Here is a 114,872-nt window from a genome sequence, read left to right on the forward strand (position 1 = left end):
GCAGGGATGTACTTTGGCTCCACTTCTATTTAACTTTTATATCAACTCCATGGTGGAGCACCTTTACAACTTGGACTACCACCCGCCAAAACTGGCAGGAAGACACGTGTCTACCCTGCTTTATGCAGACGATGCAGTGATACTATCCAGAACTCAAGTAGGCCTGAAAAGAGCCTTGAGAGCCTTAACAAAATATTGTAATGAAGAACAGCTTCATCTGAATTATAAAAAAAACCAAAATTATGGTGTTTGCGAAACGACCCAAGCATCATACCTGGAGACTAGATGGACACAATATTGAACAGGTCTCCAGCTTTAAATACCTGGGAGTATTCTATCACTGCACTGGAAACAAGAAAGTACATGTGGATTACGTAGCAGAGGCAGCACAAAAGAGCTCATATGCTATCCTAAAGTTCCTCAAAACGGGAGGAGGCCACTACATATCAGCTGCACTTAAGCTCTTTGAGGCAAAATCCATAGCACAAATGATGTATGGAGCCCAACTTGGTCCCTTCACAAACTATGCCCCTCTGGAGCAGGTACAATCAAAATTTCTAAGATCGGCGATGCAGGTCCCCAGATGTGTCTCAAACGCCACCCTGCGATTAGAGACAGGCCTTGTGAGAGTGGAGGCGAGTGTGGACAGCCACTCTCAATTATTGGCTGCATCTGTCTTTCTCAACATGTGGCCTTGCTCCATTAACCCTGAGAGATGAATTTCAGTCTACATGGAATAAGGCAGTGGCAATCAAAATCGCAACTCTAGGCTTCTCTCAAGGACAACTGCTAGGTATGGGATGGGACCAAGCCAAGGCTCTTATTAGACAACAGATCCTGGATATAGAGTGACAATCAGACTTAGCCTCCTCTCCAGCATTCACCATTAGCGAAGATAGCAGATATCTCATCGCTCTCATGCCTTATGTATCTAACCTGGAGGTGCCTAAACACCGAAGAGCTTTCACTTTGGCAAGATGCCATGCCCTCCCATCGGCAGTACTGGAGGGGAGGTACCGGAAGACCCCTGCCCAGGAGAGACTATGCCCGTGTGAGTCTGGCTACATTGAAACAACTGAACATGTGCTCCTCCAATGTGTGTTCTATAGAGACATTAGAGCTAATTTCATCACTCCATGGCTTTTAAAACATCCAGGGCGCACTGAAAGATATTACACCTCCCTGTCGCTCTCGGACTCTCGCTCTGCGACAACCTACAGTGTTGCCAAGTTTTGTGCAGCAGCAATTAACATTAGACGGCTCATGACAGACTCCACCAGGCAACTTCCTGCCGGGAATATAGTTAGAATGATTTGTAATAACTGAAATGTGGTAAATGCTCCCCTCTCATCCCTTTTATAGCTTCCCAATCGTCTGATATTTGTTATTAGCCGCCCCCTATTTTAGATTCATACATGCACTTTAAACTGTAAGTTTAGTCTGTTTTATCTTTTTAATTTGTCTCTTTTATAACATGTTTTTAATCTGCTTTTATACCTACTTATCTACTTGGGAACTATACCTACTTTTATACCTACTATCTACTTGGGAACTGCGATTCCCTTCCTTGGGCACCGTTGCCCCATTCTGTACTGTGCTGGTCAAAGACCGTAATAAATCATTGATTGATTGATGTGGCACAATTTTCATTCCTGGGTGATGTATGTCATTTCCTAATGGGTCCCATCAAATCGTGTTACATAGTGTAATCATAGTGTTAGACATCATAGAAATCTGTTTCTGTTTTGTATCCTTTCCTCCCTTTTGATTTCCGAGTCAAAGGAAGCGACGAAGCGTATGCACATTGGTCCAGGTCTGTGCAATCGTTGCAGCGCATGAAGCAAGAGCTGGGAAGAGGAGGAGGAGGAGGAGGAGCTCTGATGGGAGGTGGGACACAACCCAGAGACAGATGCACTCAATCCTTGCCTTTAGGAGGAGGAGAATCCCCTTCTTGCACTTGGCACAACACAGGCCTCCACCTGTGAGGCTCCTCCATCCAAAAAGGCCTGTCAGCCTGCAAAAGGAAGGGAGGGAGGGAGGGAGGGAGGGAGGAAGGAAGGAAGGAAGGAAGGAAGGAAGGAAGGAAGGAAGGAAGGAAGGAAGGAAGGAAGGCCTTCTTCCCTTCTTTGCTGAGGCTCCTCTTGGCCGGGGAAAAGCTTGCGGAGATGCTCGGCTGACAGGAGGATGGGTAGGTTTCCACACCTAGCTTTGCTCTCTCTTCCCCTTCACTTCCTTCCCTTTCCATTCCTTCCCTTTCCTTCCCTATTCTCTCTTCCCTTCCCTTTCTCTTGCTTCCCTTCCTCCCTCTTCTCTTTCCTTTCTCCTCCTTTCCCTTTCCCCCCCTTTTCATTTCCTTCCCTCTTCCCTTTCCCTTTTCCCTTTCCCCTTTCGCTTCCATTTCCTTCCCTCTTCCCTTTCCTTTCCCTTCCATTTCCTTTTCTCTTCTCTTCCCCCTTCTTTCCTCTCTCCTATGATGACAATATAAAGTTATTCTATTCTTCCTTTTTTCTTAATAACAATAATAAAATAGGATCCTACTGTATAATAGGATCTTACAGTAAAATAATAATAATGGGCCTTACTGTATTATTATTATTATTATTATTATTATTATTATTATTGTCAAAGGCTTTCATGGCTGGAATCACTAGGTTCTTGTAGGTTTTTTCGGGCTATAGGGCCATGTTCTAGAGGCATTCTCTCCTGACGTTTCGCCTGCATCTGTGGCAAGCATCCTCACTACCTCTGATGCAGGCGAAACGTCAGGAGAAATGCCTCTAGAACATGGCCCTATAGCCCGAAAAAACCTACAAGAACTTATTATTATTATTATTATTATTGTTGGACTTACAGTATAATACTAACAATAATAATATTTGGGTCTTACTGTATAATAATAGAGATTACAGAATAATAATAATAGTAATAATAAATTAGGGTCCTACTGTATAATAACAATAGGATCTTACAGTAAAATAATAATTGGCCTTACTGTATTATTATTATTATTATTATTATTATTATTATTGGACTTACAGTATAATACTAACAATAATAATAATTGGGTCTTACTGTATAATAATAGAGATTACAGAATAATAATAATAATAGTAATAATAAATTAGGGTCCTAATAACAATAGGATCTTACAGTAAAATAATAATGGGTCTTACTGAATAATAATAGGACTTACAGTATAATACTACTAATAATTGGGTCTCACTGTATAATAATACTAATAATAATAATAATAATAATAATAATAATTAGAAAAAGAAGAAGAAGAAAATATGAGGATTTAAAGATCGAAGACTCTGGCACAAGCCAGTCAAGGTGGTCCCAGTGGTGATCAGCACACTGGGTGCAGTGCCTCAAGACCTTGGCCTGCATTTAAACACAATTGGTGCTGACAAAATTACCATCTGCCAGCTGCAGAAGGCCACCTTACTGGGATCTGCACGCATTAAAGATCGAATTCTGGCACAAGCCAGTCAAGGTGGTCCCAGTGGTGAGCGGCATGGTGGGTGCAGTGCCTAAAGACCTTGGCCTGCACTTAAACACAATCGGTGCTGACATCTGCTAGCTGTAGGCCACCTTACTGGGATCTGCACGCATTATTCGCCGATACATCACACAGTCTTAGACACTTGGGAAATGTCCGACGTGTGATCCAATACAACAGCCAGCAGAGTGATCTTGTCTACTGTGGACTCATCTTGTTGTGTTTCAAATAATAATTGGTCTTACTGTATAATAATAATAATAATAGGTCTTACAGTATAATACGAACAATAATAATTGGGTCTTACTGTATAATGATGATGATGATGGACCTTACTGTATAATAATAGGGTCTTACAGTATAAATAATAATAATAATAATAATAATAATAATAATAATAATAATAATAAGTCTTGGCTGGTGTGTTTGTCTTGCCTTCCTCCTTGCGTGCATCCCTACTTCTTCCAATTGCTGACGTTACCTGTTGTGCAAGAGTGACCTCTCCTTTGGCCTTTTCCATTTGTGGTTAAGAGAGAGAAAGGTGTGTGTTGAGGGAATGAATGCATGAGTGCTTTCTCCTCCTCCTTCTCCTTCGAGAGCTGAATCTTAAGGAGCCTCCGGCCACAGGAAAGAAAAGAGCGCATGCCGCATGCCTCAAGCCTTGACTTCGGATTGCTAAGCGACCTGGGATTGAGAAGAGCCTCTTTGTGCAACGGAGAGAGGGGAGGAAGAGAAAAGAAAAAATAACTTGTGACTTTCATGGGTTTCAGAGGACAGGATGCAATCCCAGTCACGGTCTGCATAGAGCTCAGCCGGCCGGGAAAAGAGTGCACATGGAAGGCAAGGCAAGGCCCAGGAGGTAAGGCACATTGTTTCTAGGCATACAGATTACACCGCTCTCTCCCAAGGCATTCACATCCGAGGAAATTGTTCTATCCCCACATGCTTAACACATTATAAATAATTATAATTACACTGTTCAATGGAGAAAAAGTTGCGGGCCTGAAAATAGTTGTTCTTTTATGATTTTGGGGTGCTGAAAACGAAAATGACATTTAAAAATGTATATTGGCTTTAGTTTTTATGATATAAGCAATCACGTGATCACATATGGTTGAAAAAATGCATGTTGCGACTTACACTATGGAAGATTCTAGAATACTCTAGAAAGTTTGATGACGCAGTATTAGTGCCGTGTGCAAAAGCCAGAAAGCCCTAAATAAGGCCAGACTTTTGAACGGTGAGGGTCAGTCAGTTGAAGACTCAGACAGTATCGTTAAACACCGTTTTACATTGTTCTTTTGACTGTATTTATGCCTCGCATGTGTGTAAATAAAGCACTATGGAAAAAAGATCTCAAGGCAAATGGACTCCGTCAATGCTGTCAGACTCCTGCTGGAGCATTGGAAGAGACAATCCTTTCCTTGAATACAAAAGAAAAGTCAAGAGAAGCAAACAGGATATAAACGAAAGTCACGATTAAAGCGACATTTAAACTTTCAGACTTTTCAACTGCATTAGGCCTACTCATATAGTTTCTTGCTGCACAAACATAAACAATAGACTAATTAAATAAATATTTCTCATGTATAAACTATTGGCAATATAATTTGACTAAAATTTAGTAAATATTCACGGTTTATATACATGCAGTAAGGTTGGGCGCATTATCATAATATTAACGAATTACCTATTGTGGAGAAAATTGAAATAGCTGTTGCATAAAAACCAGAGCCAATTATTATATTTGAATTCAGCATGTTAAATTTATTTGGAAACGGCACATTTTGTTTCCGCAACTGAGAAAAACTGAAAATGTGTAGAACAGTGTTATCTATATATATAATAATACTAGCTGTGCCCTGCCACGCGTTGCTGTGGCCTATAGTAAAACTTATCAAAGTTGAGGTAGATATCTGGACTATTATGAAAGAGAGGTCCCTACCTATTCCTTCCCCCTTTTCCTCCCCCTTTCTCTCCTTTCTTCCTTCTCTCCCTCTTTCTTTCTTTCCTTCTTTCACTACTTGGTTTCATCCTTCTCTCTTTCCTTCATTCCCTCCCCCTTTCTTCCTTTGCCTTTCTTCCCTCCCTGTTTGCTTCCTTCTTTCTCTTTTTATTTCCTTTTATTTCACCACCATCATAACAATAACAATAATGCAATGCATTGCCTCCGGGACCTGACACCTCTCCCATTCCCCCTAAAAGGGTCTCAGAGGAAGAATCATAGCATCATAATAATAATAGAAATAACAACCTTTACCCGCCACGTGTTGCTGTGGCCAATCTTCCCTCTTTCTCTCCTTCTTTCCCTCCTTCCTTCCTTCCCATCTTTCCTTCTCCTCTTCTTTCTCTATCTCTTTCCTTCCTTCCCCCTTTTTCTTTCTCTTCTTCTGTCTCTCTTTTCTTTCCTTCCATCTTTCCTTTTCTTTCCTTTTCTTCTTCCTCTAACTTTCCTTCCTTCCCCCTTTTTCTTTACCTCCCTTTCTCTTTCTTCCTTCTTTCCTTCCTTCCTGTCTTTCCTAGATTTTGACAGGGCGGGAAGGGGCGGGGTGGGGTTTGGAGGTGGCCTGAAGTAAAAGGAGGTAAGATTGGGGCAGGGGAGTGATGGAGCGTGGGGTTGCGTGTGTGTGTGCGGCAGCGGGGGGAGTGATGGAGCGTGGGGTTGCGTGTGTGCGTGCGGCGGCGAGGGGAGTGGGGTTGCGTGTGTGTGTACGGCGGCGGGGGGAGTGGGGTTGCGTGTGTGTGCGGCGGTGGGGGGAGTGATGGAGCGTGGGGTTGCGTGTGTGTGTGGCGGCGGGGGAGTGGGGTTGCTTGTGTGTATGCGGCGGCGGGGGGAGTGATGGAGCGTGGGGTTGCGTGTGTGTGTGCGGCAGGGGGTGTGTGTGTGCGGGAAGCGGCGCGGCGGGGCTTGGAGTGGGCATGGTTTCCGCAGAGGGAACGTTGGCCGGAAGGCCATGTGCGCGCGCCAGGGAACTTGCGGCTGGGCGCCAATGCGTATGCTCAGTTGTTTTGCCGTTTTGTGAGTGTGTTGTTGTGTTGTTTTTCATTTTGAGTAGATATGTTTGTACCTTGTGGGTTGTGTTATGGGCACGGGGATTTTAGTTAAGTTTCGTTGGGGGATTTTTGAGTTTTGTTGTTTTGCCGTTTTGTGAGTGTGTTGTTGTGTTGTTTTTCATTTTGAGTAGATATGTTTGTACCTTGTGGGTTGTGTTATGGGCACGGGGATTTTGGTTAAGTTTCGTTGGGGGATTTTTGAGTTTTGTTGTTTTGCCGTTTTGTGAGTGTGTTGTTGTGTTGTTTTTCATTTTGAGTAGGTATGTTTGTACCTTGTGGGTTGTGTTATGGGCACGGGGATTTTGGTTAAGTTTCGTTGGGTTTTTTTGAGTTTTGTTGTTTTGCCGTTTTGTGAGTGTGTTGTTGTGTTGTTTTTCATTTTGAGTAGATATGTTTGTACCTTGTGGGTTGTGTTATGGGCATGGGAATTTTGGTTAAGTTTCGTTGGGGGGTTTTTGAGTTTTGTTTCCTCGTTGGATGCCCCTAACAAATTTATATATATAGATGATGGGATTTGCAGTACCTTCACTTAATTCACCTCCCACAGACCACTGCGAACCCCACAAATGAGGGACCTGGACCACACTTCACAGACCCCCCCCCCAAATGACCCACTTTACGCCCTGGAGGACGGACCATGGATGATGGGATTTGCAGTACCTTCACTCAATCTGTCTCCCACAGACGACTGCAACCTCCACGAATTATGGACCTGGGCCATATTTGGCACACAGACGCCCCATGACCCACTTCACGTCCTGGTGCCTTTAAGGGGAAGACGAACCACGGATGATGGGATCTGCAGTACCTTCACTCAATCTGTCTCCCACAGACTGCAACCTCCACGAATTACGGACCTGGGCCATATTTGGCATACAAATGCCCCATGACCCACTTCACGCCTTGGAGCCTTTAAGGGGAAGACGGACTACGGATGATGGGATCTGCAGTACCTTCACTCAATCTGTCTCCCACAGACTGCAACCCCCACGAATTACGGACCTGGGCCATAGCTGGTACACAGACACCCCATGACCCACTTCACATCCTGGTGCCAATAGGAGGAGGCTAGACCACAGATGATGAGATTTACAATATCTTCACCTGATTCAGCTCCAACTTCAACACACCACACCGAGACCCACAGAAACGACTCCAGCCCTGTTTACCTCTCCGAACGTATTCTCCCCTATGAACCATCAAGATTATTAAGATTGTCTGGACAGGCCCTGCTCTCGGTCCCACCGGCCTCGCAAGCGCATTTGGTGGGGATGAGGGACAGGGCCTTCTCGGTGGTGGCCCCTCGACTCTGGAACTGTCTCCCACTGGAGATCAGAACCGCCCCGTCTATCCTGACATTTAGGAAACAGGTGAAGACTTGGTTATGGAGACAGGCATTCGACGAGTGAGCCAACACCCTGAGATATGGATGGAGGATGATGAGCAACAATTTTAGTGTGATGACTGACCATTATAGTTATTGATTGTAATTGCTGTTTTAATGTTTTACTGTAATATGTATTATGATGTTTTATTGATTGTATGTGATATTATGGTTGGAAACCGGTCTGAGTCCCTCAAGAGAGGTGAGAAGGTCGGTATACAAAACTTTTAAATAAATAAATGACAGACCTGGACAAAACTTGGCACACAGACTCCCCATGACCAACAGAACATACTGGAAAAGTTTGGCGGACACTGACCTTGATTTATGGGAGGTATAATGGGGATAATAAATGCTTTTGGTGTTGAATAAGGGATTGCTTGCGATGGTTCCCAAAAATGAATTACTTTGTATTGCCAAAGGCCTTTCACGGCTGGAATTACTGGGGTATTGTGTGGTTTTCCAGGCTGTGTGGCTGGGTTCAAATCCGGAAAACCACACAACACCCCAGGAATGACTTTGCATTGTAAAACCTTGGCTAAACATCACACAGCAATCTGTTAAAACCTTTTCTGTTGTGACCTTAAAAGAATGTTCAATTTATTCATAATGTGCTTGTTGATATTGTGTTGGCTAACTCTTCAATTTGCTCTGCTTGGTAGGAAGCCTATGGGTTTAAGGTGGATTCTCCAGAATTAAATTGCAAAATATTGAAAGAAGAAGCGGACTTGTGCCCAGAGGATTTCGCAATCCCACCATGAGTGAGGAGCTCAATGTCCCGGCAGAGCCGCCTGCATCTGCCTGCTGTGCGGAGCCGGCCGCCAAAGGCATGGACTATCGGGACTGGGTCCGACGCAGCTACCTGGAGCTGGTGACCTCCAACCATCATTCCGTCCAGGCCCTGTCCTGGCGCAAGCTGTACCTCAGCCGCGCTAAACTCAAGGCCTCCAGCCGCACCTCCGCCCTGCTCTCCGGATTCGCCATGGTAGGTTTCTCCCCTTTCACCCCACAGACCAAGGTGTTTTAGATGCATTTACTCCTGATGTTTCGACGATTGGCATCTCCAGATGATCTTAGAAGGGATCCCGTCGGGTCCGCTGGCTTTGTACAAGACACTACACTTGGGAGGAAAGAATCCTTGTCTGTTCAACAAGTGTAAGGGGTGCCATTAGCAAGCTTGATTTGTGTTTGTTGAGTGGGATCCACCCATTAGTATGTGAATCACTATGCAGCTAGTAAAGTCAATTAGTGAAGGCATTTGCCTAGAAGTAGCTTGGCATAAAGATAGCTAATGACTTTCAACAGGGATCCTGTCGGGTCTGCTGGCTTTGTACAAGATGCTACACTTGGTAGGAAATGATAATAATAATAATAATAATAATAATAATAATAATACGTCTGACCAGTAGTGGGGTTCTTGCTCTTCCAGGTGGCCATGGTGGAGGTGCAGCTGGAGATGCAGTACCAGTACCCACCTTTGCTGCTGATCGCTTTCAGCGCCTGCACCACAATCCTGGTGGCAGTCCACCTCTTCGCCCTCCTGATCAGCACCTGCATCTTGCCCAACGTGGAGGCGGTCAGCAACATCCACAACCTGAACTCCATCAGCGAGTCCCCCCACGAGCGCATGCACCCCTACATCGAGCTGGCCTGGGGTTTCTCCACTGTTCTGGGCATCCTCCTCTTCCTGGCTGAGGTGGTGCTGCTCTGCTGGATCAAGTTCCTGCCCGTCGATGCCGTGGTGCCGAGCAGCAACAGCAACGACACCATCTCTGTTCAACAGGCTGGGCAGCACACCGGGTGGCAGGCCGCCCTGATCTCCACCATCATCATGGTACCGGTGGGCATCATCTTTGTCGTCTTCACCATCCACTTCTACCGGTCCCTTGTCCGGCACAAAACGGAGCGCCACAATCGGGAGATCGAGGAGCTGCACAAGTTGAAGGTGCAGCTGGATGGCCATGACAGGGGACTGCAGGTTGTGTGAGTGGCCGCTGCAGGCACGTGTCCACATACTCGTTTGGCCATGCTGTTTCTGAAGTGTGTCTCCATGCACTCGCTCAGCTGAGACTCTTCCGAAGTGTGCCTGTGCACTCGCTTGGCCAAGCCTTTTTCGAAGTGTGCCCCGTGCACTCACTCGGCTGAGGCTTTCCCAAAGTGTGTGTCCATGCACTCACTTGGCCAAGTGTTTTTCAAAGTGTGTCCACGCACTTGCTCAGCCAAGCCTTTTCCGAAGTGTGTGTCTGCGCACTCGCTCGGCCAAGAACGAGACACAGACAGCAGCTCTTTCCTACTCGTCAGTGTTCAGCAGAGGTCTAGGCAGCCTCTTTCTCAATTCGTCTTCATTGGTGGACAATATTTGTGGAAGATTTTGCCTCCCTCCGTATGATCATTTAAAGATGAGCTTAGAGTCCAATGTATGGGTCTTGTGGTTGAAACAAAGGGTAAGTATATGTCACGAACTGCTGATCCCTAGAATGAAGCCTACTCATGTCCAGGGCCTGAAATAATTGCTTCATTCTCGATCATTACAGTTACTTCTGAGCCTTTGGCGCAAAAAGCATGACTGCGTCCCCAAGCAACGTTGCTGCTCCTTCTCATCCTGGTCCCCTTTGTTTATGTTCCTGAGTCACTAAGTACTCTGCTTTAGAGGTATCTACATAACAACGCCTCAAATGCTATGGCTTCCTCTCCTTTCTCAGCCTTGTTGTCTCGGAGAGAACCATGACATTATGCTCCTATGTGGTGGGAATATCCAAAGGCAACAATAGCCTTTGGGCGCAAAAATATTGAAAAAAATGGGGGAAAAACTACTTAAATTATCACTTCGAGTGAACATGGATTTGATATTAATTGTTGTTTTAGGTAACAACAAAGTAAAAGATCAGGAATGATTTAAAGAGATGATTTAATCAGGACAGGCATGTAGCAGCATAACATTGGAAAGATGGCAAAACATGGAAAGCTGGAATCACTAACCTTTATGATCAAGTTGTTGTTGTTGTTCATTTGTTCAGTCGTCTCCGACTCTTCGTGACCTCATGGACCAGCCCACGCCAGAGCTCCCTGTCGGCCGTCACCACCCCCAGCTCCTTCAAGGTCAGTCCAGTCACTTCAAGGATGCCATCCATCCATCTTGCCCTTGGTTGCCCCTCTTCCTTTTGCCTTCCACTTTCCCCAGCATCATTGTCTTCTCATGCTGTCTCCTCATGATGTGGCCAAGTACAATATGATCAAGTACAATCTGATATTAGAGCATGTCTAACTTAGGAGAAATTATTATGCAGAAATTAAGAAAATTGTGCTCATGGATGTATAGAAGTCATCGGTCCGGGCAATGGCTGGAGGGAATCAGAAAATTTTTAATAATAAAAAATTAATAAACATTTGTATTAATAAACATAATAAAAGAACAAGGAGAGATAGTTGATAGCCCTTTCCTACTTGCTAGCATCCGATGGAAGTCTCGACAGCTTTTCTCTGATCTGACTTTTATCTATGGACACATTGCCATTTGTGAAAACCTTCCTCTCTGTTCAAATGTGAACTTTATTCTCGCAATTTCTAAGTAATGCTGAAGGAGTATGTGTGGGTTGCGACTGGTTGTATTGTTATTTAGCTATCTGAGACAAGGCGTTCTTCTTCTTGTCCATGTCGGTTCGGCTGATTTCTTTGTTTCTGCATTTCGTTCAGCCTCTGTTTGTTTGAATATTTATCATTGAGAGACAAAAATAATTTACTTGTTCTGTGCAATGGGGAGCCTTTGGGAGGACGAGAAGCAATCCACGCAAAGGACTTTAAAAAGACCAATGTTGTATTTCACATGCAAAGGAACACGACAGAAAGGACGACGTAGCCAAACTGTATGCATGGTTCTAGCTGGGAAATGTAAAAACTAGAGAAAGGGCACATAGTGTACTCAGAAAGCAAAACGAAAGGATTTGTTACAACGCATAAGGTTATTACACTGTCAAATATTCAAACAACCACTTGTGTGCGAGTGGAAATACACATACGTGTATAAGGTCACATGAGACAGGATGAGGAATGCTTTGGACACTGATCCCGTTGTGACATCGACAGGTACAAGGTCAGCCGTTCTCAAAAACATTCCTCAAAAACAGCTGACCTTGTACCTGTCGATGTCACACTATGTAATGGAATTTGAAATAATGTTCTGTTCCACGTCTGAAAGTATTATTTCCTGTTTAATTGTGCAGAACTTAATTCGAAAGTAGTTGTTCTACTCCAATAACTTTGTTTTCGAGGCTGCCATAAACTAGGTTGAATTGAAAAACTAGTGCAAAGTGTGCTATAACGGGACAATGTCCCTCATGGAGAAACAAAAGTTTTGGCAGTTTAATCAACTTTTCCCATGTTTTTATTACAGAAACAATTAGGAAATGGCATTTATAACCCAGGAACAAAAGCTGTGTCACATCATGTTATTGCCAAACTTGCAAATAGGAGAAAGCAGCACTTAACCTTGCGGCTAAAATCCTTAAATTATTAATCTTTATAGTGGTAATACATATGTAATGACTATACCTCACTCCTTTATTCGTGCTCCATTGCCTGCAGGATACAATAATAATTATAGTGTCAACTAGTAAGTGTATCGTATTTGCATTTAACTCCTCTCTTGATTCTCATTAGTTGTTTCAAGTTGCCTAAACTGCCAGTTAGTTATTAAACTTTTCCAAATAATGATTGTACTGTTTCTTTTTTTAAAAAAATCCCTTTATATAGAATCATCGAGTTGGAAGAGACCTGGTGGGCCATCCACTCCAACCCCTGCCAAGAAGCAGGAAAATCACATTCAAAGCACCCCTGATAGATGGCCATCCAGCCTGTTTAAAAGCCTCCAAAGAAGGAACCGCCACCAGAGAATTTACCTCTCTGCTTTTATGATAATAACAATAATTATCATTATTATTACTATCACTATGCCCACCTAAAAGTCCAAGCCAAGTTCCACTCAATTGCACAATATTGGAAATTCCACAGGTAAAGGTTTTCCCCTGACATTAAGTCCAGTTGTGTCCGACCCTGGGGGTTGGTGCTAATCTCCATTTCTAAGCCGAAGAGCTGGCATTGTCCGCAGACACCTCCAAGGTTATGTGGCCGGCATGACTGCATGGAGCGCTGTTAAAGGTAAAGGTAAAGGTAGTCCCCTGACATTAAGTCCAGTCATGTCTGACTCTGGGGTGTGGTGCTCATTTCCATTTCTAAGCCGAAGAGCCAGCGTTGTCCGTAGACACCTCCAAGGTCATGTGGCCGGCATGACTGCATGGAGCGCCGTTACCTTCCCGCCGGAGCGGTACCTATTGATCTACTCACATTTGCATGTTTTCGAACTGCTAGGTTGGCAGAAGCTAGGGCTGACAGTAGAAGCGCACGCCGCTCCCCGGAATCGAACCTGCGACCTTTCGATCAACAAGCTCAGCAGCTCAGTGCTTTAACCCACTGTGCCACCGGGAGCGCTGTTACCTTTCCCATAATCAATTGCAAATTCCAGTGCACCATAACATTATTGCAAAGATAAAAATGATGTCACCTCCGTTTGGAAAATGTGAATCTCCATGAATATAGAGACCACCTGAATACAAACGAGCCCCCTCCAAATCTCCAGAATCTTCCTGAAAACAGAACAAGGGGCACCCAAAATATGAAACGAAAACAAAACGGAGTAGCACACCCCTACTTCCTGTCCCCCCCCTTTGTCTACTTCCTGCCCCCCCCCCCCCAGTAAGCGTTGAAACAAGCAAGAATCTCATTCCTTTCTCTGAAAAGCTTAGACAGGCCTTCCTTGGAAGGTCAGCGCCGTTTCCAGGAGTTTCCCCCCTACTTCTTCCTGCTTTCCTCCGGGACTGAACTCTGCGGATAATTCTCGGAATGTCATGCAGACGCGGCGGCTTGTAATATGGTCGCGATGAATGGCGTGTTTCCACTGGTGGCGGGCCAGGCCGTATAAAACCAACAGCGATCTCTGGGGCAAGCGAATCTCAACGGAGACCTCTCTGAATGGCACCGATCTCGAGGCCAAAGAAGGGTCGGCTTCCTGCTCTGCGGTGCTTCTAAATTCTTCAAGCGTGTGGTGTTGACGATCCCAGACATCATCGAAGGAACCAGAGTTGTGTGTTTGTTCGTTTTGGAGGAGGAGTAACGGGAGAAGATCGTCCGAGTCGCAAGACATGGAAAGCACGGTCGTGGAAAGCAGGTTTAAGCTAACCAGGCGCTCTCCCCAGAGCCAACAGTCATCCCAATGAGGGTCGATGGAGGATCCCCTCTCGGGGCCATAATCCAAGTTGCACTGCTCAACAGGGGAAAAGTCCTTGAGCACGGAGAGAGCTCGCATCCGGTCCACAATTTCCTGGCTGCAGCTGGGCAGCCCGGTAAAACCTCCCGCTTTCAACTTTTGCTTCTTGAAGTTCACTTTCGGGCCATAGTCCTATGGAAAGAGGAAAGGCACTTTTCACTTGGATTGGTGGAGCAATGATAAAAGAGTTTGTACTCTGACATCAATCAATAACAACAACAACAATAATAACAATAATAACAATAAGGGGAAATTACACAGAGTGAGGGCATAGCAATGCCAAATGGACAAACCATAAAGTGCAATCAGCCTGAAGCCTATAAATATCTGGGCATACTACAGTTGGACAATATCAAGCATGGGCATGTGAAAATGTGGTCAGCAAAGAATATATCCAAAGAGTCAGAAAGGTTTTGAAGACCAAATTAAATGGCGGAAATACGATCAAGGCTCTCAACACCTGGGCCATCGCCGTCATTAGATACACTGCTGGGATTGTGAACTGGACACAAGCAGAGCTGGATGATCTGGATAGAAAAACAAGAAATATGATGACAATCCACTCCTCATGACACCCGCGTAGTGATGTCGACAGACTTGACCTGCCCAGAAAATCAGGAGGCAGAGACAGGGCTTCTGCAACTGAAACAAACGGTAGAAGAAGAGAAACATGCACTGACAGATTATGTGAAAGGCAGTCAAGAACCAACATTGAAGGAAGTCAATAGTAGTAAACTGCTCAAAGTGCAAAAGACAAAGAGGGAATACCGTAAAAACACAATCCAGAGCAGAAGAGAAAACTGGCAAAAGAAGGATCTCCATGGACAGTTTCAGGCAAAAATTGAGAGTCAAATTGACAAAGAAAAAACATGGCTGTGGCTCACAAATGGGACTCTGAAAAAGGAGACAAAGGAGGGCCTGATTCTGGCAGCCCAAGAACAAGCCATTACAACCAAGGCCATCAAAGCCAGAATTGAAAAGTCAACGACATATCCCAAATGTAGACTCTGTAAGGAAGCAGATGGAACAATAGATCACATCCTGAGCTGCTGCAAGAAGATCGTGCAGACAGACTACAAGCAGAGGCACAACACCGTTGCTCAGATTCATTGAAACTTGTGCCACAAATACCATCTGCCTGTGACAAAGAACTGGTGGGATCACAAGCCGGAAAGAGTTACAGAGAATGAACACGGCAAACTCCTCTGGGACTTCTGGATTCTAACAGACAGAGTTTTGGAGCATAATACTCCTGACCTCACAATCGTGTTAAAAAACAAAGTATAGATTGTTGATGTGCAATCCCAGGTGACAGCAGGATTGAAGAGAAACAACAGGAAAAGCTGACACGATATGAGGATTTAAAGATCGAACTGCAAAGACTCTGGCACAAGCCAGTCAAGGTGGTTCCAGTGGTGATCGGAACACTGGGTGCAGTGCCTAAAGACCTTGGCCTGCACTTAAACACAATTGGCACTGACAAAATTACCATCTGCCACCTGCAGAAGGCCACCTTACTGGGATCTGCACTCATTATTTGCCGATACATCACACAGACCTAGACACGTGGTAAGTGTCCAACGTGTGATCCAATTCAACAGCCAGCAGAGTGTCTGCTGTGGACTCATCAAATAATGAGTCCACAGCAGACATAATATTATTTGTGTTTCAAATAATAACAATAATAATAAATGCCAGTAGCTACTATTACAAGAGGAATGAGGAATTGCAAGAAGAAAGTGGGGTATACATAAACATAAAGTTAATAATAATAATAATAATAATAATAATAATAATGCATATAGCTACTATTACAAGAGGAATGAGGAATTGCCAGAAGAAAGTGGAGTATTCATAAACATACAAATAATAATGCCAATAGCTACTGTTACAAGAGGATTGAGGAATTGCAAGAGGAAAGTGGGAGATACAATTACCAGAGGAATGAAGAACTGCAAGAGGAAAGTGGGGTATACATAAACATAACAATAATAAGGTCAATAGCTGCTATTACAGGAGGAATGAGGAATTGCAAGAGGAAAGTGGGGTATACATAAACATAATAATAATAATAATAATAATAATAATAATAATAATAATAATAATAATGGAACTAGGAATTGCAAGAAGAAAGCAAGGTATACATAAGCATAATAATAATGCATATAGCTACTATTACAAGAGGAATGAGGAATTGCAAGAGGAAAGTGGGGTATACATATACATAAACATAATAATAATGGCAATAGCTACTATTAGCAGAAGAATGAGGAATTGCAAGAGGAAAGCAGGGTATACATAAACATAATAATAATAATAATAATAATAATAATAATGCCAATAGCAACTATAGAATCATAGAATCAAAGAGTTGGAAGAGACCTCATGGGCCATCCAGTCCAACCCCCTGCCAAGAAGCAGGAATATTGCATTCAAATCACCCCTGACAAATGGCCATCCAGCCTCTGCTTAAAAGCTTCCAAAGAAGGAGCCTCCACCACACTCCGGGGCAGAGAGTTCCACTGCTGAATGGCTCTCACAGTCAGGAAGTTCTTCCTCATGTCCAGATGCAATCTCCTCTCTTGTAGTTTGACAACTATGACAAGCAAGCTTGGAAAAATTTGAGACTAGGTGGCCTTTGAAGTCTCTTCCAACTTTGAGTCTGATATCATAACAACAATCATCTCTTTGCTCCAGGTGAGTGACATCATAATTAAAACACATAAACATTGTAAGAAATTATAAATATACACATATTAGAATGTATTTCTATAAAAGATACATATTAAAATGTACTTCTATAAAATGCACATTAAAATACAGTGGACAGATTAAAACACAGGACACGAGTTTAAAATTCAAGATGTTATTCGATCTGCTGACAAAACGACAAGAGAGGGAAAACAATGCTACCATTACCAGGTTCTGCAGCAATGCTGTCTCCTTACACAAGATGTCGCAGGCAATTAACCCAATTATTTTACGTTTTACTTTGAAATCAAGTTGCAGACAATGTTCTTGGAGACGATAAACATCTACAGCATCAGGTCCTTGCATGTGCGTCACAGCAAACAACACCTAAGCAAAAAAAATTCCCTTCTGTGCAAAATACTTTTTTTCCTGAGGATGCCATCTATTACACAAGAGATATTATTTCATTAAAGATGGTTGCTTTATTTGGAATGCCTGTAAAGTTGAGTTTTCTATAACACCATGTAACAAAATTGGAAAAATGTCCTGTTCCTGGTTTGAAAGGGTTATTTCTTGCCGTCCTGACTTTGAAAGGAGTCGTTCTGCTCCAGAAACTTTGTTTTTCTGGCCGCCACAAACTAGGTTGTATTGGTTGAGAGCCTATTATGAGTTATGTAGTGAAAAACGATATCGCAAAATGTGCTGTAAGAGGTCTCTCCCGCAAAGACAACATTTTTGCAGTTTTAATAAACTTTTCCCCATGTTTTTATGATAGAACCAATTAGGGGATAATTACATTTATAGCTCAGGAACAAAACCCATGTTATATCTATATAAATAAAAATGTAATGTTCGTTTGTGGGATTAACAGAACTCAAAAACCACTGGATGAATTGACATCAAATTTGAACACAAGACACCTAACAACCCAATGTATGTTCTTCACTCAAAAAAAATGATTTTGTCATTTGGGAATTGTAGTTTCTGGGATTTATAGTTCACCTACAATCAACCCTCCCACACAAACCCCATGTGGGCCACAGCAACGCATGGCAGGGGACGGTTAGTAGTGTAATATAATTATAATAATATAATACAATAATAATATAGTATAATAATAAATTTAATTATAAAACAATATATTATAATATTATAAATACTATAATATACTATAATAAAATATAATTATAATTATACAATTATAATGTTATTATACTAAATATAATTATAATATAATTATTGCTTTTCCTTTATTCCTTTATCCGACTTGTCGTTGATCCATACCTTTGGGCTTCACGCAAATCTACCATTTGTTAAAATATATTATCCTGTGCTATTTTTTTCCATTTCTGGCTGAATAGCTTAAATTCAGATATTTTGATATTATAATTCTAATAATATAATATAATGTGCTATAACAAGATGTCACAAAAAAACAAAGCTTTGCAGCTTAATAAACGTTTTCCCAAGTTTTTATGACAGAATCAATTAGGAAATAATGACATTTATAACCCAAATAGGGCAAGACATCCACCAGCGAATGCACATACATGTTTTCATGGATGTTACAATTTTAAAGGATGGTCCCTAGATCAGTGGTTCTCAACCTTCCTAATGCCATGACCCCTTAATATGGTTCCTTATGTTGTGGTGACCCCCAACCATCAATTTATTTTCGTTGCTACTTCACAACTATAATTTTGTTCCTGTTAGGAATCATCTTGTAAATATCCAATATGCAGGATGTATTTTCATTCGTTTGGCACAAATACTCGATACGCCCAAATTTGAATACTGGTGGGGTTGAGGGGAGGATTGATTTTGTCATTTGGGAGTTGTAGTTGCTGGGATTTATAGTTCACCTACAATATCAAAGAGCATTCTGAACTCCACCAATGATGGAATTGAACCAAACTTGGGACACAGAGCTCCCATGACCAACAACAAATTCTGGAAGAGTGTGGTGGGCATTGATCTTGAGTTTGGGAATTGAACTTCGTCTATATCCAGAGAGCACTGTAGACTCCAACAATGATGGATCTGGACCAAACTTGGCATGGATACTCCATATGCCCAAATGTGAACACTCGTGGGGTTTTGGGAAAATAGACCTTGAGATTTGGGAGTTGTACTTGCTGGGATTTATAGTTCACCTACAATCAAGGAGCGTTCTGAACCCCAATAATGATAGAATTGAGCCAAACTTCCCACACAAGAGACCCCCCATGACCAACAGAAAATACTGTGTTTTCTGATGGTCTTTGGCAACCCCTCTGACACCCCTTCGCGACCCCTCCAGGGGTCCCGACCCCCAGGTTGAGAAACACTGCCCTAGATAGTGGGAAACATTCAATGAGAAGACCAGACCTGCTTTTTTCGGCCGGACTGCGACAGCTTCCAAGGGTTTTGGTCCATAAGAGCAACCATGTGCCATTCTTCCTCTGCGGTGATGAAGTCTTCCAACAAAAACACTCCCGGAAACGGGAAGGCCCAGCCAGCAAAGTCGGAAGGCTTTTCTCCCACAGCCAAGCCAGTCGTCGGGCAGTAAACAAAGTTTACATTTTTCTATTGAGACAAGAAAAGGGGAAAGGATCACAATCGTCTTGTCATTTGCATTTGCAATTTGGATACTCAAGCTCAGAAATGGGTCATCACATTATTGTGGGGAGTGGGATGCTAACCCAGAAGGCTTCCCCATTAGGTTTAATAAATTGGGGTGGGGTGATAAATTGTCTGGGAGAGTCTACAAACATGGACTCTAAAAAACGGTAACGGTGAGTGATTTTGATTAGATCACTAAAAGAGTTTTTGAAATGGCCAAATGTCACTAATTAAATTTGGCTCTAATACTCGAGACATAGAAATTTGGCTTTTAGTCAAACAAATATATATGTAAGGACTAGGAAAAATGGGAACCCAAGAGTTGTGGAATGGAATACCTGTATGTAACTATTTTGTATTAGGCACCCACCCAAAATTTAAGAAATTTTGAATAACGGATAAGATTGGGATATTATTATTATTATTATGTGTATTTATGACTGCACGATGCAAATCCTAATTTTGGAGAGGTAATTTAGCTAAACCAGATGAGTGTTAGATTTGAGTAAATAGTTATTATTATTAATATTATTATTTGAAACACAAGATGAGTCCACAGCAGACACTCTGCTGGCTGTTGTATTGGATCACACGTCTAGGACTGTGTGATGTATCGGCGAATAATGCGTGCAGATCCCAGTAAGGTGGCCTCTTGCAGTTGGCAGACTGTAATTTTGTCAGCGCCGATTGTGTTTAAGTGCAGGCCAAGGTCTTTAGGCACTGCACTCAGTGTGCCGATCACCACTTCTTCTTCTTCTTCTTCTTATTATTATTATTATTATTTATACCCGCCTGTTTCTCTCCGGAAGGATACTCAAAGTAGCTATGCATCTATTATTAGTAGTAGAATTTATTATTATTATTATTATTATTATTATTATTATTATTATTAGCTATCCCCTGCCACGTGTTACTGTGGCACAGTCTGTGTATATGTGTTTTGTGTGTGTATATATGTGTGTGTATATATATTTGTGTATATGTTTGTTTGCATATATATATATGTCTGGTTTTGCGCATGTGTTGTAATGTAATTTTTTTTGGCTTTTGAAATCACTTCCACTATGTTTTTCAGTGTTTTTATGAGTGATGATCACTCATTGGCCTGACAGTTGTATTGTGTCCAAAATTGGTGTCAATTCGTCCAGTGGCTTTTGACTTGTTAATCCCACAAACCATAAATTATATTATAGATGGTATATTATCTTATATAATTGTCTTAATTTGCTTTTAATTCCACTATCTCAGTATCAAGTCAATGCATACTTAATAGGAGCTTATCTCTTGCTGAACCCTTAATAACCATTAAGGCTATTAACAACTACAGTAGCAAAGGAGCAGAATTCCACTCTTAAATGATCAAAAAGCCATTTGGCAATGGCAGGAATCGTGGCTGGGATAAGTCAGGTCACGGTTTTGTTACAAAAACAGCTTTGTAAATGCAATATTATTTCTTTAACTTTTTTTTTCCTCCAGTTGCTTGAGAGTTTTGAATAACTGAAAGTCTCCTGGAAAAGCTTCCATAGACTAAAATCTCTCTCATTCCACAACAAGGATGGACTTTGAATGTTTCTATGAAATGTAATTATGATGTTTAAAATACCGTTGATATTTAATTCTGTTTTAATGTTTGTATATATTTGTAGATGTAGTCATGCCGGCCACATGACCTTGCAGGTGTCTACGGACAACGCTGGCTCTTTGGCTTAGAAGTGGAGATGAGCACCAGAGTCCCAGAGCCAGACATGACTGGACTTATTTATTTATTTGTCGTGTCAGAGCAACCAGTCTATTATATATTACATTTCTAACAGAACAAAGCAAACAGACAGAAAAATACACAACTTGTGAGTTTGGTAGTTGGTTAAATGTCCTTTGACCAGTATCTAGCCACTTGGAGTGCTTCCGGTGTTGCTGCAAGAAGGTCCTCCATTGTGCATGTGTCAGGGCTCAGGTTGCATTGCAGCAGGTGGTCAGTGATTTGCTCTTCTCTGCACTCGCATGTCGAGGATTCCACTTTGTAGCCCCATTCCTGAAGGTTGGGTCTGCATCTCGTGGTGCCAGAGCACAGTCTGTTCAGCGCCTTCCAAGTCACCCACTTTTCTGTGTGCCCAGGGGGGAGTCTCTCATTTGGTATCAGCCATGGTTTGAGCCTGCCACTTTTGGACTCTCACTTGCTGAGGTGTTCCAGCGAGTGTCTCTGTAGATCTTAGAAAACTATGTCTAGATTTAAGTCGTTGGCATGCTGGCTGATACCCAAACAGGGGATGAGCTGGAGATGTCTCTGCCTTGGTCCTTTCACTATTGGCTGCTACTTCCCAGTGGATGTCAGGTGGTGCAATACCGGCTAAGCAGTGTAATTTCTCCAGTGGTGTGGGGCACAGACACCCCGTGATTATGCGGCATGTCTCATTAAGAGCCACATCCACTGTTTTAGCATGGTGAGATGTGTTCCACATTGGGCATGCATACTCAGCAGCACAGTAGCACAGCACAAGGGCAGATGTCTTCACTGTATCTGGTTGTGATCCCCAGGTTGTGCCAGTCAGCTTTTGTATGATATTGTTTCTAGCATCCACTTTTTGCTTGATGTTCAGGCAATGCTTCTTGTAGGTCAGAGCACGGTCCAGAGTGACTCCCAGGTACTTGGGTGCGCTGCAATGCTCCAGTGGGATTCCTTCCCAGGTAATCCTCAGAGCTCGGGATGCTTGTCTGTTCTTAAGATGAAAGGCACATGTCTGTGTTTTAGATGGGTTGGGGATCCGCTGGTTTCCCCTGTAATAGGCAGTGAGAGCACCTAGAGCTTCGGAGAGCTTCTGTTCCACCGTCTCAAAGCTCCCTGCTTGAGCAGTAATGGCACGATCATCAGCATAGATGAAACTCTCTGTCCCTTCTGGCAGTGGCTGGTCATTTGTGTAGATGTTGAACATGGATGGAGCGAGCACGCTCCCCTGAGGCAGGCCGTTCTTCTGTTTCCGCCATCTGCTTCTCTAGCCCTGGAACTCAACAAAAAAGCTCCTGTTTTGTAGCACGTTTCCTATGAGGTGGGTGAGGTGGTCGTCCTTTGTGATATTATACATTTTTCTAAGGAGGAGGCGGTGGTTCACAGTATCATAGGCTGCTCACAGGTCTATTATGCAACCAGCATAATAATAATAATAATAGTAATAATAATAATAATAAACTCTATTTATACCCCGCCACCATCTCCCCAAGGGGACTCAGGGCAGCTTACATGAGTCCAAGCCCGACAATACAATACATCAGTATAAACCAACACAGCAATAAAACAAAACAAAACAAAAAATACAGGGTTGTTGTAGGGTTTTTTCGGGCTATATGGCCATGTTCTAGCGGCATTCTCTCCTGACGTTTTGCCTGCATCTATGGCAAGAATCCTCAGAGGTAGTGAGGTCCTTCTGGCTGATGTTGATATGGAGGTGCAGCAGTTCCTTGTCTGTGTTTGCGAGTTCTTTGCGGATGGTGTGAATTCTCTCTCGTAAGAGGTTGCGTTCAGAGGTAGTGAGGATGCTTGCCATAGATGCAGGCGAAACGTCAGGAGAGAATGCCTCTGTCTAGAACATGGCCATATAGCCTGAAAAAAACCTACAACAACCCAGCGATTCAGGCCATGAAAGCCTTCGACAATACAATAAAAAACCATAATAAATAACATAGCAGCAATAAAACACAACATTTAAACAACACAAGGATATATTAATATTATATATATTATATTTGATATATACACACATGCTGTATTTAAATAATAATTGTATTTTATTATATATTATTATTATATGACTATTTATATTATTATCCATTATATACTATAGATTCACACACATGCTATATTATATTGATATTATTATATATAATTATTATTAGTATTAATGTATGTATGTATCAGGCCTGGGCCAACTTCGGCCCTCAGGGGGGTTTGGACTTCAAGTCCCACAATTCCTAACAGCCTAGCGGCTGTTAGGAATTGTGGGACTTGAAGTCCAAACCCTCCTGAGGGCCGAAGTTGGCCCAGGCCTGACAGACGTGCCACGTAAGGGAGGAGAAGGGAGGCGAAGGCGCTCTGCACACGCTCAGGGGCCGGGAAGGGGCGTGCCTCGCCGAGGAAGCCTTCCCCTTTCCCCGCCCCTTCCCCTCCTTCCTTCCTACCGGAGGCGGCGCCGGCGTGGTGGGGCGGCGGGCCTGGCAGGCCAGGCAAGAGCGGGGTCTGGTGCAGGCGCAGGCCTCCCGCGGCCTAGCTGCTTCTCCCCCGCCTCCGTCTCCGCGGCCCCCGCCGCTCCAGTCGGCATCCGGCTCCATCCTCTTCCCCGCCGGACCCCCGGAGGCCCCAGCCGCGGCCAGGAGAAGAACCGAGGGCGGGCGGCAAGCGGGAGCAAGAGCGGGGCGCTTCTCCTGAGGTAAAAAACTACGCGAGGCCCGGCGCGGAGAGAGGAGCAGGCCGCTCCCACCGGCGGAGAGAACGAGAGGGAGGGAGGACGTTGAAAAGGGCGGGAAAGGCTTCCCCAGGCCTCGCGAGGGAGGGAAGGAGGGGGAGGGAACTCGCTTTCCCAGAAGCGCCTTGCGCGGCCCCGGCATTGAAGGAGCCTTTGCGCTCCCTCCCGGGGCATGATGGGAGTTGAAGTTTCGGCGCCAAACTCTGGAGGATGCTGAGGAGGATGCTCCTTTTGGGAGAAGGAAGGGGCATTTTTTGTTTCCCTGGCGACATCTTGGGACCCGTTTCTCTCTCTCTCTCTATCATCTAAATATAGAGTATTCATCAGTCTGTTTATACATATGAGAATATATACTATATATTAATATTATACATAGTATATTATATATATACACACATGCTGTATTTAAATAGTAATTGTATTTTTATATATCATATATTATAGGATATATTATATATTGTATACGCTATAAATATACATATTATATATTGTATACACTATATATTATATATTATTATATATTGTGTACACTATATATATTAATATTATACATATTATATATTATATACAATATATATATTAATATTACACGTATTATATTTTACATACACATACACTATAGTTAAATAATAATAATAATTGTATATTATGTATTGTTTACACTATATATATTAATATTATACATTTTATATTTTATATATGCACACATGCTATATTTAAATAGTAATTGTATTTTTATATATTATATATTATTATACCATTATATTATATATTGTATACACTATATATTAATATTATATATATTATATAATATAAAATATAATATAAAATATTACACATATTATATATACACACATGCTATATTTAAATAGTAATTGTATTTTTATATATTATATATGATTATATGATATATTGTATACACTATATATTAATATTATACATATTATATTTTATATATACACACATGCTATATTTAAATAATATTTGTATTTTATTATATATACTTTATATTATATATTGTGTACACTATATCTTAGTATTATACATTTTATATTTTATATATACACATATGCTATATTTAAATAGTAATTGTATTTTCATATTATATATTATTATAGGATATATTATATATTGTATACGCTATATATTAATATTATATATATTATATATTATTGTATATTGTGTACACTATATATAAATATTATACATATTATATTTTATATATACACACATGCTATATTTAAATAATAATAATATTTTATTTTATATATTATATGATTATTTATATTATTATGTATTATATACACTATATATATTAATATTATACGTATTATATTTTACATACACATACACTATAGTTAATAATAATTGTATATTATTATATATTGTTTACACTATATATAATAATATTATATATTATATTTTACATACACATACGCTATATTTAAATAATAATTGTATTTTATTATATATATTATATCAGTGGTTCTCAACCTGGGGTCTCCAGATGTTTTTGGCCTACAACTCCCAGAAATCCCAGCCAGTTTACCAGCTGTTGGGATTTCTGGGAGTTGAAGGCCAAAAACATCTGGGGACCCTAGGTTGAGAACCACTGTATTATATGATTATATTATATGCACTATATAAATATTATACATATTATATTTTATATACACACACATGCTATACTTAAATAGTAATTGTAATTTTATATATTATAGGATTATATTATATATTGTATACACTACATATTAATATTGTACATATTATATTTTATATACACACATGCTATATTTAAATAATAATTATATTTTATTACATATTATATATATATGATTATTTATATTATATATTATATACACTATATATATTAATATTACACATTTTATATTTTATTTATACACATGCTATATTTAAATAATTATATTTTATTATATATATTATATGATTATTTACATTATTATGTATTATATACACTATATATATTAATACTATACGTATTATATTTTACATACACATACACTATAGTTAAATAATAATAATTGTATATTATTATATATTGTTTACACTATTAATATCTATTAATATTATACATATTATATTTTATATACACATACACTATATTTAAATAATATTTGTATTTTATTATCTATATTATATATTATTATATATTATATACACTATATATTAATATTATACACATTATATTTTATATACACACATGCTATATTTAAATAGTAATTGTATTTTTATAGTAATTGTATTTTTATATATTATTATAGGATTATATTATATATTGTATATACTATATATACACATGCTATATTTAAATAATAATTGTATTTTATTATATATATTATATATTATTATATATTTTATACACTATATATATTAATATTATACATATTATACCTTATATACACATACGCTATATTTAAATAATAATTGTATTTTATTATATATTATATTATATATTATTATATGATTATATATTGTATACACTATATATATAAATTGTATTTCATTATATTTTATTTATTTATATTTCAAATTTATATGCCGCCACTCCCCTAGGGCTCGGAGTGGCTTACAAGAACAAACTAAAATCTAACACAAAGTAAACAACATATCAAAGATCAAAGGCCTGTCGAAACAAATATGTCTTGCAAGCCCTGCTATACTCACATGCTATATTTAAATAATAATAATTGTATTTCATTTTATTATTATATGATTATTTATATTATTATATATAACTATATTTTATACATATTCTATATATTCACATGCTATGTTATATTTGTATAACAATAATAATAGTATTTTAATAGTATTTTATTATATATTATTAATATTAATGTATGTCCTGGGCCATTATATATGCACACATACATACATATATGTGTGTGTTAGTGTATGCATATGTAGATAGATCATATATATATATAATCTATATGTTTATATATCATCTAGATATGTACTATAGATCATATATATACACACAAAAATCTTATCCTTGTATTGAGCATATAGTTGTTATTATGGTTCTCTTTGAGACAAATGGAGTAAATTTATTTATTTTGAGTACTTTTTGAAAAATCATTTCACGCAACTGGAGTTTGAAAAGAGATTTTCATAAAAATAAACCCATTGGGAAACTTGGTGGCAAAGGCTGGCCTCGCCAAAGAGTTATAATTCATTTATTTTAGCTTCGTAATTCGATCTCACCTTGCTTTTCTGTGATTGGAAAGAAAACTGATACAAGATGGAAATCTGCCAGAACAGGTCTGAGTAAAAAGATTCATTTACATATTTTTATATTCCACCCTATCTCCGCAAGGGGACTCAGGGCGGATCACAGTACACATACACAGCAAACATTAAATTCCGTTTGGGATTTCTGATCTTTTTCTTTATGGTGTTGTCAAATACCTCCCCTTCTTGTTTTAGCGCTACCTAATTTCTCTACTTACAGCTCAAGCTGTTTTTGAACTGCTTAGGTAAACAGTAACCTGGGCTGACAGTTGGGAGCTCATGCCGACTCAGGGCTTTGAACTGGCAACCTTTCAGTTGGTAGATCTTATTATTGCTGGTGATTTACCAACTCTGCTAAAGCCCATCCTGAATCCAAAACAGACTTGTCACTGAAGTAGATGTTGATTTGGACTTCCAACAGGAAAGTTTGGTTGTTGAGGAAAAGAAATAAATGTCCGTTCTCACCTCGCTAAAAAAGAAGAGTGTCTCCTTTGAACTGTGATCTCTCTTGTTAGAACGAGAGTCTATTCTTTCTCTATTGGTTTGTAAGCTGCCTGTTTCGGATTATTTATTACACCCAAGTGATTGAACTGCAGCTACAAACTTTGTTTTTCGAAATTGTGGTTTCATCTTCAAATTGGCGGGGATGAGAGACAGGGCCTTCAATGTGTTTTGATCCCATCATGATTTTATTTCTTTCGGATCCTGAGGTGTCTTGTAGCAACCCTGCCATTTGTTTCACATTTCCCTTTTGATTTCTTGAAAGCTTGCAGAATAGATCTCTTATATCTCTGCCTGGGTTTATTGTCATTGTTCTCTTGGTTTCCTCTCATTTGTTCTTTGCTGTTTGGCTGAAACTCACCTTGCATTTGGCTGCCTTTTTTGCATTCCTCCTTGTGTTGTTTCAAGGGTTTCTCTGGCTCCCAGTTGTCCAGACGCGAATGGATTTTTCATAGGAATGTTAAATTCTATAAAGAATTTATGTTTTGTCATGATATTGATTTTAGAGTTCCTTAATTGCAGACAGTAGTAGTAATAATAGTTTAGGATCTTGCGTCACAATCGGCTCCTGGTCTTGTTTTTGTAGAGAGAAGTGGTAGCCGAAGACTCTCTGCAAAAACAAGACCAGGAGCAGATTCTCTCTTATCTTTTTTTCCCCTTGCTGTTGCTTATGTATAGCCACTCATCTGCCCTTGCGGATTTGCAAATTTGATTATTCACAGGTTTGTTCAATCTAGGAATCTCTAGGTCCTGTAGTGTGATTTTGATCTTGAAATTTACAAAAGGGAACAACCCTCTAGCTCAGTGTTTCTCAATTTTCCCAGTGCCGCAACCCCTCAATATACTTTCTCACGTTGTGGTGATCCCCAACCATGAAATTATTTTTGTTGCTACTTCATAACTCTAATTTTGCTACTGTTATGAATTGTAAATATCTGATATGCAGGATGCATTTTCATTCACTGGACCAAACTTGGCACAAAGACTCAATATGCGCAAATGTGAACACTGATGGGGTTTGGGGAAAATAGACCTTGACATTTAGCAGTTGTAGTTGTTGGCATTTATAGTTCATCTACAATCAAAAGAGCATTCTGAACCCTATAAATTATAGAATTGAGCCAAATTTCCCACACAGAACTTGAAGGGACTAGCTGGAGCGAGGCTCTTTCCAGCCTCACATACTGTCCCTTGCCCACACATGCGCACCACGCTGCCATGTGCCAAGCACGCCTGCCCTCTTCTCAATGCTTGGATTCACAGAAACAGCCCTCCCCTTGGCTGAGAGGCCAGCCAATCACAGAGGATTGAGTGTCTCATAGTCGGGAGAAAAGGCCAGGGGAGTAACTGGGCTGTAATGGCTCTCCAACTGGGCAATGCATTGGCTGGAGGTCAGGTCCCAAATGCGGATGATGTTGTCCATGGAGGAGGAGAGCTAGAGCTGTGAGGAGGGGTTTTGGGGGCAGGATTTGCTTTCTGTTTTTAATAAGAAGGGAAGGACAGACAGAAAGATCTTCAGCCTTCTCTGCCAAAAGGGTTCCTAAGGCCACCAGAAATATATGTTTTCTGATGGTCTTTGGCGATCCCTCTGAAGCCCCCTCGCAACCCGCCCCCCCCCCCAGGAATTTCGACCTGAAGGTTGAGAAACGTGGCTCTAGCTCCTCCAAACGCAATTGCATGCTCAGCTTCCAATTACGCAGGAGTTACTCCCATTGAATTCGTAGGTGGAATTGCATAACTGTAGTAGCAGTAGTAGTTTAGGTTCTTACATCACAATCTGCTCCTGGTCTTGTTTTTGCAGGGAGAATTGGCAGCCGAAGACTGCAAAAACAAGACCAGGAGCAGATTCACTCTTACCTTTTTTTCCTGCTGTACAGCCCCTCATCTGGCTTTGCAGTTTTGCAAATTTGATCCTTCACAGGTTTAGTTTAACATGTTCTTTCTAGGAATATCTACGTCCTGTTGTGTGATTTTGATTTCGAAACTTACAAGAAGGAACAACCCTCTAGCTCCTCTCAATGTGATTGTACGCTCGGCTTCCATTTACACGAGAGTTACTCTCATTGAATTTGTAGGAGGGATTTCATGGCTGATCTCCCCTTTTTATTTTTTTCCCCCGGAAGGTTCCACGAAGACATCTCCTGAAAGAGGAGAGAGTGAAGAGATATTAAAAATGACCAAAATAACAACAGAACTTCTGTTGGAAAGAGCCGTGCCCAAGTCGACAAGGCTGCGAAAGATCAAAACTCTCAAGTAAGTGCAGGCTTATGTCTTGAATACTCTAGAGATTTCCGTTGATTTTTGGAGAAAAGGGGAACTTGGCTTGCTTAATAACACTATGTCACAAATTTTGAACAGGTTTCTGTTCCTCGTTTGAAAGTGTTGTTTCCTGTTTCGTTGTGCGGTCCTGACTTTGAAAGGAGTTGTCCTATTCCGGAAACTTGTAGCTGCCACAAACTACCGTATATACTCAAATATAAGCCGACCCGAATATAAGCCGAGGCTCCTAATTTTACCACAAAAAAACTGTGAAAACGTATTGACTCGAGTATAAGCCTAGAGTGGGAAACGCTACAGCTACTGGTCAATTTCAAAATATGAGAAATAGATACCAATTGAAATAAATTAATTGAGGCATCACTAGGTTATTTTTTTTTAATGTTTACATAAAGCTGTAATTTAAGATAAGACTGTCCAACTCTGATTAAACCATTATTCTAACCTTCTTCAATGTAAATATACTGACGTATTTTTCCAATAATAATAGACTAAAATAATACATGTAATAATAATAATAGAGTAAAATAGAGGAAATGTAATAATAGGAATAATAGTGTAAAATGATAAATGTAATAATAAAAATAGAACAAAATGTAATAATAATAACAACAATAGAGTAAAATAATGGAAATGTAATAGTAACAGGAATAATAGTGTAAAATGATAAATGTAATCATAAAAATAGAGCAAAATGATAAATATAATAATAGAGTAAAATAATGGAAATGTAATAATAACAGTAATGATAGTGTAAAATTATAAATGTAACCATAACAATAATAAATGGAGTAAAATAATACATGTAATAATAACAAAATTCATAAAGTAAAATAATGGAAATGCAATAATAATAATTTTTTTTTTGTCGTGTCAGGAGCAACTTGAGAAACTGCAAGTCGCTTCTGGCATGAGAGAATTGGCCGTCTGTAAGGACGTTGCCCAGGGGACGCCCGGATGAATTGATGTTTTTATCATCCTTGTGGGAGGCTTCTCTCATGTCCCTGCATGGGGAGCTGGAGCTGGTAGAGGGAGCTCTTCCACCTCTCCCCGGATTCGAACCTGCGACCTATCGGTCTTCAGTCCTGCTGGCACAGGGGCTTAACCCACTGCGCCACCGGGGGCTCCTAATAATAATAATAATAATAATAATAAGGGATAAAGTAAAATAATAAATCTAATAATAATAATAATAATAATAACAGAGTAAAATAATAAATAACCTTGACGAGTATAAGCCGAGGGGGACTTTTTCAGCTTTAAAAAACTAGGCTTATACTCGAGTATATACAGTAGGTTGAATAGGTTAAGACTTGATGAGATATTCCAAATGTGCTATAGCAGGATGTCTCTCCCACCGTTTAATACACTTTCCCCACGTGTAAATCAAAGTGTTACATAGTGTAACCATTTTGCTAAGCTGTTGAAGTTTACTCAGTGGAGGGAAAATAAACATTGATAAACCTTGATTGTGGCATTAGGGCATGATGTCAGGAAAACTATCATAGAGCGGCAAAGTAGAGCAAGCATTTTCACTTTCTTCACCGCCTTATTTTATTTTTTTATTTCCAGTCCTTGAGTTGTAAATAATTAAGAGGGCACCAAAAGAGCTCTCCTTTTATGGTTTGATTCAGTGTTATGGGCCCCTCTGAACCTTCAAAGGAATGACTTCAAAGGAATCCATGCCACAGGTGTTAATTTACAACAAGTTGTAAAGTAATTAAGGCTGAGAAAAGAGCTGGAGCCATAACAATCGAAGGGTGGTGGTGGTGGTGCAGGGGTCTGGTGTAGATCGGTGGGGACTTTGAGCTCTGGGAAAATGTAAACAAAGTAGAAAGGGGCCAAGAAAAAGGAGGAGGGCTCGTAGCCTGGGGGTATTAGCAATGCTTTTGTGTGTGTGTAAAGCTCAGAAGTAACTTTCTCTCCAACCTGTAATGATCTGGAATAATGGAATCTGTTTCCAAGCCTTGGCTGCGAGTGGATGTATAGCTCAGGACATACAGTTTGAAAGTGTGCTCTTTCCGACTTAACAAGTTGGACTTAATTTTCGTCCAGCACCCTCTTCCTCAAAACATAATGAGACCCCTCCTAAGACCTAATAGAGAAGATTTGGGGTGTTCCCTCCCTTTTTTAGAGAATACAGTGTGGGAAATGTAGTCCTCCATGGCTTCCTGGGGGACGAAAGTGGCCTCTTGGCCTCTCCCATCTGAGTGTCGGGACCGGAAAATGTGTAAAGTGAATTTCACAAAGTTAGAATGGGTTAAGGCAGTAGTTCTCTACCTTCCTAATGCTGCAATCCCTTAATAGAGTTCCTCATCTTGTGGTGACCCCCAGCCCTAAAATTATTTTCGTTGCTACTTCATAACTGTAATTTTACTTCTGTTATGAATCGTAATGTAAATACGATTTACATTTTAATTCACTGGACCAAATTTGGCACAAATACCCAATACACCCAAATTTGAATATTGGTAGAGTTAGTGGAGGGGTTGATTTTGTCATTTGGGAGTTGTAGTTGCTGGGATTTATAGTTCACCTACGATTAAAGAGCATTCTGAACCCCACCAATGATAGAATTGGGCCAAACCTCCCATACAGAACCCGATACGCCCAAATCTGAATACTGGTGGGGTTTGTGGGTGTGTGATTGATATTGTCATTTGGGAGTTGTAGTTGCTGGGATTTATAGTTCACCTACAATCAAATAAAATTCTGAACTCCACTAACCATGGAATTGAACCAGATTTGGCACAACAGAAAATACTGGAAGGATTGGCCAACAGAAAATACTGGAAGGGTTTGGTGGGCAGTGACCTGGAGTTTGGGAGTTGTAGTTCACCTACATCCAGAGAGCACTGTGGACTCAAACAATGATGGAACTGGATCTGTACCAAACTTGGCACGAATACTCAATACTCAAGATTAATGCAACACACTTTACATGGGATTGCCTTTGAAGACTGTTCAGAAACTTCATCTAGTCCAACGAGCAGCAGCCAGATTACTAACTGGAGCAACATACAGGGAGCATACCACCCCCCCCCCCCCTGTTGTGTCAGCTCCACTGGCTGCCAGTCCACTTCCGAGCACAATTCAAAGTGCTGGTCTTAGCCTATAAAGCCCTCTACAGTTCCGGCCCAGCTTACTTGTCTGAACGTATCTCCCTCTACGTCCTGCCTCGCAGTTTAAGATCGTCCAGGGAGGACCTGCTCTCGGTCCCGCCAGCTTTGCAAATGTGTTTGGTGGGGATGAGAGACAGGGCCTTCTCAGTGGTGGCCCCCTGCTAGTGGAACTTGCTTCCCAGCGAGATCAGGTTGGCTTCATCCCTCCTGACTTTCAGGAAGAAACCAAACTCATGGTTCTGCGACCAGGCTTTTGGACAGAGGAATAATAGCACTTTGGATGTGGAATTGGACTAGAATGGCTATATGGTTGACAAATATTTTTAATTGTTTTTAATTTAATTATTAATTTATTGCTTTAAACTGCTGTTATGTTGCTGTGTTGTTCTCAGCCCGAAGGCGACTCAGGGCGGTTCACAAATGGCACAATTTGATGCCCTCCCAACATAAAAAGCAATGAAAAACAATTAGCATAAATAACATTACACAAAGCAGTAAAAACCAATAAAAAATAAATCCTCAGCGTCTCATTACTAAAATGATTATCCAATCGCATTGTCCAATCGTTCCGTAGATCAAAGTATGTCTGTGTTTGTAGATGCTTTCTCTAAAAGCCAGGTTTTAACTTTTTGCGAAATGTTAGGAGGGTGCGGGCCAATCTGTTATCCAAGGCTGGCTCTTTTCTAGTAGATTTTATTGTATTAACTCAATGTTTAATGATTTATAATCACTGTTTTGTTACGTATTTTATTGTGTTTAATTGTAGGCATCGAATATGTGCCGGCTGGAAGCCGCCCTGAGTCCCCCCTAGGGGGTTGAGAAGGGCGGGGTAAAAATACCCAAAATAAATAAATAGAAAGGGCATTCCACAGCCAAGGGGCCACCACTGAGAAGGCCCTGTGCCTCGTCCCCGCCAACCAAATCTGTGAAGGAGGCAGGACTGAGAACAGGGCCTCCCCAGATGATCTTAGAGTCTCAGGTGGTTCGTAAGGAGAGATATGTTTGGACAGATAAGCTGGGCCGGAACCATTTAGAGCTTTATAGGCTAAAGCCAGCACTTTAATTGTGCCTGGTAGCAGACTGGCAGCCTGTGGAGTTGGCGCAGCAGAGGATTTGTACGCTCTCTGAGCACCACTCCTGCCACCCGTTGGGCCATTTGGAACTTCGAACAGTCTTCAAAGGCAACCCCACATAGAGAGCATTGCAGTAGTCTATATGGGATGTTGACCAGAGTAGAGTAAACATGCACGCACACACAAAAGTTCACAGGACTGAAAACTTAATCAAGGATTCATCAGCATACCCATGTCATCTCTTCCTCGGTTTCGCTCCCAGATTGTACCTTTAAACCTTCCAATAATCAGCTGTTCTTCGTGGGGATCCCTTTCTCCTGTCTGTGACATCAGAGGAACTTCCAACCAATCCCTGCATGGATCCTAGTCAGCCAATCAGGAGGAGGCCCGGGAAGTAAACATGCACGCACACACCAAGCCTTTCCCCCATTCCTTCTCTTCTGCCTACCAACTCTATCCCTCCATTCTGTTTCTGTTCTCCTTCCTGCGCTTCTCCCTCCCTTCTCTCTCCTTCTTGGGGTTTCTCACTGAGCACAAAATGCCACAACACGTGTTTACGGTTATGTTTCTCAGCAGCATGATGAAGCCGTGTCCCTCTTTGCTTCCCAAGCTTGTCCAAGCTACAGATCACAAAGGATGACCTGGAGCCACAGTTGTTTTCTCACCTCCGGCACCTCCAAGAGCTGGACCTCTCCGACAACCTGCTGGAGCGACTCCCCGACAATCTCAGCCTGCCGAACCTCCGCGTCTTGAACTGCGACAGCAACCACCTGGAGGATGTGGTCTCTCTGCAGCAGTTTCCACAGCTGGAAGAGCTGACCTATGAGAACAACGTCTACCTGACTGTGAGTAGGTTTGGCCGCTGCTTGCAAACCTTTTCTTGCATCATCACTACTCTTCAAACTTGGCATTATACTAAATGACCTTTCACTAGTAGCTGGCCACTTGGAGTGCCTTTGGTGTGGCATGTGGCAGGGCTCAGACCGCATTGTAGTCAGTGTTTGTGGTTTGCTCTTCTCCATTTTCGCATGTTGTGGACTTCACTTTGTGGTTGGCTCTGTGGTGCCAGAGCACAGCCTGTTCAGCATCTTTCAGGTCGCTTGCCTTCTGCGTGCCCAGGAGGGAGTCTCTCATTTGGTACTAGCCATGGCTTCAGGTTTGAGCCTGCCACTTTTGGACTCCCATTTGCTGAGGTGTTCCTGCAAGTATCTCTGTAGATCTTAGGAAATTATTTCTTGATTTAAAGTATTGACATGCTGGCTGATATCACAAAACTAGAACAAAATGTGCTATAACAGGATGTTCCTGCCGCAAAGACAAAGTTCTGGCAGTTTAATACATTTTCCCCATGTTTTTATGATAGACCCAATTAGCAAATGACATTTATAACCCAGGAACAAAAATCACGTTACATAGTGCTGTTATAATTATTTATTATTATTATTATTATTATTAATATTAATAATAATAATAATGTATTGTTGAAGGCTTTAATGGCCAGAATCACTGGGTTGTTGTAGGTTTTTTCGGACTATATGGCCATGTTCTAGAGGCATTTTCTCCTGATGTTTCACCTGCATCTATGGCAAGCATTGCTTGCCATAGATGCAGGCGAAACGTCAGGAGAAAATGCCTCTAGAACATGGCCATATAGCCCGAAAAAAACCTACAACAACCCAATTATTATTATTGTCATTATTTTATTGTATTATTATATTATTATCTATATAAATAAAAATGTAAATGTTCGTTTGTGGGATTAACATAACTCAAGAACCACTGGATGAATTGACACCAAATTTGGACACAAGACACCTATCTAACCAACAAGTGACCGTCGCTCATAAAAACACTGAAAAACACAGCAGAAGAGACTTTAAAAGCCAAAAAATAAAAATACATTATAACGCATGCGCAAAACGACATATATACATATACACAAATATATAAACACACACATTTATACACACAAAACACATATACACAGACTGGGCCACAGCAACACGTGGCAGGGGACAGCTAGTATTATTATATATTATTATTATTTTTTGTTATTGTACGTTATTTTATGCTATTATATATTACTAGCCATCCCCTGCCACACGTTGCTGTGGCCCAGTCTGTGTATATGTGTTTTGTGTGTATGTATTTGTGTATATATGTGGTTTTGCGCATGCATTGTAATGTATTTTTATTTTTTGGCTTTTTAAGTGTATTCCGCTTTGTTTTTCAGTGTTTTTAGGAGTGATGGTCACTTGTTGCCCTGAGATGTATTGTGTCCAAATTTGGTGTTAATTCGGCCAGTGGTTTTTGAGTTATGTTAATCTCACAAACAAACATTACATTTTTATCGATATAGATTAGGGGTTCTCAAACTAAGGCCCGGGGGCCGGATGCGGCCCACCAAGGTCATTTTCCTGGCCCTCGCTCAGGGTCAACCTAAGTCTGAAATGACATGTAAGCACACAATAACAACAATCCTATCTCATCAGCCAAAAGTAGGCCCACACTTCCCATTGAAATACTAATAAGTTTATATTTGTTAAAATTGTTCTTCATTTTAATTATTGTATTGTTTTTAAGTGTCTTTTGCACTACAAATAAGATATGTGCAGTGTGCATAGGAATTCTTTCATTTTTTTTCAAATTATAATCCAGCCCTCCCAACAGTTTGAGGGACTGTGATCTGGCCCTCTGTTTAAAAAGTTTGAGGACCCCTGATATAGATTATCATTATAATATTATTTTTGTAGTCATGGAGTCACAGGTGTGGAGAAAGAGGGAATGGGTTTGATAAGCTGGTGTAATTACTGTCTCTGTTAGTTACTCTATTATATGTTCTCTGGGGTTTGTTTGTTTATTTGTTTACTTGTATACAAAAAAGTTAAATTTGGGAAAAAAGAAAATGCTTTCTTTTCTTTTTGAATTCTTTCTCCAGCCCAGCGATGACTACAAAGTCATGTTTCTTCTGCGAAACCTCCGGCAACTGAACGGCAAGGACATCACCAAGCTGGCCAATCACGTGAGAGTGATCAATAGCCGAGAGCTGACGACGAGGGTGAGTTTGCCTGGGTTGGGAGTGCGGCCAAACGTCCAACAGATAACAATCTGCGGCATGCGGGCATGTTTATACGTGGCAGTTAAAAGTGTTTTGGCAGATCCATCAGGGGCCACAAAATGGAGCAAGTCAAATACTTTTCGATACCTTGGTATTTGCTACAGATATAACCTGTCGTGGCTCTCACAGCGATGGGCAGTGGCAGGATTCTGCACATATCAGCATTGTAGCAATATGTCGTTGTTTTTCTGCAGTAATCTTAACCAATATAACCCTACTGCCCTCAAAAAATTTTAAGCTAGGGTTGGTCTCTTTCCCAGCAAACTCTGCTTTCTCCCTGCTGCTTCCCTCTCCTTGTGGCAAAAGAGGCCATTCGTTTTGAGCAGGGTCCTCAACCTGTGGGTTCCCAGATGTTTTGCCTTCAACTCCCAGAAATCCTAGCAGCTGGTAAACTACCTGGGATTTCTGGAAGTTGTAGGCCCAAACACCTGGAGACCCACAGTTTGAGAACCACTTATTTAGAGGAAATGCAGCCTTTTTGGTTTTTTTTCTTTGAGCAGAACATGAAACTGGCTTTGGTAGGCTTCCGAGGTTTACAAAAGGCGAACAAAAAAGTATTGCGTGTTGTTAATGTTATTGCCTTGTTTTTTGAGTTATTTTGTTGTTGTTGTTATTGTTTTTAGTACTATTGTATTTGGGCTCGGCCTCATGTAAGCCGCACCGAGTCCTTCGGGAGATGGTAGCGGGGTACAAATAAAGGTTTATTATTATTATTATTATTATTATAGTTTTGATTCTTAAGACTTTGGGAGGCTTCCGAGATTTACAAAAGGCGAATGAAAAAGTATTGGGTGAGTTTTGATTCTTAAGTTTTTGGCGCACGTGCAGGATGTCACGTCATAAATACAAATTTAACTAATTTGATCCAACTTATTGTATAGGACTGTGTTGAGATTTTGTTGGTGTATGCCCATATAGGCTGTGCATTGTATACATGGCAGTTCAGCACAGGAGGTTGATTTTGTGTGCATTGCTTAGTTGTTCCCCACGCGTTGCTGTGGCCCAAATGCGGGTTCTGTGTGGGAGGTTTGGCCCAATTCTATCATTGGTGGGGTTCAGAATGCTCTGTGATTGTTGGTGAACTATAAATCCCAGCAACTACAACACCTAAATGACAAGATTCTATGTTCCCCAGACTCGACCAGTGTTCACATTTGGGCATATTGAGTCTTTGTGTAGAGTTTGGTCCAGATCCATCATTGTTTGAGTCCACAGTGATCTGGATGTAGGTGAACTACAACTCCAAAACCAAAGGACACTGCCCACCAAACCCTTCCAGTATTCTCTGTTGGTCATGGGAGTTCTGTGTTCCAAATTTGGTTCAATTCCATCGTTGGTGGAGTTCAGAATGCTCTTTGATTGTAGGTGAACTATAAATCCCAGCAACTACAACTCCCAAATGACAAAATCATTTTTTTGGAGTGAAGGACATACATTGGGTTGTTAGGTGTCTTGTGTCCAAATTTGGTGTCAGTTCATCCAGTGGTTTTTGAGTTCTGTGAATACCACAAACTAACATTACATTTTTATTTATATAGATTTACTGTATTTGTATACCGCCTTTCTCGGCCCATAGGCGACTCACGGCGGTTAACAGGTCAAAATTCAATGCTTACAATGTCATAAATACAATTAAAAACATAATTTTCCCATCGTGGTCAACTGTGAATTGCACATATGGTAGTTTTTGCGCCTGAGCAGATAGCTTCGGAACCTTCTAGATACATTTGAAAACTTTGGCAGTTGGCCCCACCCACTCTCCCCTTGTGAGTATAAGTAGCAGGTGGGTGGGCCTCCGCCTCAGTTCCTTTGATCCGCCGCTCTGTCAGCAGCAAAAGAACCTTCTCTTTGACTAGCGTATTGGACCGCCTGGTTTTTTGACATGGGCTGCCTATAGCTGCTTCAAACGACAGTGCGAATTCACAGGTGACCACTCAGGAAACTATGGTTACAGGTAAACACCATATATCTATATAAATAAAAATGTAATGTTCGTTTGTGAGATTAACAGAACTCAAAATCCACTGGACGAATTGACACCAAATTTGGACACAAGACACCTAACAACCCAATGTATGTCCTTCACTCAAAACAAATAACTTTGTCATTTGGGAGTTGTAGTTGCTGGGATTTATAGTTCACCTAGAATCAAAGAGCATTGTGAACCCCACAAAGGATGGAATTGAACCAAACTTGGCACACAGAACTCCCATGATCAACAGAAAATACTGGAAGGGTTTGGTGGGCAGTGTCCTTTGGTTTTGGAGTTGTAGTTCACCTACATCCAGAGAGCACTGTGGACTCAATGATGGATCTGGACCAAACTCTACACGAATACTCAATACGCCCAAATGTGAACACTGGTGGAGTTTGGGGAAAATGGAATCTTGACATTTGGGAGTTGTAGTTGCTGGGATTTGTAGTTCACCTACAATCACAGAGCATTCTGAACCCCACCAATGATAGAATTGGGCCAAACCTCCCACACAGAACCCCCATGTGGGCCACAGCAACGTGTGGCAGGGGACGGCTAGTATATATTAAAAACTAAACAAATCAATAAAACATAAATTCATAGTGTCTCCTTGTTAAAAACGTTGTCCAGACTCATTGTCTGGTTGTTCCGTTGTCCTATGTCAGTTACTCTGCATTTGCAAAGGCTTGTTAAAAAAGCCACGTCTTGACTTTTTCCTGGAATGTTAAAAGGGAGGTGGTCGATCTAATATCAATAGGAAGGGCGTTCCACAGCCGAGGGGCCACCACCGAGAAGGTAGTGTTCAAGTTGAAACAGGCTTCTTTCTCTGTTTAGGTCTCTGCTCACTGGGGGAAAAACTTTCGGAGCCAGTTGCCCAAAACCTTGTCTCCCGAGCAGTTGAAATCGATCAGGAAAAAGTTCATCCGGTCTGCACAAGCCCACGTAGCCTACGGACCCAGCTCCCTCAGCGACTTCACCCGATGGCGGGTAAGCACAGCCCTCGTTTTGTCCTCTGTGTTAGAGAAAACTACCCTAAATTATAAGCAGAGCATCCAAAAACATGACTGCACGTTGCTTAAGTCTCATTGACCGACCGTCTGCGCAGGGTTCCATACTTCGCACTTTAACAACACAACCGTTCAATGCTAAGGCTTCCTGCCAAAATGGAACTGTAGGGGAGAGTCTACTGAACAAGCCAGTACCTGCCGCATACCAGTACTGCCACCTGTTGAGGAGTTACGAAGGTGGAGGCATTACTTTTCATTCAACTCTCGTATGTGTGTGTGTACATATATATACACACACACATGCATACACACACATATCAGCCTCACGCAGCATCTCCATTCACAAGGCTCAGCCTTCTTTGGTACCCAAGGCGGGCAATCACTTTGTGTCTCGTGATACCGATTGCTTGGAAGACAGCCAAACTACCCGAGTTGAATTCCGAAAGCCATCCTATTCCAACCCTTCCCTGTTCTTTAACATTGGGTGCCAGATTTCATAGAAGGGAGGAAAAGAACAACCTGAAAGGATAGATTTGCAAATATTACATTGCTTGCCGGCTGTTTCTATCTTTCCTACACCTACCTTCTTACTCAAATTGACCAGGCTCTCTTTTTTCCTTTTAGGTGAAAATGATTGCAGAGGAATTCTTGAATTCGCTCATCAATCAGGAAAGTAAGTCGGCTTCTGACGCGGAAGAAGGGATGGAGGAAGAAGCAGAGGAAGAAGAGGAGGAGGAGGAGAAGGAGAAAAAGGAGGAGGAGGAAGAAGAGGAGGAGGAAGAGGAGGAAGAAGAAGATAGAAAAGAAGAAGAAAGTAAACACATTGAAGAGATTGTAAACAAAGTCCCCACTAAGGTCAGGCCTCTGAAAGAGGAAGTGTTTGATTGAACAGCGTATTCCATTTAATATGTGTTTTGCCCACTGGGTCTTCGTTTATGAATCTTCTTCCTGGAGACAAAAGCGGGATAATAATAATAATAATAATAATAATAATAATAATAATAATAATAGAATCATAGAGTTGGAAGAGACCCCCAAAAGGCCTCTGCTTAATAATAATAATAATAATAATATGCTAGAATTGGAAGAGACCTCCAAAGGACCTCTGCTTAATAATAGTAATAATAATAATAATAATAATAATAATAATAGTAATAGTAATAATATGCTAGAGTTGGAAGAGACCCCCAAAGGGCCTCTGCTTAATAATAATAATAATAATAATAATAATAATAATTTATTATTTATTTATTTATTATTATTTTATTTCAATTACTTCTACCCCGCCCTTCTCACCCCCGAGGGTTAAAAACATTAATACATAGTAAAATAGCAAAACAATCTCATGCTCAGTGTTCAGAGTCCGTTTATCCATTCCATTCCGTTCGCCCTTGTTTATCGTCAGATCTTTCCTTAGCTGCCAGAATATCCAAAAGCTTGGTCCCATATCCAGGTCTTCAATTTTTTTCTGAACGCCAAAAGGGAAGTCGCTGTTCTAATCTCCCCGGGGAGTGAGTTCCACAGGTGAGGGGCCACCACTGAGAAGGCCCTGCTCCTCGTCCCCGCCAACCTCACTTGTGATAGTGGCGGGGTCGAGAGCAGGGCCTCCCCAGATGATCTTAAATTTCGAGATGGGATGTAGAGGGAGATCCGTTTGGACAAATACACTGGTGTTTGACTTGTGATTTTGTGATACGAAATCCAGCATATAGATCTCGTTTGCTGTGACATACTGTGCTTTTGCGTCAATAATAATAATAATAATAATAATAATATGCTAGAGTTGGAAGAGACCCCCAAAGGGCCTCTGCTTAGTAGTAGTAGTAGTAGGTGAAGCTCAGGGTCTGCCTGCCCCAGCCACCGAAGCCTTCCATTCTCCCTGCAGCTGTTTAGTTTTTTTTCCCTCACGCAGGAGGGGGGCGGAGCTAGGGGAGTTGTTTTTGCGCATGCGCTGTAAAGTCTTTTTGGTTTTTTTCCTGGTTTTTAAGTACTTTCCGCTGTGTTTTTATGAGTGATGGTCACTTGTTGGCATGATAGGTGTTTTTGAGTCCAAATTTCGTGTCAATTTGTCCAGTGGTGTTTGAGTTATGTGAGTCCCACAAATGATAGATACACATAAACACACATATATTTATATACTAGCCATCCCCTGCCACACATTGCTGTGGTCCAGTCTGTGTATATGTGTTTTGTGTGTGTATATTTGTGTATATGTGTGTATATATGTGTGTGTATATATGTGGTTTTGCGCATGTGTTGTAATGTATTTTTTTAAATTTTTTGACTTTTTATGTCCCTTCCTCTGTGTTTCTCAGTGTTTTCATGATGGTCACTTGTTGGCTTGATAGGTGTTTTGTGTTCAAATTTGGTGTCAATTCGTTCAGTGGTTTTTGAGTTATGTTAATCCCACAAACAAACATTACATTTTTATTTATAACTAGCCGTCCCCAGCCACGCGTTGCTATGGCCTACATGGGGGTTCTGTGTTGGAGGTTTGGCCCAATTCTATTGTTGGTGGTGTTCAGAATGCTCTTTGATTGTAGATGAACTATAAATCCCAGCAACTACAACTCCCATATGTCAAGATCCTATTTCCCCCAAACTCCACTAGTGTTCACATTTGGGCATATTGAGTCTTCGTGTAGAGTTTGGTCTAGATCCATCATTGTTTGAGTCTACAGTGATCTCTGGATGTAGGCGAACTACAACTCCAAAACCAAAGGACACTGCCCACCAAATCCTTCCAGAATGTTCTGTTGGTCATGGGAGAACTGTGTGCCAAGTTTGGTTCAATTCCATCGTTGGTGGGGTTCAGAATGCTCTTTGATTGTAGGTGAACTACAAATCCCAGCAACTACAACTCCCAAATGACAAAATCATTTTTTTTAGGTGAAGGACATACATTGGGTTGTTAGGTGTCTTGTGTCCAAATTTGGTGTCAATTTGTCCAGTGGTTTTTGAATTCTGTTAATCCCACAAATGAACATTACCTTTTTATTTATATAGCTGGTCACTTGTTGGCCTGATAGGTGTTTTGAGTCCAAATTTGGTGTCAATTCGTCCAGTCGTTTTTGAGTTATGTTAATCCTACAAACAAACATTGCATTTATATATTCTAGATAGATAGATACACACACACACAATTATATGTGTATATATGATGACTCCCCTAGACTTTAGATTCCAATGATGCAACTTAGGATTGCATTGGCTTTGTTTGCTGCTGTGTCACACTCTTGGCCTATGTTTAGCTTATGCCCTAACAAGACTCCTAACTCCCTTTCACGCGAACTATATATATGTGACTTCCTTAGACACTAGATTCCACTGGATGCAACTTAGTATCGTATTGGCTTTGTTTGCTGCTGCATGCCACTCTTGGCCCATATTCAGCTTTTGCCCTAAGAAGACTCCTATCTCCCTTTCATATATTGTTATGGATGCAGGATCGCATTGCCCTTTTGAGTGGCTGCATCACACTCTTGGCTCATAATATATCTTGCCAGTATCAATCTGTGACTATATTACTTTCCCCCATCTAGAGTCCAATGGATACAACCTATGATCTAGTGCAATTCTAGAGTTGACTTCGGTCTAAAGACTTCTTTAGTTTGCTGATGGGGTTTTGTTTTTCCTTTTGACCAGAGCGCGGCCGCCCCCGGGAAAAGGAAAGGCTCTCGCGCCAAAGGGACGACGTCGTCCGCCGGCAAGAAGCGCCGCTCCCAGGAGAAGCCCTCCTCGCCCCCGACTGCCAAGAAGTCGTCCGCCCGCTTGCAGGAGGCCAAGGAGCCCCAGGCAGGGCAGGACCCCGGAGGGGCCGCGCACCGCAATGGATCGGGGCGATTGCCCAAGGCACAGGGACACAAGAGGGCTGGGCACCCCAAAGAGGAGCACAAGGAGGAGGAAGACGAGGAGGAAGAGGAGGAGGAGGAGGAAGAAGAAGACAAGAGGGAAGTCTGCCGCACGCCCGTCAAGGACTTGGAAGGAGAGGTACTACCTGGAGCTCTCAAGCAGGCACGGGGTGGGACTGAATGGCCTCTTGTGGTCTCTTCCAACTCCTTGTCTGATAATAATGACAATAAGAGATAATAGGTAATAATAATTCTGTATTATTGGCAGAAAGGGGGTTGGACTGGATGGGCTCTTGAAGTCTCTTCCAACTCCTTGAGTGATGATGATGATGATAGAAGATAATAATAATTCTGTATTCCTGCTTGGCAGAATGAGGGTTGATTGGATGGCCTTGAGGTGGTGATGATGATGATGATTATGATAATGATAATAGAAGATAATAATAATTCTGTATTCCTGCTTGGCAATAAGAACAACAATAATAACAACAGTAGCCTCTTAAGGTCTCTCCCAGCTCCTTGCTGATGATGATGATGATGATAATAATAATAATAATAATAATAATAATAATAATAATAATAATAGATCATAATAATTCTGTATTCCTGATTGGCAGAAAGGGGGTTGGACTAGATGGCCTCTTCTCTTCCAACTCTTTGAGTGATAGTGGTGGTGGTGATGATGATGATGATGATGATGATGATGATGATAGAAGATAATAATAATTCTGTATTCCTGCTTGGCAGAAAGGGGGTTGATTGGATGGCCTCGAGGTGATGATGATGATGATAATAACAATAAGAACAACAATGAGAACAACAGTAACCTCTTGGGGTTCTTCCAACTCCTTGCTGAGAATAATAATAATTATTATTATTCTGTATTCCTGATTGGCGAAAGGGGATTGGTATGGATGGGCTCTTGAAGTCTCTTCCAACTCTTTGAGTGATAGTGATGATGATGATGATGATGATGATGATGATGGGAGTTGATTGGATGGCCTGTGGTCTCTTCCAACTCCTTGCTGCTGCTGCTGATAATAATAATAATAATAATAGATCATAATAATGGCAGAAAGGGGGTTGGACTGGATGGCGTCTTGGGGACTCTTCCAAATCCTTGAGCCTGATGATAATAATAAAAAATAGATGATGATAATAATAATAACAATAATAATAATTCTATTTTCCTGCCTGGTAGAAAAGGGGTTGGACTGGATAGCTTCTTGAGGACTCTTCCAAATCCTTGTCTGATGATGATGATGATAAAAATAATAGAAGATCATAATAAAAATAGATCATAATCTGTATTCCTGATTGGCAGAAAGGGGGTTAGACTGGATGACGTCTTGGGGACTCTTCCAAATCCTTGAGCCTGATGATGATAATGAAAATAATAGATAATGATGATGATAATAACAATAATAATAATAATTCTATTTTCCTGCCTGGCAGAAAGGGGGTTGGATTGGATAGCCTCTTGGGAACTCTTCCAAATCCTTGTCTGATGAAGATAATAATAAAAATAGATCATAGTAATTCTGTATTCCTGCGGATATGTAACGGATATGCAATTTCAATTTAAGGTCTGTACACCGCCCTGAGTCGCCTTCGGACTGAAATGGGCGGGATAAAAATGACGCAAATAAATAGCAATTCCCAATTCAATTGGCATTTGCAATCACCATCAACAAAGCTCAGGGCCAGTCTTTAGAATGGTGTTGTTCAGACCTAGACACGGACTGCTTCTCACATGGACTATTACATGTTGCATGTTCTAGAGTTGCCAAACCAGACAATCTCTTTATTTGCCCAGACAGCGAAACAACAACAACAACAAAAATATTGTATACCTCCAAGCTATGTGAAATTACATATATTAGAACACAGCTCTTCCTCTTTTCTTTCTTTTCCATTTAACCAGACTGGGCATGACTGAGGACAGCTAGCAGTTAGTAGTAGTAGTAGTAGTTGTAGTATAATAATAATAATAATAATAATAGTAATAACCTGCTTTCTTCCAGGAGACAATCAGCCTGGAGCCGGTCCATTTCCTCCAGTGTCACAGTAAAGGCAACAACAGAGACGACTTCAAGACCCAGTTGTGGGCCTGCGTCTTTGAGCCACCGCTGGACTGCGGGACAAGAAAAGGTGAGCAAATGGCCTCCGTGTTTGCCTGGGCGCCCCATTTCTGTACTGTTGCACATAATGAGCATCTCATGTCATAAAACGGGTGTGCTGCTTTAAACTAGGAGTCATTTGTAAGTTGGATGTATGTAACTCGGCAACGGCCTGTATCAATATATCTATATATATGATAGAGTTAGTATCATAGAGTGGAAAGGGATCCCTAAAGGCCATCCAGTCCAGCCCCGTTCTTGGCTGTGAGTTGTTCGAAAGTCGAATGTTTGTAACTCGGGGACGGCATTTATCAATATATGTATATGAGATAGAGATAATATAGATTTGGAAGGGATGCAAAGCTCATCCTGTCCAGCCCTATTCTTAGCTGTTAGTTGTTTGAAAGTCGGGTGATTTTTTGTTCCCTGTCAGGAGCGACTTGAGAAACTGCAAGTCACTTCTGGTGTGAGAGAATTTGCTGTCTTCAAAGACGTCGCCCGTGAGACGCCCAGATGTTTGACTATCCTGTGGGAGGCTTCTCTCATGTCCCCAAATGGAAAGCAGGAGCTGACAGACAGGAGCTCTCCCTGCTCCCCGGATTCAAACAGTGGACTTTTGGTCAGCAGTCCTGCCAGCACAAGGGTTTAACTCATTGCACCACTGGGAGCTCTGATAATATAATGTAATATAAAATAATATATTGTATATACATATAATATTTATAATATTATAATGTAATACAATATAATACTACTAATAATAATATATTGTAATTATATATTTTATATTATATGTAATACTAATAATATTACAATATAATGGTATAGTACAATATAGTAATATATAATACTGATTTTGCGCTATGCTAATAATATAATGCAGCGTTTCTCAACCTGGGGGTCGGGACCCCTGGGGGGGTTGCGAGGGTGTGTCAGAGAGGTCACCAAACACCAATTAGAAAACATAGTATGTTCTGTTGGTCATTGAGATTCTGTGTGGGAAGTTTGACCCATTCCTATTATTGGTGGGGTTCAGAATGCTCTTTGATTGTAGGTGAACTATAAATCCCAGCAACTACAACTGCCAAATGTCAATGTCTATTTTCCCCAAACCCCACCAGTGTTCACAATTGGGTATATTGTGTATTTGTGCCAAGTTTGGACCAGATCCATCATTGCTTGAGTCTACAGTGCTCTTTGGATGTAGGAGAACTACAACTCCAAAACTCAAGGTCACTGCCCACCAAACTCTTCCATAATATTTTCTGTTGGTCATGGGAGTACTGTGTGCCAAGTTTGGTTCAATTCCATCATTGGTGAAGTTCAGATTGTAGGTTAACTATAAATCCCAGCAACTTTTTTTTTATCGTGTCAGGAGTGATTTGAGAAACTGCAAGTTGCTTCTGGTGTGAGAGAATTGGCCGTCTGCAAGGACGTTGCCCAGGGGACGCCCGGATGATTTGATGTTTTATCATCCTTGTGGGAGGCTTCTCTCATGTCCCCGTATGAGGAGCTGGAGCTGATAGAGGGAGCTCATCCGCCTCTCCCCGGATTCGAACCTGTGACCTGTCGGTCTTCCGTCCTGCCGGCACAGGGGTTTAACCCACTGCGCCATCGGGGGCTCCTCATTCCAGCAACTACAACTCCCAAATGACAAAATAAACCCTCCCCCAACCCCACCAGTATTCAAATTTGAGCATATCAGGTATTTGTGCCAAATTTGGTCCAGTGAATGAAAATACATCCTGCATATCCGATATTTACATGACGATTCATAACAGTAGCAAAATTACAGTTATGAAGTAGCAATGGAAATAATTTTATGGTTGGGGGTCACTACAACATGAGGACCTGTACTAAGGGGTCGTGGCATTAGGAAGGTTGAGAACCATTGATATAATGTATTGCTGGCCACATGACCTTGGAGGTGTCTACGGACAACGCTGGCTCTTCGGCTTAGAAATGGAGATGAGCACCACACCCCAGAGTCAGACATGACTGGACTTAATGTCAGGGGACTACCTTTACCTTACCTTTATGTTTATATATTTTGTAAGCCGCTCTGAGTCCCCTTCGGGGTGAGAACAGTGTCGTAAATAAATAATCGGTTGATGCTGACCATAAGCTTGCCATGTCTTTTGGCTGTTTCTCCTCCAGACCCGGTGGTGAGCTCCTCCAGGACAGCAGCGACCTGTGGCGGGGACTCGGTCTGTTTGGTGGACTGCGAGACAGGCATCGTCTTGAAAAAGTACAAAGTAACTGGAGAGGTAAGGAAGGAAGCCAAGATGCCTACACAGTGGGCAGGTCATGCAAGGTCATGCAAATTCCACATCAATGGAGCGAGTCAGAAACACTGGGGTGTCTGTGGTGGAGGAAAAACATCAAATTGTCCCCGAATGAAAGCCTTTACTTGGGTGGTGGGCAAGATGGTGTTGGTGGAGGACATTGGCAGGGCTCTTGGACATGTTCATGACTCTCACCATAATCTGCAATGTCATGGGAGGGAGGGCCATTGGTGTCTCCTGAGAAGTGAGAGCTAGAGCTGTTTGAGGAGGGAGGAGCTCCAGCCACATACACACATCCAGATTTAGATAGATAATATATGTATCCTTCATGTTTCCTGCCACACACACATACTCTCCCCCTCATTAGGAGTTCTATACGGTTGCGTGGACAACCCTGACCATGGCGACCAGCGACGGGAGGAAAAAGAAGCACAACGTCCTGGCGGCGGCCGGGAGGAGAGGCATCGTGAAGCTCATCCACGTGACGGCCGACTATTGCTACGGGGAGATCAAGGCCCACAAGAAGCCCATCGCCACTGCCTGCTTCAGTCCCGTCAACGAGACACACCTCTTCAGTAAGTCTCACCCTCGGTTGTATTATCATATAATATGGCATATAATCTATATAAATAAAGCTGTAATGTTCGTTCGTGGGAATAACATAACTAAAAAACCACTGGGCGAATTGACATCAAATTTGGCCACAATACACCAACTAAACCAATTTATGTCCTTCACTCAAAAAAAAAATTAACTAGAAAGAACTTAAAACCCCCACAAAGCTAAATAACTATACAGAGCATGCGTTAAAACAATAACCCCCGCCCCTCCCTCCTGCACAAGGGGGAGAAAAACCAACAGCTGAGAAAGAGGCTGCTTGAGAGAGGGAGGGAAAGGTGGCCCTCTTGCTTTCCCTGCCTCTTTTCCCAAATATAATATAATATAATATAATAATATAATATAATTAAAATAATATATTAGATATTGTGACAGCGCAAGTGGCGCCACCTATATGTAGAACTGTACGTTGCAGGATTTTAACTGTTGTATCATGCCTAATTTTGCCTTTTTACCCTGTAAATGTATAGTTGGATTGATTGGTTATTTATAGCTGTCAATCAATGTTGTTTGCACCAGTTGAATTGTTCCTCCTGCTCAATTGTTTGACCCCACCTCTTCCTAGAGAGCAGGACAGTGTTTCCTTTTCCATTCCACCATCAATCTTTCTATCAGATGGACATGAGAGAGAGACTTGGCTCTGAAGCCATTGATTAAGTTACCTCTCAGCACCAATTCTGAGGTTCTTACCCTTGAGACTTATTCTTCATGTTCAGGTCAACCTGGACGACATTGAGAAGTCTCAAGCGCCTCCAAACCAGTTCTTTGGCACCAGAGGAAGGCTTTGTGCCTTCAAAATATAGGCCATTGGAATTGGGGTTGTGATTATTCCGATATTCACAGCCATTGAGAAAGAGGGACCTGGAAATAATAATAATAATAATAATAATAATAATAATAATAATAATAATAAACCTTTATTTGTACCCTGCTACCATCTCCCGAAGGCTTACAAGAGGCCAAGCCCAAATACAACAATAAAACAACAACAATAATACAGGAAAATAAATCAAAAACAAAGCAATAACATTAAGAACACACAATGATGCAATTTAAAAACCTTCTTAACTGCAAAAATCCTTGGACCCAAAACAACCAGTGTAGTGTATATTTTGAAATGTCCAGCTTATTGCCTTAAAGGGATAACTCTTTGTGAACAATAACACCTATTTTGAGTTATCTACAGTGTTTTGGTCCTTGGGAGTTCCAGTTTTCCTAAAGGAGGGCAAGAAGCAATCCCCTGGGGGAAAGATGTCACGTCCATGCCTCTTTCACTAAGAGTTATAGCCCCCAGGCGCGACGGCACAAATATATTATATTATAATAATATAATATAATTATATATTGTTTTAATATATTCTATAATATATAATAATATCATATCATATTATACATCACACAGTCCTGGACGCTTGGGAAGTGTTCGACGTGATTTTGTGATACGAAATCCAGTGACCTAGTGTGTTTTTTGTCAGTAAAATAATATTAAATATTATTACTAGCTGTCCCCTGCCACGCATTGCTGTGGCCCAGTCTGTTGATCTGGGAAATAAAGTAATGAGAAAGTTTTGGTTTCTAATATATGTAGCTTCTTTCTGCTTGTGGGTAAACAGTATTTCTTGCTGTTTCTTTGTGTTGATGTGGAGAGTGTCTGGTTTGCCCACCCTGGAACATGCAACATATCATTGTCCTCCTTTCAAATCTATGATATTATATCTTTCTGTGTGTGAATGATATCTATCTATCTATTTATCTATCTATTTATATCTATGGCTGGATGGCTCTTTGTCAGGAGGACTTTGATTACGTTTTCTTGCCCTGATGAAGGGAGTTGGACTGGATGGCCTTAAGTATTTTGTGTTGGTCATGGGGGTTCTGTGTAGGAAGTTTGCCCTGATTCTGTCGTTCGTGGGTTCAGAACGCTCTTCGATTGTAGGTGAAATATAAATCCCAGTAACTCCCAAATGTCAAGGTCTATTTCCCCCAAACCCCATCTGTGTTCATATTTGGGCGTATTGAGTGCTTGTGCCAGGTTTGGTCCAGATCCATCATTGTTTGAGGCCACAGTGCTCTCTGGATGTAGGCGAACTACAACTCCAAAACCAAAGGACACTGCCCACCAAACCCTTCCAGTATTTTCTGTTGGTCATGGGAGTTCTGTGTGCCAAGTTTGGTTCAATTCCATCATTGATGGAGTTCAGAATGCTCTTTGATTGTAGCTGAACTATAAATCCCAGCCACTACAACTCCTAAATGACAAAATCATAATTTTTTGAGTGATGATCACTCCTTGGGTTGTGAGATGTTTTGATGCCAAATTTGGTGTGACTTCATTCATTGATTCTTTTGTTTTTAAGGCACTCATTATACACAGAGCATTTTTATATATATAGATAATAATATAATTACTATAATATAAAATTATATAAACACTATATAACACAGTTTTTGTTCCTGGGTAATAAATCTCATTTCGTAATTGATCTTATAATAAAAACATGGGGAAAGTTTATTGAACTGCCAAACCTTTGTTTTTGCCTGAAGGACATACTGCAGCGCATTTGGCCATCACTTTTCAATGACTCTCACCATCTCAACCCATTCAACCTAGTTTGTGGCAGCCATAAAAACAACCAAATTTCAGGGGTAGAACAACAGCTTTCAAAGGAAGTACTGCACCATTAAACAGGCGACAACACTTCCAACTCCCCCCCCCCTAAAAATAGTGGTATAATAATAATAACAAATAAGGAATTCAGATAAGGAATTCAACACCACGTCTATTTTAGAGCAACTTAGCTCCAAGTTCACATGCCATGTCCTTCTGTCTTCCTTCTGTCAGCTGCATCCTATGACAAGAAGATCTGCATGTGGGACATTGGCGTGCCGGACTGTGACTACAACTTCAAGGAAAGGTAAGGAATGAATGGCACGTGAAGGACACACTTCGGATCTGTTCGGATACCGAGAAATTAAAAGTAGCATCGTGTTGTGGTTCGCTCCAGCGAGTTACTTATCAAAGATAGATATTCAAGATTGGGAACCCTTTCCTGGAAGAAAAGAGGATTCCAGCGTGGGGATTCATGCGGCTGCATCAGGCTTCCTGACATTGTGTGTTTCCCTTGTTTGTCAGGCAGCTGCTGGTGTTGGAGACAGTGTCCACGCCACTGCGCATCGCGCTGGTGCCCTCCTGCCCCGACCGGTACTTGGTGGCTGGCTGTGAACAGGGCTGTTTTGCCTGGGATATCCGCCTGGAAGACAAGCAGCCCAAGAACAGGTGAGTAAGGCCCTCGCCCCTCACCCTGCTCCCTGGTATCAACCAAAGCCCCCCCCAGGAGTGTCCCAAATACCTGACAAAGGTTCTTCAATGTATCTCAGGCACTTTCAGAGCAAGAAGTAGATACACAAACCCCAGTACTGGGTTTTATCATAACTAGGTCCTGTTGGAGCCCTCAGTGGCACACTGGGTTAAACCACTGAACTGCTGAACTTGCTGACCAAAAGGTTGCAGGTTCAAATCCAGGGAGCAGCATGAGCTCCCGCTGTTAGGCCCAGCTTCTGCCAACCTAGCAGTTCGAAAACATTCAATATGTGAGTAGATCAATAGGTACTAAAAGGTAAAGGTTTTCCCCTGACATTAAGTCCACTCTGGGGTGCGGTGCTCATCTCCATTTCTAAGTCAAAGAGGTGGCATTGTCCATAGGTCATGTGGCCGGCGGCATGACTACATGGAGCACCGTTATCTTCCCGCTGGAGCGGTACCTATTGATCTACTCACATTTGCATGTTTTCGAACAACTAGGTTGGCAGAAGCTGGGGCTGACAGCGGAAGCTCACGCTGCTCCCCAGAATCAAACCTGCGACCTTTTGGTCAACAAGCTCAGCGGCTCAGCACTTTAACCCACTGCGCCACTGGGGGTTCCCGGTGGCACAGTGGTACTACGTATAAGGTACTAAGCATGGCCAATCCATAGGTACTAGGTAATAGGTACTAGGCATAGCCAGTCCATGGTTCTAAATAAGGGGTCCTCAAACCTTTTAAACAGAGGGCCAGGTTACAGTCCCTCAAACTGTTGGAGGGCCATATTATAATTTGAAAAAAATATGAATGAATTCCTATGCACGCTGCACATATCTTATTTATAGTGCAAAACAACACTTAAAAATAATACAATAATTAAAATGAAGAACAATTTTGACAAATATGAACTTTATATTTCAATGGGAAAGTAGGCCTGCTTTTGGCTGATGAGATAGGACTGTTGTTGTTGTTGTGTGCTTTCAAGCCGTTTCAGACTTAGGTTGAGTCTGAGCGAGGGCCGGGTAAATGACCTTGGAGGGCCGTATCTGGCCCCTTGGCCTTAGTTTGAGGACCCCTGAACCATTTAGAATCTAAATGGTTCTTAAGTTCTTTCAAAACTAGAGGGTGCTGGTGCTTTGCTTCTAAAGTGTGGCTAAAGTTCTGGTGGTGAAAATTTCAGAACTCCCAACAAAACTTTCAAAAGTTTGTTATAAATGGCAGTTCTTAATTGGTTCTGTCATAAAACTCGCCAATAACAAAATAATAATGAATTTTTGAAAGTTTTATTATTTATTTAAGTCACTTCTGTCCCACCCATTTCAGCCCGAAGGTGACTCAGGGCGGCGTACAGACCAGCATTAGATTGCCACATACATATATATGTGTGTGTGTGTGTGTGTATATATATATATATATATATATACATACACACACACACACACACACACATATATATAAATCGGTTAAAAGCAATTAAATCACATCATAAATGCATTAAAAAAAAACATCAGCCATAAAAAAAACTATATAAATCTATAAAAACAATGTCTTCCGGTTTTGTTACAAGTTCTGAAATTTTCACCATGTTTTTACAGCTATTGGAGTGAAACTTGCTACAATGGTAGGACACATTGACCACTGTGAGCCCATGAAGTTTCACAACGTTCCACTTATCCACGGAGTTCTATAAAAGCAGACAAGAGCGAGCTCCATGAATTTTCTACACAATGACACAAAATAACAGGGGATCATAGGGGATTCCTGATGCTGAGCAGAATTCTGGGAAACGTAGTTCAAGGCAGGGCCTTTGAAATTCTCCGCCATAGGGCTCCTCGCCTTCCCAAACTACATTTCCCAGAATCCTGTGCTTTCTCTGTCTATTTCCCAGCAAACTCTACTTCCTCCCTGCTGCTTCCCCTCTCCTCATGGCGAGAGGTCATTCATTTAAAGAGGACAGGCAGCCTTTTTGGCTTTGCTTTGCTTCCTTTTTGGCTTTGCTTTGCTGAACATGAAACTGAATTTGGGAGACTTCTGGGGTTTACAAAATGCAAACGAAAAACTATTGGGTGAGTTTCGATTCTTAAGTTTTGGCATGTGTCGGATATTGCATCGTCAACCTTTTGGTTGGCAAGATTTGCTGCAGCTGGTGGATTAGCCTAAAGATAGGCTATTTGTTTACCTTTTCATGTCTGGGCTTCTCGTTCCAGGCCTTTCGAAGTGGAGTTTCAATTCCCAAACGATGCGGGGAACGAGACATCATCCCATCGAGTGGATGGCCTGGCTTTCCTGAATGAAGATATTGTGGGTAAGAGGGTGGTCAGGGCTCCAGATCCTATTTGTCTTGGGTAAAAGCTAAGAATAGAGGAACCATAGTACAAATAAGTATGGGTTTGGGCAAAGCAATCCATGAGGGAAATGGACTCTATGCTGGGAGGTGCACAAAGGAAGAGGATGACTAAAATAGCACTACGTCACACAATTTTTGTTCTGGGCTTATAAATGCCATTTCCTAATTGGCTGTATCATAAAAACATGGGGAAAGTGTATTAAACTGCACAAACTTTGAAGGAGGAACATCCCTCAGCACATTATATTATAATTATATTTACTATATTATTCTATTCTATTGTATTTTATTTTTATTCTATTCTATTCTATTAATTATTATATTTATTATATTATTTTGTTATATTATAATTATTATATTATTCTATATTATTTATTATATTACACTATGTAACCCGATTTTTGTTCCTGGGTTATAAATGTCATTTCCTAATTAGTTCTGTAACAAAAACATGGAAAAAATAGATGAAACTGCAAAAAATGCAAGTTGCTTACCTGTAACTGTGTTTCCTTGAGTGTTAGTCTGTGAAATCCGCACATAATAGGTTTACTTCTGCGCATGCGCAGCTCTTCGGAACCTTCTAGAATCTTGAAATAGAAACATTTTGGTGGACGCCCCGCCCACTCTCCCCAATACTATACATGCCCAAGGCGGGAGCCTCAGCTTACTTCCACAGCCGCCATCAGCAGCTGTAGAAAAAGCATGACCATTGCGGGGAGGATGAGCGAGGATGTGCGAATTTCACAGACTACCACTCGAGGAAACACAGTTACAGGTAAGCAACTTGCATTTCCTCTTCATGGAGTCTGAAAGACGCACATAATGGGTGATTAGCAAGCTATTAACCTTTGGAGGCGGGGTCATGCGCCGCAGGAAAACAGCACCGCTCGGCCAAAAGCTGCATCCTTCCGTGCCAGGGCATCCAGTTTGTAGTGAGCAGTGAACATCGATGGAGTGGACCAGGTCGCCGCCCTGCAGATGTCATCAATAGGGATGCCTCTCAGGAAGGCTTGCAAAGGCTTGGAATGTGCAGAGACCTGCCGCGGGGGTTCTTTCTTCGCAAGCTGATATGCCAGTCTGATCGTTGAGGCGATCCATGAGACAAGCCGCTGCGATGATACAGCTAGGCCTAGGGAGTCCTTGCGATACTTTAGGAAAAGCCTCACTGACTTTCTGTGTGGGGCTGTCCTGTTGGTGTAGAATGCTAAAGCATGACTGACGTCAAGCGAGTGTAAGGTGACTTCCAATGGGGAAGAAGGGTTTTGAAAAAATGCTGGTAATGAGATGTTCTGTGATAAATGAAATTGGGAGGCTACTTTTGGCAGGAACGCAATGTCCGGACAAAGGACCACCTTTTCCTTGTATAAACGGAGATATGGCACATTTACCCTTAGGGTACTAATGTAATGGCCACAAGGAACGCCATTTTCCATGAGAGGTGTGAGATCTCACAGGTGGCCATGGGTTTGAATGGTGGCTTGGACAGCTGCAATAGGACCAGTTCCAAGCTTCACGCTGGAGGGGGAGGCATGACGGGTGGGTGCAAATTGGAATAATCTTTGAGGAACAGCCATACAGTGGGGTCATGGAAGCATGATGTCCTTCCATCATGTCTCCTGTGCTATGAGATGGCCACCAGATAACACTTGATCGACGACAGAAACAGGCCTCTATTAGATAAGTGCACCAGGAAGTCTAAAATAACCGCTGTTGGGGCCGTGAGTGGGTCAACAGCTAATGGTTTGACAAATTCCAGGAAGCGAGACCATTTGTAGCTGTAGACCTTTTTGGTCATAGCTTTCTGGGCCGCACCGATAATTTGCTGTATTGCCTCCGAGAATGGTGCTTGGGCCGTATTCTCCATGTTGTGAGGCGCAGAGAGGCTAGGTCTGGATGGTGTACCCGGCCTTCCTGGATGGATAGGAGGTCGGGTCTGGACCATAGCTGAAAGTACTTGCCGTCCGACACATGAGGAGAGGGGCAAACCAATGCTGACAGGGTCACCATGGGGTGACCAGTATGGAGTCTGCTCCGTCTGCAGTCATCTTGGCCAGTACCCTGGGAATTAGAGGGATTGGAGGAAAGGCATATAGCAGACCTGGGGACCGTGAAAGCGTCCAGCATGCATCTCGGTACTGTTCTGGGGTGAAGTCTGGCATAGAACATGTCGCATTGTTTGTTTGCTGGTGATGTTGGTTGACCCGTGGCGAGTTAGAAGGTTGAACTCAGCTTGGTGAAGTTGCCACTCATGGCTCGACATCTGCACACGGCTGAGAGCATCAGCAAGGGACTTGTCTTCTGGTAGATGTACCGCAATGAGATGGATCTTTCGTGGGATACACCATTCTCAGATCGCCGCTGACGGACGGAGAAGGCTGGAGGAGTGCATCCCGCCCTGTTTGTTGATGTAGAATTTCACCGTCATGTTGTCTGTAAGCAGTTGGACAGTATGCTCGGTGATCTGGGGCTCGAATGCGCACAGGGCTTTCTGCACAGCTATCAGTTCAAGATAATTGATGTGGTGGCGTGCCTCTCTCTGGGGCCACCGTGTATTGTTAGGTCCTGGAGATGCACCCCCCCAACCTTGCATGGATGCATCCGTCGTGAGCCAACAGGACGGACAAGTTTGCCTGAAGTTCATGCCCGCAAAAAAGTGCCTTCTTTGTGTCCACCATCGAAGGGAGGATAGGACCTGTGGAGGGTACAGCTGGATGTTCTGACTGTCATATTGAGGTTTGAACACTGGAAGGAACCAGTGTTGTAGCGGGTGCATTCTGAGCCTTGAATGGCCCATGCAGAGGCTCTTTCTCAAGTGCATATGTTGGCTATGGCAGATTTGATGGCATGGAAACTGTCTTCTGGCAGGAAGGCTTTCTCATCAATGGAATCTATGGTGGCACCAATGAATTGAACATGCCGCGAAGGGATCAAGTTTGATTTTTCAAAGTTGACCATAAGGCCGAGACTGTAGGAGAGACATTGTGAAGGCAACGTCAGATTGAAGGCAAGACTTTGATTCCGAAGTGAGCAACCAATCGTCTAAACATGGAAAAATTATGATTCCCCTCTGTCTCAGGTATGCGGCCACTACCACTATGTATTTTGTAAAGACTCGAGGCGTTTTTGCAAGGCCAAAAGGGAACACATTAAAAGAATACAACTGGTTGCCTAAGGAAAAACTGAGAAAGCTGCGATGATCTATTCTGATTGAAAAGTGAAAGTATGTATCTCTGAGATCAATTGTTGCAAACCATGTTCCTGGTCCTAGCAGCGGAAGGATGGATGACAGGGTAACCATGCGAAACTTGGGGGGCTTAATAAAGTAATTAACGTCTCTTAAGTATAATATGGGGCAGAGGCCACCACCCCTTTTTGAAATTAAGAAATATCTGGAAAAGGAACAATGCTTTGCTTCAGAGAGATGGAGTCTAGTGATAGCTCCCTTTTCAAACACAAAGAGTGCCCATCTGTATCTAGCACGTTCCCCTCACCGGAGCTGCATTTCTTTAAAAAGGACGTAGACACGAAGGCTAGAGAGGTCCTAAAGGCTGCTGATGCAACGGAAAAAGGAACTAAGCCGAGGCTCCCGCCTTGGGCATTTATAGTATTGGGGAAGTGGGCGGGGGGTCCCCCAAAATGTTCCTATTTCAAGATTCTAGAAGGTTCTGAACAGCTGCACATGCGCAGAAGTAAACCCATTATGTGCCTCTTTCACAGACTCCACGAAGAGGAAAATTGTCTTTGGCACATTAAATTATATTACGTTGTTCTTATTATGTTATTAAGTACCGTATATACTCGAATATAAGCCACGTTTTTCAGCCTGACACATTATATTATGTTGTTATTATTATATTATTGCAACTCCCAGCAGTCCTCCTGATTTACCTACCTACCTACTTATATCTAATCTATCTACATTATCTATCGAGAGGATTGCTGGGAGTTGCAATCCGGGAATTGGGAATTGGAAATATGCAGGGATTGGGATGCTCTCAAAGAAATCCAAGGAGATGAAAGCTTGCCGCTTGGAAGCAATGCATTTGGATCCTCCTCCTCTCCTAAAGGGCCTGGTCTTGGGGATGCTGGGAGCTGTAGTCCAGAAAAGAATGTGGATATGCTATTGTTTTGTTTGCCAGCAGGAGTCGTTTTACGCATGCGCTGTAGTGTCTTTTTGCTTTTTTGGCTTTTTAAGTCCCTTCCGCTGTATTTTTCAGTGTTTTTATGAGTGATAGTCACTCGTTGGTCTGGTAGGTGTCTTGTGTCCAAATTTGGTGTCAATACGCCCAGTGGTTTTTGAGTTATATTAATCCCACAAAGTAACATTACATTTTAAATTATATATATTTATTATTTAATTGGTACCAAAAGCATTGCATAAATTAGTATACAACTGATATAAATGGAAAGCACACAAGGTGCTAAATATCTTTTGACCAAAAATGGGCAACAGCGACTTTAATTGTCTGTAGTCTCAAGCAATTCTTCCTCTGTACATGAGGCAGGACATTGAGGACAGGCATACAGATGCGGAGTTCTGCTCCACAGTTGCACCAATACCCAACAATATTAAACTATTGTACTTTTAAATCTTCTCGTTTCTACATACTAGGGAATTTTGGGGGCACCAAGCCTCAAGAAATGTAAGAGTGGTTCAACAGTGGAACTCTCTGCCTCATTCATAACAGGGCTAATTGCAATATCTGTGGTGCCGAAGACAAGGATTTTACAAGAAGAAAGTTTCGAGAATGGTTTAAAGAGGGAGAGGGAGTGAAAAGACTGAAGGAATTGGGAAAAGATAGCATTGCAGAGTGTGTGAAAGGTGAAGAGAGGTCAGAATGACCTGGAAGAGATGGAAGGTGGAAGCACAGGAGAAATGTTTTGGAAAACAGGATTGTTTTGGAATAGAGAGGAATAGAGCTGGGAGGGAGAAGTGAAGGGGGAAAGGGTTCCCCATAGCAGGGATTCTTGGTAGGTTTAAAGGTCCAATCTGGGTAGGAAACAGGAGGAGGATGACGTGGGTATGCAGATGACTCCTTGATTGATTGACGTTGGAGTGAGTGGCCCATGAGGTCTCTTCCAACTCTATGATTCTGAGTGTTCAGTTGTGTGAAGAAACATCAAAATGACCTGGTGTCATGATCCCTCACTCATGCCATCCAACTAACACCCCTGAAGTAGAACATATGGTGTGCAGGTACAGCTGTACCAGGAGCTCCAATTTTGTTTGCTTTGCATTTAATGTTTGTTATAGTCCTAAGTTTCAGGGACTCTGCAGATAGGTGGCTTCTTTTGGCTGCAATCATAGGGCAAGCCACCTGTCAATTATAGTTAGGTTCCCTGGTCCCACCCCCTTTGGGTTTTTGGAGGGAATAGGAGCCTTTTTGAGTTCAGTCCTCACAGAGAAGCTTTCATGCAGGACATAATTCCAAGAGCTCCTGTAGAAAGCTTCGTCTTCTACGGCTTGGCTGAGGAGATATACAGCCCACAGCTTGGCCGAGGATCATACAGCCTTACAGCTCCTTTGCTGAAGGACTTCAGCCAGCCATCACTGAAACCTGAACTCCTTCTTTTCCCCTGGAAGTCTACAAAGCTCTGCTTGGTAAGGGTCGCTTGCGGAAGCCAGACGCAGTTGGTACCAGGTGCAGGGGCTCCACGCCAACAGAGGCAAGTACAGACTGCCCAGATTAGAAATTAAGGATTTCCCCATTAGTTACAGTTATGAAGATAGTGCCTGTTCCCTGTGGACAAGATTGAAAGAGCCAATAGACTGTTAAGAAAGCCTTGAAATACCTGTTTGTTTTCATTAATAAAGAACTTTGTTGAACCTTTAAGCAATCTAAAGACTTTGTTTTAAGGAAATCCAAGGGCCTTTAATCTGAAGCAGCCCCGGCGTCCTGTTGGGCACACAGAATTTATGTCCTGTCTACAGTCTTATGCACAGGCCCAGCGTGCAACAGCACATATGGCCTAGGACATATGAACCAGCCATAAAACTCAATTGCCCTGAGTTAGGAAGAGGTGGGTTCTGGTATGTAGGAAATGCACCATAGCCATTGAGTGATTTATCATGATGATGTTGTTTAGGCCCTATATACATCGGTTAGTTCTTGTATTCCAAATAAAGATGCATGGTAACTTTAGCAGCTGTGTGTCTTGGCGTATTTCTTTCCAGTATTTATTTATTGTGTCAGGAGCGAATCAAAACAGTTGTATTGCATTAAAAATAAACAAACAAAACGCAAAGTTTGCAGACTTGGTATTCTATTAAATGTCCTTTGACCAATAGCTGGCCACTTGGAGTGCCTCTGGTGTTGCTGCAAGAAGGTCCTCCATTGTGCATGTGGCAGGGCTCAGGTTGCATTGCAGTAGGTGGTCAGTGGTTTGCTCTTCTCCACACTCGCATGTTGTGGATTCAACTTTGTAGCTCCATTTCTTAAGGTTGGCTCTGCATCTCGTGGTGCCAGAGCGTAGTCTGTTCAGCACCTTCCAAGTCGCCCAGTTTTCTGTGTGCCTGGGGGGGGGGGGGGGAGTCTCTCATTGGGTATCAGCCATGGATTGAGCCTGCCACTTTTGCTCTTGCTTGCTGAGGTTTTCCCATGAGTGTCTCTGTAGATCTTAGAAAACTATTTCTTGATTTAAGTCATTGACGTGCTGGCTGATACCCAAACAGGGGGTGGGCCGGAGATGTCTCTGCCTTGGTCCTTTCACTATTGGTTGCTACTTCCTGGCGGAGGTCGGGTGGTGCAATACCAGCTAAACACTGTAATTTCTCCAGTGGTGAAGTGCGCAGACACCCCGTGATAATGCGGCATGAGCCACATCCACTGTTTTTATGTGGTGAGATGTATTCCACACTGGGCATGCGTACTCAGCAGCATAGTAGCATAGCGCAAGGGCAAATGTCTTCACTGTATCTGGTTGTGACCCCAGGTTGTGCCAATCAGCTTTCGTATATTGTTTCTAGTGCCCACTTTTTGCTTGATATTCAGGCCGTGCTTCTTGTAAGTCAGAGCACGGTCCAGAGTGACTCCCAGGTATTTGGGTGCGCTGCAATGCTCCAATGGGATTCCTTCCCAGGTAATCCTCAGAGCTCGGGATGCTTGTCTGTTCTTAAGATAAAAAGCACACATCTGTGTTTTAGATGGATTAGGAATCAGCTGGTTTTCCCTGTCAAAGGCAGTAAGAGCACCTAGAGCTTCGGAGAGTTTCTGTTCAACCATCTCAAAGCTACCTGCTTGAGCAGTGATGGCACGATCATCAGCATAGATGAAACTCTTCTTTCCAGTGAAGTCCAATCCATAGCAACACAGTTGGAACAAAGAACCCTCATACTTGGAAGCCGTGGGAGGGTGAAGCACAGAATTGTTATGGAAAACAGGATTGCTTTGGAACAGAGAAGCACCGAATTGAAGAGTAGAGCTGGGAGGAATAAAGGAAAGGGGGAAAGGTTTGGTTTGTGTGTGTGTGCATGTTCCATGAGGGTTTGTGTGTGTGTGTGTGTGTCAACTATAATGTTCAATGTATTGTTGAAGGCTTTCATGGCCGGAATCACTGGGTTGTAGGTTTTTTTGGGCTATATGGCCATGTTCTAGTGGCATTCTCTCCTGACTTTTCGTCTGCATCTATGGCAAGCATCCTCAGAGGTTGTGTTTGTCCCCATATTGCAATTCCCTCTGCCTGTTGAAGGCCTGTCTCCACTACGCCGTCTCTGATGAGCTTCTCCCATACAAATAATTTTCTTTCATCCCTATCTCATCCTGAATGTTATCATTTTATCTCGCACATGTGGCCCACCCTTTGGGATTGATTCTGCATTGTATTATTCTGTATTGTTTTATTGCATTCTTCCTTTTTATTTATTTATTTGTGATGTTTGCTTTGTTGTTTTGGTTTTATTGGGCTGACCCAAAGAGATGAGTGGAAATGGAGAGTAAAAACCTGTATGTGTGTGTTGGTGTGTTTACTATACTCTGGTCAACTATCTGATCGGCCTAACGTGGCACTTCCTGCTTTCGGCCTTGAAGCCCCTTGACCATCCCGGCCTGTCTCTTTCTTTCTTTTCTCTCTCGCAGTGACCAAGAGTTCGAAGACAGGCTCCATCAACCTCTGGAGTTGGAGCCGCTCGTTCAAGCAAGGGAAGGGTGGGCGGAGGACCGTGCAGGCGGTTATCCTGGCCGAACTGGAGTGGTCCTCCACCGACCTGCCTTACCTCACCCTCAGTACCTGCCCAAGTAAGTCACAACCAAGGACGGACGGGACCAACCCATGGGCCCTTATGGCTCCCGCAATCCAGAGTCGCCCCTCTCCTCCTCGGGCGTGTCTTAGATTTCTTTAATACTAATGCACATTGTTTCCATATATCAAAATGATTCTGTGGTGTGTTTTTGTTGGTGGTGTCAGAACTGAAATTAGGGTGTGCCTTGCAATGGAAGAAAGACAGTATTATTATTAATGTGGAGGGCTGACCATACAATGAGTGTGCCCTGCCCTGCTGTAGCCTATTATTACAATAATAATAATAATAAGGCTACAATAGGTGTGCCCTGCCCTGCTGTAACCTATTACTACTATTATCAATAATAATAATAATAATAATAATAATAATACTCCTGACCTCACAATCGTGTTAGAGAACAAAGTATGGATTGTTGATGTCATAATCCCAGGTGACAGCAGGATTGCATAGAAACAACTGGAAAAGCTGACACAATATGAGGATTTAAAAATCTTAACTGCAAAGAATCTGGCACAAACCAGTCAAGGTGGTCCCAGTGGTGATTGTCTTTAAGTGCAGGCCAAGGTCTTTAGGCACACTGGGTGCAGTGCCTAAAGACCTTGGCCTGCACTTAAAGACAATCGGCGCTGACAAAATTACCATCTGCCAGCTGCAGGCCACCTTACTGGGATCTGCACACATTATTCGCCAATACATCACACAGTCCTAGACACTTGGGAAGGGTCCGATGTGTGATCCAGTACAACAGCCAGCAGAGTATCTGCTGTGGACTCATCTTGTTGTGTTTCTAATAATAATAATAATAATAATAATAATAATAATAATAGGGCTACAATTGGTCTGCCCTGCCCTGCTCTAACCTATTACTATTACTATTAATATTATTAATAATAATAAGGCTACAATAGGTGTGGCCTGCCCTGCTGTAATCTATTATTACTATTATCAATAATAATAATAATAATAATAATAATAATAATAATAATAATAATAATGCTACAGTTGGTGTGATAATGGAATACTAATAATTGGCTAGAATTGAGGTGCCCCTACTCTGTTGTATCCCATTAATGTTGTTGTTAAATAATGGGATGATAATATTATTGCATTTCGTGTGCCAAAACTGCATGGAGGGGATCATAGTATGTGCACGAACAGGGAGGGAGGGCCGGCACCAACGTGTTTGCTTTCATGTTGTTGTTGTGGTGTCCTTCCTCTTCTCCCTTTCTGCAGCAGAAGAGTATGTGTTCTGCGGCGACGAGAAGGGAAGCGTCTGGATGTACGACCTCAGCAACCACTTGTCCGCTTTGAGCGTCACAAAGGAAGACTGTACCGCCACGAGAATAGGGCCTTCGCAGGTAAAGACGCTCTCGTCTTGTTGCAGTCCCTCCTTCACAGTTGTCCATGGCCAGGCAATTAGGTCGCAGGAACCATTACGCTATGTCACACTATGATTTTTCTTCCTGGGTTAGACATGTCATTTCCTAATTGGTTGTATCATAAAAACATGGGGAAACTTTCTGCAGGAGGGACATTTTGCTCTAGCTTTTCAATGAATATCTCATCATCGAGTCTCAACCAATTCAACCTGGTTTATGGCATCCACAAAAACAACAAAGTTTCCAGAGTAGAACAACTACTTTCAAAGTAAGGACTGTACTATTAAAACAGGTATAACATTTTCAAACCAGGAAACAGAAAAAAATGCAAATTTTGTTACATAGTGTAATTGGATTTTGAAAAACGTGGCTTGTTGTGGAAACAAGGATTGGTGATAAATCTTCAGTAGAGACTAGGTTCGGGCCCTGCCTATCTCCGCGATTGCATCTCCTTCTATGAACCGGCACGAGCTCTAAGATCTTCCGGGTAGGCCCTCCTGTTGGTCCCACTACCATCTCAAGCGCAGTTGGGGATGAGAGAGAGGGCCTTCTCGGTGGTGGCCCCCCACCTCTGAAATGCCCTTCCAAGGCCACATCCCTCCCCTCCTTTCGTAAGAGCTTGAAGACCTGGTGGTTTCAATAAGCCTTTGAAAATGACCAGTTCTAACTCAGCCCTACACATTGTCGAATACGGCCTTATTCTTCCTACCAATTACCCAGAGTCTTTCCTCTAAATGGCCCTGGAATGAACAGCCACAGACCCGTACCTAATATTGTTGTTGCCTGCCATAGCATTGCACTTAATTCCCGGGCCCCCTAGAATTTTTGGGCTTGCACAAATCTTGGCCCAGCCTTTTAAATTTTTTAAATTGCCTTGAACAGGCAAGATTACTTTTAATATTTTTGTGTTATGGCGACAATTTTTATGCTTATATTTTGTTTTGTTAATCTTATGATTATGTTGTTTTTTCTTTGTATGTTTTTGTGATGTTACCTGGGAACTGCTCTATTATCAATAATAATTATTATTATTGATAATAATTATCAGGGAGATGGAGCAGTATATAAATAAAGTTATTATTATTTATTATTATTATTATTATTATTATAGTCATGTGCATTCAGGGTAAACCTTATTATTATTATTATTATTATTATTATTATTATTTATTGTGCATTCAGGGTAAACCTTGATTCTTTTTGTGTCCTGGCTTTTGGTAGGGTCCCCGATCCATTTCTACGGAGCCTCCCAAAATTGGGAGGGCAGATATTTGTTTTCTGTTTCGGGTCCCGAAAGATTCGTTTTCTTTCGGGCCATTATTGGAGCGGGGGGGGGGGAGGGGGGCTTCCCAACGCATCCCTACTTCGCGGATTTTTACTTTTTGTGGATGGTCCTATAATGTAACACCCGCGATAAGTGAGATAACACTATATAATGTGGAATGTAATTTTTGTTGTATGATGACAATATTCTGTTCTCTTTCCCCTGCAGGTCCTGAAGTGGCCGGAGCTGAAGGCCAACGGGGAGCTGCTGACCGACGTCCTGGTGAACAACGTGGTCACAGACCCCACCTTCACGTACCTGGTCGCCTTGACCGATGTCAACATCGCCGCAATATGGAAGAAGGCCTAGTGGGGGGTCCCCACCCTCATTTATTTTCCATCCGCGTTTCAGTAGTATTTGCAGTCTTTGTGACCGTTCTCTGAGAATTAACCGGGGGGTCGGGGGTGGAGGGGGAGGGTTGAAATGTCACGTGTTATCAATGCAAAGGGAGTCCGCCAATAGGTATCGGAGCCCACATCTCTTAACTGTGACTTTTGCTTTATCTGTTGTATTAAGTGTATTTGTTTTATAGAAGGACGGTATTTAATAAATCTTGATACGAGGTAATGGCGAAACCGATTCCGGAATCTGGACGGGGCACTTTTCCTTGATTCGGGAGAGACAGTTGTAGCAAAGACAACGGGCTAGGAATGAGAATGTGTTGATCGAAACTAATCTAATGCTCACCTTTTGGGGCTAAAATTGCCTTGCCAAAATTAGGGTGCGCATTAGATTTGCATCATACCGTCATCTCAATGCTGAGCCAAAGCCAAAGGGGAAGCTGCTTCTATTTGAAGGACCTCATCTGTAATTTCATGGCTATAATTGATGAAGTCTACATACACAGCACACCTTTTGGGGCCAAATGACAAAGAAGGCACACTTTTTTCCACTGCACATTACATTCGCCAGCAAATGCTTTTGTTTTGTTTTGTTTCCAGGCTTTGAAAACGGAAGTGCGCATTAGATTTGATGGCGTTTTAGACTCGAGCAAATACGGTATTTCTTAGGCATACTGATTACTGAATGAGCAGCTGCGTTGTCCAGAGATGTAATAAATTCTGTACTGTTTTCAGAGCCTGAATTTCCAAGAATTGTGTTTCTGAACGGGATTAAAAAACAAAAGTATAATTTATTAGTTAACATACAAGCTCTGGTGAAAACATCGGATGCATTCTGGGCCTTTGATATAGTCGGCTACTGGGGGAAAAAACACAAAATGGTCCGTTTCCAAGCGCATTCTGCTATTCAATTCCTTCTTGTTTGTCTTTGATGGCGACCTGAAAGGAAAAAACAAGAGAAGAGTGACTTTCTTTTGGTGGTTCAATTTGATAAAACACAGTTTCTGGGTTATAAATGTTTCCTTATTGGTTCTATCGTAAAAACATGGGAAAAGTTTATTAAGTGGAACTCTCTGCTCCGGAGTGTGGTGGAGGCTCCTTCTTTGGAAGCTTTTAAACAGAGGCTGGATGGCCATCTGTCAGGGGTGATTTGAATGCAATATTCCTGCTTCTTGGCAGAATGGGGTTGGACTGGATGGCCCATGAGGTCTCTTCTAACTCTTTGATTCTATGATTCTATGACAAAACTTCGTCTTTCCGGAAAGGACATTCTGCTACTGTGTTTTCCCCAAAATAAGACATTGTCTTGTATTTATTTTTCCTCTAGAAGACACTACAGTTTATATTCAGGGGATGTCTTGTTTTTATGAAGTATGGTACAACAATCTGCATTTATGGGACAATCTTTCTGGGGTCAGTAGCAGACTGCTTGCTGAAGCTTTTCCCCCATCTATCCCTTGGTGTTTGTGTGGGGTCAGAGAGACCTACGGGCTGTTACTAGTCAGTGCTGGGGGAGACGTACAGTGCTGAGTAAAACGGCAGCCACAGCTTTACTTCTTTCCCCAGAGGACACACCATACCTAAAGCAGAGCATCCTGCTCCTCACTGCACCGAGGAGACTTCTACTTTCTAATCTGGTTGATGCTGGGGGAGAGAGACCCACAGTGCTGAGTAAATGGTAGCCACAGCTTTACTTCTTCCTCCTGAGGACACACCATACCTAAAGCAAAGTGTCCTTCTCCTTTCTTTCACTTTACAAGCTGGTTGGTGCTGGGGAGAGAGACCCAAAGTGCTGAGTAAAACAACAGCCAAAGCTTTACTTGGACACCATACCTAAAACAGAGCATCCTGCTCCTCACTTCACTGAAAAGACTCACTTTCTAAACTGGTTGGTGCTGGGAGAGACCCATAGTGCTGATTAAATGGCACCCACAGCTTTACTTCTTCCCCCTGAGGGCACACCATACCTAAAGCAGAGCGTCCTGCTCCTTACTTTCACTTTCTAAGCTGGTTGGTGCTGGGGGAGAGAGACCCAAAGTGCTGAGTAAAATAACAACCACAGCTTTACTTCTTCCCCCTGAGGACACCATACCTAAAGCAGAGCATCCTGCTCCTCACTTCACTGAAAAGACTCACTTTCTAAACTGGTTGGTGCTGGGGGAGAGAGACCCATAGTGCTGAGTAAATTGGCAGCCGCAGCTTTACTTCTTCCCCCTGAGGACACACAATACCTGAAACAAAGCATCCTGCTCCTCACTTCACTGAGAAGAATATTACTGTCACTTTCTAAGCAGGTTGGTGCTGGGGGAGAGAGGCCCACAGTGCTGAGTAAAACAGCAGCCACAGATTTACTTCTTCCCCCTGAAGACACACCATACCTAAAGCAAAGCGTCCTGCTCCTCACTTCACTGAGACCTTTACTTTCACTTTCTAAGCTGGTTGGCGCTGTGGGAGAGACCCACAGTGATGAGTAAATCAGCAGCTACAGCTTTACTTCTTCCCCCTGAGGACACACCCCCTGAGGACACACTATTGCGCTTTAGGTATGGTGTGTCTTCAGGGGGAAGAAGTAAATCTGTGGCTGCTGTTTTACTCAGCACTGTGGGCCTTTCTCCCCCACCACAAACCTGCTTAGAAAGTGACAGTAATATTCTTCTCAGTGAAGTGAGGAGCAGGACGCTTTGTTTCAGGTATTGTGTGTCCTCAGGGGGAAGAAGTAAAGCTGCGGCTGCCAATTTACTAAAGCAGGGTATCCTGCTCCTCACTTCACTGAGGAGACTTACTTTCACCGTCTAAGTCTTCCTCTGTAACTCAGCTTGCAGCATGCACAGACCTGATAGGGGGAGCCAACCTTGTGCGCTGCATAACCACACCTATCACTGCCTCTTATTTCTGGGGTATGGCTTATATTGCGCAAATGCTTAGAAATCCTGCAACAGCTTATTTTATAGGTATGTCTTCTTTTTGGGGAAACAGAGTATAGAATATTATATTACAATTGTATTATAAGTAAGGCTGCACAATTAAATATATTTAATCAGAACAGGGATACTTTTCAAGTGTAACTCCAGCCCATATGTATGTTTGTGTGTATGAGATAGATATAGCATCATAAATTTGGAAGGACTGTGGAGCAGAACAGACAACTCTGCATCTGTATGCTTGTCCACTATGCCCTGCCTCATGTACGGAGGTAGAATTGTTGGAGGCTACAGACAATGCTGTTGCTATTGCCCATTTTTGGTCAGAAGATATTTAGCCGCTTGTGCTCCTTCTATTTATATCAGTTTTATACTAATTTATGCAATGCTTTTGATACAAAATAATAACAAAATTGGAAGGGACCTCCAAAAGCCATCCAGTCCAACCCCTTTCTTAACTAGGAGTCATTTGTAAGGGGGATGTTTGTAACTCAGAGACTCCTGTGTGTGTGTGTGTAATACATATAGTAATATATATTATAATACTATTAACATTTAGTTAAAGGTAAAGATGTCCCCTTGACATTAAGTCTAGTCGTGTCCAACTCTGTGGGGAGGTGCTCATCTTCATTTCTAAGCTGAAGAGCCAGCATTGTCCATAGACACCTCCAAGGTCATGTGGCCACTGGCATTACTGCATGGAGTGCCATTACCTTCCCACTGAAGCGGTACCTATTGATCTACTTACATTTGCATGTTTTTGAACTGCTAAGTTGGCAGAAGCTGGGGCTAACAGCAGGAGCTCACCCCACTCCTTAGATTCAAACCACCAACCTTTTTGTCAGGAAATTCAGCAGCTCAACGGTTTAGCCTGCTGCACCACTGTGTGTGTGTATATATATATATATATACACACACACACACTATATAAGATTCCTCTCCCTTCTTGTTGTCTCAGCACCTTCCTTAATTAGGAGTTGTTTGTAAGTCAAATATTTGACACTTGGGGGGTGGCCTGTATATAGATAGATAGATAGATAGATAGATAGATAGATAGATAGATAGATAGATAAAATCATAGGTTTGAAAGGGACCCCCAAAGACCATCCAGTCCAGCCCTTTTAAACTAAGAGTCCTTTGTAAATGGGATGTTTGTACCCTGGGGATGGTGTGTATCAATACATATATAGATAGATAAATATAATATCATAGACTTAGAAGGGCCCCCCAAAGGCCACCCAATCCAGCCCTTACGCGGAAGCGCTCCTCGAGGAGGGAGAGCTCGCTGATGAGGTCGGTGATGGCGTTGGTGAAGGCCTCTTGGGGGCTGTAGTCGGGGGTGGTCTGCACCCGGATGATGATCTTGTGCTCCAGCGGGTGGGGGACCTTGTAGCCCGCAAACAGCACCTGCGGGTCCTTCAGCAGCTGCCTGCAAGGAAACACCAGAGGCACTCCAAGTGGCCGGCTTCTGTTCAAAGGACATTTTGTCCTGATCTGTTGTTTTCTAGAGAAGAAATTACCTCACAGACTGACTGGAAGGGCTTTATTTCTCAAAGTATACAGTATGGTTACAAACAAAGTTCCATCTGACAGTTGGTTTCCCTCTCACCTCATATCACAGACCACCTACTACATTTAATACAATGCCAAGTTATTAAATTTGTGGTTTTAAATACATTATAACTGTACCTTCAACTCGCTTCTGACAGGATAAATAAATAAATTTTAATTCTCTGTGATATGGGGAAGCTTCCAAAGCTTTCATGGCAAAATGCAAGAGCCATCGTCGTTGTCATCATCATCATCCTTAGTGAAATGTGGAAGCTTCCAAAGGCTTGATGGCAAAATGCAGGTGTCTTATCCTCATCATCATGACCCCTCTTTACTTACGATTTAATGATGTTCCCGAGCGTATGGTCTTCCTTGTTAATGGTGAAGAGGCAGGCATTGGGGACTTTGGTGTCCTTGTTGATGGTAATCCTGGAAGGAAAATAAACCAGGAAAAGCCTCAGGCACATATATAGACAGCTCAGTATCAATATGAAGACAATATTTGAGAGGTCACTTTAAGGAGATAGCTTTCTCTTGAAATAAGGATCCAATGGCGGAATGGGATCAAATGGCAGGAAAAGAGATCCCACCTCAACATGAGGAAGATGGTCATAAGATATAAAAGAATAATAACATAATATATAATAAATAATATAATGTACAGTAAGAATAGAATAGGAAAGGGTAAGGATAAAACCACAAATAATATGTCACCTCTAGACTGGACTACTGCAATGCGCTCTACGTGGGGCTGCCCTTGAAAACGGCTCGGAAATTCCAATTGGTCCAACGGGCAGCAGCCAGGATGTTAACGGGGGCCCATTACAGAGAGAGGTCAACCCTCCTGTTTAAGGAACTCCACTGGCTGCCGTTTATTTTCCGAGCCCAATTTAAGGTGCAGGTGCTTACCTACAAAGCCCTGAACGGTTTGGGACCACCCTACCTGCGTGACCGCATCACAGTCTACGAACCCACACGCTCACTCCGGTCATCAGGAGAGGCCCTGCTCGTGATCCCGCCCGCGTCGCAGGCGCGTTTGGTGGGGACACGGGACAGGGCCTTCTCTGTGGTGGCCCCCCACCTCTGGAATGCCCTCCCGAAAAATCTCAGACAGGCCCCTACCTTGGCGGTTTTCAGAAAGAACCTGAAAACCTGGCTGTTCCTACGTGCCTTCTCAGATTAGGACCCCCACTACCAAAGCCCAGAAGCACTTTAGTAGAGTCAAGATCACCCTCACCGCACACTGCACTTATATTTTAATCCCATATCCCTCCGACACTTCAGCACTTTTTAACCCTGTACCTCACTCTGGCCGGCTCAGTTTTTAATAATGTTCTGTTGTACTGCTACTGTTATTGTTTTCTGCTTTAACTGTTTTAATTTGCTATGTATTGTATTGTTGTATTGTGTTGGGCTCCGGCCTGTCGTAAGCCGCATCAAATCCCTTGGGAGATGCTAGCGGGGTACAAATAAAGTTATAATAATAATAATAATAATCTAATTTAAAATAAGAATTATATATTTATATTATAGAAATAAAAAGAAGGTATATGTATAAAAGAAAAATAAAATAATATCCAATCTAATAAATAATATAACATAGTTTAGAGTAATAATTATATAGGATAATATACAATATATACATAATATAATAATAAAATAAGAATAGAAAGAATATATATTAAAAATAAGAATATGAGTATATGTAAGAATAATATAAAATAATATGTAACAATAAATAATATAAAATAATATATATATATTCTAATACTACAAAATACTATAAAATAGAAACAATATATAATACTATAAAATAAAATATAAATATATCATAAATAATATAACAAAATTTAAAATAACTATTATTACATAGTAATGATGTAAAACAAGACATATATATTTATATTGTAATATGCATATATAATAATATAAAAAAGAATAACATATATAATACCATAAAATATAAAACTAGACTATATAATATAATAAATAATATAACAATTTAAAATAATATATTATATATAATAAAATAATAAACAGTAATATAAAAGAATACTATAATACTAGATATAGGGGTAATATCATGAAATATATATATATTATAATATAAAAATAATATGACTATATATAATAAATAAAATAATTTATAATATGATAAATAATAAAACAATTTAAAATAATATATATTATATATAATACAAAATAATACATAGTAACATAAAATAATACTATAAAACAAGATATAGGTGTAATACTATAAAAGAAGTATATAGATTATATTATAAAAATAATATAAAATAAGAATAAATAATATAATATAGCAATTTAGAATAATAAAGATGTGCATGTTATAATATAAAATAAGAATTATAGAAATATAGTATAAAATAAGAATTTACAATATATATATAATATTAATATAACAATTTAAAATATTAAAATATAACAATATAAAATAAGAATACATCGATATCATAATAATACTATATATATATATATATATATATATATATTACTATGAAATATGAATGAAATAATTATCTCTATCAAGGTACAGCCTTTAGGCCCGCTTCTCTGGTAGTTTTGCCACAGAGACAGCCCGGCCATCTGTCGGGACGGGTTGGATGGTGCCCCGCCTGCCTGGCCACAGCGGGGGTGGGCCTGGGTGGTCTCTGGAGGCCCCTATTATCCCGGTGGAGGGAACTCACTTTTTCTCCCCTTCGAAGAGCAAGAAGGACTCAAAGGCCGGAGGAGCGTTCATGGCTGGCGCTGGTCTTTCCTGGCGCTTCCGGCTCCGCCCCTTCCGGTTCTTCCGCGCTAAGGGCGCGAGCGTGAGGCCTCTTCTGGCCTTCCTTCCTTGCGCGCGCCCCCCCTCTGGAGGCCCCCGGCGGTACTGCAGGCTCTTCGTGGAGTCAGGTCAGGGCCCTCCCTCCTCCCTCCCTCCAGGTCTTTGGGACTTCAGTTGTGAGAGGATTTCGGAGGTGGGGGGGGGGCTGAAGCCCCCCGAGCCCCCCCCCCCCGGCTACATGCCTGTAGACAGACATAAAAACAGATAGATAGATTGTCAGATAAATAGTCAGATAGATAGACAGCCAGGGAGTGTGATAGCTAGAAACACATAGATAAATAGATAGATAGATAGATAGATAGATAGATAGATAGATAGATAGATAGATAGATAGATAGATAGATAGATAGATAGATGTTCAGATAGATAGATAGATAGATAGATAGATAGATAGGCAGTCAGATAGATAGGCCAATAGATAGATAGATAGGCCAATAGATGATAGATAGGCCAATAGATAGATAGATAGGCCAATAGATGATAGATAGATAGACAGTCAGATAGATAGTCAGATAGATAGACTGACTATCTGATATAGATATAGATCATCTGATATAGATCATCTATTGGCCTATCTATCTGACTGCCTATCTATCTGACTATCTATTTATCTATCTGAACATCTATCTATCTATCTATTTATCTAATTTTATACATGACTATCTATCTATTTATCTATCTATGTGTTTCTAGCTATCACACTCCCTGGCTGTCTATCTATCTGACTGTCTATCTGACTGTCTGTCTATCTATCTATCTATCTATCTATCTATCTATCTATCAGACTGTCTATCTGATAGATAGATAGATAGATGATAGATAGATAGATAGTCAGATAGATAGATGGATGGATGGGTGGATAGATGGATGGATTGGATGGATGGATGGATAGATAGACAGACAGTCAAGTAGATAGATAAATAGATTGATAGTCAGATATATAATCAGATAGATAGATAGACAGTCAGATAGATGGATAGATGGATAGATAGATCGGCAGTCAGATAGATAAATAGCTAGATAGTCAGATAAATAGTCAGATAGATAGATAGGCAGATAGCTAAGCAGTTAGATATATAGTCAGATTGATAGATCGATAAATAGGTCGATAGTCAGATATATAATCAGATAGATAGACAGTCAGATAGATAGATAGATAGATAGATAGTCAGATAGATTAATAGATAGTCAGATAGATTAATAGATAGTCAGATAGATTAATAAATAGTCAGATAGATAGATAGACAGATAGATTGATAGATTTAGAACCTCCGAATAAATAGACAAACTTGAATTGGAAAATGACCCAGTAACGGTCCAAGACGATGGAACGGATAAGGACTTGAATGAGAGGACATAGTTTTTTTGTTTTTAAAATTGTTATTATGCCCTATCTTTATGTTTAAATGCATTATAATGGTTACTTTTGTTTATCAATGTATGCATTTTTATGGCATCGAATTGTGCCGACTGTGTATGCCGCTCTGAGTCGCCTTCTGGCTGATATGGGCATGGCAGAAATAATGCAAATAAATAAATAAATAGTCAGTTAGATAAATAGATAGATAGCTAGGTAGATAGATAGTCAGATAGATAAATAAATAGATAGTTAGGCAGATAGATATATAGTCAGATTGATAGATAAATAGATCAGTAGTCAGATAGATATATAATCAGATAGATAGATAGACAGACAAATAGTCAGACAGATAGGCAGTCAGATAGATAGATATAATCAGATAGGTAGATAGCTAGAGAGACAGATAGGCAGTCAGATAGATAGATAGTTATAGATACATCTATTTGGTGAAGCAGGGGAATGCTAAATCAACCTAAAAGTCAATCTCTCCAGATTCGATTTCAAAAAAGAGACAGATAGATAGATAGATAGATAGAGAGAGAGAGAGATAGATAGATAGGAGGCCAAATATGTGTCTCTTGAAATCAATGTCTCTATCTTTCTGCCTATTATTTAATAGATGCAGATGTGGAAGGCCTAGAGCCGACCTCCTGCCTTTCCCCATTCTGATGCGGCCCTCCTCCTCCTCCTCCTCCTCCTCCTCCTCCTCCTCCTCCTCGAGGATTATGGGCTTTGCTGTCCGCTGACCGGATCTGCCTGACGTGAGCTCTGCGTAATCCGGACACCCACCCATTCACTCAGCATCTGGCACTCTGGAAACCAGCAGCAGTGCCAACATCTGGAGGACTTTAAGCCCCGGAAAGCGAGGACATCCTGGGCACTCGGGAGAGCGCCTTTGCTTTTGTTTTTTATGAATGCTCCCATTAGAAAATGCATAAGGATGTGGGTGAACTACAATTCCCAAAATTGTGGGTCAGTCCTCCCTAAAGTCTGTCATTATTTACAGTTGGGTCTGTGCGCAAAGTTTGGTCCAGATTCATTGTTGGCTGGCTTCAGAGGGCTCTCTGAATATGGGTGAACTATAACTCCCAGATGCCAAGGTCAATCACCCCCAAACCCCTCCAGTAGGCAAAGTTGTCTGTGTTGGGTCTGTGTGCCAGGTTTGATCCAGATCTGTCATTGGTGGAGTTTGAACGCCTCACTTAATACAGGTGAACTATAACTCCCAGATTTCAAAGACAATCATCTCCTAACCTTTAGGCACAGTCATGTTGTCTCTGTGTGCCAAGTTCAGATCCCTTGTCGGCTGGGTTCAGTGCTCTCTGGATAAGGGTGAACTACAACTCCCAGAATTCAAGGTCAATTACCCCTCACCAGGACGTAAAGTGTGTGTGTGTGGGGGGGGGGGGGGTTCTGTGCCCCAAATTTGTTGTAGGTCAATCATTTGTGGGAGTCACAGTGCTTTCTGGAAGTGGATGAAGGTACTTCAAATCCCATCATCCGTGGTCCATCCTCCCCCCAAACCTCACCAAGATGTAAAGTGGGTCTAACCCCATTAGTGAGTGAAGGTACTGCAAATCCCATCATCCATGGTACAATCTCTTCCAAACCTCATCAGGACATAAAGTGGGTCATGGGGGGGGGGTGTTATTGCGCCAAGTTTGGCCCAGGTTCGTCATTCGTGGAGGTCGCAGTCTGTGGCAGTGAGTGAAAGCGCTGCAAACACCATTATCTGTGGTTCATCCTGCCCCAAATTGCACCAGGATGGAAAAAAGAAGGAAGGAAGGAAGGAAAGAAAGGGGGAAAATAGGTAGGAAACAAGGAAGGAAGAAAGGAAGGAAAGAAGGGAGGAAGGAAAGGAGGTAGGGAGGAAAGAAAGGGAAAGGGAAAAAAGGAAGGAAAGGAAGGGAAAAAAGAAAAGGAAGGTAAGAGGGAAAGGTAGGGGAGGGAACAAAAGAAAGAAGAGAAGAGGAAAAGAAGAGAAGAAAGGAGGGAGAGAAAGAAAAGGGGTAGATATGAGAAGAGGGGAGGAAAGAAAGAAAGAAGGAAAAAGAAGGAAGCAAGGAAAGGAAAGGTAAGGAGAGAGGGAGGAAAGAAGAAAAGAAGGAAGGGAAGGAAAGGAGGGAGGAATGAAGGAAAGAAAGAAAGAAAGGAAAGGAGGTAGGGAGGGAAAAAGTAAGCAAGAAAAGGAAAGAAGGAAGCAAGGAAGGAAGGAAAGAAAGAAAGAAAGGAGGTAGGGAGGGAAGAAGTAAGCAAGGAAAGGAAAGAAGGAAGCCAAGAAGGAAGGAAGGAAAGGAGGTAGGGAGGGAAGAAGGCAGCAAGGAAAGAAGCAAGGAAAGGAAAGAAGGAAGGAAGGAAGGAAGGAAGGAAAGGAGGTAGGGAGGAAAGAAGGAAGGAAGGAAAGGAGGAAGGGAGGAAAGAAGGAAGGAAAGCCAGAAGGAAGGAAGGAAAGAAGGAATGAAGGAAAAAAAGAAAGGAAAGGAGGTAGGGAGGGAAGAAGGAAGGAAGGAAGGAAGGAAGGAAAGGAGGTAAGGAGGAAGGAAAGGAACGAAGGAAGGAAGGAAAGAAGGAAGGGAAGGAAAGGAGGAAAGGAGGAAAGAAGGAAGGAAGGAAAGCCAGAAGGAAGGAAGGAAAGAAAGAAGCAAGGAAAGGAAGGGAGGAAAGAAGGAAGGAAGGAAGGAAGGAAGGAAGGAAGGAAGGGAGGTAGGGAGGGAAGAAGACAGCAAGGAAAGAAGCAAGGAAAAGAAAGAAGGAAGGAAGGAAGGAAGGAAAGGAGGTAGGGAGGAAGGAAAGGAACGAAAGAAGGAAGGAAAGAAGGAAGGGAAGGAAAGGAGGAGGAGAGGAAAGAAGGAAGGAAAGAAAGCCAGAAGGAAGTAAGGAAGGAAAGAAGCAAGGAAAGGAAAGAAGGAAAGAAAGGAAAGGAGGGAGGGGAGGAAAGGATGGAAGGAGGAAAAAAGGGAGGAAGGAAAGAAGCAAGGAAAAGAAATGAAAGGAAGGATGGAAGGAAAGGAAAGAAAGGAAAGGAGAGAGGAAGAAAAGAAGGAAGAAAAAGAAGGAAGGAAGGATGGATGGAAGCCGAGAGAGAGAGGGCGAAGAAGGCGCCGGGATGCCTTCAGAGACCGGGGAAGAAGAAGAGGGCAATCCCGGCTGCCGGGCGCTCTGCCAATGGGGCGCTCCCCCTTCCCCGGCCCCGCCCCTTTCCTCCCGCGGGGCTTCCCGATTGGCGGAGGCGCGGAAGGGAGCGCCGCCAGTTGGGGACCGGGGCGCAAGTGGGTTGCTGTCTGGCTGTCTGGCTGCCTTGCTTGGCGGTGGTGGGCTGGCCATGGCCGGGCCCAGGAGCTCCCTCTTCATCCGCGTCGTGGAAGCCAAGAACCTGCCGGCCAAGGACATGTAAGTGCCTAAAGGGCGCCTGTCTACACGGCAGGCTTTAACGCGGTTTGACACTTGGGGTCCCCATCCAAACATCAAGATTGGTAGTAATAATAACAACAATAACAACAACAGTTTATTATATTTATTAATTAGTAATTATAATTTATTATCAATTATTATTATTGATTGCTAATAAATAATAACTATTAATAAATAATAATAGTTAATAATTAATTATAATCAATAAATATTATTTATTTATTATAATTATTATTGTTATACCTATTTATTATTATTATTCCTCGACTATTATTATAATTTGTTTATTATTATGTATTGTTCTTTGTTGACAATTATTCTTTATTGATCATTATTATTTTTATTTGTTGATTTGTTATTATTTGCTGATAATTATCAATTTTTTTATTTATTATTATTTGTTGATAATTATGTGTGCCAAGTTTGGTCTTGATCCATCACCGGATGAGGGTCGCAGCGGTCTTGGGAAGTGAGTGGAGGTACTTCAAGTCCCATCATCTATGGTCCATCCTCCCCAGACTGCACCAAAATGTTGAGTTGGCCATGTGGACTCTCTGAACCAAGTTTGGTCTTCATTGGTAATTGGATGAGTGTTGCTGTGGTCTCAGGAAGTGAGTGAAGGTACTTCAAGTCCCATCATCCATGGTCCACCCTCCTCCCAACAGCACCAGGATATACAGTGGGTTATGGGGGCTCTGTGTGCCAAGTTTGGTCTTGATCCGTTATTGGATGAGGGCTGCAGTGGTCTTTAGGTACCCAAAGCTTTGAAAGTACTACATATCCCATCATCCATTGTCCATCCTCCCCCAACCCTCACCAGGATGTAAAGGGGGTTATGGGGGTTACGTGTGCCAAGTTTGGTCTTGATCAGTCTTTGGATGAGAGTTGCAGTGGTCTCAGGAAGTGAGTGGTGGTACTTCAAGTCCCATCATCCATGGTCCACCCTCCTCCCAACTGCAGCAGGATGTGGAGTGAGTCATGGGGGTTCTGTGTGCCAAGTTTTGTCTTGATCAGTTATTGAATGAGGGTTGCAGTGGTCTGTAGGTACCCAAGGGTTTGAAAGTACTACAAATCCCATCATCCATTGTCCATCCTTTCCCAACCCTCACCAGGATGTAAAGGGGGTCATGGGGGCTCTGTGTGCCAAGTTTGGTCTTGATCAGTCATTGGATGAGGGTTGCAGTAGTATCGGCAAGTGAGTGGTGGTACTTCAAGTCCCATCATCCATGGTCTGGCCTCCTCCAAACTGCAGCAGGATGTGGAGTGAGTCATGGGGGTTATGTGTACCAAGTTTGGTCTTGATCAGTCATTGGATGAGGGTTGCAGTGGTCTCGGGAAGTGAGTGGAAGTACTTCAAGTCCCATCATCCATGGCCTGCCCTCCTCCAAACTACAGCAGGATGTGGAGTGAGTCATGGGGGTTCTGTGTGCCAAGTTTTGTCTTTATTGGTCTTTGTTGGGGGCCACAGTGGTCTGTGGGATCAAAGTGTTTGAAAGTGCTGCAAATCCCATCATCCATTGTCCGTCCTCCCCAAAACCACACCGGGACGTAAAGGGGGTCATGGGGGTTATGTGTGCCAAGTTTGGTCCAGGTCTGTCACCCGTGCGTGTCGCAGTGGCCTGTGGAAGTGGGAGCCAATTCATACCTCAGCGTATATACATACATACAAACATTGACTTTCACTATAGATATAGATATACACAGAAAGCTGCCACATACATACAAACATTCACTTTTAGTATATATATAGATATACATATACACACACACATATGTATGCATGTGTTTGGGCAGAAAAATATCCAGGGAGGGGAGCAGAGCGCCTGCTTTGGCGTCCGGCTATTTTTGGGTTCATGCGCCTGGCATTTCGAGAGATGGAAAATCTGCTTCGAAAGAACATAAATCTGGGTATTATCCTCGGATTTCGGTCCCTGAAAGCTCTATTCCGGAAGCCAAAGCCACGCTGAAAGTGGCCGACTTCCCGCAATTTGAACATTCACTTTCTATGGAGGCAGCAGCCTAGTGTTGTGAACCACTTTCCCGTGACTTTATTGCAATTTTCCAGTAAGGGAAAGGGTTGTTGGGAAACTAACACTCTTGCGTGCACATTGAAATGGTTCTCTTGTCTCCGTATTTCTGTGTTACCTCACTCCCTTTCCTGTCAGTGTTGCGATGACCCCAAATTAATGTTGCATGGGCCTTGGAGCATTTTCTAGAAAAGTTGTTGTGTAGCCAGTCTGGGGGTCGGGACCCCTGGGAGGGTCAAGAAGATCACCAGAAAACCCAGCGTTCTGTGTGGGAAGTTTGGCCCAATTCTATCTCTGAAGGGGTTCGGAATGCTCTTGGATTGTAGGTGAACTATAAATCCCAGCAACTACAACTCCCAAATGTCAAGGTCCATTTTCCCCCAAACTCCACCAGTGTTCACATTTGGGCATATTGAGCATTCGTGCCAAGTTTGGTCCTGATACATCATTGTTTGAGTACACAGTGCTCTCTGGATGAAGGTGAACTACAACTCCCAAACTCAAGTTCAATGCCCACCAAACCCTTTCAGTATTTTCTGTTTGTCATTGGAGTTCTGTGTGCCAAGTTTGGTTCAATTCTATCATTAGTGGAGTTCATAATGCTCTTTGATTGGAGATGAACTATAAATTCCAGTAACTACAACTCCCAAATGTCAAGGTCAATTTTCCCCAACTCCACCATAATGGGCATATTGGGTATTGGTGCCAAGTTTGGTCCAGATCCATCATTGTTTGAGTCCACAGTACTCTCTGGATGAAGGTAAACTACAACTCTAAAACTCAAGGTCAATGCCCACCAAACCCTTCCAGTATTTTCTGTTTGTCATTGGAGTTCTGTGTGGCAAGTTTGGTTCAATTCCATCATTGGTGGAGTTCAGAATGCTCTCTGATTGGAGGTGGAGTATAAATCCCAGCAACTACAACTCCCAAATTTCAAGGTCCATTTCCCCCAAACTCCACCATAATGGGCATATTGAGTATTGGTGCCAAGTTTGGTCCAGATCCATCATCGTTTGAGTCCACAGTACTCTCTGGATGTAGGTGAACTACAACTCCCAAACTCAAGATCAGTGCCCACCAGACCCTTCCAGTATTTTCTGCTGGTTATGGGTGTTCTGTGTGGCAAGTTTGGTTCAATTCCATCATTGGTGAAGTTCAGAATGCTCTTTGATTGGAGGTGAACTATAAATCCCAACAATTACAACTCCCAAATGTCAAGGTCCATTTTCTCCCAAACTCTACCAGTGTTCACATTTGAGCATATTGAGTATTTGTACCAAGTTTGGTCCAAATCCATCATTGTTTGAGTCCACAGTGCTCTCTGGATGAAGGTGAACTACAACTCCCAAACTCAAGTTCAATGCCCACCAGACCCTTCCAGTATTTTCTGCTGGTTATGGGTGTTCTGTGTGGCAAGTTTGATTCAATTCCATCGTTGGTGGGGTTCATAATGTTCTTTGATTGTAAGTGAACTATAAATCCCAAAAACTTCACTTCCTGACATATGCTTACAAGCCCATCCCTCACTCTTTCTTTGCCCCAATCCCAGAGAGAGGTTTCTCAGCCCTTCGAATGGAAACACGTAGTAGTAGTTGTTGTTGTTTTCCCCCCTTTTGCATGGACTTTTGCGTGTTGAATACAAGCGGCTTCCTTAAAGGTCAGCCTTGGACTGTTTCCTCCCTTGAGAATGGGTTTGTGGTTGCAAATGGTGCAGGAGGAAAGGCCGGCAAATAGGAAGCTGAAGCCAAAAGGGAAGTCAATGCAAGAGGAAAACATCCTCAAGGAAAATTCCTCCAAGGTCAGAGCCCTTGAGGTTTTGCAAAGCTTGGGATACGTAGGATGGTCCAGGTACGGCCCGCGGGCCCCATACGGCCCCTCAGAGCCTTTGCTGCAACCTGACCAAGCGAGGGAAGGAATGAAGAAGAGGGATAGGAAAGGATGGAGGGAAGAAAGGAAGGAAGGAAAAGAGGGGAAGAAAACAAAGGGGAGACAGATAGAGGGAAGAAAGAAGAGACAAAAAGGGAAGAAAAGGAAGGGAAGGAAGAAGCGAAGGAGAAAAGGAAGAATGAAAAAAGAGGAGTAACGGAAGGGATTAGAAAGAATGGAAGAAAGAAAAAGAAGGGGAGCAAAATGGAGGAAAGATAGACGAGATGAAAAAGGGAAGAGGGAAGGAAGAAAAGGAAGGGATGGAAGAAGCGAAGGAGAAAAGGAAGAATGAAAAAAGAGGAGTAACGGAAGGGATTAGAAAGAATGGAAGAAAGAAAAAGAAGGGGAGCAAAATGGAGGAAAGATAAGACGAGATGAAAAAGGGAAGAGGGAAGGAAGAAAAGGAAGGGATGGAAGAAGCGAAGGAAAAAAATATTATTTTATTATTATTATTTATTTTGAAAAAGAGTGAAGAAGAGAGATAAAAAGAGATAGAAAAGGATGGAAGACGTAAAAAGAGAGGAGGAAAGACGAGATGAAAAAGGAAGGAAGAAAAGAAGGGAAGAAGCAAGGGAGAAAAGGAAGAATGAAGAAAAGGAAGAAAGGATAGAAAAGGATGGGGAAAAAGAAAAGATGGGAAGAAAGAAAGAAAAAGAAGGGGAGGCAGATAGAGGAAAGAAAGAAAAAATGAGAAAGGGAAGAGGAAAGGAAGGAAGAAAAGGATGAAGCGAAGGAGAAAAGGAAGAAAGGAAGAATGAAAAAGAGGGATAAAAAGACACAGAAAAGGCTGGAAGAAGGAAAAAGAGAAGTTGGCAAATGGAAGAAAGAAGAGATGAAAAGGGAAGGGTAGAAAGAAGAAAGAAGCAAAGGAGAAAAGGAAGAAAGGGAAGAATGAAAAGAGGGATAGAAAAGGAAGAAAGGGATGTAGTGCAGAAGAAAAGATAGAAAAGAAGAATGAAAAAGAGGGATAAAAAGAGACAGAAAAGGATGGAAGAAGGAAAAAGAGAAGATGGCAAATGGAAGAAAGAAGAGACAGTTTTATAACCAATGTTGTAGGTCTTCTTCTGAATGCACACAGACTATGATATCATCAACATATTGGAGTTCTATAACCGATGTTGTAGGTCTTCTTCTGAATGCACACAAACTATGATATCATCAACATATTGGAGTTCTATAACCAATGTTGTAGGTCTTCTTCTGAATGCACACAGACTATGATATCCTCAACATATTGGAGTTCTATAACCGATGTTGTAGGTCTTCTTCTGAATGCACACAGACTATGATATCATCAACATATTGGAGTTCTATAACCGATGTTGTAGGTCTTCTTCTGAATGCACACAAACTATGATATCATCAACATATTGGAGTTCTATAACCAATGTTGTAGGTCTTCTTCTGAATGCACACAGACTATGATATCATCAACATATTGGAGTTCTATAACCGATGTTGTAGGTCTTCTTCTGAATGCACACAGACTATGATATCATCAACATATTGGAGTTCTATAACCGATGTTGTAGGTCTTCTTCTGAATGCACACAGACTATGATATCATCAAAATATTGGAGTTCTATAACAGATGTTGTAGATCTTCTTCTGAATGTGCACAGACTATGTTGTTCACATCCAGAAGAAGATCTACAACATCGGTTCTATGTCATCAGCATATTGGAGTTCTACAACAGATGTTGTTGTGAGGTTAAATAGTTTGTCATCTGTCCGATAGATAGATGATTTCCAATCCAGTGGGAAGCTTCCCATCAACAAGATGAAGTATCATAGCGATGAAGATGGAAAATAAGGTTGCGGCAATAACGCCTCCCTGTTTGACACGCAACAACAACAACAACAATCTTAATGGGTTATGGGTCGTCCGTTATCCTTTGCAGAGTAATGCATTCCTGAAATATGAACTGCTTCTCTTTCTTTCTCACCTTCTTCTTGCAAACAGCATCCCAAAGGTTAAATATTTAACTCAAGCGCTGAGTTCCTTCCTCCGCTGCGTGTTTATTTTCCAGAAGAATAAGGCAATCTCCTTTCGGGGAGCTCAGCAATGATTAACGAGCCGGAGGAAATGAAAAAAAAGAAACTGGAACATGCAGGCCTGGGTTTTATTCCTCCGCCCACGGGGCTCATTCCTTCCCTTCTTTCTGTGCCAGGGCATACCCAAAATACAGGCTTATTAAAAAAACAACATGCCTTAAATGCCTCAAATAGTATGCAATGCTCAGATACAGCCACAAGGAGGCAGTTTATAGTTAGAAAGGATTAGCTGTTCGCTACTAGGAATGAATGTACACAATGCTATGATGCAGCCACAAGAGGGCAGGCTATAGATAGAAAGGATTAGCTATTATCCTCTAGGGGTGAATGTACGCAATGCTCAGATTCAGCCACAAGAGGGCAGTCTATAGATAGAAAGGATTAGCTATTCGCCACTAGGAATGAATGTACACAATTCTCAGATTCAGCCATAAGTGGGAAGTCTATCGATAGAAAGGATTAGCTATTATCCTCTGGGGATGAATGTATACAATGCTCAGATTCAGCCACAAGAAGGCAGTGTAAAGCTAGAAAGGATTAGCTATTCCCCACTAGGAATGAATGTACACAAGGCTATGATGCAGCCACAAGAGGGCAGGCTATAGATAGAAAGGATTCGCTATTCGTCTCTAGGGATGAATATATACAATGCTCAGATTCAGCCACAAGAAGGCAGTGTAAAGCTAGAAAGGATAAGCTATTCCCCACTAGGAATGAATGTACACAAGGCTATGATGCAGCCACAAGAGGGCAGGCTATAGATAGAAAGGATTCGCTATTAGTCTCTAGGAATGAATGTACGCAATGCTCAGATTCAGCCACAAGAGGGCAGGCTATAGATAGAAAGGATTAGCTATTCGTCTTTAGGGATGAATGTACGCAATGCTCAGATTCAGCCACAAGAAGGCAGTGTAAAGCTAGAAAGGATTAGCTATTCCCCACTAGGAATGAATGTACGCAAAAGGGCAGGCTATAGATAGAAAGGATTAGCTATTCATCTCTAGGGATTAATGTATACAATGCTCAGATTCAGCCACAAGTGGGCAGGCTATAGATAGAAAGGATTAGCTATTCCCCACTAGGAATGAATGTATGCAAAAGGGCGGGCTATAGATAGAAAGGATTAGCTATTCGTCTCTAGGGATGAATGTATGCAATGCTCAGATTCAGCCACAAGAGTCATTATAGAGATAGAAAGGATTAGCTATTATCCTCTAGAGGTGAATGTACACAATGCTCAGAATCAGCCACAAGAGAGCAGTCTATAGATAGAAAGGGTTAGCTATTAGTCTCTAGGGATGAATGTATGCAATGCCCAGATGCAGCTGCAAGAGGGCAGGTTATCAATAGAGAGGATTAGCTATTAGTCTCTAGGGATGAATGTACACACTGCCCAGATGTAGCCACAAGAGGGCAGTCTATAGATAGAAAAGATCAGCTCCAGGTCTGATAGATACAGATGTATTCTCCTTCTTTCAGTACCGGCAGCAGCGACCCATATTGTATTGTGAAAATTGACAACGAAGCCATCATCAGGTAAGCAAAACTGTCCACCACGCTATGTCATGTGCAGAAATACCTAAATAACTCCACCCCATTCAGGGCTAGTTCCCAATAAAGATATTAATGTACATATGCAGTGGTCAGATGCAGTCACAAGAGGGCAGTCTATAGATAGAAAGGATCAGCTATTAGCCTCTAGGGATGAATGTATGCAATGCTCAGATGCATCCACAAGAAGGCAGTCTATAGATAGAAAGGATCAGCTATTAACCTCTAGGGATGAATGTATGCAATGCTCAGATGCATCCACAAGAAGGCAGTCAATAGATAGAAAGGATCAGCTATTAGCCTCTAGGGATGAATGTATGCAATGCTCAGATGCATCCACAAGAGGGCAGTCTATAGATAGAAAGGATCAGCTATTAACCTCTAGGGATGAATGTATGCAATGCTCAGATGCATCCACAAGAGGGCAGTCTATAGATAGAAAGGATCAGCTTGAATGTATATTTTCATACATTTCTTCCTTTCCTCCCGCAGGACGGCGACGGTGTGGAAAACTCTGTTTCCTTTCTGGGGCGAAGAGTACGAGGTCCACGTCCCACCCACTTTCCGTTGTGTCTCCTTCTACGTCATGGACGAAGACGCCTTGAGGTATGGCATCACTTCCTGCGTAGGAGGAGGCATGTCTTTCCTCTGCCTTCCTTTTAAAATCCCATTGGCCTTGTTCCGTCTGGGTATTACTTCCTGTCCTTCTTTTAGCCGAGATGATGTCATCGGGAAGGTCGACCTCACGCAACGCCTCTTAGCTGAACTTCCAAAAGGTAGGCGTTATTATTAATAATAATATTACAATTATTATTATGATTATTCTTATTACAATTATTATTATGATTATTATTGCATTATTAGTATCATTGCACATGTTATTACAATTATTACAATTATCATTACAATTATTATTATTTCAATTATTATTATTATTATGATTATTCTTATTTTATTATTACAGTTATCATTACAATTATCATTACAATTATTATTAGCATTTCAATTATTATTATTATTATTATTATTATTATTGTATTATTACAATTATCATTACAATTATCATTACATTAATCATTACAATTATTATTATTACAATTATTATTAGTATTTCAATTATTATTACAATTATGATGTTTATTCTTGTATTATTTAACAGTTATAATTACAATTATCATTACAATTACTATTAGTAGTAGTAGTATTAATATTTATATTATTATTATTATGATTATTCTTATTGTATTATTACAATTATACTTACAATTATAATTACAATAATCATTACAATTATTGTTACAATTATTATTAATATTTCAATTATTATTATGATTATGATTATTATTCTTATTTTATTATTACAGTTATTATTACAATTATCATTACAATTATTATTATCACAATTATTAGTATTTCAATTATTATGATGATGATTATGATGGTTATTCTTATTGTATTATTGCAGTTATTATTACAATTATTATTACAATTATTAGTATCTCAATTATTATTATTACGATTATGTTGGTTATTCTTATTGTATTATTTAACAGTTATCATTACAATTATTATTATTATTATTATTAGCAGTAGTAGTAGTATTTCTATTATTATTACGATTATGATGGTTATTCTTATTGTATTATTACAATTATCATTACAATTATTATTTATATCTCAAATTATTATTATTACCATTATGATGGTTTTTCTTATTCTATTATTTAACAGTTATTACAATTATCATCACAATTATTATTATTATTATTATTATTATTAGTAGTAGTAGTATTTCTATTATTATTACCATTATGATGGCTATTCTTGTTGTATTATTACAATTATCAATACAATTATTATTATAATTAGTAGTAGTAGTAGTAGTATTTCTATTATTATTATGATTATGATGGCTATTCTTACTATATTATTACAATTATCATTACAATTATTATTTGTATCTCAATTAATGTAAACACATATATGCACACACAAAACATATACACAGACTGGGCCACAGCAACACATGGCAGGGGACGGCTAGTACGGTACATAATAATCATAATACATTCTAATAATAATAACAGATACATAGCCACTTTGAGTCTCTTTTGCGGAGAGTAAAAAAGCAGCGTGTGTGTATCTATCTATCTATCTATCTATCTATCTATCTATCATCTATCTATCTATCTATCATCTATCTATCTATCTATCTATCTATCTAACTATCTATCTATCATCTATCTATCTATCTATCATCTATCTATCTATCTATCTATCTATCTAACTATCTATCTATCATCTATCTATCTATCTATCATCTATCTATCTATCATCTATCATCTATCTATCATCTATCTATCTATCTATCTATCTATCTATCTATCTATCTATCTATCTGTCTGTCTGTCGATCTATCTATCTATCTATCTATCTATCTATCTATCTATCTATCTATCTATCTATCTAATAGTAATATCAATAAATTGGATGCAGGGCAGAGCGGATGGGTGAACCTGTCGGAAGTGGATCCAGACGAAGAGGTTCAAGGGGAGATCCACCTCCGGATGGAGATCCTGGGCAGGAAGCTGCGCTGCACCGTCTTCGACGCCAGGTCAGTCCGCACGGCTCCACTGATGCAGTTTGATGCCGGTAGAGGTTGCCATCTCATTCTATGAGCCTCCCATTATTGCACCATTATATGGCAGTATGTTGTATGGTCACAGAAGGAAAAGGCATGGGTTATTGTATTATTATGATTTACATTTCTATTTAATATTATTTAATATTGATTGATTATTATTTACTAATTTGTTATTTGCTAATTTGTTATTTCTATTTCTATCTCATATTTATTATGCATTCTTTATTTATTTATAATTTACTGATATATTATTTATAGTGGGTTGTTGTAGGTTTTTTCGGGCTATATGGCCATGGTCTAGAGGCATTCTCTCCTGACGTTTCGCCTGCATCTATGGCAAGAATCTTCAGAGGTTGTGAAGTCTGTTGGAAATAGGAAAAGGGGTTTAAAAGTTTGCTCTAGGCAATGTCAGGTCATTATATGCTAATCAAGTGGTCAGTTGAAACATTTACACCCAGCTCCAACAGACAAGAGTCCTTTGTCCCACCCAGGTCATTCCACAGATATATAAACCACTTTTCCTAGTTCCAACAGACTTCACTACCTCTGAGGATGTTTGCCATAAATGCAGGCAAAAGGTCAGGAGAGAATGCCTCTAGAACATGGCCATATAGCCCGAAAAAACCTACAACAACCCAGTGATTCCAGCCATGAAAGCCTTCGACAATACATATTATTTATATTTCATATTATTATTTATACTTCATATTTATATGATTGAGTGATTATTAATTTATAATTGTTTACTAATATATTATTTTTATTTATATAGAATATCTATAAGCAATTATCAGTTTATTATTATATGCTAATGTATTATTTTTATTTATATTAAATATGGAGGCTTCTTTGGAAGCTTTGAAACAGAGGCTGGATGGTCATCTGTCAGGGGTGCTTTGAATGTAATTTTCCCGCTTCTTGGCAGAATGGGGTTGGACTGGATGGCTCATGAGGTCTCTTCCAACTCTATGGTTATATGATATTTAATATTATTTCTATTTATATTTGACATTTAATATTATTTATCATCTATTTAAAATTTAATATTATTTATTATCTGTTTATTATTGTTGTTGTTTATTACTATTTATTTATTTATTTATTTTCCTTCCAGGGATTTGGCTCGGAAAGACCGCAACGGGGCTTCCGACCCCTTTGTCCGCATTCAGTATAATGGCAAAACGCAGGAAACGTCGGTGAGTCGGAAAGCTGAGGAAAGAAATGCAGCTGTGAAATATGCTGTTTGGGAGGGTTTGGTCATCTGTCGGGAGGGATCGGATGGTGTCTTCCTTTAGGGCAGAAGGGGGTTGGACTGGATGGCCTTTGGGAGTCCCTTCCAACTCTGGGATTCTATTATTATTATTATTATTATTATTATTATTATTATTATTATTATTACATCTTGTTGATATAGAGACACTATATGTGATGAGTGTATCCCTGCCACAGAGGGGAGACACCATCTGATCCCTCCCGTTGGATGTCCATCCACATGCTTCCTCTTGCCTCTCCTTGCAGGTGGTGAAGAGGTCTTGCTTCCCGCGCTGGAACCAGTTGTTTGACTTCGACCTGGAGGAGGATTCCTTTGCAGCCGAGGAGAAGCGCCTCTGTGCCATTGAAGTCTGGGACTGGGATCTCGCCCGCAGGAACGACTTCCTGGGGAAAGTGAGTCCCAAAGAGAAGGATCTCATTGGGAAAGCAAACATCTGGGAATTTGTGCTGCATTCACCACTCTAAACTGAGATTGCAATGGCTGTATAACAACAACAACAACAACAACAACAACAATAATGCAATTGCGAGACATACAAGCGGAACAGAAATAATAATAATAATAATAATAATAATAATAGTAGTAGTAGTAGTAGTATTGCAATGGTTTTGCATCTCCAATGGAGAGATACAATCAGGAGAGAAATAATAATAATAATAATAATAATAATAATAATAATAATAATAATAATAATAATAATTTCTCTCCTGACTGTATCTCTTGATTGGAGATGCAAAGCCATTGCAATACTATTATTATTATTATTATTATTATTATTATTATTACTATTTCTGTTCTGCTTGTATGTCTCGCAATTGCATTATTATTATTATTATTATTATCATTATTTCTGTCCTGCTTGTATCTCTCGATTGGAGATGCACAGCCATTGCAATCTCATCTTAGCGTGGTGAATGCAGCACAAAGGCCCGGATGTTCTAGAACTTGGCCATACCGCCCGAAAAACCTACAACAACCCAGTGATTCTGGCCATGAAAGCCTTCGACAATACAATAATAATAATAACAATAATGATATTGCGAGACATACAAGTGGAAAAGAAATAATAATAATAACAATAATAATATTGCAATTGTGAGAGATATATGCAGGAGAGAAATAATAATAATAATAATAATAATAATAATAATAATGCAATTGCAAGATATACAAGCAGAAGAGAAATAAATAATAATAATGCCATTACGAGACATACAAGCAAGATAATAATAATAATAATAATAATAATAATAATAATAATAATAATAATAGTAGCATTACAATGGCCTTGCATCTCCAATCAAGAGATACAAGCAGGAGTGAAATAATAATAATATTGCAATTGCGAGTGAAATAATATTATTATTATTTCACTCCTGCTTGTATCTCTTGATTATTGTAATGCAATTGTGAGACATACAAGCGGAAGAGAAATAAATAATAATAATAACAACAACAACAATAATAATAATAATATGCAATTGCGAGACATACAAGCAGGATATTATTATTAATAATGATGATGATGATGATGATGATAGTATTACAATGGCTTTGCATCACCAATCAAGAGATACAAGCGGGAGAGAAATAATAATAATATTGCAATTGCGAGACATACAAGTGGGACAGAAATAATAATAATAATAATAATAATAATAATAATAACAACAATAATAATAATAATAATAATAATAATAATCATGATGATGCAATTGTGAAATATACAAGGGGAAAGAAATAATAATAATAATAATAATAATAATAATAATAAATAATGCAATTGTGAGATATACAATCAGGATATAAATTATAATGATGATGATGATGATAGTATTACAATGGCTTTGCATCTCCAATCAAAATATACAAGCGGGAGATAAAAAATAATAATATTGCAATTGCGAGATATACAAACGGGAGAGAAATAATAATAATAATAATAATAATAATAATAATAATAATGAAGATGATGATGCAATTGTGAGATATACAAGGGGGAAAGAAATAATAATAATAATAATAATAATAATGCAATTGTGAGACATACAAGCAGGATATAAATTATAATGATGATGATGATGATGATAGTATTACAATGGCTTTGCAATTCCAATCAAGATATACAAGTGGGAGAGAAATAATAATAATAATAATGGTAATAATAATAGTGATAATAAATATCTAAGAAAATTATAATAAGTATATAAGAAAATATAATATTATTATTAATAATAATAAATATATAAGAAAATAATATATCTATATCTATATGCTTTTCTGGTCTCTCTTTCAGGTGGTTTTTGATATCCAAAGGTTGGAGGCCGTTCTGCGGGAAGAAGGCTGGTTCCTGCTCCGACCGGAGAAGAACAAGCCCAGGCCGGAACAGTGAGTCCAGAGGGAAAGGGGAAAGAAAGAAAGACAGACAGACAGACAGGCTTACACCCTAGGCCATTAATTCACATACGAATATTTCCCTCAGAGCTGCTAAGAGGCAGGCTGTCTGCAATTCCTTACTCCCAAAGACTATGTCCCTGTGGAGGAAATGAAACAGAAACAATAGAACACATTTACTGCAGTGCCTCTACTACACAGTTTAACGTAGCCAACTTGTATATCCAATCCTGTCCCACGTGTCCAGCGTCCCCCATATGCAGGGGATTGGGGTATGACTTGAAACTTTGTAGATATAAACTGTATTAGGACTGTTGGTTTTACTGATGGGTCTATGGACCGTAATAAAATTAACTAAGATATAAATAAATCCCTGCCATGGCACAAGGAATAAAAAACAGTGACTGTCATTTAACTGCATGACCCATTCCAGAAACAGAGAGAGAGAGAGAGATGGATAACATAAAAGGAAAATAGATAGATAAATAGATGGATAGTTGAAAAATATAGTAGATAAATAGATAGCGATGGTAGGTAGATAAGTAGGTAGGTAGGTAAACAATAGATAAATGGCAGATTGATAGATAGTAGATAGAAAGGATAGATGAAAGATAGATAGTAGGTAGATAGAAGATAGGATAGATAGACAGACAGACAGATAGATAGATAGATAGATAGATAGATAGATAGATAGATAGACAGACAGATGAAAGATAGATAGATAGACAGATGAAAGCAAGCAAGCAAGAAAGAAAATAAATTGAAGATAGATAGATAGATAGATAGACAGACAGACAGACAGACAGATGGTTAACTAGATGAAAAAGATGATAGTTAGATAAATAGATAGATAGAGATAGGATAGCTAGATAAATGCAAAATAAATAAATGGGAGATAGATAGAGATAAAAGATACATTGATGAAAAATAGATAGGATAGATATACAGACAGACAAATGAAAGAAAGAAAGATGGAAAATAAATGGAAGATGAGAGGTAGGTCGGTAGATGAATGATAGGACAGACAAATGAGTGATAGGATAGATAGACAGAAGGATAGATATATGATAGAAAAATAAATGCAAAATAAATAAATGGAAGATGAATAGTTGAAAGATATAGTAGATAAATAGATAGCGATAGTAGGTAGATAAGTAGGTAGGTAGACAATAGATAAATGGCAGATTGATAGATAGTAAATAGATAAGATAGATGAAAGATAGATAGAAGACAGGTAGATAGATAGATAGACAGATGAAAGATAGATAGATAAACTGACAGATAGATAGATAGATAGATAGATGAGAGAAAGAAAGAAAGAAAGAAAGAAAGAAAGATGGCAAATAAATCGAAGATAGATAGAAAGATAGATGAATGATACGATGGACAGACAGAGAGATGGATGGATGGATATATAGGTAGGTAGATAAACAGATGGATAACTAGATGAAAAAGGTTATAGATAGATAGATAGATAGATAGATAGATAGATACATGATACATTGATGAAAAATAGGATAAATAGGATAGATAGATAGATAGATAGATAGATAGATAGATAGATAGATAGATAAGAAAGATGGAAAATAAATGGAAGATGGTAGGTGGGTAGATGGATGGATGGATGGATGGATGGATGGATGGATGGGCGGGCGGGCGGGCGGACGGACAGACAGACAGACAGACAGACAGACAGACAGATAGATAGATGAAATATAGATAGGATAAATAGGATAGATAGATAGATAGATAGATAGATAGATAGATAGGATAAATAGGATAGATAGAAGATACATTGATGAAAAATAGATAGATAAAAATAGATAGGATAAATAGGATAGATAGATGAAAGAAAGAAAGATGGAAAATAAATGGAAGATGGTAGGTAGGTAGGTAGGTGGATGGATAGATATATGAAATATAGATAGGATAAATAGGATAGATAGATAGAGAGAGAGAGAGCGAGAGAGAGAGAGAGACGAAAAATAGATAGACAGATAGCCAATAGATACATTCCTCCTCTCTTTTCAGGGCCCACCTGGGATCTTTGCACCTTCAGGTCCAGCTCCGCCAGGAGGTGCTGCTCCCCGCCATTCACTACCAGCCTCTGGTCGAATTGCTCTGCCAGGAAGTCCAAGATGGAGTAAAGGTGGGACCCCCAGAGGGCATCCAGCCCAACCCCCTCCTACAAAACAAGAAGATAGGATCACTATATCATCATCATCATCATCATCATCATCATCATCATCATCCTAGAGTTGGAAGGGACTCCCAAGGCCATCCAGTCCGACCTCATTACTGCCCTAAAGGAAGACACCATCCAATCCCTCCCGACAGATTCCCATCTGGCCTAATAATAATAACAACAACAGGATCCTGGAGTTGGAAGGGACCCCAAAGGCCATCTAGTCCAACCCCCTTCAGCTCCAAAGGAGGATACCATGCGATCCCACCCGGCAGAGGGTCATCCAAACCTGTCTCCTGTGTATACAGGGCTTCCCGGTCCCAGTCCTGACCCTGATTGAGGAGACGACGACCTCTGAGCGCCGGCAGGAAGTGTCCGCCACCCTGGTCAAGCTCTTCCTGAGCCACGGCCTGGCCACAGAGTTCCTGGGCCTCCTCTTCCGGATGGAGCTGGAGCGAACCCGTAAGTCCCAGGTTTGGTCACGGGACTTGTAGTTCGCCTCCAGGCAATGGGGGTCAAGCCAGCGCCTTCCTTTTGCAGCCGAGGCCAACACCTTGTTCCGCAGCAACTCCCTCGCCTCCAAGGCAATGGAATCCTTCCTGAAGGTAAGGCTTGACATTTGGTGTGTGAGCCGTATGGCCCTTTGTTGGGAGGGATCGGATGGTGCCTTCCTCTATGGCAGTGATACTGCTCTCAAGCGTATCTGTCTATGTATCTACCTTCTTCCCTCAATTGTATCTCTCCTATCTCTGTACTGGATGGCCCTCTGTTGGGAGGGATCGGGTGGTGCCTTCCTACTTTCAGGTGGTGGGGCTGCCATACCTGCACGGGGTGCTGGGCCCAACCGTCCGCCGCGTCTTTGAAGAGAAACGATATGTGGAACTCGATCCCAGCAAAGTGGAGGCAAAGGAGGTTGGGTAAGTAAGGAGAGTGCATGGGTGCCAGAGAAGGGGGAAAGCAGGAGGCCTTTTTTTAGAGCCGGAGAATGGAGTAAGCAGGCCTCTTTCCTATGCCAGGTGCTCCAGCCTGCAGCGGGTGCCAAGCGAGAACCAGATGATAGATCAGAGCGCCCATGTGCTGCGCACTTACCTCTCTGGTTTGCTTTCCGCCACATGCGCCTCCGCCGGAGCGTGTCCTCCACTCCTGCGCAAGGCCTTCCGCATCCTCAGCCAGGCTGTCCAAGAACGCTTCCCGGAAGAGGAACACCAGGTCAGTTCGTATCGTCATCGTAAATTAGGAGGAGAAAACATAATTTACCGCACTAGAATTCCATGACAACAAACCGTCACAGTAATGACGCTCTACGAATCCCATCCTTCCTTCTCTCCTTCCTTCCCTTCCTCTTTCTTCCCTTCCTTCGGTCTTTCTCTCTTTCCCTTCTTCCTTCCCTCCTTCCTTCTTTCCTCCCCTCCCTCTTTCATTCCTTCCCTCTTTTCCCCCCTTCTTCTTTCTCTCCTTTCTTCCTTCTCTACCTCTTTCTTTCCTTCCTTCCTTTCCTCTGTGGTTCCATCCTTTCTTCTTTCTTTCCTTCCTTCCTTCCTTCCTTCCTTCCTTCCTTCCTTCCTTCCTTCCTTTTTCTTTACATCTCTCCTTCTTTCCTTCTCTACCTCTTTCCTGCCTTCCCCCTCCTTTTTCTTTCCCTTCTCCTTTCTCTCCTTCCTTCTCTATCTCTTTCTTTCCTTCCTTCCATCTCTCCTTTCTTCCTTTTTTACTTCCCTCCTTCTTTCTTTCCCTTCTTTCTCTCCTCCCTTCCCTTCCTCTTCCTTTCCTTCCTTCAGTCTTTCTCTCTTTCCCTTCTTCCCTCTTTTCCTCCTTCCTTCTTTCCTTACTTGCCGCTTTCCTTCTCTCTTTTTTCTTTCCATCTCTCTATCCTTCCTTCCCCTCTTTTTCTTTCCCTTCCTCTTTCTCTCTTTTCTTCCTCCCCTACCTTTCTTCCATCTCTCATTCCTTCCTTCCTTCCTTCCTCCCTTCCCTTCCTCTTTCTTTCCTTCCTTCGGTCTTTCTTACCCTTCTTCCTTTCCTCCTTCCTTCTTTCTTTCCCTGATGCTTTCCTTCTCTCTTTTTCTTTCCATCTCTCTATCCTTCCTTCCCCCTTTTCCTTTCCCTTCCTCTTTCTCTCCCTTCTTACTTCTCTACCTCTTCCTTTCTTTCTTTCCTTCCTTCCTTTTTGTCTTTCCATTTCTCTCTTCTCCCTCCCTCCCTTCCTTCTCTACCTCTTTCTCTCCTTGCTTCCTTCTCTACCTCTTTCTTTTCTTTCTTACATCTCTCTTTCCTTCTTTCATTCTCCTCCCTCCTTCTCTGCTTCCTTCCTTCCTTGTATCCCTCCTTCATTCCTCCCTTCTTTTCCTCTCTCCCTCCTTCTCTCCTTCCTTCCTTCCTGCTCCTCCCCAGAAAGAGATGTTCCTGAGAGAGAGGGAGGGGGAGAGCGAGAGCGAGAGGAAGAGCCTGCACACATGCACCTGTTATTGTTATTGTTATTATATTTTGCAGGCTGACAACATATAATAATTATTACTATATTATTTATATATTATTTTCATTATTATTATTTACAGTAGAGTCTTGCTTATCTGACATAAACAAGCCAGCAGAATGTCGGATAAACGAAAATGTAGGATAATATGGAGTCTCTTCCTGTTACCCGTCCGACACGGCACTAGACACCTATAATACTAGCAACAGGGACTCAAAGGGTTAAGGCAAGGCAATGCCCCGGGGCCAGAGCGGCCCAGCAGGCACGTAGCTTTCTAGCCCTCTTGAGGAATTTTCACATGGGAAGTTGGTATCATTGCTATGTAGCGGGAAGCCAGAGGAAGCAAACGAGCAGTGCCAGTCGTCAGTAGCTCATCAACTGGCGTTGCGGTGAAGTTTAGAGATGAGCGTCCTCATTCCGTTTCCCTCCAAGTGTGAAGTTTGCGCTGTACGAGGGATATCCGTAGAGTAAGGTTACAAGGCATGTTGCTCTCGTGGGGAATTTTTGCGGGGGAAGTTGGTATCATTGCCGTGTAGCGGGAAGCCAGCGGAAGCGAATGAGCAGTGCCAGTCGTCAGTAGCTCATCAACAGACATTGTGGTGAAGGTTAGAGATGAGCATCCTCATTCCGTTTCCCTCCAAGTGTGAAGTTAGCGCTATAATATGCTACCTAAATGCTGAAGACATGAACGCCGCTGTGATTCATTGCAAAATTATTTCAGTTTATGGAGAGGATGTAAAGTCAAGACAGCATGTGGCAAAATGGGTACGGAATATATTGTGAGACCATGAAGAAACTTGGCAGAGCCATCCAAAACAAACGTGGTGGGATGTTAATGGTGGGAGTCTGTCTCCTTCATGACAATGCACGTCTGCACACCACTCATGTACATGGACCTGTGGAGGTTTCCCTCCTTCTTTGCTTGTGTTGGGGTTCAGCCTGTGCGTGAACCTGAACCTGACTCTCTGATTGTATTTCCTGATGCCCATCTAGATGTCAATGTGAATTCTGAGGCCAATTTAGATGATGATGGTTTGAGTAGTGAAAATCCTACAGCCTTGGAAAGCGAAAGTCAAGATTCCCATGAGAACATACATTCCGAGCCGAGCGGAGACGGTTCACTCCCTTTTCCTCCCAGTCTTAGCTCTCCAGAGAATCAGACACCTGGCCTGCCTAATGAGGATAGGCGGGGGCAGATTTGGCAGAGTCAGGGAGAAGCACAATGTTTACGTAGGTCAGCCAGATTGAAAGAAATCCAAACAAAATCTTCAGGCGTGTCTCGCAATAGATTTCTTGGCCTTAAATATGCCTGGCCTGAATACAGCTTCAGACCAGGCATCGTTCCAGATTCATGTGCCAGCGTTTGCAGGTCTCCTGATTCAAGTGGCCTTGTTCCTCGGAGGTTTTCTAGTTGTGCTAAGTACGGTTAGTGGATTGCTAACAGGTTCCAGGATTCAGCAGTTTTGCTGTAGGTTTCATGATCTTGTTTATGGACATTTTGTATTAATCTTTCATCAATAAAAAAGGATTGTTTTCCTGAAGTCAAGTGTGGTGGATTGTTGTCTGAGAGTCCAGTTTCCTGCTCTGGGTTGCAACAGCTTGCTTCCTTCATTCCTCATAAATGTCTCTGCTTCTCTTTTCTCCTTTCTTGTCAGGACATGAGATTGGTGGCCGTCACCAGCTTCCTCTGCCTACGCTTCTTCTCCCCGGCCATCTTGGCCCCAAAGCTCTTCCACCTCTGGCCAAAGCATCCCGATGCGCGCACCGGGCGCACACTCCTCCTCCTGGCCAAGGCAAGCCCCTCACACTCCTATTATTACTAGCACTAATAATAATAATACTATCAATATTATTATTACTATTACTATTATTCTTACTATTTTGTCTCCCCAAAAATAAGACAGCATCTTATATTAAGATGTGTTAGGTCTTATTTTCAGGGAATTTCTGGGAGTTGTAGGCTAGAACATTTGGTGATCCACAGGTTAAGAACCACTGTTCTGGAGACCGGAACAATCTCCTACAGCAGTTCCGGGACCCCTTGTACAGCAGGGATGGCATTGCAGTTTCTGGCCAACAGGGGGAGCACACTTCCAAACACAAACTTTGCTAGGTCTTACTTTCAGGAGAGGCCTTATATTGAGCAATTCAGCAAAACCTCTACTAGGCCTTATTTTCAGGGAAACAGGGTATTATTATCAATAATATTACTATTATTATACTTATTATTATTATTACATAATTTAACACCCCCAGGAGAGGTGGGCTGTACTTTCATTAAAATTTATATTTATATTTATTATTATATTATTTAATACCCACAAGGAGAGGCAGGTAATATGTTCATTCATATCAATTTATTATTATTATTATTATTATTATTATTATTATTATTATGGAGCCCCCGGTGGCGCAGTGGGTTAAACCCCTGTGCCGGCAGGACTGAAGACCGACAGGTCGCAGGTTCAAATCCGAGGAGAGGCGGATGAGCTCCCTCTGTCAGCTCCAGCTCCTTATGCAGGGACATGAGAGAAGCCTCCCACAAGGATGATAAAACATCAAATCATCTGGGTGTCCCCTGGGCAACGTCCTTGCAGACGGCCAATTCTCTCACACCAGAAGCGACTTGCAGTTTCTCAGGTCGCTCCTGACACGACCAAAAAAAATTATTATTATTATTATTATTACATAATTTAATACCCACAAGAAGAAGTGGGCAGTACATTCATTATAATTTATATTCTATTATTATTATTATACCCACAAGGAGAGGCATGTCAGACATTCGTTATTAATATATTATTATTGAATTATTAATAATTAATAATAATATATTATTATTATTATTCTCACAATGAGAGGCAGTAAACACATTCATTATTATTATTAGTAGTAGTAGTATTCATATTAATATTATATATAAATCAGTTTCAATAAGGAGAGGTGGGTAATATATTCATTATAATTGATACAATTTATATTACTATTATTATTGCATAATTTAATATCCACAAGAAGAGGCGGGTAGTACATTCATTATAAGTTATATTCTATTATTATTATTATACCCACAAGGAGAGGCAGGTCATACATTCATTATTAATATATTATTATTGAATTATTAATAATTAATATAAACAACAATCTATATATATATAAATGCTCTGTGCATAATGAGTTCCTTAAAAACAAAAGAACCAATGAACGAAATCACACCAAATTTGGCAACAAAACATCTCACTACACAAGGAGTGACCATCACTCAAAAAATTATGATTTTGTCATTTGGGAGTAGTAGTAGCTGGGATTTATAGTTCACCCACAATCAAAGAGAATTCTGAACTCCATCAACGATGGAATTGAACCAAATTTGGCACACAGGCCTCCCATAACCAACAGAAAATACTAGCAGTGTTTGGTGGACATTGACCTTGAGTTTGGGAGTTGTAGTTCACCTACATCCAGAGACCACTGTAGACTCAAACAATGATGGATCTGGACCAAACTTGGCACAAATACTCAGTGTGCCCAAATGTGAACACTGGTGGAGTTTGGGGAAAATAGAATCCTGACATTCGGGAGTTGTAGTCGCTGGGATTTGTAGTTCACCTACAATCACAGAGCATTCTGAATGCCACCAACAATAGACTTGGGCCAAACCTCCCACACAGAACCCCCATGTGGGCCACAGCAACGCGTGGCAGGGGACAGTTAGTAATATATAATTATTAATATATTATTATTATTCCCACAATGAGAGGCGAGTAACACATTCATTATTATTAGTAGTAGCATTAGTGTTCATATCAAGGTTATAATAATAATTCAGTATCTACAAGAAGAGGTGGGTAATACATTCATTATAATTTATATTATTAGTAGTAGTATTATTACATAATTTAATACCCACAAGGAGAGGAGGGTAGTACATTCATTCTAATTTATAATAATAATATATTATTATTATACCCACAAGGAGAGGCAGGCAATACATTTATTATTATTATTATTATTATTATTATTATTATTATTCTGACACAAAATCACAGCAAATGAGATCTATATGCTGGATTTTGTATCACAAATTTTTATTATTATTATTATTATTACTATATAATCTGGGTTGGAATCCACCCTCAGGACTGAAGCGACACCTGGGATTCAGGTGTGATTCCTGTATAAGTCAGTGTTGTGATTGCAATGCGCTGCATGCTTTGGGGCCAATGTCTCTCCTTGTGTGTGTGTTGCCTTGCAGGCGGTGCAGAGCGTGGGCAACCTGGAGGCCGGAGGGGCCCGAGGGGCCAAGGAAGCCTGGATGCGGCCCCTGCAGCCCTCCATCCGGGAAGGGGCCAGCCAGATGAGGGGCTTCATCCTCCAACTCATCCAGGAAGGCAGGAAAGATGGACAATAGGAGGGAAGGAAGGAGGGAAGGAAAGGGCTTCTTTACTTCCTCTCTCATTCATCCTCCCCTCCCTACTTTCATTCTTCCCTTTCTCTTCTCTTCCCTACTTTCCCTCCTCTCTCACCTTTCGCCCTTTTCCTTCCTGCCTCCCTCCTCTCTTTCATTCCCTCCCTTCTTTCTTCTGTTCTTCCCTTTCTTCTCTCATCCTTTCTTTCATTCCTTCCCCTCATACCTTCCCCTCTTCCCTTCCCTCCTTTTCTTTCTCTTTCTTCCTTCCTTCCTGATCCCTTCTTTCTTTCCTCCCCTCTTCTCATAGCTATCCCCCTTTTTTTTCCCTCCCTCATTTCTTCTTTTCCTCTTCTCTTCTTTCTTTCGTTCCCTCCCCTACCTTTCCCGCTTACCTTCCCTTTCTTTCTCTTTTTTCCCTTCTTTCCTTCCTCTTCGTTCTCTCTTCCCCTCCCTCGTTCCTCTTCCCTTCTTCCTTTCATTCCCTCCCTCTTTCGTTCTTCCCTTTCTTCTATCATCCTTTTGTTCCTTCCCCTCTTCTCTTTCTTTTTCGTTCTCTTTCTTTCTTCCCCTCTTCTCATATCTATCCCCCTTTTCTTTCCTCCCTCCTTTCTTCTCTTCTTTTCTCTTCTCTTCCCTTCTTTCTTTTGTTTTCTCCCCTACTTTTCCCTCTTCCTTTTCTTTCTTTCTCTTTTTTCCCTTCCTTCCTTCCTCTTCGTTCTCTTTCTCTTCCCTTCTCTCCTTTCTCTTCCCTTCTTCTTCTTTCATTCCCTCTTTCCCTTCTTTAGTTCTTCCCTTTTTTCCTCTTCACTTCCCTACTTTCCCTCCTCTCATACCTTTCCTCCCTTTCCTTCTTCCTTTTCTCCTCTCTTCCCTTCTTTCGTTCCTTCCCCTCATACCTTTTCCTCTTACTTTCCTTTTCCCTTCTTTCTCTCTTCCCCTCCTCTCATACCTATCCCCCTTTTCTTTCCCTCCCTCCCATCTTCTTTTCCTCTTCTCTATCCTTATTTCTTTTGTTTCCTCCCCTATCTTTCCCTCTTATGTCTCTTCCCTTTTTTCTTTTCCTTCCTTCCTTCCTTTCCTCTTCTCTTCTTTTTCTTTCTTTCGTTCCCTCCCATACCTTCACCATTTTCTTTTCCTCCTTCCCTCCCATTCTTTCCATTTTTCTTCCTTCCTTCCTTCCTTCTTTCCTCACTCCCTCTCATAACCTTTCCCTCTTGCCTTCTTCTTCTTCTTCCTTCTCTTCTCTTCCCTTCTTTTTCTTCCCTCCCTCCTCTCTTAGCTTTTCTGCTTTCGTCTTTCTTCCTTTCTTATCTTTTTCTCTTTCCTTCCTCTACCCCCTGCCCCCAGTACACATCCCATCTAGCAGCAGCCACTTTGCTCCCTTTCTTTCCCAGTGATGTCACAGAGGGCCACTCCACCTGGCCACTCCACGCCGCTCTTTTCCTTTCCTCTATCCTCTGGGTGGTCCTTTGGGTCCAAACCTGGCCATTATGCTAAGTTGGGTCATGGAGGGTCTCGTGGGCCATGTTTGGGCCGGATCGGCCTGGCAGCAGAGAAGCCTTCGGGGAACAAATTTACAAACAAATTTACAAACAAGTATTGTTAGAGTTCTGAAATTTTTGCCACCAGCGCCCCCTAGTTTTCACCACCAGAACTTTTTGTGTTTGACTCTGGCGCTAACTGTGTTTCGGGGTGTCCCTTTGCAGAGCCGGACCTGCAGGGGGCGCCGCTCCCCTTCCCGGCAGCAAAGGAGGGGCCCTTGTTCCTCCACAGGCAAAAAGGCAAAGGGCCACTCCACCCTTCCTCCACCTCCTCCTCCTGCTCCTCCTCCTCCTCAAAGGAGAAGCTCTACTTCTCCTTCAGCAGCGAAGCCCTCTGTTGCTCCAAGGGGCCCGACTCCCAGGTGAGAAGCCTATGCCAAGGCATTCATGCTTCAGTGTATCACAGTATATTCATTATTATTATTATTATTATTATTATTATTATTAATAATAATAATAATAATTAGATAGATCTAATAAATAATAATATTATAGGTTATTTCTATATTATTATTATTGTGCTGGTACAGCTGTACCAGGTGCTCCAATGTTATTTGCTTTGTATTGAGTGTTTGCTTGCAGTCCAGGGTTTCAGAGGTTCTACAGAAAGGTGGCTTCCTTTGGTTGCAGTCGTAGGGCAAGTCACCTGTCCATCATCGTTAAGTTTTGGTTCCGCCCCTTGCTCAGGGCAATTGGGAAGGGAAGGGAGCCATTTTTTAGTTAGTCTCAGTAAGGAAAGCTAATGTACAGGATGTGTTCAAGCTTCTCCTGTACAAAAGCTTCAACCGTTAAGACTTTCCGGGGGAGAACAATCTTAAGAGTCTCCAAAGATTTCCAGGGAAACAGCCCTAAAGACCAAAGAACTCCAGCTGGAGAATCTACTAGCCTTACTGGTAGGTCCACTCGGCGTTCGAGACGCAGTTCGACCCGGTAGCGGAGCCCACATCAGTAAGGGTTAGATTACAGTCAGCCTGGGAGAAGTTAAAAAAGGGGATTTTCCTTTAAAGTAAAGAATTAGTTATTGAAGACAATTGCCTGTCCTTCGTGGACAAGATTAGGAAGCCACAAGTTGCATAAAAGCCTGGAATCATTTGTTTAACTTTCTGAAGACAAGAGAAGTTTCTGTTTGATTGTTCATTAATAAAGGACTTTGTTATACTTCACAAGCCATCTAAAGACTATTTGTGGTGGAAAACCTCTGAGAACTTCTCTTTGGGGCCCCCTGGCTTCCCGCTGGGGTCAAGTCACACGTCCTATTTAAAGACAATTATTTACAGGCCCAGCGCGCGACAGAACAATTATTATCATTATTATTTACATATTAGATATTATCAGTATATTATTTTTATATATTATTTTATATACTATTACTATTTATATTTAATGTTTATTGCATGTGTGCCTTTTCTTAGTGGCGTACTCTCTGAGCCAATTGCATGAGGGGCATGCATGGGGAGGGGAGTGCATTGCAGAAAATCCCTTCCTTGCAGAAAAGCCCCTTCCTGCCCTTGGCGGACATCCTGGCCGCAGAGAAGGTGGACGAGAAGAGCTTCGGCAGCGCCAACGTCCTGCAGGTCATCTATGCCAACGCCGCCGGAGGAGCCGACACCGCCTACCTGCAGTGCAAGGTGGGATTCCCAGAGCTGGAGAAGGAAGAAAGCAGGCCTTCTTCTCTTAGCTTTCCTCTTACGCTGCCGTGCCTGCCTCTCCTGCAGTGTGTGACCGAGCTGCACCAGTGGCTGTCAGCCTTGCGCAAGGCCTGCGCCCGCAACCCGGCCAAGCTGTGCGCCTACCACCCGGGCCTCTTCCGCGGGGACAAGTGGAGCTGCTGTCTCCAGAGGGACCGCGACGGTAGGACAGCCTCACAATCCCACCATTTATTATTATACTAGCTGTTTCCCTGCCACACGTTGCTGTGGCCCAGTCTGGTGATCTGGAAAATAAAGTAATGAGAAAGTGTTGGTTGCTAATATATGTAATTCCTTTATGCTTGTAGGTAAATAGTATTTCTTGTTGTTTCTTTGTCAGTGTTGATGTGGAGATTGTCTGGTTTGCCCACCCTGGAATATGCAACATATCATAGTCCTTCTTTAAGGGTCTCTTTCAAATCTGTGATACTATATCTGTGTGTGTGAGAGAGAATCATATCTATCTATCTATCTATCTATCTATCTATCTATATTTATCTCTGGTTGAGATAAATATAGATAGAGATATGCGCCTTTCACCTTAAGAACAGACAAGCATCCCGGGCTCTGAAGATCACCTGGGAAGGAATCCCACTGGAACATTGCAGCGCACCCAAATACCTGGGAGTCACTTTGGACCGTGCTCTGACCTACCAGAAGCACTGCCTGAACATCAAGCAAAAAGTGGGCGCTAGAAACAACATCATACGAAAGCTGACTGGCACCACCTGGGGATCACAACCAGACACAGTGAAGACATCTGCCCTTGCGCTATGCTACTCTGCTGCTGAGTATGCATGCCCAGTGTGGAACACATCTCACCACACTAAAACAGTGGATGTGGCTCTTAATGAGACATGCCACATTATCACAGGGTGTCTGCGCCCCACACCACTGGAGAAATTACACTGCTTAGCCGGTATTGCACCACCTGACATCCTCCGGGAAGTAGCAGCCAATAGTGAAAGGACCAAGGCAGAGACATCTCCAGCTCATCCCCTGTTTGGGTATCAGCCAGCACGTCAATGACTTAAATCAAGAAATAGTTTTCTTAGATCTACAGAGACACTCGCTGGAACACCCCAGCAAGCAAGAGTCCAAAAGTGGCAGGCCCAAACCCAGCACCTCAATCCATGGGTGATACCAGATGAGAGACTCCCACCTGGGCACACAGAAGACTGGGCAACTTGGAAGGCACTGAACAGACTGCGCTCTGGCACCACGAGATGCAGAGCCAATCTTAAGAAATGGGGCTACAAAGTGGAATCCTCGGCATGCGAGTGTGGAAAAGAGCAAACCACTGACCACCTGCTGCAATGCACCCTGAGCCCTGCCACATGCACGATGGAGGACTTTCTTGCGGCAACACCAGAGGCACTCCAAGTGGCCAGATACTGGTCAAAGGACATTTAACCAAATACCAAGTTTGCAAAATCTGTGTGTTTTTTTTCTTTTTCTTTTTAATCTCTGTGTTTTTTTTGTTCTGTTAGAATTGTAACACAAAGGTATGGTTGCTGATGACACGATAAATAAATAAATCTATATTTATGACTGGATGGCTCTCTGTCAGGAGGGCTCTGATTACATTTTCTTGCCCTGGTGAAGAGAGTTGGGTTGGATGGCCTTAAGTATTTTCTGTTGGTCATGGGGGTTCGGTGTGGGACATTTGCCCCATTTCTGTCGTTTGTGGGATTCAGAATGCTCTTTAATTGTAGTGAACTATAAATCCCAGTAACTACAAATCCCAAATGTCAAGGTCTATTTCCTCCAAACTCCATCTGTGTTCATATTTAGGCATATGGAATTTTTGTGCAAAATTTGGTCCAGATCTATCATTGTTTGAGTCCACAGTGCTCTCTGGATGTAGGTGAACTACAACTCCCAAAGTCAAGGTCAATGCCCACCAAACCCTTCCAGAGTGTTCTGTTGGTCATGTAAGTCCTGTATGCCATATTTGGTTGAATTCCATCATTGGTGGAGTTCAGAATGCTCTTTGATTGTAGGTGAACTATAAATCCCAGCAACTACAACTCCCAAATGTCAAGGTCTATTTCTCTTAAACTCCATCTGTGTTCATATATGGGCATATGAAATATTCGTGTCAAGTTTGGTCCAGATCCATCATTGTTTGAGTCCACAGTGCTTTCTGGATGTAGGTGAACTACAACTCCCAAAGTCAAGGTCAATGCACACCAAACCCAGTTTTTTCTATTGGTCATGGGAGCCCTGTGTGCTAAGCTTGGCCCAATTCCATCACTGGTGGAGTTCAGAATGCTCTTTAATTGTAGGTAAACTATAAATCCCAGCAACGACAATTCCCAAATGACAAAATCAATTTTTTTGAGTGGAGGATATAAATTGGACTGTTAGGTGTCTTGTATCCAAATTTGGTGTCAATTTCCCCAGTGGTTTTTGAGTTCTGATGGTAGCACGAACTAACATTACATTTTTATTTATATAGATTTAGACATGGGCAATCCATGGTTCTAAAGTACATACAAAACTAAAGTTCTGGTAGTGAAAACTAGAGGGCGCTGGTGCTTTGCTTCTAAAGTGTTGCTAAAGTTCTGGTGGTAAAAATTTTAGAACTCTAACAAAACTTTCATCTCCAGTAATGAAATAATAATGAAATTTTTGAAAGTTTCTGCAATTTCTGCCACCAAAACTTTAGCAACACTTTAGAAGCAAAGCACCAGCACCCTCTAGTGTTCACCACCAGAACTTTAGTTTTGTAAGTACTGTATATACTCGAGTATAAGCCTAGTTTTCAGGCTGAAAAAGCTCCCCTCGGCTTATACTCGAGTCAAGGTTATTTATTATTTTACTCTGTTATTAGTATTATTTTTATTTCATGTATTATTTTAATCTCTTTATTATTATTACATTTATAGTATTTACCCTATCACTATTATTATTACATTTATTATTTTACTCTATTATTACTGTTACTAGCTGTACCCGCCACACATTGCTGTGGCCAACCTTCCCTCTTTCTCTCCTTCTTTCCCTCCTTCTTCCACTCCCTCTTTCCTTCCTTCCCGTCTTTCCTTCTCTTCTTCCTTCTTCTCTATCTCTTTCCTTCCTTCCCCCTTTTTCTTTCTCTTCTTGTCTCTCTTTTCTTTCTCTCTTTCCTTCCCTCCTTCTCTACATCCCTTTCCTTCCTTCTTTCCTTTTTTCTTTCCTTCTCTCCTTCCTTCCTTCTCTAACTTTCCTTCCTTCCCCCTTTTTCTTTCCCTCCCTCTTTCTCTCCTTTCTTCCTTCTCATCCTGCCTTCTCTCTTTGCTTCCATGCTTCCTTCTCCCTTTCCTTCTTTCTTTCCCTCCTTCTTTTCTTTTCTTTCTTTCTTTCTTTTTCTCCCCCTTCCTCTCTCTTTCTTCCCTTTTTTCTGTATTGTCATTTAGCTTTTAATCATTTAGCTTTTTGGGGCTTTTTATGTCCCTTCTGCTGTGTTTTTCAGTGTTTTTATGAGTGGAGGACATAAATTGGACTGTTAGGTGTATTGTGTCCAAATTTGGTGTCAATTCCCCCAATGGTTTTTTAATTCTGTTAATCCCACAAACGAACATTACATTTTTATTTATATAGATTATTGCATTTCTATTATTTTACTTTATTATTATTATTATTATTATTACATTTATTATTTTACTCTATTAGTGTTGGAAGGATATGTAAGTACGTTTACATTGAAGAAGGTTATAATAGAGTTGGGCAGTCTTATCTTAAATTACAGTTTTATGTAAATATTAAAAAACATTTCATCTCCTGATGCCTCAATTAATGTAATTTTATTGGTATCTATTTTTATTTTGAAATTTACCTGCAGTGGTTGCATTTCCCATCCTCAGCTTATACTCGAGTCAATATGTTTTCCCAGTTTTTTGTAGTAAAATTAGGTGCCTCGGCTTATATTCGGGTCGGCTTATACTCGAGTATATATGGTACTTTAGAACCATTTGGCCATGCCTCTATCTATCTATCTATCTTATCTATCTATGTATGTATCTTACGGTGTTGCTTTGTTGCTCTGCCAGGTGTGGGCTGCGACAAAACTCGGCATGGCGTGACCCTGCGGGAGTGGAGCGACCCCCTGGACCCCCACCTGGAGGCCCACCTGCTTTTCCGGCACTTGGTTGCCACCACAGCCCTGGCGCCCAGCGGGTGAGTCCGCGAGAAGACACACCCAATCATACCCACAAGAACAGGCGGGTAGTACACGGAATCACAACTGCCCATGGTCTGGATACTGTCCTTATAACAGGAGTTGCCTTGGCTTCACACCTTCAGCTGCATCACACCTTCAGCTCAATGCATTTGGAGAGTATTATTGGTATTATTATTAAGACGACAAAGGGAATTTTATTAGAAAATGGAATTATTATTATTAATAATATTAATATGAGGAAAAAGGAAAAAAATTGAAAGAATTTTATTATATTTTCTATAATACAACGCAAAGGAAAATTATTATTATTATTATGAGAAGAGGATTTATTATGACAAAGTGGAATTATTGTTATTATTATTATGATGAAGGCAATTATTACTATTATAATTATTTATGTTTATTATTTATTTATCGTGTCATCCGTAACCAGAACATTATATTACATTTCTAACAGAACAAAACAAACAAACAGAGAAAAAAACAACCAAATTTTGCAAACTTGGTAGTTGGTTAAATGTCCTTTGACCAGTATCTGGCCACTTGGAGTGCTTCTGGTGTTGCCGCAAGAAGGTCCTCCATTGTGCATGTGACAGGGCTCAGGTTGCATTGCAGCAGGTGGTCAGTGGTTTGCTCTTCTCCACACTCGCATGTCGTGGATTCCACTTTGTGGCCCCATTTCTGAAGGTTGGCTCTGCATCTCGTGGTGCCAGAGCGCAGTCTGTTCAGCACCTTCCAAGTCGCCCAGTCTTGTGTGTGCCCAGGGGGAGTCTCTCATTTGATATCAGCCATTGGTTGGGGTTCTGGGTTTGAGCCTGCCACTTTTGGACTCTTGCTTGCTGAGGTGTTCCAGCGAGTGTCTCTGTAGATCTTAGAAAACTATTTCTAGATTTAAGTCGTTGACGTGCTGGCTGATAGCACAGCGCAAGGGCAGATGTCTTCACTGTATCTGGTTGTGATCCCCAGGTTGTGCCAGTCAGCTTTCGTATGATATTGTTTCTAGCACCCACTTTTTGCTTGATGTTCAGGCAATGCTTCTTGTAGGTAAGAGCACGGTCCAGAGTGACTCCCAGGTATTTGGGTGCGCTGCAATGCTCCAGTGGGATTTATATTTATATTTATTTATACCCCACTTTATCTCCTCCTCCTCCTCCTCTTCTTCTTCTTCTTATTACAAGAAATGCAATAATTCTGGGTTGTAATAATAATTCCCTTTTCTTATAACAATTATTATTATTCCAGGTTGCAATTAATAATAATAATTATAAATAATAACAATAATATTAATTACAACCTGGAAGAAGGAGGAAGAGGAGGAGGAAGGGAATTATTATTACAACCTGGAAGTATTGTTATTATTATTATGACAAAGGGAATTAATACTATTACTATTTATATTTTATTTATTTCCCACTTTACCTATTATTATTATTATTATTATTATTATTATTATTAGAAATGGAATAACAACCTGGAATTATTATTATTTGAAACACAGCAAGATGAGTCCACAGCATACACTCTGCTGGCTGTTGTATTAGATCACACGTCGGACACTTCCCAAGTGTCTAGGACTGTGTGATGTATCGGCGAATAATGCGTGCAGATCCCAGTATGGTGGCCTTTTGCAGCTGGCAGATGGTAATCTTGTCAGCGCCAATTGTGTTTAAGTGCAGGCCAAGGTCTTTAGGCACTTCACCCAGTGTGCCGATCACCACTGGGACCAGCTTGACTGGTTTGTGCCAGAATCTTTGCAGTTCGATCTTTAAATCCTCATATTGTGTTACCCTTTCCAGTTGTTTCTCTTCAATCCTGCTGTTACCCAGGATTGCAATATCAACAATCCATACTTTGTTTTTTAACACGATCGTGAGGTCAGGAGTTATTATTATTAGGACAAAAAGTATTATTATTATTATTATTATTATTATTAGGACAAAGGGGATTATTACAAACTATTATTATTAATTATTATTAATATGAGGACAAAGGAAAAATATTACTATTATTATTATTAGGACAAACGGAATTACTACTACTATTATTTTTATTTATTTATATCCCACTTTATCTATTATTATTATTATTATTATTATTATTTATTATGACAAAGGAAATTATTACTATTATTATTACGAGAAAGGGAATTATTATTACACCCTGGAATAATAATAATAATAATAATAATAATAATAATAATAATAGAAATGGTCTCATATTTTAGGGATGCAAAGCAAGCCAATGTGAACAGGCAACTCATGCACGGCTGCTCTCTAATGTCTTTCGTTCCTCTCTTATAGGGAAAAGTCTATGGAACTGTTGGCTCTAGAAAATGGGGAAAACTTTCCTTCAAAGCAAGGTATGGCTCTGTAGGGCATTCCCTATAGTTCTGCAAAGGAATGCAATCTTGGGACCCGGAAGCATTTTACATTATTATTATTGTAGTTGTTGTTGATCTTGAAATACTACAGTTCTTATACTGCCTGGAAGAGACTTATAACCTATTTACTTGAAACAAGTTAACATAATATTGAAAATAGTATATAAAATAATATATTGATAATATATAAATAACAATATTAATTATTATATAATTAATAACTAGTATATAAATAATAATATATTATTATTATATCTTGATTAACAATTATTAATTAAATAATAATTAATATAATACATAATAGTGTAGATAAGTAGCATATAAAAATAATAGTATATGAAATAATATATTGATAGTAAAGGTAAAAATTTCCCCTGATATTAAGTCTAGTCGTGTCCGACCCTGGTGAGTGGTGCTCATCTCCATTTCTAAGCCGAAGAGCCGGCATTATCCGTAGACACTCCCAAGGTCATGTGGCTGGCATGACTGCATGGAGTGCCGTTAGCTTCCCACCAAAGTGGTACCTATTGATCTACTCACATTTGCATGTTATCAAACTGTTAGGTCGGCAAAAGCTGGGACTAACAGCAGGAGCTCACCCTGCTCTCTGGGTTTGAACCGCCAACCTTTCAGTCAGCTAGTTCCGCAGCCCAGCAGTTTAACCTGTCGTGCCCAGTGGATATAAATATCTAAATAATATTGAAAATGATATATAGCAAATATAAATGACATATAATTTATGATACTAATATATAAATATCAAAATAATATTGAAAATAATATATTAATATGCAAAAATAATAGTAGAATCATAGAATCATAGAATCAAAGAGTTGGAAGAAACTTCATGGGCCATCCAGTCCAACCCCATTCTGCCAAAAAGCAGGAATATTGCATTCAAATCACCCCTGACAGATGGCCATCCAGCCTCTGTTGAAAAGCTTCCAAAGAATAGTATATAAAATAATCTATTGATAACAATATGAATATATAGATAATATATATATATTAAATATATAAAAAGTAGTGATCATAATATACAAATAATATATAATAATATTGTATATATAACATACAATATATAATAATACTATACAAAATAAATAATAGTGTACATAAATAATATATAAAATAATAGTATATAAAATAATATATTGATCATACTATAAATAATATAAATATATACAAATAATATATAAATAATGATACGAATATACAAGTAATATATAAATAATATATAAATAATAAATAAAAATGCCGAAACTAATAATAATAATAATAATAATAATATAGTGTGTTACAGAGTGTAATAAAAATGTGAGATGGACAAGACTCAATAATGAATCCCAGCTGGTGCCTTTTGGGCAGAGGTTGGCCCCAGAGAGGCCTGTGGGAGGAGAGACAAGCAATGAATATAAGTCAATGGACTCGCTTTGTGTCTCTCATGGCTTTAGATGCTGACCCTGTGACTGAGAGGCTTTTCGGGATCCTGTGGGATCTGGAAGAGATTCACTCCCGGGAGCGGACCCAGAACAGCCCTCCTTCGGCCGCCCTCCAGGTCTGACGGAAAGGACACCGGATCCATAGGAAGGGCCCCGAAAGGCCATCCAGCCCACCTCCTTCGACCATAAAGACAGCATGACAATGATATCACTCCTATCATCGGAGCCCCTCAGTGGACACTCTAGCTGCCTTTGGGGTTCTTAGGACACCTCCAAAGTCATGACTGCATGGAGCGCTGTTACCTTCCCACCGGAGCCGTACCTATTGATCTACTCACATTTGCATGTTTTCGAACTGCTAGGTTTGTAAAAGCTGGGGCTGACAGCGGAAGCTCACGCCGCTCCCCATATTCGAACCTGCAACCTTTTGGTCAACAAGTTCAGCAGCTCAGTGGTTTAATCCTCTGCGGGCTCCCTTTAATAGGAAAAGCCTATTAATTGTGTTATGATTTTACAAATTTAGTACCAAAACATCACGTTTTACAACAAATCGAGGAAAACAAACAGTTCAGTACACGGTAATGTTATATAGTAAATTATTTATGAATTTAGCACCAAAACATCACAATGTATTGGAACAGCTGTGGATCTGGGCGGGAGGCAGATTGCATTGGATGATACAGAGCGAAGCTTGGATAATCGAGAGTCTACTGTATGTGTGTGTGTATATATATATATGTGGAATCCTTTTATAATTTGAAATATTTACAAGCCATTTTTTAAATATCGCAGGTACAAATCATATTAACAATGGAGTCATAGCATTATGACAACTTGTACTGCTATAGCTTCTTTTTGAATTATCACAGTCACTTTGTTATATCCTTAAGAGAACATATTATCCAGATACGTGGAGATTGTGTATAAAAAATTAACACAGTGATGATGATTGTTGTCATCGTGATCATGTATTTAAATGGCAAGATTGCAGTACCTGGTGCTTTACAAGTCGAATAACAACAGAGGAGTTCCTTGCCCTCGGGCTTAAGCCTGACACATAAAAAGGAAAAGGAGAAGCAATGAGATGTTCGACACTATTCCAACTGTTCTAAGGAGGGTCCTATGATAGCGGTGGGCCTTGTGAGTTCAAAGGGCAGGTTTATCATTGAAACATTACAAGGCAATGTATTGTCGAAGGCTTTCATGGCCGGAATCACTGGTAGGTTTTTCCAGGCTATATGGCCATGTTTTAGAGGCATTTTCTCCTGACGTTTCGCCTGCATCTATGGCAAGCATCCTCAGAGACTCCCCCAGGCACTGCCAAGCCATCAAATGTTAATCAAGGTGGTCAGTTGAAACATTCACACCTAGTCCCAGCAGTCAAGAGTCCTTTGTCCCACCCTGGTCATTCCACAAATATATAAACCCTTTTTTCCTAATTCCAACAGACCTCACTACCTCTGAGGATGCTTGCCATAGATGCAGGCGAAACATCAGGAGAAAATGCCTCTAGAACATGGCCATATAGTCCAGAAAAACCTACAACCTATTACAGGGGCATCTATACTGTAGGATTAATACTGCTTGACCCCAGTTTAAGTGCCGTGGCTCAATGCTATGGAATAAGCCATCCTTTCCAGGGGTTGGACTGGATGGCCCTTGAGGGTCCCTTCTGGCTCTATGATCCCGCTATGCACTTCCTCTTGGAGGAATAGCAGATCCTGCAAAAAGGTAATCCCTGCAAACTATGAGGCCTGATCTAGAATATGAAATGCATAAATAAATACATAAATAAATACACAAACAAACTTTATGGGGACTTGGAGTGGCTTACATGGGGCCAAGCCTGGACAACATGTTACAGGATGCTTGCCATAGATGTAGGCGAAAATGCCTCTAGAACATGGCCATATAGCCCAGAAAAACCTACCAGTGATTCCGGCCTACTCTTTCACCTCAAGCCTGGTCTCCTCACTCTGAAAGATCCAGGACTGCGGCCTACTCTTCACTCGCAAGCCTGATCCCCTCATTATGAAAGAACCAGGACTGCAGCTTACTCTTTCCCCTCAAGCCTGGTCTCCTCACCATGGAAGAAACAGGACTGCAGCCTACTTTCCAATCAAGCCTGGTCCAGTCACTGTGAAAGAACCGGGACTGCGGCCTACTTTCCAATCAAGCCTGGTCTCCTCACTCTGAAAGAACCAGGACTGCTGCCTACTTTCCAATCAAGCCTGGTTCCCTCATTGTGAAAGAAACGGGACTCTTTCCTCTCATGCCTGGTTCCCTCACTGTGAAGGAATTGGGACTGCGGCCAATTCTTTCCTCGTCTTGTGTTAAAGAACCAGTGTTGTGGTCTACTCTTTCCCCTCAAGCCTGGTTCCCTCACTGTGAAGGAACCAGGACTGTGGCCTACTCTTTCCCCTCAAGAACCAGGAGTGCGGCCTACTTTCTAATCAACCCTGGTCCGTCCACTGTGAAAGAATTGGGA

At 41.2% G+C, this 114,872-nt stretch overlaps 5 protein-coding genes across 8 annotated transcripts; 3 read left to right on the forward strand and 2 right to left on the reverse strand.

Annotated features, from left to right (window-relative positions):
• Positions 1-1,788: 1,788 nt before the first annotated feature.
• ORAI2 (ORAI calcium release-activated calcium modulator 2) lies at positions 1,789-12,647 on the forward strand. The gene is made up of 4 exons (XM_060756997.2): positions 1,789-2,188; positions 4,273-4,361; positions 8,603-8,925; positions 9,370-12,647. Exons 3-4 carry the CDS (start codon positions 8,698-8,700, stop codon positions 9,925-9,927), a joined length of 786 nt encoding a protein of 261 aa, XP_060612980.2. The 5' UTR covers positions 1,789-2,188; positions 4,273-4,361; positions 8,603-8,697; the 3' UTR covers positions 9,928-12,647.
• Positions 12,648-13,689: 1,042 nt separating this feature from the next.
• On the reverse strand, positions 13,690-23,874 carry ALKBH4 (alkB homolog 4, lysine demethylase). The gene is made up of 3 exons (XM_067472034.1): positions 23,722-23,874; positions 19,318-19,515; positions 13,690-14,391 (listed from the first exon to the last, which is right to left on the reverse strand). The coding sequence occupies exons 1-3, from the start codon at positions 23,869-23,871 to the stop codon at positions 13,735-13,737; spliced, it is 1,005 nt and encodes a 334-aa protein (XP_067328135.1). The 5' UTR covers positions 23,872-23,874; the 3' UTR covers positions 13,690-13,734.
• Positions 23,875-23,880: 6 nt separating this feature from the next.
• Positions 23,881-66,376, forward strand: LRWD1 (leucine rich repeats and WD repeat domain containing 1). 3 transcript variants are annotated; one of them, XM_067472031.1, is made up of 16 exons: positions 23,881-23,969; positions 29,885-30,014; positions 34,844-35,078; positions 37,172-37,291; positions 40,161-40,313; positions 40,958-41,188; positions 43,979-44,323; positions 46,209-46,335; positions 48,462-48,571; positions 48,957-49,164; positions 52,050-52,122; positions 52,341-52,484; positions 54,716-54,813; positions 62,931-63,089; positions 64,328-64,452; positions 65,966-66,376. In XM_067472031.1, the coding sequence occupies exons 2-16, from the start codon at positions 29,935-29,937 to the stop codon at positions 66,104-66,106; spliced, it is 2,349 nt and encodes a 782-aa protein (XP_067328132.1). In that variant the 5' UTR covers positions 23,881-23,969; positions 29,885-29,934; the 3' UTR covers positions 66,107-66,376. The 3 variants fall into 3 exon arrangements, with proteins under 3 accessions (XP_067328132.1, XP_067328133.1, XP_067328134.1); XM_067472032.1 differs by having other exon boundaries at positions 64,331-64,452; XM_067472033.1 differs by lacking the exons at positions 62,931-63,089; positions 64,328-64,452; positions 65,966-66,376 and adding an exon at positions 55,773-55,856.
• Positions 66,377-66,909: 533 nt separating this feature from the next.
• On the reverse strand, positions 66,910-73,427 carry POLR2J (RNA polymerase II subunit J). Its single transcript, XM_067472035.1, has 4 exons — positions 73,319-73,427; positions 70,950-71,039; positions 70,314-70,488; positions 66,910-67,077 (listed from the first exon to the last, which is right to left on the reverse strand). The coding sequence occupies exons 1-4, from the start codon at positions 73,369-73,371 to the stop codon at positions 67,042-67,044; spliced, it is 354 nt and encodes a 117-aa protein (XP_067328136.1). The 5' UTR covers positions 73,372-73,427; the 3' UTR covers positions 66,910-67,041.
• A 4,655-nt stretch (positions 73,428-78,082) lies between these two features.
• On the forward strand, positions 78,083-113,328 carry LOC132763497 (ras GTPase-activating protein 4-like). Of its 2 annotated transcripts, XM_060757011.2 has the most exons (21): positions 78,083-78,208; positions 85,717-85,773; positions 86,281-86,394; positions 86,503-86,564; positions 88,285-88,402; positions 89,547-89,628; positions 89,951-90,097; positions 92,002-92,093; positions 94,131-94,248; positions 94,593-94,746; positions 94,825-94,889; positions 95,089-95,201; positions 95,301-95,493; positions 98,413-98,550; positions 101,013-101,148; positions 102,875-103,071; positions 104,200-104,337; positions 104,425-104,560; positions 108,432-108,558; positions 110,863-110,921; positions 112,397-113,328. In XM_060757011.2, the coding sequence occupies exons 1-21, from the start codon at positions 78,141-78,143 to the stop codon at positions 112,504-112,506; spliced, it is 2,424 nt and encodes an 807-aa protein (XP_060612994.2). In that variant the 5' UTR covers positions 78,083-78,140; the 3' UTR covers positions 112,507-113,328. The 2 variants fall into 2 exon arrangements, with proteins under 2 accessions (XP_060612994.2, XP_067328137.1); XM_067472036.1 differs by lacking the exon at positions 108,432-108,558.
• Positions 113,329-114,872: the final 1,544 nt, after the last annotated feature.

The sequence above is a fragment of the Anolis sagrei genome, chromosome 11 (genome assembly GCF_037176765.1).
Source record: "Anolis sagrei isolate rAnoSag1 chromosome 11, rAnoSag1.mat, whole genome shotgun sequence".
NCBI classification, from domain to species: domain Eukaryota; kingdom Metazoa; phylum Chordata; class Lepidosauria; order Squamata; family Dactyloidae; genus Anolis; species Anolis sagrei.

Coding starts and splice junctions, on each gene's coding strand:
- POLR2J (XM_067472035.1), bottom strand. CDS start 73,371: ATGAACGCTCCTCCGGCCTTTGAGTCCTTCTTGCTCTTCGAAGGGGAG. Junction 71,040..73,318: donor CTCTTCGAAGGGGAGAAAAA/GTGAGTTCCCTC, acceptor TTTTCCTTCCAG/GATTACCATCAACAAGGACA. Junction 67,078..70,313: donor TCCTCGAGGAGCGCTTCCGC/GTAAGGGCTGGA, acceptor TTTTCCTTTCAG/GTCGCCATCAAAGACAAACA.
- ALKBH4 (XM_067472034.1), bottom strand. CDS start 23,871: ATGGAGCCGGATGCCGACTGGAGCGGCGGGGGCCGCGGAGACGGAGGC. Junction 19,516..23,721: donor CCACGCCGGCGCCGCCTCCG/GTAGGAAGGAAG, acceptor TTGTCTCAATAG/AAAAATGTAAACTTTGTTTA. Junction 14,392..19,317: donor AGTCCGGCCGAAAAAAGCAG/GTCTGGTCTTCT, acceptor CTCTTTCCATAG/GACTATGGCCCGAAAGTGAA.
- LOC132763497 (XM_060757011.2), top strand. CDS start 78,141: ATGGCCGGGCCCAGGAGCTCCCTCTTCATCCGCGTCGTGGAAGCCAAG. Junction 95,494..98,412: donor TCCCGGAAGAGGAACACCAG/GTCAGTTCGTAT, acceptor CTTTCTTGTCAG/GACATGAGATTGGTGGCCGT. Junction 98,551..101,012: donor CACTCCTCCTCCTGGCCAAG/GCAAGCCCCTCA, acceptor GTTGCCTTGCAG/GCGGTGCAGAGCGTGGGCAA.
- LRWD1 (XM_067472031.1), top strand. CDS start 29,935: ATGACCAAAATAACAACAGAACTTCTGTTGGAAAGAGCCGTGCCCAAG. Junction 44,324..46,208: donor TCAAGGACTTGGAAGGAGAG/GTACTACCTGGA, acceptor GCTTTCTTCCAG/GAGACAATCAGCCTGGAGCC. Junction 63,090..64,327: donor CACCCTCAGTACCTGCCCAA/GTAAGTCACAAC, acceptor CCCTTTCTGCAG/CAGAAGAGTATGTGTTCTGC.
- ORAI2 (XM_060756997.2), top strand. CDS start 8,698: ATGAGTGAGGAGCTCAATGTCCCGGCAGAGCCGCCTGCATCTGCCTGC. Junction 8,926..9,369: donor TGCTCTCCGGATTCGCCATG/GTAGGTTTCTCC, acceptor TTGCTCTTCCAG/GTGGCCATGGTGGAGGTGCA.